The sequence below is a fragment of the Caloenas nicobarica genome, chromosome 4 (assembly GCF_036013445.1).
Source record: "Caloenas nicobarica isolate bCalNic1 chromosome 4, bCalNic1.hap1, whole genome shotgun sequence".
Lineage (NCBI taxonomy): Eukaryota > Metazoa > Chordata > Aves > Columbiformes > Columbidae > Caloenas > Caloenas nicobarica.
The window spans coordinates 42238489-42382667 of record NC_088248.1 but is presented as its reverse complement, the minus strand read 5'-3'; the positions used below and the strand labels follow the sequence as shown (position 1 = coordinate 42382667).

The 144179-nt window shown below is 37.5% G+C and overlaps 2 protein-coding genes across 2 annotated transcripts; one reads left to right on the top strand and one right to left on the bottom strand.

The window, feature by feature from the left end:
- Positions 1-45962: 45962 nt before the first annotated feature.
- AGA (aspartylglucosaminidase) lies at positions 45963-61019 on the top strand. The gene is given in 10 exon segments (XM_065634073.1): positions 45963-46041; positions 46044-46196; positions 47535-47688; positions 48345-48457; positions 53241-53353; positions 54381-54495; positions 56451-56526; positions 57426-57533; positions 59660-59793; positions 60626-61019. Coding segments are annotated over 10 exon segments (1125 nt in total). The 5' UTR covers positions 45963-45983; the 3' UTR covers positions 60727-61019.
- Positions 61020-81240: 20221 nt separating this feature from the next.
- NEIL3 (nei like DNA glycosylase 3) lies at positions 81241-105349 on the bottom strand. Its single transcript, XM_065634614.1, is given in 13 exon segments — positions 81241-81417; positions 82236-82410; positions 83623-83645; positions 83648-83748; positions 84223-84224; positions 84345-84747; positions 87680-87849; positions 90937-91103; positions 93632-93706; positions 94931-95144; positions 96228-96362; positions 101523-101638; positions 105227-105349. Coding segments are annotated over 13 exon segments (1881 nt in total).
- Between the last annotated feature and the right edge of the window lie 38830 nt (positions 105350-144179).

Sequence of the window (144179 nt, the reverse complement as noted above, 5' to 3'; positions counted from 1 at the left end):
TCTGCTCACCTGTTTATATTAATCTTTTAGGCAGCATGAAATTAACAGTCTGTGCTCCACTTGTAAAATAATTTTATTGATAGACTGTGCTTAAATTTCTCTTTTGCTTCTATTTTTTAACGAGCTCCTCCAAAGGATTCATATTTTAACAAAAATTTTCTCATCTTACAGTATGACCTTAATCAAACCATACAGCAACATGTGCCTATTGTGCCATCTTCAGGATGTTTTTGGAATAAAGCTATCCTGGGTTTTGCAGTCTTTCTAAACTAAAGATGATACTTTTTTTTTTTTACCTTTTTGAGTCAAGACTAAGAAATTCAATTAAAGAAATTTAGAAAAGGAAAAAACAAACAAACAAAACCAAAACAATAAACAAACAAACAAAACCAAAACAAAACAAAAACAAAACACCAAAAAAACAAACAAAAAAAAAACCACCAAAAACGTAACAACAAAAAAACCCAGTTGGTTTTACCACAACATTTACCACACATCTTTTTCTTCATCCTGAAAAAAATGGCCTCAGGCCACTACTTTGTTAGTTGAACTTAATCTTTTAGTTCCCTAACATGATTAGGAGATTTGCCTGCTGTATTTCTCTGTTCCAGTAGAATTTATTTGTTGGAAATCTGCAGTAATGTTTTCTGACCTGAAGCAGATGAAGTACTGCATGTGACTTACACTGCAACTCTAGTGTTTGTTTTTTATTCTTCACTGATTTTGCAGCACTGAGCACGACGGAAAATGATGTTGCACCACACTCTTTTGGTGAATGGCTTCAAGTTTATCGGGACCCTCTGATTTTTCAGTGGATTATTGTTTGGAACTGAGCTGAAGCTTGCTATGTGCTGGTTTTAATTTGCGTTCACTCTTTATTGCCAGCATCACCAAGTCTTGGCTGAAGCAAAAGTGATTTCTGCAAAATTTATTTCTAAAGGCATCTTCAACACAGCAGGGAGTTTTTCCTTCTCATGTAGGAGTAAGGAGTATGAACAACCTGTACCTTAAGATTCAGCACAGCTCTTGTGACCTGCAAGCCCTGACAACATAGGGCTGCCTGTCGTTCTCATGCAAACTGGTGTGAATTAAGTTAAGAGCCTCTGTATGAATGGGAGCTATGAATACAGCAGGATCTAGTGAGCTGTAGATTAGGGTGAGCCTGATCTCCATGGAAAGGAAATGCACAGAATCCTAGTTATTTTTACACTAACAAATTGATGTTGTTAATGAGCTACCACAAACCATCTCCATTTAACTGCACTGACATTGTACTTTCCTTGCTCTCCCACATGCCAACATGAATCAAATGTGTCCTTTCTTGCAAAAGAAAATCTTTTCCTCATGAGGAAGCTGCAGTATCTGTAACTTGTAGCCTCATACCTGCTTAAAATTAACATACCTGTTAATTTCCTAATAAATACTGAGAAAGCCAGAAGCTCAGAAGGAAACACCAGGTTGTTACGGAGCTAGGCCATGACAACAAAACTGTGGCATGACATGAATTTCACCTTATGCAGCTCAAGGAGTCGAACAGAAAAAATCCAGTCCATGTTGGAAAGATCTGCTAAGGATTTCTCACACAACAGGTTAATGAACAGATCTGGAACTTCCGTGTAACCTCTCCTAACATACAGCAAAGTATGGGCTCTTCTTCTGAGATGATCCTAAAGTAGTTCTGTGATCAAACTAAACCGCACCACCCTTTTCTACCTATAATGTAAACTTTATGTTCACACTTTCTCTGGAGAAAACCCATCATGCCTTCTGAGAAGAAAAGCTTTATATTAGACATGAAAACGAATCAACTGAAAATGGAGGTACTCAGAAGCATGAATAGTCCACCACAGACCAACTTTGTTATTTGATTAATTATGGCCATACTGCCAAACCATGGCTTTGCTTCAAAACATGGAAAGTAGTCAAGCTACATTGACCTTCCTACCTGTTTCAGGCAAACGAACAAAAAAGATCAGGGAAAGACAGACAGAAGAAATGGTATTGTTCATTCCCAAACACAGGACATCAGAGGTCTTTCAGTCATCCTTTTTATTTTTCCCCCTGCTACTAAACTTGCTTTCAGCAGATTATTATCTTCACAGTGCAGAGAAGAGCACTCTAGATAAGTTATGCAAAAATAAACCAGTCTGTCCATCTCATGCCCCTACTCACTGTTTCCTTTCCTCTCAAATATTTCCATAATTTAGAGTGTCCACTGCATATTTGCTTGAGAAGTGGTTTGTCTGCAAAGACCTGAGTGACTGTCTGCACTCACACGTGACTCTATAGGCTGCTGGTTATATTGTGTGGGATACACTGAGAAAACATGCCGTCCAGTTGAGTCCAGTTTTATCATCCTTTTCATACCAAACAAGTGATAGCACTTTAGGGTTCATGAGAAGGAAAAATTTATCACATCCCAAATATGTGGGTCTTCTGAATTGGATTTTATTAATGCTTCGGGTGTTATATTTCAAGCAGTCCAGAAATGGATAGATGGAGGTAGGGTTTCAAAGTCTTGAGAGATTCTGGGAAACTAGTTTGATGAAATGGAGAATCTTTCAAATCATCTTCTTATCTCAACCAGAAAATATAGGGAATTATCTCCCCACTCCACTTAACCAAGTTTCCTGGTTTTCACAATGAAACATAAGGGACTTGATTCTCCAGTCGCACCAATGTAAATCTCGGATAAGTCCACTCTAAATGCTTAAACTATAAACGTATAAAATTAAAGTAAAAACAATATCAGAACCCAATTGTTGAATGTGAATCTTAAATCTCAGCTTTTCCCTACGGAGAGAATACAGAAAAACTTGAAAAGATATTATAGTAAACAAGTAAACAGAGGATTTTCAATAGGGACATTTATCTTCTACTTTTAATGTGTGAACAATACAAGTATTCTTATCACCCACAAATTCTACATATCTCAAAATGTAGACCACCTTTTGTTGAAAGCAATCGATACTTCATTGTTCCTTACAGTCATCTTCCTTGCAGAAAATATAGTATCTGCTTTAACTGTTTAACTTAAACTAACTTCAATGAATCTCACTATTCACTAAAAGTATAAAATTATCTGACCATACACTGGCCATCATATTTATTACAAATCCCAGCTCTTAAAAAAAAGCTTTGTAAAAACAGTTGTCTACCTTCTACATATTCTAACAGTTTAGATTTCTGACTGAGATTTTATTATCTGCACTTATAACGGACATCTTAATCTGCATGATGGATGCAATCAGGAACAGCTAAAACACCTCATCAACTCTTACCTTAAAACAAGGAGTCTTCACTTTATTACCAACATTCATAATGTTCATGAACTCCATAGACTAGAGCGTAAAAATAGATGACCGTATAACATATGCACAATGGTTCAGCCTGAGAGCAAAGATGGGAAAGCATTTCTCATACCAGAAAGGTGCATGAGTGTGGGTAAGAGCATGTGTACATAGACTGAGATTCTATTAATCAAAATATCCACACATTAGTCACTGTCATCATTCACCAACCACTGTTTTTTGATTTATTATACTGATTTGTTTTTCTTAACTCTGAGAACATTGACAGCTTATACACATTGATGCTGGCAGAACTTGCACAGAACTTTGTTTCATGCACATCACATCCAGGTCTGCTTGCCTCTCTGACAGACACTAAAAAGCACAGGAAAAATCTTACTCTATTAAACTAGCCACTGTTTCTTAAATTAGTACGATTTTGCAACCCACACTTCCTTCTCTGTTTTCATACATTCTCCTTGCATATAAACACACATACTGCTCATAAGTACATTACTTTCTGAACAGTAAGAGAAAGGAAAATCTTGGAGGAATTTACACCCTAGAAAGCAAGAAAATAAAGTAAGAAGCTGTATAGAAGATGACTGTTCCTAGTCATCTCTGTCAAATTTAAAGTTTTGCCTATCAGAAAGCAGGCTAGGAAAATCTTATTTTTAAATGGGTGACCCTGGAGCTAGAAACTTGAATACTAAAAGGTGAATGTGAAAGAATGGTACTTTGGGTTAACAGAGTAAATTATTACTTCTTTTTTGGAGATCGAAACTATGTTACTGAAATATATCATTAAGCTGCAGTCCCATTTGGAATTGTTAGTGAAGGTCAAGAAACACTAATCTAGTATTGATTCATTTATTTTTTTTATAAGAGGCTTTTATAGGTTTCCAATGAATAGCATCAAATAAATAGTTACAGTTCTTCCAAATAGAAGCTTATTTTTATTTCTATCTAAATACAATGGCAATCTGATACAGAACTATTAGTTCCAGATGCTTTGAAAATTCAAGTCAATATTAATGATAATCAGGATAGCATCGGTAGTAGAATTCTATTTTGCACATGAAATAGTGATTAAACATTACAAAAGGCTTTGCGGGCATAAATATAGGGCAGAATTGAAAAGTGCATGTTAATACCAGGCCTCAGATTAACTAAATATCTCTATAAATCAGAGACACCAAGTAGATAATTTACTTATTGCTCACAGAATAAAAAATGGTTTTCTTCTGTTTGGCAGTGTATTTGAGGTAAAATTTGCTCACAGTTCTATTTTTCAAATATGCTTTTATCCGAGTTTGGGATCTTCTGATGCTGTCCACTTCAGACAAACAAACATAACTTTAAAGTCACATCCCCTTTTTTGAGAATCAGGATACATTTATTGAGAAGGTGGAATGCTGGAAAGGCAAAAATGCCATGGCATGATTCTTTGCCAAGGTAATAATAAATTGGAACCAATATTTTGTCAGATGAAAACAATCCCAGAAAAAAAAAAAAAAGAAAGTCCTTATCTAGGCTTTGCATTCAGGGCTGAAAATAAAAACCTTCATGAAACAAAAACAAAGAATGAAAACTGAGAGAAAGAGAAAAGCAGATTTTCTGATGCCTTTAACCCAGTGAAATAACAAAATCCTGTGCAAAGAGATTGTGAATTGATACTAGCCTGAGCTGTAGCGCTTCACATGCTTTTTGTACTCACTTGGCAACTGCAAGGCAATAGAGCCTGAGTTTTGTTCTCATCTGCGACACCAACTCTTTTATCAGTGAACTTTGGAAATCAGTTTCCTCAGTTTTAAATAATAAGTTTTGCAGTAGCTCTCAGAAGAGTGTGATCAGGTGTAATTTTTTTAAGAACTGTCTGAAAACCTTCCATTAAGCATGATTATACTTTGGCAATTATTTTAATTTTAAGGGTATGTAGCTGCTTTTACCTAGCTTATATATTTTTTTCCAGAAGAGGCTAGCAATTTTCTGTAAGTTATCATTCTGAGTTCCCTGAATTCTTAAACACAGGGAGTCTATGAGATGCTAACTTGGAGACTTGCCCTCAAAACACACAGCACCCTAAATCATATTTACAACCTCAGTACATGACTGCTATTTAAGAGCCCTTACTTCAGAAGAAATGAAAGCTCAGCTGAGCAGCTGTGTAACTTAAAATGTGCCATCTCTCCCCATTTAGTGCAGAGAACCCAAGTTAACCAGGTTAGATTTATGTCATTACATTCTTGACTGTAAGGTCCCTCATATAGGAACTAATTTCTGACCACTGATTATTTGAATGAATCCAGTTCTCACAGAGCATGTTACATATTCCATGTTCTGCCAATTATTTATTTGCGTCAGTATGTCTTTTCAGCAACGTAAAGAAAAAAAGAAACTGAAAAGCTCTCTTAAAACAATCTCATCACATTTGGCAAATGATTTCTTTCTTTTCCTGCCAAAATAATTGCAGCTCATTTCAGTCCAACATTACAAAAATAGAATTTCACAAAGACGCTCTTCCCTGTTCAATATAACGTTTATGTTTATAGTTCTGCTCTGACCTAGCTGATTGCTTACTCTTATGTGTTGTCCTCTGTGCTGCACTTCTCACAAGGAAGGTCAAGGTTACGGTCAGATCCTGATCAGCTTTCCTGTACGTGAGGGATTAGTGAGTTCTTACCATAACTGTTTTGCTTAAAGCAAGTCTCTCCAGTTTTATTGGAGGCTCAGTTTTTGCTCCTTTCTTATGCATCCATATATGACACATCTGATGGAGTCGGAGGCAGATGGATATTGGTGTGGTCAGGATTTTTGGCCATTCTCCCCATGAGAACAGGGAGTTCCCACATTATGGAATGAGGCAGTGCAAAGAGGGAAGGGCAGCCACCTAATCTTCGGTGATGTTATTATGCTGCAACCAAACATCCACACTGCATTTTTGTCACTACTAGATTTGCAGCTGTTAGTGGTCCATCACACTCGTGTGAGAGCTCACTGCTGTAGGATCCCACACTCACATTGCAAATGGGAGTGTGCCAGGTGGCACCTCCATGTGCCACTACAACCTTGGTTCTAGCACTTGGGAAACCCCTTCCAGTGTGCCAGAGCAGCCCTTCTGGGGACTCGTTTCAGCAAATTCTACTGAGATGTTTACCTTTCCTTAGGTTTTTCACCAATCTGTTTCCAGCTTTAAAGATGGATTTTGTAGCTCTCAGGTTGCCATAGCTGCATAGTTGACAGTGTAATTAGGCTATTTGTGTATAGAAGACCTTTCCTAGTGTTTTCTAGTCTCCTGACTAATGAGAAACGGGAACCTGATAAATGGCAACAGAGGAAGCTGAAATTTTTATTTTCAGAAGGCTCAAAAACAGGAGCTAGTCATAAAAGTCAGAATCCTCACCTAAATCCTGTGCACCATTAAAGACGCACTTAAGCTCTAGCTTTATGGCTGACCTAGACATACGTGTGAGCTCATTCTGGAAAGCTCAGCTTCACAGACATACAACTGGAAGGATATTGTCTCCACTTGCACACCTGGACAGTCAGCAATGCAGAACAATTCGGTTTTCTTCATTTCCTCCTGCATATTAGGGGTCTTGTTGGTTCTGCATTTATCCAGAGACAACACAAAATACTAAAAGAACTGCACCACTCATACTTGAAGAAAGAGATTTTTTTAAGCCCTTAGTGGCCAAGTTATAAACTCTTCTAACAAGACCAGGTAAAAGGTTCTTTCTTTCAGAAGTTCAGGATTTTTTAAAATTAGATTACTAAAGTGTAAGGTTTACATGTAGGTTTCCCAGCTGAGCTGAAATAACATTTTGTCACTTGTAGAGAGTCATTTACATCCTCTTGATATTTAATGTATGTATAAATCTTTTTTCATTATGTTCCATAATTTAATAAGGAATGTTATGTTTGCACTACACTTAAGCATATATTAAATGCTTTATAAATGCAGTCAAAAACGTGTTTAAAATGGCAGGGCAACCAAATGACTGCAATAATCTCATCTGCTGATTGATTTGGATCCCAAGGTGCTTTTATTGCAATAGAATGAAATACCATTACCTCTGGGAATATACTTTCTCTAGCAATGTTTTGTTATATCTAATGAAAGACAGTGAATTGGGATATTTTTCTTAACTTCACAAATGTCACTTTTCCTAACAAAAACACCATAAGAACTCCCAATTAATTTTTCCAAATATAGTCAGAGTATTACAAGGTAGTTCTATCTGTGTATAAGCACTGATGATACTAACCAGTGGGGAAGGTCATTAGGAAGCCTTCCTGGGAATACTTACCAGCCAGATATCCAACATTTTGGGGTTTGGAGCCAGAATAACAAGGCTGATAGGATAGTAGAACATGGACTATGGATTATTTACTCAGCATGGGATTGCTAGCTTCAGCAAATAGAAGGAAAGGGAAAAGAGTTTGAGTTCCAGATAAAATATAGTTTGAAATGTAGGCCAAAAAGATGAACCTCACAAAGAAGCAGAACATGCTGCTGAGTGTATGGCAAAAGCTTTTAAGAGAGTATAGTTACGAGATCTAAAGTCTTTAGAAAAGCAAAAGGTACCAAACATTGTTCCACATATTTATTTCACCACTTGAAGGCATTTAATGTGCATTCTTCCACAAAGGCAACAATCTTCACAAACTTTGCATTCAAGAGGCAAGACATTTTCTCACTGAAAGTTGGAAATGCAAGATTCTGAACACAATAGCAGCAAACAATGAAAAACTCAGGATTCTAAACTAGGGAATATGGAGATAAAGGAGAAAGGAAACATTGGTTTTCATGAGACTAGGAAAGAAAAGCCTTTGTTTCTAGGTGTCTTTGTCTTTACAAGCATAAAGGGTGCCCAGTCAATTCACTTCTAATATGCATATGATAATTTTGATAGTATTTTGTGACATTCTCTTCTTGAATACCTAATACAATGCTAAATGAGTTTAATGGAATTCAGAAAATAACTTAAGAACATTAGAAATCTGAGACAGATTCTAAATTATTAAGATACTAAATGATCAACTTCTTGTTCCAATTTTACAATCTCAAAGATATTTTCAACCTTTTCTTTATACTGTGGCTAATTAAACCCAGCTGATAATGATCTTTTTTTAAATAGTACATCTGTCATTTCAAAAAAATGCTTTGGATTTTTTCTTGATTCTGAGCTGATGTTTATAAAAGTCTTTCAGCCAGGAAAAAATTGACTGTGGAGGAAACACAGAAACTGTCTATACACAGAGGGAAATGGACCATGTTTTTGTAAAGCTTCTGTGGTTTACTGATAAAAAGTGCTATATAAAATGTAGGTATTATTATTACAGAGAGCTGTCAAAGGCACAAATAAAGCTATCAAAAAAGTAGAGATTTTTTTCATTAACTTTGTTCAATTATAGTAATCTTAGCTGTTACTTATAATTATACTCAGTAACAATTTTTCAGACAGCACTGTTATTTTCAAGTTGATCATGTCCCTTTAAATAAATCTCATCATGTGTCTAAAACAGCCACAAAGCAGAGAGCTGAAGCAGGTATTTAAAACCCCGTGTGCATTGGAGATTTTGTGTTTGTGAACTTTCCAGTTCAGGATTTTCTTATTAGAGTTATAAAAGATGTTCACTAACTCATTGCAGTATTTTTAATTACATGTACATGTTAAATTTCCCTAGATTCTTCTAATTTTGCATTTCTAAAGGTCAAAAATGTTCCTCTGATACAAGAGAATGCTCACTTTATTCGCTAAATGGATCAGGGAAAAAAGAAAATATAGATATACATAAATATTAAGCAGAGGGAATGAGGCAAAGATCAAAATCAAAGCGGGGCATCGATTCCTGAGACTTCCTATAGAAATGAATATGCCTGCCCCAACTAAATAAATGGAGATTTTATGCCAGAATATCTTTCAGCAATAATTTAAATACCAGACAGGATGTGTCACAATGTGGGGAAAAAAAGGTCAGACAATATGCTAGAGGGTGTCTGAAACAAAAAGAGAAAGCAAACTAAAATGGTAATACAAAAGAGATCAAAGTTATCACACTGCAGTCAGAAATAAGATAGGCAGACCCAAGCTACGCATTTTAAAGCACAGAACTGTCTACAAACTCCACTGGGGGTGCTAAGTCATGCTATCTTTACAGTCTTATATAACATTGCTTTCATCTGTCATCAGAAAGTAAATTAGACATGTTTTCCCATTCCACCATACTTTCCCATCCTTTTGCATAAAACTGTGACATCCCTTGGAATCAGAGCACATATCCTCCTAGTTTAAATCCTTTCTGCTGCTTGGCTACTGCTCCCACAGTGAAATATTCTTCCCTGATTGGCCTCTGATTTCCTAACACAGCATTCAGGCTGGAAATGACATGGATGACTGGGTAACTCCACCTCTTAGGAGCCGCACTGATTGTATCTTCTCACAGAATCACAGAATATTAGGGATTGGAAGGGACCTCAAAAGATCACCTAGTCCAATCCCCCTGCTGGAGCAGGAACGCCTAGAGGAGGCTACACAGGAAGGCATCCAGGCGGGTTATGAATGTCTCCAGAGAAGGAGAATCCACAACCTCCCTGGGCAGCCTGTTCCAGTGTTCTGTTACCCTCACTGAGAAGAAGTTTATTCTCAAATTTAAGTGGAACCTCTTGTGTTCCAGTTTGAACCCACTACCCCTTGTCCTATGATTGGTTGTCACCAAGAAGAGCCTGGCTCCATTCTCATTGTATTGTATTACAGTTCTTAATAAACTAACAAAATAGATGACAGGAGATGCCAAGGAAACTTCCTTAAGCAATTACAGCCTTATCCACAAGCTCCGAGGCATCCAGTGATATTTTCATTTTACTTCTTCACTTCTGAATGTGACTATCTGTTGCCTAATAGTCTCCCCTGCACCCCAGGAAACAAAGAGCAGGAACAATCTGATGAAGCAACAGGTTGGAATTTGGATCTTGCCTCTGTTTGGTGATTGTCAAGACTCACTCTAGAACAAGCATGATCCTCCATGGACACTTGTGTTCCGATAAGAGTGATGCTGAAATACATGTAAGGCTAAAGAATTGCACTATCGTTAGCTATTAACTGTTGATAATAAGGTAGACAAGCCTTTACTAGTGAGGAAGAAAGTTCTAAACCTTGTAAGGAAGAAATAAAGAAGGTGGTCCTCACATGCTTCTTGTTACAGTTTTTATTTGAGACTGCATTCTGCACCTCATCCCACCCTTTTCCCACCCTTCTCTATTTTGATCCACATCACCACACCATTTAAATTCTCTAAGCCATGTTCTGCTAATCCTCTCTTTTAATCTGGCTCAGGAAATGACCCCATTCTGCCAGATAATGTATTTCTCCAAGTTCATTCCTTTTGTATTCTCATTAGTAGATTCCCAGATCTACAGAATTCTTCAGAAATCAAGAGATCAGGAGAGGTAGGAGTGCAAGGACACAAAGTATCATCATCCTGCTTTCCTGTGGCCAGTGATAACTGTTTCCATAAGGTGTTCCTTTACAAACCTTCCTGTGATGGGCAATGATTTGTCTCTCCCTTATGCATTGTTTTTAAATTATTCTTCCCAATTACATGCTAAAGTGTAGGGGCAGGGGAAGTCAGACGAATACTGGTAGTATTACTAAACTTTTATCTGAATTATATTGGGGAAAAATGGCCTACATGTCAAATGTTCCTAAAAAATTTATTCACAGGTTAGAGAACAGGAGAAGCTACTTCCAGACCAAACAATGGAGTCCTACAATACTGGAACTTCCTCTCAGCAAATGAAATACAACATTCTTAATCAACGGAGCAGGTTTTTAGCTCTTGGAGTTCAATTAAATGCAACCGTAATATCTATGACATTAAAGCTTACGCCACTGGGGGAAAAAAAAAAGCACTAAAAACACTAAAGAAGATGGAGACCTATAACCGTGACGAACTTCTGTAAAAGGTAATAACAAGGCTAGGAGAAAAAATGTCATTAAAGTGTCATTAAACTGACAACACAATGCAGTCCAGTGGATAGGTAAAGAGACTAGATCCTATTCCCATCCATGCCAATGGCGTTGCAGGGTTAGGTCTTCATGGCAGAATTAGTGCAGGTAACTAGGTCACAGTAGTCATGGCTGAACGCTCAGCTCAGCCCAGGCTCTGCTGCAGCAGGGAGGGTGCCTGGCCATCTCTGCCCAGCCCAGCCACGTTCAGAACAAGAAGTGACAGCATTGCACGAACCAGGCACGGAAGCCAGCTAGACATCTGCCACCCAGGCTGGGATCTTGAGAGGGTGCTTCCGGCCTTCGAGAAGATGTACCAGTAGCTCTGGAGCTAGTCTGGGAAGCATGCTACAGACATGCCTTTCATTAGAGCAACAGTTGCTAGAATACCAAGGAGATAAACTCTTCCTATGGGTACAACACTCCTTCATATGCCTTACTAAATGTTTTAGGCTGTGCTCCATGGCTCTTTGCTTTGTAATGAGGTAACTACTCTAGAAAACTCCACAGTGAATTGCAGAGGAAGTTTCACCACTTTTAGGAGATACTAATTACTATGGAAAAGCAGTGGAAAATCTGTCATCAGGAGAATGATTTATGCATCTTCATTCCAAGTGGGCACATTGAGAACTAGTGAAAAGGAGCTCGAAGCTCTAGAGTAGACTTTCACCTACTACAAGCATTCTTAGAAGTGGAAAAAATGGCTCTGGAAGAAAAGCTAAGGCAAGCAAGCTCTCAAGTTAACTCTGCAGTGCAGACAGACCCATAGCTAATGATTCCTAAATTATTACAAAATTAATTATGTCATTTACCTGTCTCACCAATCTCCACTTACTTCAAGAACAGTTAATCCAACACTGAAATGCCGACCCTTTCATTCAAATAAATAATTGTACTGAACTTTCCTTTGCTACCTTTTGATGTGAAATGTTAGGGATGTCTTACACAAATTATTAACAGGTAGGCTGAAACATGAAATTACTGAGTACCAGTTACTCTTCATTAATGCAACAGATCTGGATGCTCTTAATCCACTACAACAGTGTACTGCTGGAAAGTACAAGAAAGCAGATCCTCATTAATCTCTCTGTATAGACTGTTTCTAATTACACCGTACTACTTCAGTGCAGAGAGAAGCTGTGTGTTTGTCCTCCTGTGAATGCTCAGGCCCCACCTGGCAAAATACAAAAAGTATAAGCAAAAGCATGTGCAAAACACCACACAAAACATTGTTTTTATAATTGGATTTAATGAATGCAGCAGACATGGTGAGCATGAATATTAGGGAAACATCATGAAGTTCAATCAGGCCAGGTGCAAGGTCCTGCACATGGGTCGGGGCAATCCCAAGCACAAATACAGGCTGGGGAGAGAATGGATTCAGAGCAGCACTGAGAAGTACTTGGGGGTGTTGACTGATGAGAAGCTTAGTTTTATCTGGCAATGTGTGCTTGCAGCCCAGAAAGACAACTGTATCCTGGGCTGCACCAAAAGAAGCGTGACCAGCAGGTCGAGGGAGGGAATTCTCCCCCTCTACTCCACTCTCATGAGACCCCACCTGGAGTACTGTGTTCAGCTCTGAGGCCCTCAACATAAAAAAGACATAGACCTGTTGGAGCAAGTCCAGAGGAGGGCCACAAAGATGATCGGCGGGCTGGAGCACCTCTCCTGTGAAGACAGGCTGAGAGAGTTCTTGTTCAGCCTGGAGAAGGCTCTGGGGAGAACTTACAGCGGCCATCCAGTACATAAACGGGCCCTACAAGAGAGCTGGAGAGGGACATTTACAAGGGCGTGTAGTGACAGGACAAGGGCTAATGTATTTAAACTGAAACAGGGTAGATTAGATTAGATATAAGAAGAAATTCTTCACCATGAGAGTGGTGAGGCACAGGAACAGGCTGCCTAGAGAAGCTGTGGATGCCCCATCCCTGGTAATGTTCAAGGCCAGGTTGGACAGGACTTTGAGCAACCTGGTCCCACGGAACATGTCCCTGCCCATGGCAGGGGGGTTGAAACTTAATCTTTAAGGTCCCTTCCAACCCAAGCCATTCTATAATTCTATGATTTGACTGGAATGGAAAAGCTATCATCAGGCATTTGGAAAAGGAATAAGGCAACAAGAGGCAAGCATAAGAAAGTATTAAAATTTCAGCTCAAAGTCCAGGATAATGTTGACAAAGATCTGCCACTTCTGAACAGAAATTCTGCTGCTAGGAAAAAAATATATATACATATTTTCCAATATAAGCTAAAAAAGCAATGACGGGAACTTCTTTTTAGTATTGAATACCACTTGTATGCAATTATGAGCAGTCCACTCTTACACAGTAAAAGCGAGCACAGAAGCATTTGCAAAAAAATGAAAGACAAAAAGTGAAAATTACTGAGGGCAAGACAAGAGTGCCTAGAAGCTGGGTGTCCAGACAGCATGACTCACGACACAAACTCCAGCTCTGACACATCTCAAGCCAGGAAATCACTCTAATTTGTGACATTGATTGCAATCAGTAAAGTGGCTACTGTACATAATAGCTGCTCTTCTGTGCAGTACATTTTGTGCTGCACTTGGCTGATGCAAGCCAATTTATAAATTGCTAGGTACTAATCCCCAAAAGGGAGGCATTCTTACTATCTTTCTCCTCTGAAGCAAGCTTTTACTTTTCCTCCTTTGTTTCGACTTCATTTGTAAGACCTATCTGAACACTTCAGTGTTCTCTTGGATCCCAGTGTACCCCAACATTATTTAGCTGGCAGTCATAAAATGCAATATGAGGCTGATCCAAAGAGCAGTGAATCAGTGGAAGAAAGCCTACTGAACTGAGGTTCGGGGGAATCAACCAGAAAAGGTGGGTAGCACAATCCATAAAGAAGGTCTATTTTAGGTTTCTGAGTCTCCAAAATATCTGTCAGTGTTAACAGAAATAGCAAAAGAAAGGACATGATTTTTGCTTTACTTTCTCTACTCATTTGCCTGCTAGATTCAGTGTTTGACAGGCATATAGCTATATATAAAACATAATAGATGAATGTATCTAATATACCAAAATCAGGCTCTTAACATTAATAGTAACAAAGTAGAAATTATAATGGAATGACAATCAGCCCTTCTAACAGGGAGAAAATGAAAAATGGCAAGATGCTTTTCAGATAAGGCATACACAGCCTTGCAGATTCTTTTTTAAAATATAGCCTTGTATCTCTCAGATTGGAAAAGATATTTCCTAAATGCATAAGTTTTAAGGTCAGAATGGACTATTATCACCATCTAGTAACCTCAGCCTCCTTTATTGCACAAGCCATAGAATTTCAGCAAGTAACTCCTACATCATGACAGAACTCATTGATCTTAGGTATATGCTACATTTAACTAAGGGAAAAAAAATACTTATTCCTGGTGCATTGCTCTTGGAAAAACTTTCAGTTCCACTATTCATAATACCAAGAGGTAGACTCTTTTCCAACATATGCCTCAGAGAATCTACCTACCAGCAGCCAAGTTGCTTATAGTGACCTACTTTTTAAGCTAATTTTATGTAGCCCGTGACAGCCTGGCACAGCAACCTCAATCTGTTCTGACTGACACCAAGGCTCTGCAGAGTCTTAATGTCTACACCACAAACACTTTTTATGTGAGAAGAGAGGAAGGCCTCTTGAGATAACAAAATGAAGTTACCAAACACAAGCAGAATGGATGAATGACTGCTCCAAGCAGTAATTGATTGCCCAGCTTGCTAAGGACTAGATCTGGCATTCCCAAGGCATTTCTGACTCATTCCAATTTCTTGATGATTCAGCTAGAACCAAAGAGTGGTCACTTTTGTGTCTCTTTTCATCCTAGTCGTCACCACCTCAAACTCAGCTGCCAAGTATATAGTGGCCTGTTCCATTGTAGCTGCTATTGTCAAGGCTTGGCTGGGTGAAACCAGACTCTCTGTTACAGGTTATGTTCTGCATCACGGCATTTTGCGAGTTGCAAAACCTAGCAGGGTGTCTTCAAAGGCTCATTCAGAGTTTCAATCCCAGTTATCAGAGTCTGAAAGTATGCACCTCAGAAGGCTAAGTTAAGAGTCCTCACAAGTTAAGTTTCCAGGTAGCTGCAGCTCTCTCCAGTTGCTGGCACAGGATCGGAAGTCACAAGATACAAATCCCTCCCAAGTCCTGGGTCATACTCTAGTTTCAGCAATTCCAGCAGGAAAGGGGATGGAGAGCCAGTCAGCCCTCACTGTGGGGCCCCTCCTTTCCCTCCACTTGTACCACACTCGTGCTTTTTCACTTTGTTCCTTCACTCCCCTCTTCTCAGTAACGATGACCAGCAGCTAAAATAATGTTGCTACAACACATATTAGAGAAATCTGTCAAATGTAGCTCCTTCATGGCAACTTTCATTCCAGTGGCCATCTCTTTCCTGAAGCATATTTTGGTCTGGGATAGAGGCAAGTAGCCAGTCCAGCGCAGGAAGAGCCAGAGCACTGAGCGACGTTGCCTTCTGGTGGCAAGACGAAAAGCGACCTGGCAGAGCTTTGCCAGGGCTAACACGTGTGACCACATCGGGTAAGTACTGTGAGCTCTATCTTGCCTACAGAACCTGTATTTTTTTGTGACAAGATGCTAAAATTGAAACTAGTGGCAGAGCGCTTAAATTATCCCCAAGGATTTTAGCATTTTAAGGCCTGAAGGGGAAAAAAAAAAAAAAAAAAAAAAAAAAAGACTTCCAGACTTCAAACATAAAGAATTAAAAGGCAGAAAAGGTGCAATTCATTACAAGATAGGAAAAAAACCTGTATTTACAAAGTCCTCAAGAATAGGGTTACTCCAGCTGTTCAGTTCAATGTGAAGTTTATTTTTAAATACTCTTTTATCAGCATTAGGAAGGACAAGAGTTGCCATCTGAATACATGAATTATAATTACCAAAAAGAAAGCACATCTCTCTTAAGGTGAAGTGTAACAGCCACTTCATCAGGTATGTGTCCTTCAGTGTGAACACATTGATGTCCTGTGTCTGCAAAGTGACTGACTTAGTGCGTACAATTGTAATACAATTTTTTTTTAATTCAGAAATATTTTTATCCTTTCTTATCTCTAATCTCCCCTTTCACCTTTTCCTAAGTAAAAAGTAATCTAATAGTTTTTTAAAAATCCTATTTTAGATGTTAAACTCCCATAGTTTTCCACTACAGAAAATTTATCCAGATTTGTTTGACATATGCATTAAAATCTGCACTTGTAAATACAAATAATGCTATTAAAGCACCCTATTAAAGCACACTATTAAAGCTTATCAGATACTAATTATGCTCAACTGGTGTTAATCTCAGCATATCCATCAGGAAATAAAACATGCTATCAACCAAGAATAACAATAAACTCAAACCAGAGGCTTGGTTACAGAACATTAATGTATTTGGGGTTTTGTGATGGTAACTTTGCAAGAGACTGGCAAAAGAAACATTTAACCCGCACCTTGGTATATTCAGAATTTTGAGATTAACACCTAACTTTTAACATACTCAGGCCCATTGGTTGAAGATAGCTCAAGAAGCATGGCAGCCTATTCATGTAAGCTTCCTATGTGCTATTTTTTTAAATAATACAATAATATGTAAAATATATATATACACAAACATTTAAAATTTACAAGTCATTTAGCCTTTATTGTGAATGGGATTATTTAAAGAAACTACTGCCATCAATTGTCTACTCAACTAACATGTGCTTATTATAACCATGTTAATGTTCCTCATTAAAAACAGATCTGGGATTTACAGCATATTTTGTGTACCTAGCATGGCAATTGGGCAGGATTTTTCCAAAGTACCTCATGATTCTAGGTACTTCAATTATTCAGATATTCAAGGAAGGCAGAGATTTTTTTTTTTTAATGGCATTTGTTATAGTGTTGCTGGACAGGCACTTCAGACTCCAGTGTTATTAATCACGTGGGGAAAACCTCGGCTAATTGGTCATATGCTGTAAATGGAGTGGGGGCCCTGCTGTCTGTGCGCCTCGTGCCTGTTGAGGGGAGCAGAAGTAACCATACATTAAGGATTTTTAAAGTGTGTATGTGAGCTACAGGCAAGTAAACAAAGTACAATAGGAAAAGGTAATTCAGGGCAGGCATTGAAATCCAATTAAATTACATCAATATATTTCACTGTTGATTGACATTGGTTCTGTTTCCTGTTTCTGTAAACTGAGTATGGGGGTGTCAGACTCTGAAGCACAACTCATAGCACTTGAGCTGCTTTTTCAGAGAAATAAGCAACCAGCTGATTTCACAGTGTATGTGCCACTGCAGAGTTGTCAAGGAAACACTCAAATTTCCAAGAGGAAGAGCGATGGTTCCTTCCACAGGTGTTCCCACTTACCAGATCAATGAACTAAGCAACCCTGAGTATTGTTGGGTTTGTTGTGTTTTTTTTTTTCCTTAGCTTTCACTGAGCTCCTGTCTATTTGCTCTTGAGTATGGAGTACCAGCATCTCATCCAGTAGGAGCCTGATCTCCAGGATTATGCAGGCCAGGCGGTTCAGCACTTTGAGGAGACCCGTGGGTTCCTGGTAGAGAAAGGTGCTCTGTGCCCTTCAAAGCACCACGATGACAAGAGAGGAACACCATCTTCTCAAGTCTCTTGTCCACAAGGAACTGTTGTGTTTATCAGCAACATACTGTTTGGGAAACGGTGCAGATGATGTTGAAGAAATCACAGACTTTGTACTACAAAGAAGAGCTCAACTCTTAGCTCCCTTAGCACTAAATTCCTTTCCCATCCTATGCCATGCAGTGAAAAATAAAAAATACTGGTACTGGAAGGCAACCCTGCAGATCAAGCAAAATGTAGATTTGTTATCAGCAGACCCCTGACAATACATGGTCTAAGAAGCCTCAGCTGTATTATCCCTCAGTTGGGCATATATTAAATACTTGCATTCTCAGTTTCCCCCCCTGTACCCAACTGTTCTGTAGCTCTTCTCACAACTTTTAGAGACTCATAAGCAAGCAAGCACAAAAAGTAACTGAGAATAAAAAACAGATTAAAGAAGGATTACAGAATTAAGTTATGTTTGCAAACAAGCCTCAAGGAAAAAATCAGAAGACAAGTTAAATTGCACAAGAGGTTAAAACATACAGTAAACGATTTTTAGAAATTGAAGAAGGAACCACTAAAGGTAATTGTAACAAACTAGAAGTGTTTATCCAGTCCAGCTTCTCTTTGTCATTAACAGATGTTGAAATCAATGAGATCAATGGGTTCAGCTGAAGCACTTGAGTCATTCTCTAATAATAGATGAAAGCTGTTTTAAGCTATGGGCTAGATGACTGGTATAATGCCTGAAAGCAACAGCACATGAAGAAATAAAATTATTTCTTTACAATGTGTTTATTTTGTGCACTTGTCAGCACTTGAGAATTATCCACATCACAGGTTTGTGCAAAGTTTGCCCCCTTTCTTCATCTCTGCAAAACAAAAGTGTATGCCAATAAAAGCAGTAGCAAAGCTAGAAGTGAAAAGGTAGCACAAAAAGTATTTAATACAGAAAAGTGTGAATAATTTACATTAAGAAAAGTTAGGCATGCTGCAAGCACAGGTTACCCTCAAAGTTAAGCTCTGTAGAAGAACCAAATTACACGGCGTGACTTTGTGTGTCATTAATATGACATATCTAGTAAGTCAAATTGCAACCCTGAAATATGAGGTCTCCTGAAGAGTCAAAAGTAAGATGGTAAACACCACCAAAATGCAGCAAAGATCAGAAAATGACTGAATTACCTCAGAAGGAACTACACTTGTGCTCTATTTCTAACAGATTATTTGTACCTACTTATGTTAATTTTGATCAGATTTGCACACACCACTGAGTCTTTTTTGAAAGAAGAGAGACCCCTATCCTGCTCAAAGGATTTTGAGTCCTCTCCCTTCTCTCAGCCACCTAATAATGACTCATTTTTTTCTTAATGATAGGAGGAAATGTTCAGCTCTTGAGTTTTCAAGAGTAAAAGACATTTCAGCTTTTTAATCCTGTGGCTGTTTACTCTAAAAGCTATCACTTTAATACATTCTGAGTTTTGTCATATATACGAATAGGACATAGTAGGATATTTCAAACAGTGATTTGGAAGTAAAACCTTTATGTAGAAAGGTTGAGAGGTATAAAGCTTGAGAAAAGACAACATCTATAAAATTTTGACCAGATCTAGGGTGTGGAGGGGGAAGCTTATAAAGTCATAGCATACAGCTTAACAGAATTTAAAATAGTCTATAACCCACAAAGCACGGAATCAAATCTAAAATGCAGAAAATAGATCCAGCACTAGGCAAGTTGTAGAGAACAAGATCATATTGGGAATAATGGGCATCATTCTGGTCACCTTATTATGGAAGTGTTGAAACCTCATTGGCTGACATCTGATACGAGGTGGTTTTGGATGTCGTCCTGTTTCTTCCATTATTAATTTTGTGCTCGAGGGCAAATGCCAGCAGTGCTCATTTTAGTTTTTACCTCCTGCTGCAACTTCAACTGTCAGAGAGACAGCAGGAGTCAAAAATGAAAGGAGCCACCTTATAGAAATGCTGTGCCACTATGTCATTTTTAAACTGACAGCTTTTTACAGTCCAATTTCTCAGGGAAAGAAAAAAAGGACTTTCATTTTCACCTCCCACTGCTGCTTTGACAGAGAAAGACATTCACCCAGGTTTGAATGCTGGTGGGAGGCAGAAATGTAAAACTGCAGCAGAGTGTTTGTAAGTGGGCTTTGACTACCCCATAGAAGGATAAGCTGATGTGGGACAAGTTGAACTCTGACCTTTGCTTACCAGGTGGCAAAAGAGAAAAATGTGTCCACCTGCCCTTAATCCGATAGATGGAGACTATTCTGAAGGATATATGTGAATACAGAAGAGCCAGACACACCCAAGGATTTCAGTTCATCTGAAAACATAAAAATGGCTGTTTTAATAGTCTTTGGCCTTCAAGAGATAGGCAAGTGAGAAGATTCTTCAAGGAGAACAACCATTGAGGTAGGCAGAGATGTCTAAAAGGAGAAATTTAGGAAAAAGCTAGCATGCTAGTATTATATAGTAGTAGTACATAGTAAGGAAAATCCCTCCCAATCAAACGACTCAGAGAAACAATCTAAGAAAAAAACAAATGCTGAAGAGCCACAGAGTAATTTTTCCAGAGTTATTAACATAGTAAGTAACAAAGCAAAATATTTATGATGGTGAAAGCAAAGTAATAAGGAACAGTGATAATTAAGTACATCCAAGAGAGATCTCTCTAGCATCCTAATCTATCTAGCTTCCATGACTTGTATAGTATTTAGGAAATTCAGAACCCAATATAATAATATAATGTCATAATAGAATATAAAAGTAGAAATAACCCCTACTCACTGCTTGATTGAGTTTTTCATTTTCAAAGTATCTGTTACATACTCTCCTGAGCTCAGAGTTAAAATTAATTGCAAGTGACAATGTTATTCAGGCTAAATAAATCAATCTCCTATCATTTAAAACTGTCTGTTGTTAATCTCGTATTCCTTGTTATGGGTCTTTGTTTCTGACAATGTCCATGACCTTGTCAGGCTTAGAAGGATGCACTTGATTAGAACATGCAAAGTGTTTGGCTCTCAAGGACAAGAATGCTCAGTATCTCCAAATGTATTGTGTAGTGAGACTGTCTAGAATAGCAACAAAGCTGTGGTATCGAGAAAACAAGTATATTTTCCAGGATAAATAGCATACACATATATGGGGTATACACTTACATATACGTATGTGCATATTTATATGTATTTAAAAAGACAAAATAGTGTGCATTAAACACACAAGCTGTACCTGGGGGTTTCTAATCAAAGTTTGGAAATCTAAGCCTTGTATTGAAAACCCATCATCGACTGTAATGATAGCTCATGTTATAATAAATGCCATGTCCCTGGCTCCAAACAGTTTTTCAGGTACATAGGGTAGGAAAAAAGCTTTCTGAATTAATCTTTTATATATTTTATTTTCTGCTTTTTCATTTAAAATGATTTTGAAACCCTATTTCATTTATCTAAGAATGCTTTTCTTCATTTTGTATTTCTTACCCTCTGATAATTTCACATAAGGAAAGTTACTGTCAAGTCCCTCCAGCCATTTTCCAAGATACTCAGCTGCTACCAAGATACCAGAGTCCTCTTTTCCCTGTCTGTTTCATTTTCACAGAACACACCCCAATTCACAATTTTCTCTTAAAACAAGTGGGCTTGCAAACACACGTACTCTTCTGTACAGTTGATTCTGTGGTAAAATGTGTTGAAACAATTCTCAGTAAAATTGCCTTGAGCATTTCTAGGCCTTATTGCTATAAAAGAAAGCTTGAACACATGAATTGGGCAAAAAAAAATATACAAATGATGTCTGCATAAGTGCCTTTGTAATATGAAACATTATCAGGTGTATTTATGAACAGTCTTTTAATGGAAACATCAAGATAATAATAACTGATGCACAAAAAGAATGGAAAAGATAAAACATTGTTAAATACATAAAATAAGCAGTATAATACAGGCTGAACTGGAGCTTCTGGACTGATTCCATAATCACTTCCCAAAGCAATTCAATCATTTATTTTAATTATTTATTCTGAATTGTAACATAAGTTTCAAACTTCCTATCAGAGCAGTTTACAGCAATTTTAGAGCAGAATTTGAATCTAGCTTCACTGGATGATGCCAGCAGGAGGTAAATGGAGGAGCACAGAGAATTTACATGCCCTCATATTAGAAATACCCATACAGTCTGCTGAGAGCATCATTTTTTGTGGGTGGTGCTTATTTTGTAGTTATGACTAAAAAGGGTGCAATTGTCTCCTTTTGCCCCTTTCCTGGCCAGCCAGCACTCCAGGGAAACAGAGAGGCTGGGAGCTGGAGTGGAGGCAGAGGTACAGTAGGAACAGGCTCCAAGGAAATGGAGAGGGAAAAAGTACTCAGGATAAATGGAGCAATTGTCTCAGCGATGTGAATCTCAGAAATGGAGAAAAAGAGCCCAGGTACGTTCAGAGGTAATTGCGTGGAATAATAGAGATCAGTTTATCCTAAGTAATAACCTTAGGGAAGAGAATGTTTTCACTACTAATAGCAAAAGCAAAGCAGGCTGCAGAGAAATTACATAAAGATGGGAGCTGGGTTTTTCTTTCCCTCTCATGTGCTTAATTCAAACTTTTCTCGTTTCTATCTGAACTCAGGGTAGCTCGCTATGCCTCACAGCCTTCCCCACTTACAGTACAATTGGGGGGGTTTTCCACCACCTTTTGGGGGTACATTTGTTCCCGAGTCAGTTTTGAACATCAACTTCAGAAAGCGGCCTATCCGTGAAAGTATCTGCATACCCTATGATTCAGAGGTGGTTCCAGTGGAATTTTACGTGTTTTCCAGGAAAATCCTATCAAGCACTAAACAATCAGGTGATTCTGAAAAATTTCTGCTGAGTACCCTTTTTGTTTGAGAGTTTTGAGAACGCTGGTTCTTAACCAGACTGATCAAGCCAGAGGCCAAGTCAAACTCAGTGTGTGCTGGCTGTATACTACAAGTAAAAGGAAGAGGTCGTGATGGAGAAAAGGGAAAAGAAAAGTCCAGAAGAAAAAAACCTGAAACAATATTGGTTTAGACTTTGCATAGACACCTCCTGATAAGAACTTTAATACAACGTATATGAAGTCCAAATTCCTCTCTTATTTGCACTAATAGCTAGAGGAAATGTTTTGACTGACAAGAACTCAGTTCATGTTCTGATGTACAGCTTTTCATTACTACAGTCTTATGTAGGTTCAGCATGAATTCCCAAGAGCAAATCCCTAGTATATCCCAGCCCATTGCTTTTCTCACTCCTGACAACTGAAATCCTAATTGAAATCTTATGTTTATTTATTTATTTGCAAAATCTTTCTTTCTCTTGCTCAAACCTCAGGTAATTTCATGATGATTTCTATCTTTTAATGACTACTTGACCAGCTCTGGGTCTCACCTTGTCCAAGCTAATGCAAATACTCTGATGAGTTTTATGGAGCCGACTATACAAGCAGCGAAGACTCACTGCAGTGTGTTTGCAGGACTGGGCTTTTGGTTGGCAATTTATTTAAGTCCAAATATTAAACGTACTGTTTTTTAACTGGCAGATTGGTTGAATGATATATCTGTAAGGAACTACATTTATTTCTAGTATAAATTCCATTGATGAAATGGCTGAGCAACGAAAGCCATCAGGATATGGCTGGGATATTGTTAGAGGTGAATCAACAGCTACAGAGTTCACTTGACAATGGAATTGCAATGAGCCAGCAAGAGAAAGGTTCAGTTGTACTGCAGAAAATAGGATGCCAGAGTGGCCAGCCAGGAATAATAATGGGAGCTTTTTCTATCAAACCCTTCCCCAAAAAACAAAACAAACCAACCAACCAACAACAAAACAATACCAACAACAAAACAGTAATAACATTCCTTATTTCTACCAAAAGAGGAAATCAGCTTTCTCCAGCCAAGCCACCACAGCATCCTTGGACCGTTAACCTTTAGCAATGTGTTCCAAAGAACCATACCTGAAAAGAAACCTGCGCTGTCATTTTTGCAAGTGGAAGAAAGCTCCAGATGTAAACGATCCCCTCTGCATCATCGGAGGGAGAATGTTTGGGAAATTTTGCTATGGATTACGGAGTTGCACAGAAAATCCTCTGTCTCCTCAAGGCTAAACAGAAGAGAGGCTGAACCCAACTTGAACCTCATGATTGATTGCTAAGATATTGTATCATTACACTTCTGATTTACCCAGGAAGAGTTACAAAATTTTAAAAAGCAGTGACATGTTTTTTGGTTTTTTCTGGTTTTGATTTGTTGTTTGTGGGGTTTTTTTTCTGATAGAGATAGAAAAATAAGATTTCAGAAGAAAGCCTCTTCTCATACTGCAGTCTTCTGTAACCAAGTGGTTCAAAGGTTTGGATAAAGACTGACATTTTTGTCCTTTTTAAATCAGAAATGAAAAATAACTATCTTTTTTTCATTCCATGACCACCCTGCTGCTATTATAATTAATACATATTATTATACCGATATTCTATGGCACAGACCTACCAGTTATTAAGCAAATCTAAGTATCTCACAGGAGCAGATTATACTGTTCTATGAGTTATTGACTTATTTGGATCTGTTTGAAATAGCAGTACTGGCAAATGTTAAAACACTAATAATGAAGGCCTTAAATTAATGCAGAATCTTTTGATTCCAGAAGATCATAGACACAAGTTTATTCAGTCATATGGACACATACATAGAAACAGACACACACATACATTTAAAGGTAACTGGATGCAAAAGCTTTTAAACGGAGCACAAAATTCTTAAAATACAAAGAGACAACCACACAGCTACTGTGAGGCTGAGGAGCTGCAGAATGAAATCATAATATTTTTAATTAAAAAAACCCCACCGAACACTTTTAAAAGTATGTCTCGATTCACCAACCTCTGCTTTCAAAACCTTGCCCAACAGTTAGAGAAGGGAGCCAAGGGAGCCCAGACACAGAGTAGTTCATTTCACTTCTCTGGTAATACAGTTTATTTCTGATTCTGCCAGGAAAACGCACAATGAAGCAGTAAAACTGGGCTGCAAATCCATAGCATTTAAAGGAAAACTTCTACTACAGTTTATGGAAAGATCACACTATTGTAACATTGATGAAGAACTTGTTCATCTTTTTTAAGAAAGCCTAGAATGTCCCAAAAACCGCTGAATGTCTTCTAAAATCATCTTGATCTTAGAAGAGGTACCCTTATTACATTGGAAAGAACCTTGGGAGCACCTATCTGTATTTAAAAGAATTTTAATTACACAGAGAAGCCAACATTTATTTACTCTGATTTGAGCAATTCACTTGCTATTAATTAGTATTTTAAAACCTCAATAACAGCATGAAATGTAACAATTTTTGTACCAAACAGAGTATTTAACTTGCGTGCTTACTTTCAGTAAGATCTGTAAAGAAAAGATACCATGTGAATTGAAGCAAAGTTCAGTTGCTATCTCCCACTGCCTAAAAAACACAGAAAAAGAAAAGTAACATTGTCAGTGTTTTCTGACTTTAACTCAGTTGGGAGGCATCAGTGCTAAGTTTCAACTGCTGAGATGCATTTGATGAAAATCTTAAAAGCAATTGAGTAGTCTACACTGTTGACTTTTATGAATTTGTATTGTGAATTACTCTTTGAAGGCTTTTTACCTGGGAGGCTTTGAACTGCCATTGTTGTGCTAAGCTTCCTGTATTTGCAGATAACAAAAATTAACTTTTCAAAGATTCAGTGGTCTGGAAACTGGGAAGTTATTTAAAAGGTTTAGTTTGAAGAGTACAGCAATACCCTGAACCCTTAATTATTGGAGACAATCTTTAATGCTTATCACCCAAATAAGAACAGGTCTAATTCATTATTTTTTCTAAACAGATAATCTGAGCTCTTTCGTTTGTGGATTAGTTGGACATTTGTTTTCACAGAATTTTATGGATGATTTGATATCACCTTTGAAAGGTGGTGGGGCACTGCTGTATTTACTTTATTTTCTTTTTATCCCTGTAGATTTTTTCACACAGTCATTAGGAGCACAAAAGTAGCTTCACAGTGGGTTTATCCCTTTTATTTTGTAAGGCGTTCCTTAAAGGTAAGTTTTTTTATTATTATTTCTAAACATAAAGGGCCTGATCCTGCATGGTAATGAGTGCTTTTAGCTCCTTTCAAAGCTAAGAGGCAGCAAGTTTGTTCAGCATACTGCAGCAGATACCCAGCAGGATGCAAATCTGGGTTCGGAGTGATTTAAGAAGACAGTATGTATTTTCAGTCCCACTCAAACCATATTTCTGCACAAGAAATTTATTTTGACAGGACTGGAAGACAAATCAAGCATTCACCTTCTTTCCTGTGGCATATGAAACCATAGATTTAACAAACTCAGAAGACACATTGTTTATTTCAGCAAGATGGCCGCTGCAGTACTAGCCTGTCTCAGAAGAAAAAAAAAAAAAAAACTGCAAGATATTTCTTTTAAAAACTTAAACTACCAAAAATGGACTCTAATTTTCTCAGAAAAACTGACAGTTTGAAGCTGCAAAACGGATTGGGGGGGAAGAGATATTATTGAGAATTATTTTCTTTACAGACCCTCTGAAATCTGCAAATGTGAAGGAAATGTTTTGGTTAGTCGAAGCCTACCTGTATTACTGAGAAGCCTCTCAGCAGCCATACTACAAATCTGTTCTCAGGTCCCTAACAGAGTCAGCAGAGCAGAGCTCAAAATTGCTAAGTCAAACATCAGAAGAACAGCTCCAGTTAACATTCAATTTGCGTAGGACAACATTTGTAAGCCCTAATACTTTTCTAACTCACCTAATCTACAGAGGCAACGCGCTATAACATACACCAACAACAGAAGTCCACAAAGCTGAGGGAAACGAGTGGAAATTCTGAACACTCTAATTGACAGGACCTAATGCCAGATGGTTTTACCATTTAAGCAACCCTTCAGACACACATGCATAGTCTGGGAGATGAGGAATTGACAGCATGCAGAATTACTACTGATTTCCAGAGCTGTTGATAAGGGGAAATAAGATTTTCCCCTTCCTTCCCCTATCCCCTATCTCCTCTTCTGCCTGTAAACATACTGCCTTATGCTTTGCCTCTCAGAAGGGATCTGTGCTTGGACAGGCTGACAAAAAACACAGGAAACACATGGCTATTCTAACTACTGTCTCGCATTGTAATTATGTTTTAAACAAACAAGAAGTACGAATGAGAAGTACGAATGATATTTAGCACGTAAAGACTTCGGGATTTAGCTAGGTTTTATCACATCTTTTAAAAAAAAAAAAAAGAAAAAAAAAAAAGGAAAAAAACCCAGTAAAAATCCAGGTGTTGATTCTGACAAGCTGGCTCAGCACCGTGATCGTTGGATGTCCACACCTTAACTCCTGGACTCCCAGAGTCACTCCTACCAGGGGTATTTCTGTATTCACCATAGCATTACACCAAGCAAAGCAGACTAACAGGAGAAAATGTTGGAACAGACTAAACTAGAGACAGTCTAAAACCCATTCAAAATCCACACACCAACCAGACAGAAATATATTCAGGCAATGCCACAGGAGTGAAAGAAATAAGGAGAGTGGTTTTGTCTTTTCCTCCACACAGCTGCAAAATACAGACTGGCAGGGATCAATATCAATTCACTGGATGAAACGCTGGATTCGCCAAGCCCAGGAAGATGAAAATGACAATGATAAGAGTGAAAATATGCTTCAGAAAACTACTGGAAGACTATTGTTCTTTTACGTTGAAGACAATTGCCCTTTGTTCATCAAATGTCAATCTAACTTGCTACAGCTTTCATAATAAGGACTTGTGAGTAGGTGTAAATGAAAGAAGAGTCTCTGTTATTTAAATTGAAATCTTCTTGCAATTCCTTGGTATGTAAATGACAGATTATGTTATACACTGATAGAGATGGTATAAATAGACGTGGCAGAGTCTAAGGGGACCTTTTGAATTGTTCTTCAGAAGTAACATGTACCACTTCTGAATTTGGCCTTGAATACAGACACAGAGGCAAACGCAGAAAGGAAAATTTAACTGCTGGTGGAGAAACTTTGAATGTGTCTATAGGCAGTGCAGAAATGAACAGGCACAGCAAGGAAGATCACACATCCTCCCTTACATTCAGGGTCAAACAAGAATATCAGTAAAGAAAGACATTACACTTCATGCGGAAAAGAAAGTTTCACCAAACTACTTAAGATCCAACAGGACTGTTAGCAGTAAAATGTCTCCAAATGACAGCAAGACCTATCACCTTGTGAAATCCAACCCCGTTTAGTACCACTGGAGATGTAAAGCATAAGAATCCATGAAGGTGAGAGGACACAGGAAACCTTTAAGTCTATAATGGTGATAAGGATTTTTTTATAAAAAAAACTTCTGCAGAAGTATAAGCTTGTTAGACTTTAGGGACATAACGTATAGCCTAGCCTTTTAAGACATCCTTGTTTCTTAACTGAGAAACCAAGAACTTTAGACCTGAAGTTGCGAACTTCAGCAGGTCTGCTAATAGCAGTATATTGAAGTTGTGTGAAAGTTTAATATTCTGGCCTTTCTTCACCTACTGTAGATGATACACGCTGTGCTGGAGGATAACATTATATTGTGACAATCATCAAGACTGCAACTGACAAGAAGAAACTAGAGGGTGGGCTAAATAAAAAGGGTTTGCATCAACCTGGCTTTGAAAGGGATATTATGTATGCATGTACTAGAATACCTATATTGAAAGTTAAATGCTAGAAAATAACAGGAAAGTAATATACAGTATCCAAGCCATGAGCAAGAATGACAGAATGATAAAGCACTTAGGGACCAATCCATAAGGTTATTTAGGTGTCAAGCTGCCTATATTAATTCATTTCCATGGAAAGTAAGATACTAAATAGGATTTAAGTATCTAGAAGCCAGTGTGGATACAGGACTTTTTTTTTCTTTTCATTTTTTTTCCTTTTCTTTGGATCATGTCTTTTTAATGGAGCCTAAATGTGCAGATGATGTTTTCCCCTAATCATGATTAGCGATAGAAACATTATGTTTCAAAACGTAGGCTCAGTACTAAAGATGAATATATATACATAGCATGAACAGCTTATAATGCTCAAAAGCGGAAAGAACAGGGACAGAAAAAAGGCAGAACTATAGCAGCCAATAAACCTGTGTGATAATTTTTGAAGCAAAACAATTTTATAAGCTGTTTTAGATAAAAAGGTCTTGTTCGCACGGCATATTCTGTAGGTATATGTGTGAAGTACAAAATCAATATAAACAAATTGGTTTGTATCCTATCCTAAACATAGAGGAAAGAGCACAACTACATAACTCAAGATGTTTTTCCTATCCTACTTGTGATATACAAACAGTGTAGGTAAGGTTGGAGTATCCTTTTGACAGAGAGGAACATCTGTATTAGAAACACTCCTATTATCTTCTTAAATTTCTTTGTATAAAAATCTTCTCACGACTCTTTAAAAATCAGAAATGCCAATGCTATTGCTGACATTTGAAAAGCCCTCTTGTAAAGTACAGGGATGCCGCAACTCTGAAACAGTTTTAAAAAAAGGAAGCCTTAAAATGTTCTATTAAATATATCCTGACAAACAGAGATGCTGGTGACAGAAAGAAAAGTTAAGCAACCCACCACAGTCTTGACCTCAAGTCAATGACAAGACTGACACTCCAAATCTGTTCTTGCAAAGTGCATTCCATAGCTGCATGAAGAAGCTACAGGACACGGTGATTTATAATTCTCGCTCTGAACTGATGAAAGCCCAACATTTTTACACTTGAGTAAAATTGGCCCTGGACAATAGGGAACCAAAAACTCATTTGGATACATGTGGTGTTTTAAAACACATCACCAGGATCTTCAAATCGATCCAGTACCTAATGGCAGGCAGCACCGAGATCTCAGCACAGAGACACATGTTGACCAGCTATTGTGCATGCTTAAAATCTCAGTGGTTGCATTATTGTACAAGTTCTTGTTTTGTCAAAGGAGGGCTGAGCGAGACCTGCAAGCAGGGAATTACAGTAATCCAGACGAGATGTCACAGAAGCATGAATTAACGTTTCAGTATCTCTATGCGACAACACTCTCAAACTTGTTATATTTCTAGGTTGATAATAGGAGTTTTGTTCCCCCTGAATGCACATGATCTCCAAAGAAAAGCCCTCAATTAAAGTTTACCTCCACATTTTGCACAGATGAAGACCAGGCAGTATTTATGTGTGGTATTGTGAAGGAACAAATCTTCAGACACAGTGTTAACAGCATTATTAAGCACAGTGGTCTCATCTTTTTCAAGTTTAAAGCAATTTTGGGGCAGTCAGAACTACACTTCATAAGAAATGGGGATCAGATGCTCCTATTGAGTCTGTAGGAAAATAATGTGAGCCTTCTTTCCAATAGCTGTGCAAGCTTTTTACTTCTACTCTTCTCATCTTCCCCTGGATCTTATTATCCCATTTTGTCTACGATGCTTAATCAGAGACACAGCAGTTTCAACTGCTGTATGACCTGAGAGATGACTTCTTTATCACCTCTGCACTTTTATAACTTAAGTAAGTGACAGATAAATTGTATACGAAAGCCTAGACTGTGACCTGAGCTAATAATTTTTGTGGGCTAAGTCCTGGCATTGTAAGTCTTGCACAGTGCTTGTTCAGGCAAAACCCACACAGGAGTAAGAGCTTTATCAGAGTCAAGCCTGAATAAAAGCAGAGTAGAGACCTCAAGATTTGGCCCTTTTTGACCTTCTACTTAGAATTTCTTGCAAGCATATTGGGCCACATCTTCAAAAGCATTCAGAAAAGTGAAAGACCTCCCTATGTTATTTTATTAACACTATAGTTCTGTACCTACATTAATGGGGTATTTTCCAACAGTTTTCCAAATAAATCCAATATGCTACATAATAGCACTTCAGGTTTGAAAATAAAATAATAAAAAACTTTAGCGTCACAAATTACTTTGGTTAGAAGAGAGAGGGTTAATACTGAAATATATCTAATGCATGTCGTCATTTTATAAAGGCTATGCTTTGCAAATGAGCTTGGTGGTGCTTATAGCATAAACCCTCCCCCTGTATATTCAGAGCTACACTCACCAGTCAACAGCCTTCGCTGACAAATCTAAAAATGAACACACACCTTTTATTTCTCTTCATCAGCATATCCCAGGAAAAAGGGCTGAGGGTGCTATCTCCCAGGAGATCCTCAGCCCCAGCATCCAGACTTAAACCCCATCAAAACGAGTCATCAGGAACGGCTGTCTAGATCACCTTTCAGACAAAGGGGGGTTGCTCTGTAGGGGTGTGGGACACACTATGGGATGCAGGGAAGAACATTCTGGAGAGCAGCTTGGCAGGGAAAGATGTGGTTCCAGTGAGCAGCAAGCTGAACATCAGCTAGCAATGTGCCCTTGCAGCAAAGGCAGCTGGCTAACAGGACATGCTGGGATCCAGCATCAGGAGGAATACTGCCAGCAGGTTGAGGAAGGTGATCCTTCCCTTCTACTCAGCACTGGGGAGGCCAGGTGTGGGGTACTGTGTCCAGCTCTAGGCTCCCCTGTACAAGAGACACATGGACATACTGGAGACAGTCCAGCAAAGGGCCACAAAGATGAGCAAGGAACTGGAGCATCCCTCCCTTGAGGAAAGGCTGAGAGAGCTGGGACTGTTCAGCCTGCAGAAGGGAAGGCTCAGGGGGGATCTCATCAGTGTATATAAATACCTGAGGGGAGGGTGTAAAGAAGACAGAGCCAGGCCCTTTTCAGTGGTGCTCAGAGACAGGACGAGAGGCAATGGGCATAAACAGAAAAACAGGATGTTCCCTCTGTACTGCAGGAAACACTTTTTCACTCTGAGGGTGATCGCATTCAAAACTGTTAATTTTGTAGCTTCTCTTTATCTTCTGTATCCTTGACTCAAGTCAGCTTTTTTTTCCATTCTACTTCATCTCTTTTGCAAAGTCATGAAGCTGGCAAAATGTAACAACAAACATCGCAAGGCTCAGAATGCAATACTGATGGATGGTGTAATGGCATAGGCTTTAAATTAAGTAAATATATATAAATATTGTTGCAGAACCAGGGCCACAGTCGCTGCATTTTGGTGTCTCCGCTTCATCCATGTACAGAAGGAATGCAAAGGAAGCTGAAAACAGACAGTAAACTTATAAGCGGGCCCACTAACCTTCTAATTGAAAACAAGGGACTACAGGAGAAAAAAAATTTAAAAAAAAAAGTTAAGTCAGTTCAGGTGCAGATTTGAGAAATGTACATTCTCCCTGTAAAAATAAAAGTTTTGCATTTTTGTTCCTCATGAAAAAAAAACAAAAAAAACCCCAAAAAACAAAAAACAGACAAAAAACCACCAACAACCACACCAAACAAACAAACAAAAAAAATCCCACAAGTTTTGCACTTGTTGGCCAATATAAAGCTAATAAAACCTTATTCTCCAAGTATCCACTTAAAAACTTTGTAAATTAATATAGAAAAGTATAATCTGTGTATATCTCTAAAAGCTATGGGAAGAAATGCCTTTCTGAAAAAAACAACCTTGGATAAATCTATGTTGAGAAATCCTTCTTGTTTTTTAGTGCAATGTACTTATATTTATATCCAGGTCAATTGCTCAGAAATAAAGGGTTAATAAAAAATTCTTGTGTAATTAAAATACGTCTAATTACTCATTCTTTGGTCAAAGTAGGCATGACTTCAGAACAAACACATTTTAAGGATTCAGACTTAACTCAGGTAAATAATCCAGGTTTCTACTTGGCTTTCCAAAGGAAATTACTGGTTGTGTGACTGAAATCTTACATGAAAGTGAGTAAAAATGCTACAAGCAACAGTTCCATGATAAATAGTGAATTTTTCCTGTTTTCCAGTACTTAATATGTAAGTATGTAAATATTGTTTTATTAGTTTTACCCTGATAATAAACAACCGATATTGTTCTTAAACTTCTGTCGCATTATGTTGACACTGCACATCCCTATTAAAACAGAATGTCAAAGAAATGTTTTAGCAGAATTTATAATATTCTGGCAGGGTTGGACCCCATTATCCCTAAGGCGAGAGCCACCTCTGGTTGCAAGAGACTTCTGACATTTTGAGGATTTATTTACTTTTAACACGGACAGCAAAAAGAAACATAAAATATAGTACAAGTTCTCCTGAACTGCCGTATACATTTTAATAATAGCCAATAGCTACTTTTTACCCGGTGCCCCAAAAAAACAAATCATAAGCATCAGTAACTGAGAGGATATCTATCAGGCCCAGTTCAAAAATAATTAAATGTCCTGAATAATTATCGTCCACTTGACAATTACAGTGGGGGTACAACCTATCCAAGGAATGGAGGGATAATTGAGATAGTTGAATAGAAAGTGCTCAGGACAAAAGAGTGCTGGGTCAGACAGACTAAGCCATCAGTGTTACAAGGCACCGCGGCAGCAAAAGCTTCTAAATATAAACATCCTCCATTGCCCTGGAGTAAAAAGTATGGACAGCTCAAAAGACAACAAATTAACCAGTCAAGTCACATAATGAAATTTGAGAAGGCAAAAGGCCACCTACAGAGAACTGGGCAGACAGCCTCACATGAGGTCATTCTGAAAAACAGAAAAGATTGAATCTGCCTGATAGAAAGCATTTCATTAATTCACAAGGCAAAGAAGAAAAAAAGAACATTTGGCTCCATATAAAATAGTATCTGTATCTCACATTTTATGTCTACAAAAGAAAGATCTAATATTGAAGTGATCAAATAATACAGGCAGGCTATCCATGGCATGCACAGGGCCACATCTTAAAAGGGGAATTGCAAGTGATCCTGCTCGTGGTCTCCACGGTGTCTTCTTCTGGTCCTGCAGTTCAGATCTCGTTCTGCCGCAGCTCTCCAAGAGAGAGCTGCCAGCTCTCACCAGTTCCACTGGGCTGGTGCTCCTACCTCCTCTAACCCACCTCTCTGAGACTCCCCTGGGCACTTTCTAAAGCACCAGTGTTGTGAGGATAGAGAGAAAAAACAAGGAACTCATAGACAAAGCTATGCACATTCTTCTGTTCTGAATCAGTCCACCTCAGTGCTTAGAGGTCTGATACAAACAGAGCACATGTATTTCAGAAACTCATTCTAATAAAGCAATTCTAATTCCTGGCTGTAATCAGGCTTTTCTCGCTGACTGATATTAACTCTTCCCACAGAGGTGACTGAGCTGCATGTGCTCCCTCTGGCACCACACTCCATTCCTGACACTTCAGGCATAAGTACTAGAGGTGATGGGATCTGCTAGTTCTAAATACCTCATGTGACTCTTACGGGTTTTTCAACCTACCACAACCTCATGTATTTTCTACTTAAGGAGCAGAGAGTATGAATTCTTATGAGCATAAAATTAAAAAGTAGGACTATGAATTAATCAACACATCTTTATTGCAATCCAGTGTAAAACATTTATTTAGTGCAGTTATTTCTGATCAGTACAGCTCTGCTGAAATTTGGTACAAATTACATACTACACTGCCACCTAGTGAATAAATTTGGAAATTCGACTAAAATAAAATGGAGTCTACAGCAGTATTTTTATGATACGGGTATCCTGCAAATTTCACATCTCTGGCTCCCTTGTGATAGTCATGTGGTGTGTAAGCAGGTGTTCACTGATCATCTTAATCCTTGTGCCTGTGTGTGTGTTTGTGCATGTCTTCATTGCCCTGCCTAATCACAATGCACATAATCATGAGTCTATTTGCAATATATCCACTTTGATGAATGTAAGTTTTACCATGTAAAATATACACATGCTGCCACCAATGTCAAGGAAGAACAGAAGCCTTATGTAGTGCTGTTTGTCATGCTTGTCATCAAACCGCCCATGCCTAAGTGACATTAAATCTGATTTGTTCAGAGTGATGAGGCAGTCCAAATTCTGCTTAGATAAAAATGTAGCACTCATCAGTCTGTGCTGGTTTACTTAAACTCTGCTACCAACAAGCTGTCCTACCAGAAGATTTGCCATGGTTTCTAAGAGAAGAGTGTGGGGATAAAAGATCTGTGGCGGAGCTCCTGGGTTAATGAATTGCAAGCGATATCTTGACAACCACCACATGAGTTTTTATGTCATGCTCAAGGCAGTGTAAGGACTGACATGGAGCACGGCAATGCCAGACAAGAAAAAAATGTGCTGATCAGAGATTATGAAGGCATAAGACAGTGCTGTACTGAAAACTTTTGAATGTACTCAATCACGCCACTGTCAATGATGTTGTTTCAGATGACATCTGCCTCACCACTACTTTACATCAAGCAGGCAAGGTCAAGACCTGAGAAGTTAAGGACCAGTTTGTCATTATTTTTTCCTGAAGGAAACATCCACTTCCTAAGCAAAAGATGACAAAATTAATTATATGACAGGGAATGCCTGTTTGGAAAATTCTGGATCATTATATCAAGAGACTAATTTAACGCTATAGCTGTTCATGTACTTTGCAAGTGTGTCTACGTAGAAGGATACGTCCATACAAAAATACAATTCCTAATAAATGTGAAACAGGTGTAAATTATGCATGGCATATATGTCAGTCCAGATTTTTTTTTCTAGCATTGTTGAGTTTGTAATTAGGATTTCACATTTCTGGAGTAGTAAAATGCAAAGTATGCTCCACTATCAGCTGGAAGTGGAAGAAGTTCCTTGCAGTAATGTCCTTCATTTTAAGTGGATACATATAGGCATTAGGGTGTAATTAAGTGATAACCTTTAATTTATAGGTTTTTGGCTCCAAAGTCCATTTGCTTGCATGCATATATATATTTACAATCTTTATTGCTCTCAAGAACAGTAGTGGACAACAGAGTCAAATACAGCTCATCCAGCTGTGTATCCAATTACGAAGTCATTTGCTGAGCAAGGGTCATTCTCAGTGGTATACTTCCTCAGTTGGGTTCACTCTTATTAGTATAAAATAATCACAATGCAGTCAAATACATATACTGTATGGAACCAGATGCTACTTAAGCTTCACAAGTTAAACAATGAGAAATGCTGCTTGAAAGTCCACACACATATCTTACAATATCGAATGGAGAGGAAGTTACACATCTGGTTTCCAAGGGAATCTTATTCTATCTTTCAGATATATTTTTCAGCTTCTGGGTATTATGTTTATTACATGGATTGATTTATAATCTGTTTTTCTCCTTGACTGAAACCTGGTTTTATGAGTGAGACACTAAAAAAACGTGTTTTTCATCTGCTAGTTCTTATAGACTGTAGATAGAATAATTTCATACTGTTTGTAGACTAGCAGGAGTCTGTATTTGCTACTTCAAAGCCAAATATGTGCAAAGCTAATTAATCTAAGTTCTTTAAACACAGAGGCATTGTTTATAACTAATGCTTGTATAGCTCTAGGAGTAAATGCTAGTCAAAGAAGACTTTTGTTGGAGTATCTTTTAATGAACCAAAAATAAATTGCAGGGAAAAAAATGCCAAACTTTTAAAAGTACAGTCTTACTAATTTCACATTATCTGATCTGTTTAATACCTGATTAATATTCTAGATTTTGTTTCAAAGTGCTGAACAGACTTAGTTGCTATTTATTTTTATATACTTATGTAGAAATAGAAGTTTCACAGGCCATACAACAGTATCACAGTACACACATCACTACAGGGAAATTATAGAAAAAATTGAATGACAAAAATAGTAACAGCTTAACTTTGAATACGTATATTTGGGAAAGAAAACTGAAAATGCTATGGTGATAAACATCATAAACTGAACTGACATGAGCCATTGTTCAAAGGAGGTGAATTCTGTGTCAGAGTAAGCACCTGAAAGAATGGCCGTCGCTATCGCACTTCGATGGAGCCATTTTTAAGAAGGCACTGGATAGTATTTTTGGTATGAGAAAATAATGTCATCCTTGATTCTGTACACTTTTTTTCCCCTAAGTAAACACAATTCATCCATCAGATAGGAAATTATACACCATTAGAATGCATGTTTGATCAGAGCAAACTCTGATAAGAGCAATGAATAAAACATACACAATTTTAGAAATCGCTTTAGAGAAAAGTGATGGCACTGTTTCAGTCATAACTCAGATGACAGCAACTATCTTTGTTTCCAGAATGGTTTTACTGATTAAGGTAGTTCCCAGGTGGTACATTACTTGGCCATGATCTTATTTCCAACTCAAGGATTACTGAAATTAACGAAAATGAGAAAAGATTTCTAAACAAACATGTCACTGAGGCACACCAGAAATCAATTTAGGCAGGCGATACGCTCCAAACAGGCTTTATTCCAACCAGAACTGTTCAGCGCAGAACCAACTAGAAATGGGATTTATCCAAAATTATTCAGCACTCCGACAACATTTAATAAACAGCAGGTTGGATACACCAGTTGAGAATATTATTACCGTACAGCCACACCAGAATGATGACCCACAGCTGCACGCACTCACAAAACCAGAGGCCTCTTTCACTCAAGGGGACCCAGAAGAAATAATCACTTGCCCAGGGGGAAACAAGGGCTCACTCAAGGATAGATCAGAAGAAAATCACTCACCAGGGAGAAGGTGAGAGCTCTCGGTCCCGGGAACTCTCCTTAAACGGCGTTCCTGACTCTGTTCACAGATCCCCTGCTCCGTGAAGACCAGCTCAAGTGGTGTCTTTGGTGTGGTCCCCGTTTCATAGCCTGGTCGGATCTGGCTGTGGTCATCACGAGCACAGTCCAGAAGTTTCTCTGGGCCTGGGTACCTCCTTGGCTGAGGATCCTGTACATTGACCGGGGATCCCGCCCTTCCTGCTCCCCCAGCTGGGGCAGGTGAACGTGAGGAGTCACGGAGCCCCGGGAGGTGGGGGATATGACCCTTGGCGCCAAAGTACATGAGGAGAGTCATAGTGGGGCACAAAGGGGCACAAAAGGTGCTAAAGAGCCATCAACGGCCCTATTGAAAGCTGCGGATCTCATCGGGGAGTGAGCAACTTCCACAAAACAGTAAGATGGATTTTCTCTCGAAATCTGTAAGTAATTCCATATTAAATATTCTTTGCTGGGACACAACTTTTGGACAAAATTTAATAAAATTTTTATTAAACTTAAACTTAACTTTTTATATAAACTTATAATTAAGTCAAAACTTCAAATTCACCATTTATGAGAAGTTCTTAGAATTTGAGAAAGAAGCTAACAAAATAAATAATACAGAAAAATCAGCCACATTTTGTTCAGTTTGTTATAACACAGGGCAAGGGCAACTCCTCAGGATTTCCCGCCCCTCCTCCCTGCTGCCATATTCCCAGTAACTTGTGGTTTGATAAAAATGCATTAAATGGATACATTAAAAAACCAACCAACCAACCAACATTTGTCATGTGGATTGTTGGGAGTTTTTTGTTTGTTTGTTTGTTTTTAAGAAACTATGCTTTATCAGTTGATTATGCCCTTTTATCACTATTATTCTTATTTCAATAGCAATGCAGGCAATCCGTTAACAGTGTACAAAAGATTGCTAGATACATTTTTTGCACTGAGATCATATTGTTTAAAGTAAATATATAAAAGAAAGATATGCACAATAGAAAAGAAAAATATTTCAGAGAAGTTAAGATGACTTTGATAGTTAGAAATGAGGAAAACGAGGCTCTTAAGAAGTGGAGGTACTTCAGTCATTCACGGCCCATTTTATATAGTTCTGTTCATTCTCTCTTTCTTCTCTAGTGTGTGCAACTCTTCCTTAGTGATTCCCACAGCCACACTAAATCTCAAATCTTCATTTGTCACCCCTAGAGATGCTGTGTAGTTGTGCAGGCACTGGTGGATGGCATGAGACAGAATCCTCTGAACATGCTTACGTGTGGGTCTAACTGACACGAAAGAGGCATGGGCTGCAGGTCATTTTGCACATCTCAAAGGTAGAAGATGCAGACGTAGAGCCAGTGTGTCCAGAGAGCTCTAGATTTAAGTCCAGGCTGCTCAGTTTAGAATCATAGAATCATTCAGGTTGGAAAAGAGCCTTAAGATCATTGAGTCCATTCATTAACCTAACACTACCAAGTCAACCACTAAACCATGTCTCTAGGCACCACGTCAATTAATTCACTGCTGTCTGTTCAGGGCACTATATTTCAAAGAAACATCTTGAGATTTAAGTCAGATTTACACCACTTGTTCAGAAACTAGCCATAGACCAGGCCACACTTGCAAAGTGTTTTGGACTCCTATCTCCTATTGTGTCTGTAGTATCACATAGTTGGTACTTTGAGAATCTAACCATGAGTCAGGAGCTTAAAATAGTTTTGTGGATCTAGGCTAGGTCCATGACTTCACTGCAAACTATGATGTATTTGAAATGCCATATGGTACTCCCCCTAAATATAAATTTGTAAATATAAAGTATGTTTTTTTCACACTATGTCTCTGGTAATTCTGCTTACATGATAAATTAGACCTATTATGTGAAGCAACATAAACATGCAAGTCCTGGGTGTTTTCTAGTGAGTGAACTGTCAGTACAAGGGTTAATCCAAGCAGCAATATACCACCTATGAGCCTTAAAATAGATTTCACTAAAACAAGCTAACGGAGTAATTCCAGTAGAATAAGAGACACCCCTATATTTGTATTGCTTTTGATTAGGAATTTGAATCTCCAGCTGAAATATAGTCAGCTAGAGCCAGGTTATCCATACTATGGTTCAACAGATAATCCCCCAAGCTACACAGCTGTCCTTGATATATATGAATGCAAAGAACACATAGTAGAATATATAATACAACAAATATGTTCAGATAAATAGGGGGAAAGCTGTTAACATAGTTCCTTTCAATAAGAAATGTTTAGTGTTCATGCACATACATATTTTAAGTGAAAATTCTGGCAGATTCTCTTTACATGCAAATACAAAAAGCATTATTTCTACTTAGAAGCTTGATCGTTTTTATCAAGTCATAGTAAAGGCATCTGGTACCAGAGCAGCTCAAAATTAAGAACTGTTTGGAGGGAGGTCTGTACAGTAACATCATAGTTTCAGTATGATATTATCCAGCTTTTCATGAAGTCTGACAGCTCCTTTAAGTAAAGTCCAAGTGATGTTAATGCCATAGTGATTGACAAGGATGTCAAATTTCAAATTTTGGAGCAAAACTAGATGTGCTTCTAAATAAAGAGTAGCTAGAAGGCTATTGAAAAAATGAACAGACAATAAAGACGCTGGACTTGACCAATTTTAGCAATTTTAGCTCAGTGACATTTTTGTTTAATACTTTATGTTTTCTGAAAAGGTGTATATGAATGTTTTTATGAAAGTCAAGACAATGTAAAGATTACCACAGACTATTGTAAATGAAATCAGTAATTGCTGTCTTCCTCACCATTACATCTGTTGTTACAAAGTAATGGGGCCCCAGGTGAGAAGGTTACATACCTGTTCCTTTTTCCTCAAATGACCACCTAAGTTAGCTGGCTATGTCCCTGCTCCGCACAGAGCTCCAGGCAATTGCCTTGCAGGTGACCTAGTTCTGCTGATGAGAGAGCAGTCATTTACCAGATAACTCTCCAATGAAGCCAGGGGGACCATCCACAGCAGTACGGGTCTGAAAGGTCAGTTTAACTATTATTTATTCACAATCTGAATTTGTATTGATGCTACAAAAGCAATGTATCCTCCCCTTTCAATGTGACTCTGAAGTCGAAGTCTAAAAAGTAATTTTAAAATCACAACCCTGGAGAGAAGAAAACTTAGAAAGAAATATATTTTAGCGAGATTTATCTAGGGTATGTGATGAGTCTAACTCATTACATTATTCCAAAAGCGAACATCACAGGTAACAGCAAATGCATGAAACAACTCCTTTCTCTCAATTAAAAGCTTCCAGAATTTGAGAAACATTTATGTAGAATGAAAACACACAAAATCTGAAGCAAAATTCTGCTGTTGTTTCTATCTACAAAGTCTCCTTTGCGTTCTGTGGTGTTGCACTGGTGTGATCTGGAAAAGTGGAGATTAATAATCAAATAATCAGACTAAATCCTCGCAAAGTAAGGAAATTCAGACTCACACCTGCTGCTTAACTATTGGCTTGCCCCCTTGTCTCTAGCCATCATATCCTGTTATCTAATCAGTATAGAAGGTAGATTTCTGGCACAAAAATGATCTTAAAAATGTAAGGGTAGCTCATAACTTTTTATTTCTGTGCGTTGTATCTCAGCCATTTCATCTTAAAATATAGTTGGTAAAATGCTATCAAGAAGGTTTTTGTTCAAAATTCTAATTTGTCAGTCTGAAGCCAAAAAATATGTATCTCCCACTTAATAACCCCTGTGGTTAGTATCAGAGTCCAGCAGAACTTGCAAAGGACAGTAATTGAATGGTTGGTACATTGCTGAAAGAGGTTCCCAAAACGACTTTGACCTGATTTGTACACTTCTTCAGTGGTTTAGAAACTCTGCAGAGCTGTGGATACAGTTCAGACATGATGGAGTAGGAACTATTAACAGCTCTTTACCACTTCTCAGCCCTATTCTTAAAATATGTCTGCAAAGTTTTTCAACCATCTCTACACTGAACACAATGGGGCTGTGATACCTGAGCAAGCTCTACGAAGATGAACTGGAGCAGAAGCCAGTGTAAAACAAAGGGCTTGATTTGCACAAACTAACCGTACATGGAGAAACACAGACTGGCATTCATGTGTCCTAGCAAAGACTACAGAGAAAATGACATGGGCAGAGCACTATGCACAGACACCACTCAATTTTCTTTTCAAAGTCAGGACTTACACACTGTAAATTACCTCCCAAAGCAATTATTTATTGCTTTGGGGTGCTCTAACCATGAAAACATCACGGTGCTGTATGTGCTGATATGCCCTCTAGTCTTAAATAATCACAACTCACTGCTTAAAAGTCTTGGGAGGCATACCCAAACCACATGAAATAGATGTAGACACTGTAAGTTGCCATATTTCTAAAATAATATTTGTATAATACAAGTTTCTGGTTACCTTCCTTTCAATATTGAAAACTTTAAGTATGCTCATTTAACAATGCCAAGATAACTTTCAGACTTGGGGGAAGCAAAGAGTAACTTGCTGTATTTGTCCAACGACTTTACTATTGTCATGGATCACATTTATGAGGACATCATAAAGTTACAAGGAGTTGTAATAAAAAAAGCAGTTCCAACAACATAAAGTGGTCCATTACATGTTCCATATGACAACTTTATTACTGCAGCAGACCAGTATTGCAATTATAAATAGGAAATATATTACACATAACCTATTTTGAGACAGAACGCTGCAACAGGCCAGAACAATACTATAGGAATATATTATTCTGTGACACATAATAATTATTTTGAGGTTGCAAAGTAAGAAAGTAAGCTACTGTAACTTAGCAATCTGATTTTAAAAAGTGGTAACGAAAGCAAATTTAGCAGTGAAGCATGACAATTTATTATTGTTGTTATTATTGATGGCTGCTTGGTTATTAGCATTATCATCTGTATTTTTTCTCATTATATATATTAATGCTCATCAGCGTATTATCAAGGATCAAGGAGTGCAAAGCTAGGTCACACTGGTGCTATATGCTGTACAAACTTAAAATGAAATGACAACCCATACCCAAAAGACCTTATAGTGCAAGTAAAAGAGAACACACAACGCACGGAAAAAGATCGTCAGTAAAGACATGAAAACATGAGAACATATGGGAGCCAGAGATCTGGATAATCACATGATTTAAACATTACACATTTTGATAGACCTCACAGCAATGCTGAGTTTTATGGCGGATTCAGGTGAGGATAACTAAGTAGCTTTGAAAATGTTTATAGATATCTCTTCTCAAGCATGAGAGAAAGCACAAGGGTCTTTCCTAGAAGATTTAAGAGGCAGATGAGGGAGACATTCACCACAAATAAATCTTTTCATCCTTTCCAGTGTTGTTCAGTGAATGAGAAAACATATGTATTATCAGAAGCCATGAGAGGGATTGAAAAAAGAAAAAAAAAAATAATTTTAAAAACTGATAGTGCAGTGCTTCCACAAATCTACTCAAAACAGAAAACCACAACACAGGGTCATTTTAAAATGTATCTTAATTAGAAGCATGATGGGTTCAAAATCCTTTCCTTTGAAGACAAGCTGAGAGAGTTGGGGTTGTTCAGCCTGGAGAAGGCTCCGGGGAGACCTTATAGCAGCCTGCCAGTACCTAAAGGGGACCTACAAGACAGCTGGAGAGGAACTTTTTACAAGGGCATGTAGTGATAGGACAAGGGGTAATGACTTTAAACTGAAACAGAGAAGATTTAGATTAGATATAAGGAAGAAATTCTTTACTACGAGGGTGGTGAGGCACTGGAACAGGCTGCCCAGAGAAGCTGTGGATGCCCCATCCCCGGCAGTGTTCAAGGGCAGGCTGGACGGGGCTTTGAGCAACCTAGTCTAGTGAAAGGTGACCCTGCCCATGGAAGGGGGGTTGGAACTAAATGATGTTTAAGGTCCCTTCCAACCCATTCTATGATCTTAGGTGTCAAAAAAATTCACACTTAAGTAAGTCTCCATAGCAAATGCTAATCAAACAGTTGATTATTTTTATTAAGAAAGTTATTCTGATTTGCTTTTCATGTGTTTGTGTATGTTAATATTACAAACTGTTAGTAAAATCAAGATAAAAATGTAAACAAATTACACATATAACTGCAATACTTAATTAGGTTTCAAAGCACACTTATGGAAAATTTGAGACAGCAAAAAGGAGCTAGTCATGCATTTTGAACAGATGGTGCTAGATAAGGTCACACAGATATAATTGAGGTCACAGTTTGGCCACTGTAGGAATAGACACTCTCAGGGAAAGAGGTGAATTTCCTCCTGTGTTTTTCATTAATTACTCAGTGCCTTTCAGTCATAGTGTTGTCTCTGGTAGATCCTCTCAGTAATCCCTTGTCCATACAAATCTCTCTCCAGAATATTCTTCCAATATTATGCATTTGAAGAAAAATTCTGTGTGTGGAAACATTGATTCGCTTTTCAGCCGCAGAGAGAAAAGTCTACTGGTATCAACATTTATCTTAGCTACAGCCTTAAGATAACACTAAGTATTGGGGGACAAAGCCCACATAGATGTAGCAGAACTGACTTGCAGAGTTGTCTTGGGACAGATACTGCTCAAATTCTCCACAGCTTTCAGCATGTGAAACCAGAGTTTCATCAACCTTGCTGTTGATTTTACACACTGCAACTGAGAGCAGTGTTTGCTTTGTGAGTTTTTCCACACTGAGCATAAAAATATATGGTATTAAATAACATTGTATACAGTAAAGCACTAATACATTATTGCATTTATTTCTATTGCCTTTTGAATGGCAGTTAGAAAGCATACCACAGAAATCAAACCAACCGAATTTCTACATGGGTCTCAAAGCATAATGTTATGCTGTTTCAGGTCCTACAAAATATTCTCTCCATAGCTGTGCAAGCTCAACCTGCAGATGCAACTGTCACAGTTAATACTTTTACCTGAATAACACCCATATCAAAGTGGTTTTATTTCATAATGGTCCATTTTAGCTGGCTAAAAGAAAACTATATTCGAAAAATATCATTAATGCATCCATTTTAGGAACACGTTTGATTATATTTTCCTTTTCACTTAGTACTGGAATTACTTTCCTGAAAATATTTTCCTCTGTTTTCCTTCAGCTAACATTAATTCAGATCTTTATTTTGGCCCTTTTCTCTTCCCTAACAGCTTTACACAGAAATACGTGACAGAAATAAAAGCAGTAATATCAGAAAAAAATCAGCTAACGGTATTTACCCGACTAAAGTTTTCTCTAGACTACTTGTAGTTTTGCTTTTGGGAACTGACTGAAACCAAGGCCATACTATTAGTAAAGTCAAACCCAATACTGTATTTTATTATTTTGTAACTTCTGTAATGAAGGATAATTTGTTTCTTTTGTGACAACCATTTGATTCTAAACTCTGTGGATCATTTTTTTATACCAAAAATAATATTGCTTCAGGCTTTTTTAAACCAGCTTGGGTACACTTACAATTTATACATGCCTACAAGCTTGAGTTTGTCACATGAGGTCTTCTCTTACTACACATCTTCTCTTACTACTAGTGTCTTCTCTTACTACACATCTTCTCTTACTACTAGTGTCTTCTCTTACTACACATATAAGACCAGCAACATTGCTGGCTAAGTATAATTGAGTTCGGCCCATTATATATTTTAAAAGAGTAATCAGAATTAGCTGGGGCGGGGGGAAAGTGTATTTTATATCCACTTCTTCTAGGAGAAGTCACCTTTTTTTGTGTTGTTCAGAAATAATAGCTGGTTGATGGTCACCGACTGTTTGAACGTAATCAGGCCTGAACACAAATCGGTGCATTACGCTGACAGCAGGTGAGCCCACAAGCCTGGAAACAGTCAGACTGCTATGGCAACGTGTCAAACGGGGTTAAACTATTGCTAATGGTTTATAATGAAAAGCTTGAACAGCAGGATTAAAAAATTAGTTGTTATATGGTTTATGATTTCTATAAAGCAAAGCATTTTACAGATTCTTCCATAAGTGATTTGCTAGAGTAGACCCCAAAATGCAGAAAGGAAGAAATCGCTCCGCTTTTGACGAAAACATGTATGTTAACAAAGCAGCACATAGAGATGCTTCATGTGAATCTCTTGAGCACACACGGAGACTGCTTTTGGAAGCACTTTATCTGCCGTTCCAGGCTGGCTCCGGGTCTCTCCTGGCACCCACCACACAGCCCCGTTCCCACCACCACGGCTTATCTCCAGTACTGGTCACTTCGTCGACACACTGTGACCTCCACACAAGCAGGCCGGCTTCCACACACACAGAGGCATACAGTACATATAAACTCTATTTTAATCTGCTCGGGGCCCTTGCTGGGAGGCATTTAGGATTTCCCTTGTCGCAAAACGTTCCCCAGGAGAACGCACAGCGGGCACGAACGGCCAGCCCTTTCTCCCACGCCGTATCGCTCCGCCGCGGCCGGGCCGCATGCGCCGCCGCAGCCCCTTGGTTGGTGGCGGCGCGGTGGGGGCCGGGCCGGGCCGGGCCGGGCGGCGATGGCGGCGGGACGCGGTGGCGGGCGGGGGTGGATGTTGGTCGTGCTTCTCTTGCTCGTCGCGCTGCAGTTGGCGGGCGGCGCCTCCGCCGCTGCCCTGCCTGTAGTCATCAACACCTGGGCGTTTAGGAAGGCGGCAGAGACAGGTGCCCCGGCGGGGGACCGGGGCGGGACAGGGCAGGGCAGGGCAGTGCCGAGCGCTCCTCCTGCTGAGGGGCCGGCGGGGGGCTCTGGGAGTCGACATTAGCTTAAAAACAAAGTCTCCGCCGTGACGGCGCTTCTCTGTGGCAAGAAGAGGCGGGCTGGGCCTTCGCTTCCGTTAAACGGCTCCGGCTGCGGCGGGCCCGGGCTCCCTCCAGCCGTTCTCACGGGCCAGGCGAGCCCCGGGCCCGGCAGCGGAGCGGCGGGAGGGGACTCTGCCTGTTCGGAAAGGGCCTGCGTCGGGTCTCCGCGGAGCAAGGCCCCTGACCGGGCCTGGGGCTGCCAGGTTACATGCGCATGGGAAGAGGCCAAGCCCTTAAGCTGGTGTTTGCGTTGATGGCGCTTTGTCGCTGAGCCCTGGTGTTGCCTGAGAGCCTGCAGGCATATGGCTTAACTTTAAACGGTGGGAAAAATGCGTTTAAAAAAAAAAAATAAAAAGGGCGAGGAGGTTATGAGCTAAATTAAAAGCATTCTTTTGCTAATAATGTGGTCTACACTCTTGTGGCTATTTGCAATGGTGACTTGTTTTTTAAGGGTGCCCTTCTGAGATTGAGGAGGAGGAAGCAGGATTGCTGCTGTCAATGGCAGCAGGCTCAGGCATCCTGGAAAGTCTTGCCTGGGGTGCAACCTTGTGAAATGTCGTATGTGCAAAGCCTTCAGGCCCATTTTATTCAAGTCATGTCATTTGGCATATCTGTAATGTGTTATGAAACTGCACCACGAACTAGATCCTAAAGAACAGAAGACTAAGGGTTGAACAGGAGAATGCAGAGTATTCTAACTCATATATACTTTATATGAAGTGTATGTATTCATATATATATAAAGTATATGTATTCATATATAATCTCATTCATATATACTAATTTCTTGTATATAGTTTCTACTTTCTTTTTGTTTTTCTGTAGTTACTGATGTTGGCTTAGATCCTTTAGATCACTGTGTGTTCTAGGTATTTTATTCTTCAGCTGGACACTTGGTATTCTTATATGAAGCTTTTGAAGGCTGCTTCTCACAAGTTCTTTTTTAATTTTTTTTTTTTTTTTTAGTTAGAAGTTTTGCTTCCCTCTCTCCCCCCACTCCCACTTAAAAGCCTTTAAACAAATAATGATAAAATAATGGTTGGTTCTGGGCAGAGATAATTTAATTCGTAGAAGCCCTGATAATTGTTAGCAAATAACACCTTCCCAGTCATATTCATCATGTTAATCTTTAAAACATTCTTTAAAGCAGTAGTGGAGACTGTTTTACTGGTGACATTTAATTATTTGTGTTAATTACAGCTTGGAGAGTGTTGCAGTTGGGAGGTTCTGAGCTGGATGCAGTTGAGAGAGGCTGTGGTCAGTGTGAGATTGACCAATGCGATGGGAGCGTGGGATATGGAGGAAGCCCAGATGAAAGTGGAGAAACAACACTGGATGCAATGATTATGGATGGGTAAGAAGACTGCATGGAGAACAGGATGGTTCCTGTAATTTTTGGCACACTTTAATGTAAAGGTGGTTAGAGAGATCCTGTTGGTTTAGGGCAGACTATGGGACAAGTTATATGTTAAGTTGTGGAATGAGGAAAAAATCCTTATCTAAGTGGTGGAATAGTAACTAAGCAGGTTTGTTATATTATAGAATCTTTACATGTAGTGCAGTAATCCACCTCTAGATACAGCAGTTGCAAACCAGATGGCTTGTAGCATTTTAAGCTTTTCCCTTTACATCCATTCCATAAGTATTTCACTTCTGGGGCAATTGTCTTCTACACTTTATTTACCATTTAAAGCTGTCCTGATGAAAAAGTATTTGCAAGTGTTTTGCTTATGTTATGAGTTTATGTAACAAAGCAGTTAGTCTACTGAAAATGTTATTGTAAATGGAGTTACAGCTAATTGAGCAATATCCCTGTGCCTGTGAAAGGAAACAATGTATGTATGAAGTTTTTCCCTACTAGTGTGATGCCATCTATCTATGGCATAGAACAAAGAAAGCTTGCTCCTTTAAAATATTGCTTTAAAATTTAGATGAGAACAGATATTGTCTAATAAAAATGTACAATTATTCTTGTATTTTTAATAAGTTTTAAATATTTCTTATTTCCAGTAACACTATGGAAGTTGGGGCAGTTGCGGATCTCAGACATGTAAAAAATGCAATTGGTGTAGCGCGAAAGGTCATTGAATACACTAAGCATACGTTGTTAGTGGGAGAGTCAGGTAAGTATTCCTTTAACTGTTTCCGAGTCACACCCTCATCTTAAAACACTTCCTGTTAAAATGGCCGTATATTAATCTTGGTAATATAGGTGGAAGTATTCTCTGGCAATAAAATGAATCTAGTCAAATAATTTAGAAGTGTTTACTCTCTGTGAATTAGATTTTATTCCTTTTTTTGCACATGAAAAGAAAAATACAATTTTATGGTCTTTCCACCAACTTAACTGCAAATATCGACTTGTAATCCCAAGGCTTTGTTAATACCACTGATATCAAATGTATCAAAGATGGCTTGATACAAGACACTATAGAAGCTATTAGATGTAAATATTTAAAACCATGGAGTAACTTTTTCTAAGGAATAACAACTAATAGACACTACAGTTACATTTTAATATTTTAGTATATATTGAGTAAGATGACTGTATTTCATAGTTTAAAAATACTAGTGATAGCTTGACTATAAAAAATTACATTAAGTGTTGCACTCATAGGCACAACCAGAGAGTGATAGCAAACTGGAAGAATAGTTGAGCGTTTAAAACATGAGCTGCTACTGTTAGAATAGTACTGGTTTCAAAAGAGGTGTAGATTCCAGGGAGGTATATGAGTAGTGAGTAGGAGGTTACTTGGCTCACACACAGTTAAGGACTTTTAAAATGTATATGCCTGCTCAGAGAGAAATGTGGAGATAAGTGTGGAAATTGACATCTGAGCATTAAAGGTGAGTCAAGTGCTTTGAAATAGATAAGAAAAGATAAAAGATTCTTGAAGGAATTAATGTGTACAGAATGACAGAGAAATAAGTGCAACAGCAGTTTTTTGATGGAGTAAAATAGGGCAATAAAGGGAGGTGAGGACAGTGTTTGACAGAAGGTCTGAAAAGAGAGAGAGATTTGCAGATTCTGTTTAATTCAAGCAGTTGGCCATGATGAGCTTACAAGTGGCTTTGATAAAAAAAGACTTCACATCTAATACTGAAAAAGAAATTGGTCAGATGTTAAATAGAGGAGGAGGAAATGCTCATAATATTCCTTTCCCCATCATTGGCAGTTATCAAAATATTTTTAACTTTTGATTGGTAGAATGAGTAGGAAAGATAAGGAAGATGAAGAAATTGAAGAATTAAAGTGCTGATTTAAAATATATTTTCCAGTCTAAGAAGATAGCTCTTTGCATAATGGAGTCATGCGGACAAAGCTGTTATGCTTAGTCCTTGCTGTCTGTGAGAACTCCCTCAGGAGAAACTGTCTAGCAGTAGTGGCAAAAGAAAGTCAGGAAAGCTGAAGATACGTCTGAGTAAAAATTTGAGACGGTGATAAATGTTAGTGAATGAATCAAAGCAGTGGAGAGATTGAGAAAGTATAGTATTTCTTGGGAAGGAATGCATTTTTGTGGAAATAGGAACTTGGATGAAGGAAACTATAGTTGTCTTTACCAGGTGAAGATTGATAAAGAGAAAATAGAGCTATGGCTTCAGAGGAATATATTTGAACCTGCAAAAAATCATGTGAGAGAAATCATAGTTTGTTTTCTGAGTAAAAATATTTACATTTTCACCAGAAAAGCAAGTTAAAATAGAAAAACTTTTTAATATAAATGTGTATAATGTCTGCAGGCTTTTTAAATTCAAGATGCATTATTGCTGAGGTTATTCTTCATTTTTTTAACCCATAACAAAACTGCACTTTTATTTGAATATATTCAGTGGTATAATCCAGGAAAGTCTGCCTATCTCCTAAAATTTCATTTCTATGAGTGGTGGACAGTAGAGAGGAGGAAACAAGCTGTGGCGTGCATTATTTTTTTGTATTGATCATTTTTAAATGTGTGAGCATTACATTGGTCCTGGCAGTAAAGTTTTAATGAAAGTAATGTGAAATTTTTGTTTTCAGTGTTAAAAACACTGACGGAATCTGTTAGAGTGCTGTGACACCTGAATAGTCTCCACAGTTGTGTTTACTTTGACTCAAAAAGTTGAAGGTATTTTAAGGGCTTTGCTACATAGAGAACTTAAGGAAGAAGGAACTTATAGGATGCTTGAGGTTGGTAGGGGCTTGAGGTCTTCTGGTTCAACTCCCCTGCAGAAGCAGGGTCACCTAGAGCTGATTGTCCAGAACCATGTCCAGATGGCTTTTGAATATCTCTGAGGAAGGAGACCTTACAATCTTTGGGCAGCTTGGTCACCGACATTCCTTGCCAGATTCAGCTTCAGGTGGGCTTTGGCTTTCCTAACCTCATATCTACATGCTCAGACAGTGTCTCTATATTCCTCCCAGATTACCTGTCCCTGCTTCTACCTTCTGTATACTTCCCTTTTATGTCTGAGTTTGCCAGGAGCTCCTTGTTCATCCATGTAAGCCTCCCGGCTTTTCTGCCTGGCTTCCTACTAATTTGGATAGACTGCTGTTGAACTTGGAGGAGATGATTCTTGAGTATCAACCAGCTTTCTCAGACCCCTCTTCTGTCCAGGGCTCATGGGACTTTTTTAAGCAGATCCCTGCAGAGGCAAAATTCTGTTCTCCTGAAGTCCAGGCTTGCGATCTTGCCTCTTGTCCTCTTCCCCCTCTCCAGATTCTAAACCCCACCCTATCATGGTCAGTGCAGCAAAGGCTGCCTTTGACCTTCACATCCCCAGGGAGCCCTTCCTTGTTTGTAAGTATGAGGTCCAGCAGAGCAGCTCTCGTCGTTGGCACTTCTGTCACTTGTGTCAGGAAGTTGTCATTGATGCTCTCTAGAAACAACCTGGATTGCTTATGCCCTGCTGTGTTGCCCTTCAGCACATCTTTTTAAGATAGCCATGCCTCTGATTATTGATAGAAGAACTGGTAGTCTTCTAACTTAAAAAATAAAAGTGTCTGGTAGTGTGAGTCAGCAGGTTCTAAGTCTGGAAATGAAAAGTTGTCTCAGAGGCTGTGAACACCGAAATAATTATTCAGTGAAAAAAATCATTCAAATTTGATAACTTTTAAAGTCTAAAGTCATATTGTTGTGTCGTTTTCACCCAGTAAATGAAAATTTAATAAATTGCATTATTTTATCCGCTCCCCCCCCCCCCCCCAAAAAAAAAAACCAAACACAACACAAACAAACCCAAAACATGCAAAAAGAGGCTTTGAGGATAATTCAAATTGGGGAAGTGAAGAAATTGTTGTATCATATTGCATGAGGTAGCTGATCCTGTGAGTGATATGTGAACAGTTTTTAGCTAATTGCAAACTATGATGAAAGCTTCAGCCATCCTCAGAAGAGGATGACACTGTGGTGATGATAGAATCTGCCTTGAACAAAAAAAAGTCATGCAAGCCAAGGCTGGTGTCTTCTTTGACTCTTGCTGTTGTAGATGTAAGCCAGAATATGACCAAAGCTAGTGTGTTTTTACAGCTAAGGTTTATAATGACATTAGTGTACATAGGAATGAGTTGGTGTAGCTTTTGTTGAACAGATAACTGCAGTGATCGGTTCTTGCAGTGATAGAAGAGCTGCTTTTTCCATTCATTGCGTAATTTCTTTAGGAAAGGTCATAGAAAACTGGCAATAAAGGCCCTGTATACCAGTGTAGACTGATGGGGGAAATTCAGTGCAGAATGATTACAAGCGAGGAAAAAAAGAATAATTTTGGTTATCATCTGCCAAGAAATTTTCAGGTTTGTCTCCAATAGACAGGAAAGTTTCATAATCATAGTGTGCCTGACCTTTTTGTCCTAGACCAGCAATCCAAGTAAAAAGTTGAGAGAGTGAAAATGACCAACTCTGCTTCCTAGAATAGAAACAAAGCTTCGAAAGTCATGAAAGAATGACTGGCAAACATGCACTAGCACAATTTTACTTTAAAACAAAAAAACCTGCCTATTTGTTCTAAAAACTGGAAATTAAATCTGTTTAATTGAAGCTGTCAGTTTTATTTTGCTCTGAGCACAGAGACTTGAATTGTGTCAGTTTTTAAGAAAAACACAGAAAAACTGTCCAGAAATAATTGAAGGCTTTTCTCTACTTCTTGGACTGGAGAAGCTTGTTCAGCTGTGTATTGTAGTGACATTATTATCCAGAATTGGTAATATAAATTGTTCAAGCATCTGAATCTAGCAACAGTATCTGTTACTAAGTAATATCAAAGGTATCTACAACTAAAACATTGAAGAACAGTTGATCTTTTTTTCTTTTCCCTTTCTCTAACTGTAAAAGCCATTCTTAGAACTGTAGCATTGTTTCATTGCTTATGTTGGTATTTCTTTTGCTCCCTTGATGCATAGTGCATTAGTTTTCAAAACAAGGAAGCAGTCACTTTTAAAGCTGCAAGGAAAAAGTATAATATGATATAAGCTGGTGGATTGATTTCTGTAAGTGTCAGTGTTTTAGTGGCAAATGTTGTGCCACATTGTTACTTAGATTTCATAAAAGACTAGCTTTTTAAGGGAAATTTATTTGTATCATTTATTTAAATATTTTTGTGACACACACAGCCCAGGCCACTCTTGCTCCAGGTTATTTGTGTCCATTTGATTAACAGAGTTGAATTTGTTTCTCTTTCAGTGCTGCAGCTTACATGTGTTAACATAGTTACAGTGAATTGAGGGAATTCGATGTGGCCAGTGAAGGGAGAGTTTGTTGCTGCAGTTGTACATCACTATAATGGCTGATACTGCTCTCTGAAGATTTATTTCTCACCTCCACAGAAAATATAGAGTTTCTTGATTTCTAGATAACATTACATGAATGCATTATCATATAATATATATACAAATTTAAATAAATTGTTTTGGTTTTGTTGTTGCTTTTCAAGCCTCCCTGTTTGCTGTAAAAATGGGGTTTCCGTACGAAGATTTAACTACCCAAGAATCTCTTTCGGTGTATTCAAAGTGGCTCAATCAACACTGTCAGCCAAACTACTGGAAGGTACAGTGCAGTGGTGGTGGTGAAAGGAGGAGTTAGAAAGTCAGTAATGCAGCATTGCCTCTTCCTTTCAGCTTATATTGAAGTTGTGCTTTCCATGTAAAGAAAAAAAAGTTTTACTTATTAAACAGAACGAATGTGGAATTACCAAGCATTTGGTAGAATCGGGAAGAGCATGTGTCTAGCTCTTATTTCTTAGATCCTGTTGGTTTTTACCTTGCTGCAGTAGTGTTTTGGTGTATGTTTTTTTTATTACCTCTAAATTTGGACAGGACTTCTTCAACTAAACAAAATAGCATATGTATTTTTTGATGCATGTATGAATTTCTGAAACAAAATCTTACAGTAGCAATTAAGGTCCTTACATAGGCTTTACACAGACTTGTGAACACATCAGGTTAGTGCAGCTGTCCATGTGAAACTTACCTGTTGTGGTGAGGTTGGTTTGTTGGGGGTTTTTGTTTGGTTTGGGCTTGGTGTTGCAGATTTCTACATCTTTGTACATTGTGTTCATTGTTTCTTGGATATGAAATGCTGCATTGCTGAACCATTTTAATTCAATACAAATTCTGTTTTTCAGTTGAGGAAATATCTTGACTATGATACTGACTTGACAATAATATCTCAGCTTGACATTAATAAAATAAGCTCAGTTCCTCTGGTTGTGTTTTTAGCTTGAAAATTTTCTTCATTTTCCTGAAGGATAAGTTGGGGTGGGCTTTTTGGGGTTGTTTTCTTCTTTGTTTTGTGGGATGTTTCTGTTTTGTTTTGTTTTTACCAGTTAGTTGAGCAAAGGAGAATCTTTAGTTTAAATAACATAACTTTATAGTAGAAAAAACTTTTTACCATATAATACCAGAATTCAGTCTTTATTTTAAGCAAAACAACTTGCAGGGTTTCAGTACAGCTGTATAATTTAAGTATTGGGCATCTGATACCTGTATAGTAGATTATAGATATTGATTTGTAGTATTTTTAAATTCATCTGTCACGAAGCATATTATTCATACAAATCACAAAATAATTACAGAATGTGGTACCAGACTCTTCAAAATCCTGTGGACCATACAAACGGCCTGAAAAAGGAACTTCTAAAGAAGAACAGACCATCTCAGAAAGAAGTGTTCGTAATCATGATACAATTGGTAACAACTTTTCGTAACTCTGCTGATTTTTTTCTCATTCTCCTGTAGATTAAATCATACAGAGTTTAAAGAAAAATATTTCATATAGACATTATTTCCTATTTATAATGTTTCCAAGATGTGTTAGAATGGAGTGCCTAAGAGTAGGATTTGTTGGTTTGTTTTTGTTTTTCCAGTTCACTAGCTGCACAGCCCTTTGCTTCATTTTTTTGCCCTTGGCATAATTACTTGGGCAGCTATGTGTGCTTAGAAAACTGATCAAGGTTAAAAATAATTATTTTTATCTTGATTATGGTTATCTTAGGTCAAATCTCCCCTGTAGCTGTCAGACTAACTTAAAAGACTTTGTGGCGCTGGAAGACATGAGTAAACAGTGAAGTCTTGTTGCCAAGCAAAAGCCATGTTTGTCAAACAGTCCTTAAACTTATAAAATAAAGCTTGCTTTTATTGTTCTTCTATTCTGGCTTTTGACTAAATCAGTAAATTTCTACAGAAACTAGTATGCTTATAACAGATTAGCAGTAGTAGTCCCAGAGACTTCCGATTGTTTACTTACTGAGGGCTGTTAATTGCTAAGCATATAAGCTGATTAATGAGCAGATCAGACAAAGGACTGGAGCAGTTACAGATTCATGTCTTTCAAAGCTTTATACTTTGTAGTCTTGAAACTTGTACTTTTTGGTTTAGTCTGGATTTTTCTCTGTTGAGCAATTCAGAACGTTCTGCTTGACAATATTTGCAATACTGAGAATTAAGAAGTTGTTTCAAGTGTGAATACTTTTTCTTTGCTTCCAGTCCACCCGACTAATAACCAATTAATGTTCTACAGAAGTCAGGCAATCTACCAAATTCTTAAGTTGGTAGGTAGCTTTCTTTACTGGAACATACAGTCTTCAGTATGTGCTAGAAAACTCAAAAATTGTGGAATGTCAGGATGAGAGGGGGAATCTGCTAAATACAGTTCAGGAATTGATGTATCATTAAGTAGTCCTAAGCTGTTTTGTACTAAATGATGGTGCTTGCATTTGTATTTCAAGTTCTTCCACCTCGTTGTTTTATACATGAAATGTCTCCTTGACTAACACGTTTCGAGAAGAGTCTTAATTGAGAAAGCATTTAGGAAGTTGGTAGGAACGGATGCCCTTCCGGTCTTTTAGCAGAGGCTAATGGTAGCCACAGAGTCAATGCCTCCAAGCTTTTAGCTTCTACTGATCAGGAAACTTTTCTATGAGAAGGAGTTACTGCTTGGTGAGATCAGACAATCAAAATTCAATTCTTTGAATTCTGGTTCTTGGCTCTCACTTTGTACTGGAGTTTGCTAGCAGCAATTTTTGCCCTGTCATAAAGAGATGAAGTCTTGGTCTATAGAGAAACATCTGATCCCAAATCCTGTTCCAAGTTGCAATCTAAGCTTTTCTAAAATGAGGCAGTGGCTTCCTTGTCAGCACAAAATTAGCAAGGGGTAGGCTTATTCACACATTTGATTGCCTGTCATGTAATTTTTGTTACTTCAGTAGGCAGTATTTCACCTGCCAAATTTCACTTCATTTTTCTGACTTGTTTTTAGTCTCCCTAACGCGTGATTTTTAATTTCCAGACTTTGTTCTGATGATACTGGTGCAGGATGTGGTGACACCGGGTACTTGTTCTCTACTGGTTAACATTGGTGTATATCAGCAGACAGTGTCTGCCTGGGAAGCAGTACCATACACCTCTGAACAGTGTGGCACTTACTGTTCAGCATTCCTTTATGAGCTTTTTAATACATCCAAAAAGCTTCCAAATGTGTTTTTTAAATAGCTTGTTTTCTTTAAGAGTATGATTTTTCTGTATCTCAGGGTATCAGTAATTTGAACAGTCTGGGTATTGTGGTTCTGTTTCATAACAAGAGTGTCAATTTAATAAATCTGTTAAGAATGTTTCTGAATACGTTTCATCCCTGTTGAAAATTTTAGGTATGGTTGTAGTTGGTAGGAGTGGAACTGTTGCTTCTGGGACATCCACTAATGGTGCAGTCCATAAAATTCCAGGGTTAGTATTTCTGGTTTTACAAAAAAGCTTTTTTCCCACCTCATTTCCTATGTTAAGCCTATCTAAAGGTTTTATGTTTTAGACTGTGGTGATCATAAAATGGCCTTATTTATTTCTGGGCACTGCCAACAAATCCTAATACTGAGGAACTGATTCAGTTGCAAAATGATTTGTATGTGTTTGAGAGAATGCTTGTTTTTCAGCTGCCTTAATTCACTATACAGAAACGCAAACAACTGGCATAGTTGTGAGGCGGCTTGCAAGGCAAGGCACCAGACACTGAGAAGTGTTTTGGAGAGGTGCACAGTCTCCAAAGAAATGTACATGGAATCAGAGCCCCAGGCCTGTGTTTTGTCTTTGAGATTTTTTTCTGCCCAGCTAGGAATCTTGTCTGTCAACCAAGTCAGACAACTTCTGGATTTAGCAACAAGTTATTGAACGTACTAATGTCCCTAGCTGCTTACTGTTGCCCAGTGGCTAAACCTTACTGCCGTAACTATAGCCAGTATAATAACAAACAGTTGTGCATTGGAGGTGGATTAAGCCTCAGGTCAGTCGGGTTATCACAGATCACTTTTATGAGTAGTTTTAAGGCAAGATTTCTGACCGCAAGTGGAGTGACCTCTTTACCTGTTCTGTTCTCCTGTGAGTTTAACGCTAACCCAGCTGGAGGCAGGAAGGCTGACAAAGTTAAAAGTGTGCCCAAGTCATAAGAACTTGCCAATATCAGGCCAAGAGCTATTACACTAATGCAATCCCACTGGAATTACTAAATTATAGGTTTCTTTATAGTTTCGACTTCAGTGGGTTTTTTTGTTTTCATTTTGTGGTTTTGGTTTTTTTGGTTTCTTTTTGGTTTTTGTTTTTTGTTTTTGTTTTTTCTTCGTCGTTCACTACAGCCGTGTAGGAGATTCTCCGATAGCTGGAGCAGGATCCTATGCGGATAGTACAGCTGGAGGAGCTGCAGCCACTGGGGATGGTGACATTATGATGCGCTTCTTACCCAGGTTTGTACTTAGGGCAGACTTTGCTAGCTTTCTCTAGCAAAATGTGAGCTCAGCAAATGAAGTAATTGAATAAAAAGCCTGACTTACTGGCTGCTGAAGTGGGAGGAAAGGAAGGAATGGAAGGTGAAAGAAAGAACAGTAGCAAAATCAAATCATCCTTATGATCTGTCTTAAAAGAAGTGACTTCTTAAATATCTTGATGACAGATCTCCTTAATACTGGCATGCTGTGAGCAAACAGGCAGCAGGTAATGAGTATGTTCCCAATTTCCAACCTGCATGCTTTTTAACAGCACTGATTAGCTTTCTCCTTCAAAGTGTTTTGGTGTGTGGGAAAAAGTGTTATAAATTGTAGAAAGGATGAGGGCCGAGTCTTAGATTACTCAGGAGGGTGGGGAGGTGTCACTGTAACAGTCCTATGTCATTTCATCTAATTTGAAACTGGAAGAGATGTTTTAGTGCTGTTGTCATGGTTCTGTAACCCATGTAAAATATGGCTGTTTTCATCACTAAGTCTTGACAGTCATTTTTGTGGGTTTGTCTCAATAGGAATGAGTTATGGAAGTCTGTGCTGAACATAATGGGCACTGATGCTTGAAGGAATATATAGCAGTGGCCTTCATATTACTCAGGTGCTTTTCCTGAAACTCTGGCAGTTATGAATTCCTTCAATCTGTTGCATATTTACAAATGTCCTCATTGAGTTTCAAGCTGTTCCAAGCCAGGCTTCAAATAAAAGGCAATTGACAACTTCATGAATTATCCTGAGGTATTAGATACCAACAGTAGAAGTGAGTGGAGCTCCACTATGAGGTTAATCAATAAAAGCTTACATTACAGTCTAGTAGCCTGAAGGATTTGGCTGTAATGCTTAAAACATTTTATGTTGGCACCAACGGGTTTTAGAAAACTCAGACTAGGTGGTTAATCACAGATTCCTTGTAGAGACAGATCTTTTCTAATTCCATGTTATTTAGATATTCCCACATGAAAACAAAGAACAGAATTGACCTGCCAGAAGTGAAGGAAGTGTCAAATAAAGGGCAAAATTGCTAGCATTTTCTCCCTGCCTTCTTTGAGATAGTAACATCTTACTGAGATTTTGATTAGTGAAGAGACCCCTGTGAAATATAGCTTTATATTCAGACAGTTATCTTTAGATAACTTGAACCTAATTGATTGTTAAAATAAATCAAAGATAATAGGAAGTTTCAAAATGCAAGGAAAGTTCTCTTCAGCAGTACTTTGATAAGATCTATAGTTAACGCTATCTGTAGAGTCTTAGTGTAACAAGAGTTGGTCTTGGTATATGTCTTTCATCAAGACAAAATCTAGTGTGGTTTACTTGTAAGTTATGCGTTATCTTTTAATCTTCAGGTTCTGAAAGAAAATGACAACAAAAGTAATTTTTTTGCCTCTGAGGACATTTTGGAAATGCAACTGATTCATGTCAAGCCCATATAGTCATTTGTCTAATGATACTGTAGATACAAAAGGAGTTTATGTTGATTACTCTTGCATTTAGAGTAAGATTTTTTTTTTATCTTGGCTTGCAAAAAATTTGAAATTGGCTCAAAGCTGTGATCAAAACAATGTACCTTCATATTCATGAAATAAAGAAAATATGTCAATTTCGAGGCTTTCAGAAACAAGTTTTTTCTGAAAGATTTTTTTAATGCTTGCTGAAATCAATAATTATCAGTAATGTAATATCAGAGGTTAACTTTCTTCAAAACATTACCTTGATGTGGCCCTATTTGAAAAATAGTAATAACTTTTAATGTCAAACTTAATCAGGCAATGAAAAATAAAAGCCACTAACTCTCTAACTGCTTCTTCAGTTCTTCAACTGATCTGTTGCTTAGCCTCTTTTACTTGCAAATGATCACAGTTAGCCCAGGCTTGGTCCTGCCTTAGAATGGTAGATGGCAAAGATGACATTTTGCAGTCCCTTTTAGTCCTGTTTCTAATTACTTTTGTAGGACTTGAGTAATAATTGCCAATATGAAGTTTGGCTAAAGATTATTTATCATGTGTTTCCATTATGCAAAGTTTGCCAATGATATTGTAGAATATATAACCTGAGTATGGCTGCCTGGGTGTGGGGTTGTTTGTTTGTTTTTTCAGTTATCTAGCTGTGGAGTATATGAGGATGGGAATAGACCCAACAGTAGCCTGTCAGAAAGTTATTTCCAGAATCCAGAAGTATGCCCCAAATTTCTTTGGCGCTGTAATATGTGCCAATACAACTGGAAGTTATGGTATGTATTTTGCTTAATAGACAAAGTTTGTTGACCCTACCCAGGTCACAGAAGTACAAAACCGAAGGTGGATTTTAAAGCAGAAATCTTTAATTATTCTTTGAACACTGCAGCAATACTGGCCATTCATGATATCAATTGCTGGTTAGCAGGGCAACTGTGTCCTAGTGTGCACTTGAGATATTTTAATTTTTCCTCTGCATTTTGATGTCTTAGACTTTCACAAAATGAATGCAAGTCTTAATGAAAATCAAAAATATTTACAACCTTCACGTGTTTTCCTGGACTGTGTATGATTAATTTGAAGTTTTGAAAGAAGAATGCTTATGCCTTCCCTAGATATGGCATAAGGCTTGGAGAATGTGACTGTTAAGCATAGCTTCAAAGTAATCCAAGATCAGTCATTGTGCCAGGCATCTCATTAGTGAACTCTTAGATCAGTAGGAAATGCAATTTGCTAATCAACATGGCTTATTTAGTTAGACCGCTTATTGCGGTTCTTTGATCTTTTATTTCCCATAGTTCTGTGTTTAAGAGATTAGTGTTGGAGGAACTCATTAAATTAATCAGGATTGAAAGAGAGAGATTTTCCTAACTTACATTACTGTTTTGAATTGTATTATAAGGACATTAATTGCACTACAGCAGTCAGTAACACTGTATTTTTACTTCAAAATTAAATACTTTGAAGATGTCTTGGATTAAACAGATTATAAAATAATAATTACTCCATGGTAGTAGAATTAGTAACTGGGTCTTCAGGTGATAAAGTATAATGACAAAGGCACTAGTACTAAATGTAGCAAATTATACCTTTTTCTTTCTTTCCTAGGTGCTGCATGTAATAAAACTCCAGGATTCACTCAGTTTCACTTCATGGTTTCTAGCCCTTTGCTAAGTCAGCCAACTGAGCAAGTAGTAGATTGTATTTAATTTCTTTTTGTCCTATTATATTAGCATCTAAACTTAGAGGAGGAAAGTGCTAAGGTTCCCAAGGTGTTTTTAAAATGGTTGTTCATTTTCACTGTTGCATAATCATGCAGACCAAGTATGTTGATGGTGCAGCTACTACTTCACTGTTTCTAATATCTTGTACTTCATTATGGCTTTGTGTAGTGCAGCTGAACTTAATCTGTGGTTTCCTAATCTATTTATCTTGGTAATTTATTTCTAAATGATTGTAGACTCATGCTGTAATCTAGAGCAGGAGTGTCAAACTCCTTTTCCCCAGGGGCCACATCGGCCTCGTGGCTGCCTTCAAAGGGCCAAGTGTCATTTTAGGACTCTATACATGTAACTACTCCTACATTTATACAGTCCTAAAATGACATTTGGCCCTCTGAAGGCAACTGTGAGGCTGATGTGGCCCCTGGGGAAAAGGAGTTTGACACCCCTGATCTAGAGCAAGGTTTAAAAAACTGACTTTGAGGGAAGTGAACATAATTGCAAGAATATAGTTAGTGCTGACACACTGACAGTTAGCATAGGCAATTCTCTGTTTAAAAATGTACATCTAAGTGAAATGGCTGAAACTGATGTGCTTCACTATTGGGGTCTTTTAAGTAACAAATTTAGTAGGCATTACCTTAAAGTCCAACTCAGATCTTAAACTTTTGAAAACCTGACAATCAAACTGTAGTTCTAAATACTACAAAAAGTTCTGTTGTATATTTACTTCCAAGTAATGCAAAGTTTCACCTGTTTTTTGGGGAAAGTAGAGCTTTGGTAACTTGAGAGAAGAAAAAAAAAAAAAAAAACCAACTTGCCAAGAGCGTTCATAAAGTGATCAGGTGGTCACATGCATGCAAAGAAACTGAGCATCTAATGGCTATTCTAGTCTGTCTTCTTAAGAACTAAGTAGCCAAAAGTGATGAATAATAAACACTGAACTGGATCTTCACTTTGCCATTTGAACACATATTTGGCAGAAATCTGGAATAAAGGGCAGGGAGTGGGAGGGGCTCTGCCTCTACACATGAGACTTATTCTGAGAATATTTAATTGTCTTTCTAAGATTTAGTCCGGGTTTTCTTTTCTCTGGAAAATAAAATTGTGTGCAAACGCTGATAAACAAGGAAAGGGAGTTGAAAAGTAATTGAGAAGATTTCACAGTTTTAATTAAGGGATAAGGATCATCTCTTTGTGGATGTTTCTAACTTGTTTCACAGCAGAGGAATACATTTGAATAGAGAGGACATCCAAACATCCCTGGTAGTACAAGCCTTCACAGAGTGTTGTGTTGACTCTAACTAGATATGAAGACAGGTGGAAATCTTTCTGTCACCTTTTTTTTGTAGCAGAAGTAATGAATCTTAATCATAGCGATTTCCTTGTCACTAATATGCTGTGTGCTTGCCCTTTCCTGTAGCACATTTACTCCTGCAAAGGAGCAGTTGCATACAGAGATCATGACAGTTACCTACAGCTAACAAAGCTAGTTTTGTCACTTTCTTTGTCTAGAGGTACCAGGATTTATTTGTAATAAAACTTCAGCATCTTGAGGATTGTTCTATAGTATTCGAAGATCTGTTAGATCACCTTCTTAACTTTGTGGCTTGCTGATCATTTGATTGAATATTTGCTAAATTTGAGCCAGGAAAAGTTAAAAGGGGGGAGCGAGTAAAACAAGGATGTTTTGTCATAAACACTTCAATTATTCTTTGCTTACTTGAATAAAATCATTGGGTAATAAAAGAAGACCTTAATCTATCATTTATAAGTAATGTTGCTTGTGTACTGTGCCTTAGAATAATTGTTGCCTTATGTTCCAAGTTGATATCTTTAAAAGCCAGAAAAAAAACATTCAAACTAGAATAGCCATCTTTAATGGTCTGCTGATGAACTTCATCAACAAAGTCGTTTATTTGGAGGATTCACTTTGGTCGCTGGATCTTTAGAGCACCATGTAGCACAGAGTTCACTATAGGCCACAACAAGCTTTAGTCAAAGGAGCTCTTACTGAATGTATCTGTAGTGGTTTAAGATAAGTTTTCTGCCTGTTCTACGTACAACCCTTCTGCTATGGTTGCTGTATCTTCAGATAACTAAGCAGTCAAGTGCAAATAGATTAATAAAATCCCAATTATTGTTACTTTGAAGATGGCATTGTGGCTTGTCAACATAGAAGGTTCAGTACTGGCAGCTGGATGGTAATGTCTCAAACTGCTGAAGGTGAGTCCCCCAGGATTCATTTTTGTGAGAGGTTGGGACATCCGTGCCTTGCTTTCTAGTGTCCTCAAGCCACTCTGTGCTAGCTAGAGGTCATGAGTGCCCATTCTGAAAGATCATGAGTGCTTTGTAACAGTGTACCTGAAGTCACTGTTACAATTCTGACTTATTGCATAATCAGCTCTTCTATACATGAACTTGTCTCCATGAGATATATGTACTAATACATACGGTTTAATAACATAGGTTGATTTGTCTTGCTGAATTAGTTATCATAAATGAAAGGGTTAATCTGTGTAAATTATTGTAATATATTGATAATTTAACAGTATATTAAATTATAATATTGATAAATGTGCCATTCAGATGTTATGGACAGAATTCTCAATTTAAAAAAATAATGTGCTTAATATTTTGTCTTGAAAGTATTTCTTTAAAGGTTGATAGTAGTAGTCCTGTTCTCTCGTGCTTAGTGGACACATGATTTTTTTTTTAAGAAAGCTTTTTACAAGTACAAACTCTTGCCCAAAGCAGGCAAAACCTCTATGACAGTTTCTGCTGTGGTTGAAAAAAAAAGTCATTGTTTCTGATTTCAAGGAATTTTCCATTTTTAAGTTTTTACTTTTGAACTTTTACTACAAATTGGAGGAAAAAACCTACACAGAATATGAATGTTTACAAGTTAGTGACACAGTTCAATGTATCCTGTATGTAAAGTTGTGGGGGGTTTTTAAGGCCAACTGTGTTTTAAGTTCATTAGCTTCTAGCTAGCCTGCTTTTTTTCTGTTTCTAAAACTTCTTACCAAATTATCACTTCATACATTGTAGACAGAAGAAGAATCTTAGCTCAATGGTCTGAATAATAAAGACAACTGTAGCTTGTTTTTGCATGACACTGAATCGTTCTTTAATAAAGCAATCTATATGAACCCTGGCAATGTCGTGTATGTACTTATTGAAGAAAACTTTGTTGTTTGGGTTTAGTTATCGCATGACTGTTGTAACTCCTTAACAACTGGTGCATCCTTGTTCAGAAGCACAGAATATGTGTAGGATTTCGGTGCTGTTATCTGTAGTCTGTGTGTGTGAGGAAACATGAGTGATACAGTTAAATTTACTCTAGCTCTCATATACAACTGGCATGTTATACATTAATTACTGAACTACAAGTGTTCTCACTAGGGGGTCTGTTCACTCCTCCATATAAGTTCCATTAAATTTACAGCAAAAGAACATTACTGGCATGTCTGTGGAGCAGATGTGGCAGAATCTCAGGATTTTGCGACTAGTTTTCTTATTACTGTTGAAGCTGATGAGTCTGGCAGCAAACATTTTTAGATGTTTGTGCATTTAACAAAATCAGCTGTGTTTTCATGCTCTTCTTTTTCTTCCCCACCACAGTTGGAATCAACATAGGTAAATACAGCTGTTGGTCCAGTGCTCTCTTGGTGTGACTAGCTGATCTGTTTACAGTGACAAGTGGTGGTCTGTGAAATAAAAGCAATAGCAACTTCACACTGTGCTGTTTTTTCAGGGAATTTCTGGTACTGGTGACTTTTTTTTTTTGGTCCCAATAGGATAGGGAGAAATCTTCTAAATAAAAGTTTTTTATTATACATTTTCCAGATAGAGCTTTACAAAAACAATCGGGTTGTAAATGTCAGGGATTTTTTTTAATTGGTTAAAAAAGATGATTTCAAAGCTCTGCATGAGTAAAAATATTTATGTGTTAGATGAACAGGAAGTTTGTTTTCACCCTTTGGATACTTTCCAGGCCAACTCCAGGATATATTTCAGCTCTAATTCTGTTTGTTGGTAAATGACTATTTTGATTGCTGGCATTGTGTGAAATATAAAAAGTGGTGAGCTCTGCCATTTGAATGTAGTTGTGAAGTTGGGTTCATTTTATATTTCTACTTTCTTAGCATTTGTCATTTAAAGTTCCTAAGAAATAAGAAATCCAGTTCAGCAAGAAATCCAGTGGTCTTGGTTTATTTGAACATTCTTATGGGAATGGATGGGAAGAACCTGAAGTTGTTACTTTTCCAAGACAAGCATACAGAGATTGTTATAGAACCCAGCCCTCCGAACAGGAGAAAGCCTTTTTGTGAAAGTGTCCACTTAAGTCTGATCTTCTGACTACATTTGCAGGCTGTGTTTAGTCTTTGTAGAATGTCAGGCTTACCAAACGAGAAAAATGCACTGTCATCCTCCAACACTTTAATTTTTTTTTGTCAGTCTTACAAGATCAAAACGTTAAAGATACTTTTCTGAAAGTTTGGTAACTTCACAAATTTGTATGGTCTCACTTACAGAGGAGGTTTTTGTCAAACACTGACAGATTTTTGTACTTTTTTTTCCTACTGATTAATTTCTAGTAAAAGAAATGGAATTACATATTTACATATAGACATTTACACGTTACAGTTAAATTTCATAATATTATATTAATCATAATATTAGATCAGCTTGTAACTGCAAAACTGAAATGGGAAATATAAACTAAGTGTTTTGTATAGAATATTAGGGTCTGGATGTTTTATTGTCTGAAGAATGTTTGCCATCATGTTGATTTCCACAGGCTATGTTACCACTTTTCATTTTACTCATAGCCTTCACTTACATTGCAGTACAGGTTCTCGTTGCACAGGACCTTGCCAAATCAGATTCTCTTCAGTTCTGTGGAATAAACAAGGGCTTTAGGCAAGTTGTTTTCACTTGTCACCCAGATTCACCTGCACTCCTTCCCACCCCTCACTTCTGCCCCATGCAAAAATAATTTCATCTGAGACTTAAAGGGGATTTTAGGATGACTTTTGCTAAGGGCCAGTATGACATACTGCTGAAGCCATTTCACTAGAACTTCACATAATCACCTTCAAACCAAATAGATGTATTTCTCATGCTTAGTACAAACTACAGTAATTTTTAAAGTATTCTCTGGTCTGTCTAAAGCTGCCTTCTGTGTATAGGCATTTCCTACCTCCCACCTCTGAAATCAGAAGAATAGTGGTGGTTTTTTTTCCTGTTCTCTTGCCATTAATGGTACTTTGTACTTTCTTCAAATGTGTAGTTTTTTGGTTTATAAATGTTTTCTCCATATTAATTTGCTTTCTTGTTGCTATCCGCAGACCTCTGTCATACCAGCTTTCTTGGTACATTCTGACTACACTTATCAAGGTCCAGCTGTTGGTTAATTTTATTTCTGAAGTGTACATTGTGCATGATGTAGACACTCTTGGATTGTTATTTTGCCAAGTAGTATTTGGTGGGGAGGATCCAGGTTCTGGATGTTAAGACTTCATAAAGGCGGCATAATTCCTCAAGCAGTCATTTCTCTTGATGTTTGAGAAGCCTACTGTCTACTTTTTTTTTTGGGGGGGGTGGAGGGAGAGAGGGTTTTTTTTTGTGCTTGTAAATACAAAAAGTAATAGGCAATACCATATTGTCCTAAATTAACTAATAGCGAGTTAGTAATTTAAATGCTGGCTACAGAAGTTGCGTTTTTGAGGGCTAGGGGAGGAGTTACTCAAACTGAGAAGCAGCATTGCAGTAGATTCCAGTATCACAGTACTACAGATTTAGGATTATACTTAGCTAGGTCATGAATGCTTATTGTTCATAAGTAGGTGCTTGATGGTATATGTGGTTATTTGTTCAATACAATGTGACAGGCTATTTGAAAATAAAAATGGTTGTGCTGCTAGCTTACTACTGCTCCTGGATATTCATTGTTACAAGAAAAATTCCAAGGCAAATTATCGTAGATCATCTGTGACGATGATGGTTGGGTTGGCAGGCTAATATATAGAGGAGTATAAAGGAACTGAAACTTCCCATAAATTAATATTTATATCTGCAGCACTTTTCATGAGCATTGAGGAGTGACACAGAACTGACAGTTTCCTACTTTTCTTGTGTTATCAATTCTTTATCTAGATAAGATTTTTTTTTCTGAAGGATTTGTAGTAGCTAGATGAAGTAAAGCATTATAGATTAAAAGGGTGAATGTAAAAAGTATTAAAAACAGGTCTAATTTATTTGCAGTCAAGTATGTTTTGCTAATTGGGTTGGTACAGAAGACTAATTTGTATGTTATAAAGTAGAAAATAATTGCATTAGGGTAGCTGCCGTGTTAACGAACTGTACCTATTTAAATTCAGTCTTTACACATTCTTATGAGAAGTTCTATGATCTCTCTTCTCAGCAAGAATTAAAACAATTTTTGTTACTGCTTAGTGAAAGTGCTAGCCTCACAAAATGGGTCTTTAGGGGGTAACATCACTTTGCTTTGTGAGCTTAAGGACGTTGACAGCCTTTAGCTGATTTCTGCACTATTTCTCCTCTATGCCCACTGTATTTCTTTGCTGGAGGTTACTGCTCCTGTACTGGGACTGGGAGACTAGACTGGATGTGTTCACCCAAACAGTTTCATGCCAGATCCAGCAGTTTAACCTCTCTGACCTGCATCAGCACTTTGGGGTGCAGGCATCTGCTGTCCTCCATGCATTCTAGTGGCTCTGCTCTGGGGTTCCTAACTTCTGATTGAAGAACAGTAACAACCAGCTCCAGGGCAATTTGACTGCAGCTATTTGCTGGGGGAGTATGCATCAAAGTCCTCAGGTGCATATATAATACCATCCTCTTTCTGTGAATTGAGCTCTGAGGCTTGTAGCTACAGTGGTGTTAATAAAATCCACAAAAAAGCAACTATACTGAACAGAGAATAATTAGCTAATAGTGAAGTGCGGAAGACAAGGTTATGTTTTAAGTTTTGGCCATGTCTGGAGTATGATTTCAGCTGGGTAAAGATTTTGCTGCTGTGAAAGGGGTGGTACTATCCACATCCTCCAATATGCATTCTCTCTGAAGTTATGCAATTAATTCTGGTTACTATGGAGGTCCACAAAATGGATTAGCTTGCTGGTCTGGCTGAAAATTGGTCTTTTTTTCAGAGTATAAGTAAGCAAGCAGGAATACGCAGTAGGGCACTGAGGAACACAGGAAATGGTCCAGCTTGCGACAGCACATACTTAGATGGGCAAAAGCAGACTCTTCAAAATTCTCCTGCAGACTGAAGTAAGGTGCCTATCTCTCTGCAGGTTTCATGATTCTGCCCTCAAGCTAGATGCCCATCCTAGTCTTCGTCCCCAATAAAAATCAGTTAGAGATATGAGAAATCATTAGTGTCCAGGACTCTCACTGCTTCAGGGAGCGTTCTCATCAACAGGCTATTATCATGTTCCCCATATTCTCTCTACTGTCATGTAAATATTTAATTGTTTACCATAGGTTTCCCATCTTCAGGATGGGAAATTGCAGAGTCTCCTTTTCTTCATGGCCTTCTCTTTGTTAAAATGTGAATTTGAATTTCTGACTGAGGTGGCTTTACAACTCAGATCTCAGACTTCAGAGCAACTGCTGTTACTACGATACTTTTATGAAAATGTGAGCACCATGAATTCAGTCTTGACTGGCTATTCGGTGAGATGTGCTTTGCATTGGCACCACCATGTTTTGGACAGACAACTATATTGGGCCCTGAGGGGTTTCTGTCACAGGGATGTCTGGTTACTGAATCACAAAGAGGTTTAGGCAAGAGACAAGTGCCAATATGCTCAGCAGAGCTAAGATAATATCTCAAATCACATTGAAGAATAGAGCTTTAACCCTGTAACTTAATTTGAAAAATCAAGTCCCTTTCAGAGTTGACAATAGAAGTTTGATCTTGCATAAAGTTGTACTTGTATAACAATAATGTAGTGCCTCACTATGACAAATGTAACTCTCAATGCCAGATAAATATTCCAACTGTTGCTCATAATTGTCATTTATGTACCTTTGGTCAGTCTTAGCTATTCATAGTATGCCAATCAGTGTCCTACTTAGCCATGATGTTCTACTTTGTAGCTGTGATTTTTCCAGACTTAGCATTTGGGAAGAACTTCAGATGCATACCAGAAGTTCAGGCAATCTGGCCATATAATAGACCATCTCACATAAGTGCCTCTAAAGCATTTCTCACAATGAATAACAAAATCACGGAACAATATGGAACTATTGAAGCCTTTAGTCTCAGTATGCAAAGGTTTGAGTGCTCCATCCCTAGAAATGCAAAAGTTGTCCTCAGGAAAATCCAAAAGGGGCTTGGGCATCAATGTCCAATGTTTTAAGCTTTATGGGGAGCTCAGTACTTTGTCTCAGGTGCTGCTTTTGAACTTTATAGGTATCCCACATCTGTATGTGTTTCTGTCAGTGAGGATGCATAAAACCAGTAACTCCTCACCCTAGGGAGCTAATAGGTCATCAAGTTCTGGTCATTCTCTTATTCTTCTAACTCCAGGGCCTAATCTAACGGGAGTGCTGACACACGGAAAGCTGCTCAGCAGATGGCTAGAGTGAGTTTGAGAGTTGTAACCTGCCTGATTATCCTAGAACACGAGGCGGAAGACTCTTTCCCTCCTTATTCTCCTGTAATAAGTAGCAAGTAATTTATACAAGGTAAAACAGTTTCAGTAAGAAATGTGAGATGGTGAGAAAGATAGCACATGAAGATCTGCTTCTCTAGGAAGATGGAAGGAAGATTCCATGAGGATATACGTCCTGACATATGTCCGTTCCTCAGCCAGTGCTGGTTCGGTTGTACACAATACCAAGCATCTGGTGAGCATTCCCTGAACAACAGCAGAGCTCAAGAAAATGGGCCAAGTTCCTGAGAGGTTCACTAACAACAGGACATTAAGGGCAACTTGCCGGTGAGTAAAGAATATAGATTTCTGACATAAAGAATCTTCTATCAGTGAGGTTCCTTAAGTTCCCATCTATTAAATTTCCATAGTAGTAAGTGTCTGAACCTTTCCCTTTATGTAATCACCATTTCAAGCCTGCCATCCCCTATGCGTGGAGAACAATACAGATCTCTTCCTTTTACACTAGTGACAAATCTGAATGTTTTTAATGAAGTTCTGGCAATGTTAGCAGCCTGTCCTTGGGAGAAAAGTTTAACTGATATTGCAACCTGTGTAAATAATTACTCAACAGTAAATCTTGCATCCAAGAACGTTTAGTTTAGCCTTACCAAAAGGGGTTACCAGGAGCTGTGTTCAGATACGATCCTTCAGAGTAAGCCCCCTGGTAAAGCAGTGTTCCACCCTGAAAAGTGCATGTACTGCGCACCGGTTTAGGTTGGAGATTGTAATTGCCATGTATGGTAATCATATGGCCAAGCACACGAGATTTATCTATTTCCTGATATTTTATGACTGTAAGAGCTATATATCGGAATAAGTGGGAGTTATTTTGTTTTCTTCTGCAATCTGAATAAATAGTTTCCTGAATCTTGACTGTCTTAAACTCAGTCGTTATCTGGGGAGTCTTCCAAACATTCTAGAAAAAGAGTAATCTCTTTTTCAGTTCAAAAAGAAACTAATATTAAAAAAAAAAGGTGCCTGTACTGTTCATGTGCCAGAGTAGATAATTAGGGGCAGTTGGCAGGCCCATGAAGAAATGATCATAAATTATCATTATTACAATGTATTTACGACTATGGCAAAAATTAGGTGTGAATGGACATAAAGGGCATTCGCAGGTCATTCCTGTTGGCCTTACTGTCTGCTTCCAATGCAAAAGCTTTTTACTATTTTGCAACATCTAGGAAACAATATTTTCAGTGGATATGAATAGTATTCCCTAACTTAGCTGCTTTCAATAAAGGAAGATAATTCTAAATAACTTGATTTTAAATACAGTGTGAGTTTTAGTTGGGTGTACCTTTTATTTTCAAAGTTGATGCAGTTGTGCTGTTTTGGCATTTCACAGCTAGTATGAATGGTTCTTGACTTGCTCCTCATGAGCAGACTTGCAGCCTGATGCCAGCTGGGGACTGAGAGCTGCAGATTTTGTTTTCTGCCCAGTGTCATTCTTGTTCCTAGGAAACAATCCCAACCTTAGTTACAAGTTTTTAATCAGTAATTCCTTCAATCAAGCAGCCTGTAAATATAGATTGAATATAATCACCTAAGCTATCATTAAAAGATCCGTCTCAATCAGCAGAGCCTGCTACCTGATTATCACCTGAAACTTTGCAATTAACACAATGACTAGTATTTTTGACAAAATAGCTGAATGTGGCTTGATTAATAGTGCTATCTCAGGAATGGCCTTTTCCAGTATTTATTACCATCAAAACTGTCAGTCCTGTGTACTGTGTTATTTTGAAGAGACTTCACAGCAGATAAATGGATATATTTAAGATAGGCTTTATATGGCTTCTGGAGACTTAAGTAACAAAGTTCAAGTGCTTGAATTTTTTCATGTGCTTCATGTATTGATATAACAATAAATTAAGAATAAAGTTAGTCCATCTTGTGCAATGAATCAGAGGCTTTAAACTGAATTTGAAATTGATTTATACTAGCTAACACCCAAACCTAGGCTGCATAGAGCAGGGAGGGGACAAAAAAAGTTGTTTGAATTGCAGCTGATTTGTTATTAGGGGCTGAGTTCAGTACTGCAGTACCTAACTTATTACATTAAAACTAGCATCACATAGTGAGCTGGGATTTGCTAAATAAAGCTTTAGGTTAGTATCCAAACCACATTGTTGGTTTTTTGTTTGTTTTTCCTCCTTTTGTGCACGCTACATTTCCAGGGTTTTAATTCCCCCCTGCCTAAATTCCACCTTCTGTTTTGTCCCGTAACTACTTTCCTCCTATTTTAACCCATAACTACATAATTCCTGTTCTAGTTGATTGAAGCAAGTTATAATTATCAAAATATAAACAGATGAAACTTTAGTTACAGTAGTACTGTAGTACCTGAATAGTTTTGTAGCAAGAGTATGGTATTGATTTTCTGTGTATGGTTCATTCTGCATTGCCATATACAAACAAGCAAAGCCAGGCTGTGGAGTGATACTTGGAACAGTTCCACCTTGCTTTGATGACCTGATCTTTGTCACTATTGGTCTCTGTGGGAATCCAAGAACTTCCAGTAGCCAGCACCAGGACGACATGTTTATAGGTTGGTGCAAAAGTAATTGCAGTTTTTGCATTGTCGAAATTTGCCGTTTGCTATTGGAATACATTCTTAAATAAATGTGGTTATGTTATACATCATTTTAATGTGCTTTTCTAGTGTTATGTTTTTTTGCTACTGATTTATTACTTGCTGTTTATATTTATTTTAGACTACGGAAATGATGTTAGACAAAAAGCAAATTTGAACATTTTCTTATTTAAGTTCAAAATGGGTGGTAAAGCAGCAGAGACAACTTGCAACATCAATAAGGCATTTGGCCCAGGAACTGCTAACGAACATACAGTGCACTGTTGGTTCAAGAAGTTTTGCGAAGGAGGTGAGAGCCTTGAAGATGAGGAACATAGTGGCTGGCCATCGGAAGTTGATAACAACCAATTGAGCGTAATCATCGAAGCTGATCCTCTTACAACTACATGAGAAGTTGCCGAAGAACTCGACGTCGACCATTCTATGGTCGTTTGGCATTTGAAGCAAATTGGAAAGGTGAAAAAGTTCAATATGTGGGTGCCTCAAGAACTGACCAAAAATCAAAAACATTGTCATTTTGAAGTGTCATCTTCTCCTATGCAACCACAACGAACCATTTCTCAATTGGATTGTGACATGCAATGAAAAGTGGATTGTACATGACAACCAGCAATGACCAGCTCAGTGGCTGGACCAAGAAGAACCTCCAAAGCACTTCCCAAAGCTAAACTTGCACCAAAAACACAGTCATTGTTTGGTGGTTTGCTGCCAGTCTGATCCACTGCAGCATTCTGAATCCTGGCGAAAACTTTCCATCTGAGAAGTATGCTCAGCAAACCGGTGAGATGCACCAAAAACTGCAATGCCTGCAGCCAGCATCGGTCAACAGAAAGGGCCCAATTTTTCTCCACAACGGTGCCCAACCACACGTCGCACAACCAGTGCTTCAAAAGTTGAATGAATTGGGTTACGAAGTTTTGCTTCAACCGCCATATTCACCTGACCTCTCGCCAGCTGACTACTACTTCTTCAAGCATCTCAACTTTTTGTAGGGAAAACACTTCTACAACCAGCAGGGTGCAGAAAATGCTTTCCAAGACTTTGTCAAATCCTGAAGCATGGATTTTTTACACTACAGGAATAGACAAACTTATTTCTTGTTGGCAAAAATGTGCTGATTGTTAATGGTTCCTATTTTGATTAATAAAGATGTGTTTGAGCCTAGTTATAATGATTGAAAATTCATGGTCCAAAGCTGTAATTACTTTTGCACCAACTTAATAATACATTTCCACAGAAAAAGTAGAACCTTTTTCTGGTGTGATTGTATACTTTTTTTGACTTCTAATTCATTTTCAATGGTTGCATATCAAAGATATAAAAGTTTCTAAGGTAATTTTCTGAAGCCCTTTGTCTTTATTGTGATGTTCCTGTATTTTGTTGCTGCTACTCTTAGCATCTCAGACTGGATTAACTTACTTACAGTCATCCCAAGTAATTTATGAAAAAAAAGTCACTTTTTTTTAAATTAGAGAAGTCAATTTTATTAAAATAAAATGTTGAGAAGTTGTGCTACTATAATTGTAAATATTTTGTTCTGGTCCACTTGCAGTCAGTTCATGTTTTTAAGAAAAGCATTTGCTAAAAGGCTGCTTTTTTTATAGAGGCAGTTATTTTGTATTTAGTGAAGTTGAACTAAAGTGTGAGACATTGCATATTTTTCTAGGTGAAGATGTGTAGTATTGCAATTCTAGGTAATGACTGAACTTCAGAAAGGAGCCGAGAAGTGGCAAATACAGTGCAAATAACATGAACTATCAGAGAAAGGAAAGGATAAACTATATATTCTGTGTATATAAGGTAAAGAAAAACAATAATGGTAAGTGCATTATTCGAATTTCTTCTGTGCACAAATGGGTTTTAAGCTTGCTTGTGCATTCTGGTATTGAGTGCATTTTTTACTTTTATACTGTTCCATCTACAAAGCCCAGTATTTGCTTAAATGTCCTCAGTTACAATTAAAGCAAATTACACTGTTACCTTCAAGAACACTTCCTGTGGAAATACCATCCTTAAGAAGTGCAACCCACCATCTTTGCCTTCAGAGTGGAGCTTCTGCCAAATGTTTTTTTTCACTTCCATAGGCTTTGCAGTACTGTTACGAATTTAAATCTTATTTTGTAAACTTGCTCTTCAAATGTAGTTTGAATTTGAAATGAAAATTAGAATTTAAGCTTCTATGTCTATTTTGTAACTTGTTTTTCTAAAGAGATTTCAAAACTCTCATTTGTATGTTTAAAATCATCCTGAAGTTCTAGAAAATTAAATGATAAAATAAATTGAATTTTAATTAACTTTTTTCTTTTTGATGAAAACATTTTTTGCTAGTACAGAGTTATTTATACCCTGCGAAATATAGTCTGAATAATTTTTATGGGAGATTATACATTGCTTTTTTCTCTAGTTGTTCTTAATGGATGTCTCCTGAGGCTTGAAATATATTATCAGTCTTGCCCAGCCTTCAGCCCTTCAACACTCAACTAGCTGGAGCGAAAGTGCCTCGCAAATACCATGTAACTGCATTGGGGGGTACCAAAGCTGGTTATCCTGTGTGGTGCTGCATTGTGTTCTCTGGATAAAGGTATTTCCCAGTTTTCCCTATTTCAAGTGTTTGTGGTTTTTTGTGTTTATGTTGTGGGTTTGGTGTTTTGTGTGTGTGTGTGGTTTTGTTTGTTTGTTTTCTTTTCATACTACGGTGCCTGTCCTCTAACAAATTATGAGGGGTTTTTTGCATATTAAATCATTACTGTCACTGTCACTCTGATCAAGTATTTCCTGGGCCAGAATGTGAGAGAGAAGTTATGTTTGAAGGCAATAACCACAAAGAATTTATACATTAAGCAGATCTGGAGGAAGATGAGTGGACATTAATAAACTGATTAAAGGAGCCTAATAAATCCACCTGGCTTCTGCAAAAGGGTAGGCTAGATGATTACTGTAATTCTAGATTTAAAGATATGTGAATAGATCCTTCTGAGGAATATGATTCTGTCAAAAGTGCAATATATAGAAATATGTTTTTCATTTATAGGAAATGCTAAACTTCTACCCCATTTGTCTTTCTGGGTCCTATGATCAAAATGTGAGGGCAGCTCCTATTCAAGTTGCTGCCTAGTGTGGGAGGTATATGCAGATTTCTTCTGTAATGTGCATTTGCTCTGCATAAATAAAAACTAGTGGAATACAAATGAGTTCCTATCCAAGGATGTGATGCTCAAGCTGCTGTGGTGAGGCTCACTTTGAGTACTGTATTTTTGGAGCTGGCTGGAATCAGCCTAGAGCACAGATCTGTCAGCAAAATCTAAGCATGAGCCAGTTTTTAATAATAGTGAAATGTGCAGTTGGATTTACTCATAATCTGAGATTAAGGCCTGTTTAATCTGAGCACAAAGCATTTGGATTGCAGTTAGTTTGTTTAGCTGATGTACAGTATGAGTAGCGCTAATACAGGTTGGCGTAAAAGACCATGTAGACATATGGTATCTGAAGGAAGGACTTAGGTTTCAGCTCCATCTGTAGCCAAACAGAATGGGCCTTCTCTGGCCAAAACAGTGGAAATTTTGCTTCACTTTTCCCTTCAGTGTTTCCAACTCCACAGTTTCATACCATCTTTAAGGTGGGCTCTGCTGCTCGTCAGTGCCTTCCAAGAGGTCTTTCTTTACCAACTCTCTGTTAAGGTCTCAGCTGAAATCTTAGTGTTAAAAGATGACTAGTGTTACAATCTTTTCACAGTATGATCATGCCACATAACTAATAGCTAGAAGATAATCATGCTGTTTGAGGTTGATTTCATAATAAAAATCATGAAGAGTACAAACTCTGCATGGACCTGCACTTTGTATAGGAATGGCAATTCAGTAAATTAAATAACTAAAGTGCTGACTATGTTTAGACAATACTGTGTACACTCTTAAGTCTACTCAGTGGTAAGCGTGCCTGTTGCATTTTTAAAAAGCCTTTATCGGGAAAATAGTTTTATCGTTGGGTTCTCTGCTTAGATTGGATTTTATTTTGTTGTTCCACTAAAACATAGTACTTTTCTAAATGGATTTTGAATGTATGTTTTGAATATTCAAGTAAAAACTGGACATAATAAACCACCTTTGAGGCATTAGAGGAATAAAAACAGACACACGGCATATTAAATTAGCCAGATGCTGAACTCTGGCTGCCATCAGCAAATGTCAATACAAGTATAGCTGACAGCAAGTTTAATTGCACAGTGCAGAAAGGTACAAGAAAGATGTTGAAAAGAGTTTTAAATCTTCTAGAGATTCTGTTCAGAGAGAAAGAAGGCCTACAGTTGCCATGAAGTCCATGAAAGACTTTGCAATACCTTTTGATTCCGTGCGAAAGATGTTAAGGATATTAAGGAAAAGGTGGCATCTTCCACTTCTTTGAAAGTCCCCTTCCCTCACCAAGCTAAAGCACTCGTATTTATGTTTTCCATTCCAGAAAAACAAGTGGGGGTTACCACCATTTTACACAGGAAGGTGGATGCAGAAATAGTTGCATGTGCATAATTGTAAAAGTCTGTTGTCACAGCTGTGATGTAGTTGTCTCAAAATTTGAGTGCATATTTTCACTGCAAATTTATTTCTCCCTCAGTGGATTACTGATATAAGACCATTGCTTCAGCCCTCAATCTGTTTGCTGAATTTGTATTGCCATCAAATGGTAGGTGTGCATGTATGCATTAAGATAAATGCACATCTGTCTTTAACGAATAGCTGGTTATAAAAGTACTTTAAATAAGTGTATAAAGGCATGAAACCAGGCATAAAATCTGTTGATTCTAACCAGAATGTCACAAATTGGAAAACAAATGTTACTTTAAAAGTGAAAGATATATTCTGCCTAAACTTAAACTGAAATAGTAACTAAAGTGCTACCATAAAGAAGCAGATGCTTATGGCATTAGCATTTTCTAGGTTTACAATTTTTACTTCACAACTTCTGTGACCTTGATTTGATCTTCTAAATGTATCTTTCTACCTAGCATCTCAGCCAAGTTCAGAGCACTTTATGAGGTTAACTTTGTGGTAGTATATGAAACTGAAAAAAGTGCTTTCTGCACAAGGTTCAAGGCAGGTTTACTGGAAGGCTGTGTTTTACTACTGAGCTGCCATCACCACCTGGTTCAGAGCATTCAGCAAAGGAGCTACATGAGCCTGTAAGTCTGAACAGCCTCCTGTAGGCACTGGCCATACAGCCCATTTCTCTTACCTGGGTATGGGTACAGGCTGAAATCACAACTCTACGTCAGAACCCAAAGGCCTTTAAAAAGGGCTATGTTTTTTTAAAAGCTATCTACATTGGCTTTCATGAGCAATCCAAATGCCAAAAAATGTTCAGGACAGACAGTTCCCCCTTTTAACTTAGGCTTTGTTATTCTTTTTAGCTTTTGCAGTTGATTGTATACAACACGAGCCATTAAAATGTGTAAGCCAGATACAAATCTGAAATAAGCATGTTGCATCTGTTGCACTTTAATAGATGAAACAGTGTGAAAAAAAATTGTAAACTATTAGGTCAAAAGTTGAAAAATCAGGAGTTTTATCTTGAGCAAACACAAGAGTATATTACTGTCTACTGTTTTGCACCCTTGGTTGCAGATTCTTTTTTAAAGGCTGATAGGGGGATCTATTCCAAGATAAGTTTTCTTGCAGCTTTTTTACCAAAACCTTTTATAACCAGCTATCAATCAGCCACAGCTTGTTAAACAAGTTATATAGTTATATTGCCCCTAAGAGGAAGAGAAAAAAGTGTAAACAAACCAAAAAACCAAAAACAGGGGAACAAAACCAAAATGTTCAAAAAACCAAAACCACCAAACAACAGCATTTGCAAAAGCAGTAAGTTATGCAGAACGAGCTGGCAAATTAGAATTCACTGTCTCTTGCTTAGTCTCTTCATTTACTGGAGTGCAAACCTGTCAGATTCCTCCATGTGCCAGGTCACTGTGATGAGCTCAGTGTCCTTGCCCTTCATTATTTCTATTTCTGCCTTTTCTCACCTGGTGATACTACAACCACGATATATCTTAGGCAAATTTAGTCTGATAGAAATATACCGCCCCTTCAAAATAGATGCCTAAGTGAACACTCTAAATGTTTTTGAAGTTTATAGCTTAAATAGGTGGTATTTATAGGGGAGACATGAGATTAGAATTTATAATATGTAATGTATATCATAACAGCCTTAACAATATAAAAAAGCAGTTAAGTTCCCCTTGATAGTAGTATACCCTACTTTCCTGAGGTTTATGGAAGAGGTACTAGTCCCAAAATTGTTTAATTTGAGCCTTAGGCAGTAATATACTTTCTAAATGTAAAGTTTTGTTTATAAAATAAACATTTCTCCATAAACATTTATTCTCTAAACAACACTTTCATGTTGCACTTCTTTAGTAGCCATATCTTGCCCTGTGGCTCCTGCTTTAGTTCCTGTTTAAACTTCTTAAATTTATTTTTATACATCTCAGGATTTCTCTCAAACATTTTTTGACATTTTACCTGCTAGATGACATCACTTGCCTGAACTTATTTGAGAAAAATATCCATTTCCCAAACCAGCTGTTTGTCTAAAACAGTAATATGTCAGTGATACAACCATTCTGAAGCATATTTAGAGAGACTTAGATGCTTAGAAGTCTTAACCTGTTGTTGCAACTTCATGCACATTCAGAGACTTCATAAAATCTCTAATTTGCAGTCTCACTGGTAAATAGTGAAGTACAGCTGCTCAAGCTACTTATCTGTAGCCAGCTCTGGTTACTTCAACTGGCTAGCCTATGCTAGCCTATTATATTATGTTTGCGGTGATAAATAAAAGTTATTGCATGCTAACATTTGTAGTTAGGCTGAAAGTAGCAGAAATGAGGTGATACAGAAAGTCACTTTTTAAAAATAAAATACAACTTTTATTCAAGATGAAACTTCTACTCCTGTAATAGTACGATTTTTAACGTAGGTTATTTTTCATGCTCTTTTATTATTCAAAGTTTGGAAGAAATTACTTGTTAAATAGATGAACCAATGATAAGGGCAAAATATTTTATTTAACACTTTTCCTTAGTTTAGTTTAAGTAGGACATATTTCAATAAAGAATTCAGTTTTTGCATCTTCGGAGACTAAATGCACTTTGTACATCACTGCTTCACTGTCAAAGTTGACTTTCCATATCACTTATGCACTATTTTTTAAAAAGACACAACAAGTTCTAGAAATAGAAAAACAGAAGAAGGAAAGTGATTACAGTGGCTAATAAAAACAAGTAATCCTTTAAAATTTGTACATGTTATATGTAAACAGATACTCACTTCTTGTCTGGATGTTAAGATAAAAAAAATACAGAACAGCCCAACTGTTCTATTTGAAGTGTCAAAGTTTGAAAAAGTCATTTAACTTCCTGCTTCAGTGAGATCTTAACATTTGTTGAAGGCAAGTGATCAAAAATGGTTGCATTTCTTTTTGATTTTTCACATTTAGTTGAACTACTGAAGATTTATCCCTGTGTAAGACATCCAAAAGCATGTACAATTTAAAAATAATCAGGCACTTTATCACAGTAATCAATTGTACAAATACAAGTAAGGCACTGGTTAGACAGCAATTTTAAAGATTTAGATGTATAAGCATAAGCTAGCAATGAAATATCATTGTAACAAGCATCATATAAAAAGATGGCAATGGAAAGCCAGTCTTCACCATGTGAAGTAGCTTGTTTTGTTCTCAGGTGGAGTTCTGTACCCAGCTTTAAAACCACAGCCTTCATGAAAAGATATGTATTATTTGGAAAGAATCCATTGACCAACATAAGGATTACGGTTTCTACAATCTGATTAGAAAAGATTTCCTTCACATAAGGGAAGTTTTAAGAGATTTGAAAGATATCAAAGGCTGCTGAAAAGAGGCAGAAAAAAAAAGCCTCTGAATTTGTGTTGGTTAGGACAAGAATTAATAGGTTTCACTTGCACCACGGCATGGAAGATTTAAATTGGACTGAAGTTCCACAACTTTGTCAAGAAAGTTAAATAGTTCTCCCCCCCTCAGCAAAAACAAACACCACCACCACCACCCCAACAAGAAAAAACACACCAAAAAATACACATACACAAAGCCAACCAAAAAAACACACAACAAAACAAACAAATCTCCCCTCAAAGCCCCAACACAAGTTAGATCTCAGAAATGTCACAATTATTTTTGAAGTATTTACAGAGACTAAGACCATTTAGAAGAAGCTTTTAAACCTATTTCATCTAACACATTTTTCATGGGAAACAACACTACTTCCCATTACTTTCATTAAAAACTGATTGTCATTCAGTAATTTATGAAGCTATGGCCATATCTTCATTACTTTTATCTTCCTTGTTATCTATAGTACATGCTCCAAAAACCTGAAGAATTCTGTTGCTGCATTACTTCACATTTGAGAGCTCACCATATTCTATTTACTTTTGCCCTTGCTTCATCAAATAGTGGTAAGACAAGCAAATGTAAACTGAGTTTTAACCACTTAAGAGGTACGCTTGTATTATGCATTTCATATAGACTGGAGAAAAAATTTCAGTGGCAACTAGCATAAAATATTAAGGCCTGGATTACAAATATATAATTAAGAAAACTGCAAAGTCATAGAATTCATGTTAGGACAATTTTTGTCTCTGTTTTCCAAATCTAGCAAGGTCACACATTCAACTATGGTAATACTGAAAGAGTAGTCCCTTGCTGTTTCCTGTTAAGCTCTGAGGAAATAAAGCATGAAGTGGCATTTAAAAGAGTGTATTATCTTTTTATTCACTTTTATTAAATACATGTTTACATATATTAAAAAGTCTACCAATTTAAAATTCTAATGAAGTTCTTTATAAATCTCACATATGCTTGAAAGTATGCGGTGCTGTCAAACTTCAGTGACATTTAAATGAAAAAAAGAAAACAGTTCCATTTTTTTTTCAGAAATACAACAGTATATCACGATATATTGCAAGCTAGACATTTATTTCAAAATAGTATGCAGCATACAAGCAGTCTTAAATTTTTGTAAGGCTATGTAAAATTATTCTTTCCAAATCTGCAGTTCTTCACATTGTCAGAGCCATTTTAGTAATTAACCAGTGAACAGGAAAAAAGACAAAAACAACCCAGAAATGACTAGGAAAGTTGTATGCACTTAAGGAGGAGCAGATAACTAGAACATCAACATCAAGGAATAACCTGCATACCTGGCCCATTTGCTGCCCATTGGAAAAAGCCACACTGTTTTTCCTTCTCAAGAGGGCACACAAAAAAGTTCTTTCCATTATTTGGACCAATCTTCAACACAGTCTTCATAACACATCGCTTGCCATGGTTACAAAATGGAAAATGCAAGTCAGCCCACTGCCAAAAGAAACAGGTTTCAGGCACAGTTTTAGCATATGAGATGACTGAGTTCCTTAATTTAAAACTAGCAATAGAAACAGATCTACAGGGGAGGCCCTAGAAGAAACACTTCCTAGTTGTAAAAGAGATAGAAGTCTCCTAACTATCACCGATTTTAGATTTTTCTTTAATTGCAACTACACACACTTTAACTGGTGTGATTTTCATTTATGTTAACAAATAGTTTTCTTCAAATTAAGGCATTATAGTTACTACTGTCTTGAGTTCATCTATTAGCTACCTGGTGGTAGGTGACTGAGGCAAACTCTTCTCAGTCACATACACCCATGGCAAGGAGCAGTGGCCACCAGCTGCAGCTGAGAAGGTCGAGTTAGGTACTAGTGCAGCAGTAGGAGCAGCTGCCTGGCCAGGTAACAGAATCTTCATTCTTGGATGTTTTCAAGATTTTGGCCAGACAAAAACATGGCTGATGTCTAGATCTAGAATTTGCCATAGTCTTTCTTCAAGCAAAAAGCTGAACTAAACTTGTACAAGTCCCTTCAAACCAACATTTCTGCTATGCATCTGTTTTACTTCATATGGAAGCAGATTAAGAACATTTGCACAAGTAGGTGCCTTCTCAGCAGTAAGAGAAGTAACTAAAACTGTAAGTTTATAACTACTATTATGTTCTTAGCTTCAATTCAGTGTGCAGAAGTACTTAATATAATCCATTTAAAGTTTGAGGTAATATCTGTCCACAATTACAGATTACTGGGGCATGGAGGCTGCAGGAACAAGCACTTAGAAAACAGGCCCTGAAGTCTTACACGTACTTGAAAGTAGTCACACCGAGTTTCTCTGGGTAGAGGACAGGCATAAAACTGCCTGCCCTTGTTCTCTCCATCCTTTCTCACAACTCTGAGGCTGCACAGACAGCTGTGCTCACTGCAGCGAGGATGGCCCGTGCTTAATGTACGAATATCATCTGTCGTGTGAGCTTGAGGTTTGCTGTAATGACAGGTTACGAAACGACTCCTGCATAATGTTAAAGGGATTATCAACACCACAGCCAAAGAACTCTCTCCCACCATTACAACAGCTCACCCAGTGAACTTTTACACATGACGACAGCCAGGTAACTTCTCTAAAGCACACTATTGCACTTTTAAAGCTGAATGATTGCTAGTTGTGAATAGACAAGACTCTTTGCTTTTTGTGCAGGTATTCTATCACGTTTCCCATGTTCAAATTATTTTAAAGTACTCAAATTGATCTGCAAACCAAATATTACCACCATTATCATACTGCCCACCCCAAATTCCAATATACTCTAAAGGAGTATTCTGCTGTCAGTGGGAAAAAGCCCAATATCAGGTAATTACTCCAGGTTGAAGGTTATTTGTATGCTTCACAGAAATTCTCCCACCCTCTTTAACTAAAAAGTTACAGTAATACTCCAAATCATATTCAGACAAGTAGTAATCCAGCTGAGGGGGGGGAAACAGTGTTCTCTGAAAGGGATAAAGTTTTTCTTCCTCATGATTGAGATAGACATTACAGGAATGCAATACACAAGGCGTTATTTAAAAACATTAACATGAAAAATATTAATGCTCTGAAATGTATCTTTCTAAGATATTTATAGAGCAGAAAAGCAGTGAGGAAACCATAGTGAAAAATGAAAATATCAATTAATTCATTCTTGTTAAGTTCTCGGCTTAGGAATTTTACATTCTCTCTTATGTCTGGAAGATTGCAGTCCTGCAGACATGAGTTTTCTTCCAACACCTCATTAAAACAAAAGAAAAAAACCAAAAACCAAACTTTTTTTTTGTTGGTTTTTGTTATAAAGTTTGCTGGGGTTTATTTTGTTTGCTTGTTTGTGTGTGTGTGTGTGTTGTTGGTTTGATCTTTTTTTTGAAGGGGAGGATTGTAATGTTTAAGTTGATGACTTGCTATAACTACCTGTTACTATTTTAGTCTCATTTTTTCTTTGTGCTCCTCTGTATTCTCAATTATCCTGCCTACATCCTCAGTTCTCTGTAGTCCTCTACAGGAAGAAGAATATTCACACAGCCTAACCTGGCTAGACAGCAAGATTCTATTTCAAAACTGGTGCTTCAACAATGCAAAAAATAATTTCAGTATTTCAGAAGACACATGAATAAAAATTTGGTAGCATATCATTAATATCTTTCACATTCACCTTGTATAGTTTACCACTGGAAGTTGCATCTAACCTTGCAATACCATTTGCTGTTGTGTATGTCTGCGCAACTTTTCCGTTACAACCCTAATAGGTTCTCCCATTTCTCTTAACTAGGCAGCAGATGCATCTGAATAGGGCTGTGTAAATAAAAGTTCAGGATGGGTAGAGCACTGAAGTAGTTACATACAGGATAGGGAGGAAAGTTAAGAGAAAATAGTGATGCGAGGTTCATCAAGATACCTATGCAGAGCTTTGTATCAGGGAAGAATGTTGAAAACTGCTAGCTGACAAATAGCTTTAATTAGTATATATTCATTCAGCTACTTTCCTTCTGTCGTCTTTCACAATGACTTCAAGATCTCTCTAAGCAGACAGTAACTACAGTGCTAAGATGAGATGATTCCTTAGGTAGAACTGTGCTTGTTGACCTATTAGAGCTATACTGTCCTATTCCACAGGAATAGCTGAACTATGAACTGCTGTTTAGTTAAACAGCCGTACTGGCCAGATGCCAGAAATCAAGACTTTTCCAGTAACAGCCTGGGTCATTCAGTGCTTTTGAAATCAAAAACTTTTGAAAGTCTAATTTTAGTTACCCAAGAGTAGGCTACCTCTGGCAGAAATCCAAAGACAACAGCATCTGAACCCAACAGCACAGTGTTCCATTAATCTTCAGGGATGAAATTGGTTTATGGGATTATAAAAAGACTTGTTTACATTTTAGGATACATACCTGATTGCTATATTATACTGGTGATCTGAGGGTATATGATCAGTTTTCTGCTTCTTCTGTATGTGTTTGAAAGAGGGAGGTTGCTGTGAGGAAGACAAAGCCATTGCAGTTCTGTGTGTTGCACAGTCCTTGTCTGTGCTTCCCCCTGACTCGTAGACATTGTTTTGGATTTGTTTACAATTGCTTTTTGGAGCAACACACTGACAGTGTCTATCAGATATATGGGTATCACTTCTCAAAACAGCTTTGTTACCAAGATCTGTTAGGACAAGAGTTGTAGTTCCAAATGCAGTTTTCCTATTGATCTTTATTTCTGTGCTTGGTTTTCTGAAATCATTACAAGGGTATTTCATTAAGCTTATGTTAAAGGCTGCAGAATCTTCAACATTCTTCGTCTTTGGAACTAAGGAAAAATAAGTTATTGGTTATAATCCATAGATAGAGTTTATTTATCTGTATTCATAAATCATCATACAGTGAGTGAAAAAGTAAATTTACCATAGCATCTTGAAAGATCTCAAAACCTGTCACAGATAAGATGTAGTACCAAATTTCTTGCAGTAAAAAAGCTCATGCACTTTCAGAATCACGTACAACATGTGTTTCAAGATAATATTACTATTGTTTGAATAGGACCAGATGGGAATAGTATGCTGTAAATGAAAGCTATTGGAGAATTAATCATACAAAATTGGATTTGCCCCAAATACAGGGATTAATTTTTTCTCAAATAACCTTTTATAACCCCGGCACTGGGAGATCGCAGGGTATGGTACCTCCAGCAGCACTACATTATCCATTTTAAAGTATTGTTTTAATATTGACACAAAAAGGAATATTCCTTTGTTGAGTTTTCTAGTGCTTTCAGGGCTCCTGTCTTTTCCAACCATTGTGTGCATCCAAACTTATCAATCCCTTACTGCAAGCGGCTTTAGAAGCAAGCAGTTCAGACATATCCTTTGTATTTATTTTCTGACATGAGCAACAGTACGTTTCTTCACAGAAACAGAGGCCTGCCTAGTGGGCAATAATAATTCCAACAGACTGGCCATAATTTATTAATGCCAGTTTAATAAATAAGGAGTCTGTAGTTAAACTTTCCTGAGAAAAGGGTGAAAAAATTACTTTATAGGCTGCCTACACAGAGTCTTTGTTAAGTAGCTGTGAAGCCATAGTGTTCAGGAACAGAGTCCTTTCTTTTCTACCATCTCCAGCAAGTGTCTCCGTCCTACACCTTCCCTCCATACAAGCAGGGAGGAATTCAACAGAAATAAAGCGGGTAGATAAGGCATTCACAAGGGCACACTCTCTCCAGAGGCATTCTCATTCAGAAACAAAATAAGGCTCCCTATAGTTTACTCTGAACAATACTTGTTTGCAGGCTCCTACCGTTTTGCCGCTGCTGCACAGTGAAACATAGTGGTGCCAGAGTGTTCAGAAAGAACAGGAACTTGGCCTTAGCAAGGAAATTGAGATGTAATGTTAAATAGTTACTCTGTCTACAGACTGAATTATTTTGGCTGAAAGGCCAGCAGCTAACTTTACGTACCAAGTGTTTGGTCCTCAAAAATTCAAATGTTTCTGTCAACAGTAGTTAATTTTAGAAACAACATTAAAAAAAATGAACAAAGTAAGAAGGCAAGGAATCTTAAAGTCTGAAAAGAGAGAGATAAGCAAAACCATGTTAAAAAAATAACTTTGAATATCACTCTTAGGATACAAAAATACATCTTTTTTAAAAAAGATTTTTTTGTAGCAGTATTCCACCAACTCTAACACATCTTCAGATTCCAGGTCTGTTTTCAGCAATGGCATATAGGTAAACAAGTGAAACTTAGAAATACAGGAGAAGGAACAGAATTTTGTTACAAAGCTTAAAATAAAGCACTTGTCTATATGCTGTTATATATTTTAAGGCCAAGCTGACGGTATAAATTCCAGGATGTTAGCTGGTAAATCTGACTCTTAAAACTTTCATGTTTCTGGGAAGATTGGCCTCTTCTGGCACCAAGTGTCATGTAAGGCACAAAGACATTTTTATTAATTTGTGGCCTGAAGAAATTGATTTTAGCTAGTGTAAGACAAGATTTTCACACACATCATTCATAAAAGGACTAACTAGAACAAAGAAATACTTTTAAAAAGCATTGGAACTTATTTGATAAGAACTGAGATCAGTACCAAAAAGTCACTTCTTCACAGGCTGGGAATTCAGGGGCACTTTTGAAAGTATGGCTCAAAGTACCATCAAAAGCTACAGGAATGCGATCTTTCATTCTGATTTCAGCATATGTACCTTCAGTCATATAGTTAAATTCAGTGAACAATAGGTCCTGGCACCTATGTAAAACCATTAAACACCCTCAGATACAAAAAGCCTGTGTATTGTTTACAAATATATTTTCTTTCGGTCTTGCAGCAGAATTAGATTTATCCCGAAAAAGCCACACACATGCACACATCTAGACTTACTTTCTTGGCACACACATAGCAATCCAAAATCCAAATAACTTCCTGTAAATTCCTCCACAGAGTATTTTACTCACTTTTTCTACAGAAAGCAGGGGGGGGGAGGAAAAAAAAAAAAAAAGAAAAAAAAAGAGATCCTCTTCACATAGAAAACAGGTCTCACAGGTCTCAGCGGAAAGTGTCCATTACCTCACTTCATTCCTTCTTAAAATATATATTTTTCTACAGAAATTTGGAGAAAAGCCAGGATGTTACACATTGAATCTTCCTGTCGTTTTCCAGATCTCATTCATGGCTGCTTCTGCCCACCAGGTCTAGACTGAAGCATTAAAAGCTCCAGTAAGAGACAAACAACAAATGTAGGTAAGTAGTCCAGAATCACCCTTACTTTGAGCTTAGGAAAAAAAACCCGACAAAACCAAACACTAGGCCCTGAGAAACATGACAAACTTTTGGAAAGGGCACCAAAATATACTGTTCTTGTTCACCTGAAAGAACAGTAATTACTTTCCTGCCCCCTGGGGATTTCTGTATCAGATATATGCTGCAAGCTTCTAACAATTTTAAGGAGAGTTGAGAGAATGGCAAGTTGTGTCACTCCTTGCCTCACTGAAAACAGAGGGTCACTGCAGAGGCTTGGCTATCGCATCCCACCTGCACACACAGCTGGAAGACAAGACACTTTTAGGGTTTAAGACAAGACACTTTCCATAATTGCCCTTGTAAATTTTCCCCAAATCTGACTTTGTTAGCTAAAGTTACATAAATACAATTCACAATAAGAATCTTCTATAGTTCTAAAAACTGCATGAAAATTACAATCCTCCCCCCTTTCCCAGCAGAGGTTCCAAACAACCTTTCAATACCTTCAGGCCTCGAAGTCAAACAGGCATCACAAATTTCAGCAGAAGGCTTGTTTATTAGGGTACAGCACATACACGTCCACTCCTCTTCACATTTCTGAGCTACATGTTCATTAGAACATGACCCCCTGCCATATGCCCAGCCAATTAGGCTATTTCTAGTTGGCAGTTTGCTGTGAAACAAAAGAATGATATTAGACTTTTGTGATGTTTCTTCTACAAATTGCCTTACACCACGATGTGCAGGGAAACACAGGGCTAGAGAACAAGCAGTACACGGTGTTATGCCCTGCCTATCATAGCTTAGACAGCATGTCATGGTTAGAGTTTATTTTTTTTTTCCCCCCCTCTTTACTTCAAGGGCAAGTCTTTTGCAATGCTGCAGAACTAATAGAAATAAAAATATTTAGACAAAAATGGACAGAAAGTTAATTATTAAACTGATGTACTCTCCAGCACAATGCCCCAGCCTCTCTCAAATTCCCTACCATTTTCAAGTACTGCAGCAAGAAACTTGGTGGGAAAGGGAGACTATTTCAGTACTTCTCCCCCATCCCTTGTACAGAACACTTAACAAACGCATTACTGGATGAACTGTCCAGAGGCTGATCTACGGAAAGCCACACAATTTAGCAAATAAAATTTTGCTCTCATTTAAACGATACCCATTGAACCCCTTTGTTACCGTAACAACCAACAGAACTAAAACACTCGAAGTTAGAAGGTCTTTCTTGTGTGTCACCATTTGCTGGAAAACCTTTTGACATTTAGGAGCCTGTTCAAAATTAAGGATTTTTTTTAGTGTGTTTTTTTGTTTTAATTCCTAATCAGAAGGAGTTCAGGCATGTCCTAGCTATGACTGGTGACCCAAAGCTGTACTCAGGACACCTCCATAGATTTATTTTCATTTATTTTCATTTATTTCCCTGTAAATTATAGTACCTCCTATGCTGATACACTAATTTAGAATCATAGTAGCTATTTTACAGTCACTACATGTTACCAAGGACTAATTTTGTCATAGTATCCAAACACTATTAGCATGTTAAATGTAACTTGAACTTACCTGTTCAGTAAGATATGTATGTAAATTTTAAGTACTATGGTTGATAAGTCATCAAGCATATTTCTCCATAGTTTTTGTGGAATTATGTGCTTTTTGGAGACTTTGTTTTAATCCTAATAATTTGGACACTCCAATTAATAATGCAAATGCTGTACTTAGAACTATTGTGACACTCCTTAGACCTATCACTTACTCCATAATTAACACCCTCCTTAACAGGCTAGATTTCTAAGATAGTGGTAGGGCTATTCACTACCTACCACATCTCTTCCATGATAGGAAAACCAAGGAGTATAATGAGAATTGCTGACATGCCAGAGATCCTGTGCTGTCAAGAGGTAGAACAGACAGTTCTTCCTCTATTACAGTAGCATTCATCAAAATACTGTGGCTAGATAACAAAACAGACAAACTGCAAGTGTTAAAAATGTGTATTTTTGAATTATTAGATGAGTTGTTTTACTCAGCTATCAAAGATGCATTACTAGACTGAATATATTCAGCATGTCATTTTTTGGGGTTTAATTCTATCTCCTCCCCCCAGTCCATCCATCCTGTCATTCTACCCCCACCCCTGCTCATTTTAGAACACGAAATATGGAGGAAAAGTGTGGTTTAAAGATTTAAAGTACATTTGAATTTGATAAGGTAGCTTACAATGGGTATTTTCTTCATTTTTTCAGTTGAGCAAAATCGTAAGCTACTTGACTTGACCCAAGAACCACTGGGTTAAGTTCTACAGTTTATGATCTGTAGCCGGTCAGTCTGATCACAGGGGGTCCTTTCAGTCTTCACACATGAAAAGTTCAGAATGGCAGATAAACCACTTGAGCTACATATACTTTTATTTGGCAACAGTTACTGCATAACAGAAAACAGAGCAGTAGAACACAAAGACCTAACCATTAGGATGAGGACAGCACAAAACCCGACCTTTTTATTTTGCAGCTACCATTACCATGTACTTCACTGAAATATACCATTGCTTAATTATTAAAAAAAAAAAAAAAAAAAAAAATCAACAATCAACAAAGTACATGTTCTAGAACAGAGAAAGGTGGGTTTTTTTTCCTTGCATCATTTTCTGGTTATCTGACTCAACAGAACACTGCTGTCTTTCTACCCTCTGCAAAACATTTCTCATTATTACTTTCTGAAAATACAGCAGGTTGAGGTTATCAGCATGTGAAATATTTATCTTCCATGTTGGAATTTTCTGTATTTGATCTGTACTCAAAGGAGATTTTTAAGCTCTAACTAAAATCCCTTCAGCCATCTGAATCTTGAAAGAAGGTTGGAGGGGGATTTGTGTGTTCTGTAAATCTTATCTAAATATATATATATACACACATACACATATAAACACACACACACTAAATGAAGGCAAAGTCTGCAAAGGAAAGTAGTATCTTATTAGGTAGACAGAGCTCAGTATAACAAGGCAAGATTCTGAAACCTCAGGTGAAAAATTTTCAAGAATACCTTAGGTATGCAAGAATGTGAATAAGGTTTTTTGAAACTTCCACCTTTTGACCCTTTGTGATATCAAATGAATCTTGTGCTTTTCTAAAATAAAAGGAGGAAAGCTGCTGCTACCCCAATTCATGTGAAACTGAAATTCTCTTTGTGGCACACCTGTAGTAAAAAAATGAGTCCTAAGCCCTACAGTATTTGCTGTGCTCTGAATTTACTGAAGTTTTAGTTTTCCTCAGTGTAACTCTAAAGCCAGAAAAAAACTGCATAGATGCACAGCTGTCTAGGTATGCCAGGACTGAAAGTGTTATCCTATGAAAAGAAATAGAGACACAAATTTCTACCTTCTTCATGCAACTCAAATCAGTTGAGTATAAACATCCAAGCCTATAATTTATATTGATAACACCAGGAACAAAGGACAATTTTTCCAGAAGCTGTGAATAATACTTGGTACTCTGAATTGTTTTATAATTCCTACATTTGATTACAGTAATAGCTATTCCATAACAGATGGGGCCTTTGAAATAGTTTCAAAGAATCAAAGCTTTTAACCATTTTTAAATACCAATGGCCAAAACATTTTTTCTTCTGCAAAGTCAAGTGAACTTAGATATAAAATGCACAAGGATCCATTCAACTTGAGAAGTGATGTCCTCTTACCCTAACGGCACTTCCAAGGACAGCAATGCTTAAAAGTGTTATAAAGCTACCATCGTACCTAACATTGACAAGCTGGGGATCCGCCTGTTGACATCGACAGCAGAAGTAAGTCATCCTGTTATACTCTCCTAAGCGACACACAGTGACCTTCCCATTGCACTGCCCACAGGCTGGGCGCTTGTATACTTTGTAGTGTTTGTAGAGTGGAGACCCAGTTTTGCGGCACTGAAACAGAACATGTTTAAAACCCAAGTTAGAGACCCAGTATGAATTTTATGTAAGTCCCTCTACAGTTCAAATGAAGCTAAAAGAAAAACTACATAAAATGACAGCTCAACAACTACATAAAGGTATTCAAGGCACACTTACAAGGGCTATCATCTGTATTTCATATTCTTTTATGAGAAAAATTTACTTTAAATCAGGTACAATAGTGTCTGGAATTCTCCACATAATGAAATAAAATACACAAGACAAAAAACATACTGGCATCGTGCAAGCAAATACATCCTAGGGACCCCCTGAGTTCAGCTGGACCAGATAGCTCTGATCCAGCACCAGCCATCTGGCACCTGCAGGAGCATTCTTGACAAGCCGATGAGCTTGCAATGGAGTAGAGGAAACAAAAATAAAACAAACATAAATCACAAAAACGACACCACCTTCCCTCACCCCAAAAGAAACCAAAAGCACACCACAGAGTCTGCTCTGACCTGACACTACAATCTGGATTAATCAGCCTTCCCAAAGCCTTAAGAACTGCGCAATGCAGAAATACTCCCAACCTTCTGTACGAGTCAGGTAGTGCTCAGTAAAGATGCTCAGCTTCACCTTAGCACTGGACACAGCAGACAAGTTAGCTCATGAAAAGCCACTTGGCACTATGGCGAGCTCCCCAGATCCTGGCAGAAAGCCATATTAAATTAATACAGCCCAAAGGGCACAGTGACCTAAAGAGCCTCCCAAGGGCTGACAAGCAGGCACGTTTCATGAGACAATTCACATGGAGTCAGAGACATACCCCAGCTAAAGCTGCAGGAAAAACAAAACAAACAACAAGGAAAGCCCAGTAGAGATGCAGGCAAGTCTGCAGAGCCACCCCAGTTTCTGTACTACAATCATAGTCCCTTGGGCACAGTTCAAATGATACCACAGCTGGCCCAGCAATCCCGGCCCAGCCCTGGCAGAGCTCAGTACCTCTAGCTCCATAATGCATGAAGACCCCTGGAGTTCTCCCAAAATGCAGGTGTCTTTGAGTACAGCATATCTGCTTCTGCTGTGCTCTTATTCATCAGCCTCACTGAATGAGAATGCTTTTGCCGGTACAATCCAGTAATCCAACCAGAAGGTATTAATGAAATATATTTTCATGAATATTCACAGGAAGTTTGCTTTCTCTTCAAGATTTTTCCTCAAGGTTTATAGATAGTTTCTTTAATATTAGTTTCCTCCCATGCAGTTATTTAAAAAACAAACAAAAGCAACATCTTTCTACACAAGAAAGATTCCTCATCTTTGTATCTGTGAGGTCTTACTACAAATGTTACAGTATGATCACTACAAACATTCTGTAACAGTCTATAAAAATTTATCAAGTACTAGCCCTCTTATTAACCTTTTTTTGTTATGTTTTTATTTTAAAGAGACTGGGGCTAGCTCTCCTTTAAAAGTACTTGACTGGTGAATGCTTGCTAAGTATAGATTGTAAAAGTTTTCAAAACACCTAAACTGAGCTACAGAAATTTTAACTTGTTTGTGACATATTTAAATCTTCTACTACTATAGTTATTGCAGAACCGGATGATCTCTCTTTACTGGTAGACTTCACTATGAAGTTTAGAGAATGAAAAGATTTCCCCAGCCAACAGACTGAACTACTCTTCACTGGGTTGGGGGAAAGCAGATTTTTAAGTGGACTATTAAACAATTTACATTTTTACACTTTTTGATCAAAAGACTATATTAGAAAAGTTAGGTGCTATCCTGCTAACCTACCAAAAAAAAGGAATTTTTAGCAGCACTAGCTCCTTGCCTTTCATGAATACCAAAAGAAACAGACAAGAATTTCACCACCACTGTTCATTTCTCTGCATGCAGCTTAAAGAGGAAAAACATACAAAAATTAGTTCGAATTCTCTCTATTTTGGAGAGTTAAAGAGTTAAAGTTAATGAGGAACTATAGAGTTTACAGGGAAGAAATGAAATCCTAGTGAAGTCATGGCAGTAGGGAGAAACTTGAATTTATTTCACTTTAGCAACTAAAAAAGTTGTTTCAGGTAGAAAAAAAATTGTTAGAACTTACAATCTATTTAATCAAATAAATATACTTGCTATTTGAAGTTTCGTAAAGGAAGCCACATGAATTATGTTCATACTTCCCTGGAAAATCTCTAGTTCCCAGTTTGAAGAGTGACCTTGATGTTATCTTATATATAAATTTGCTTAACCTACATCAAATCTGACATATTCAGAGTGACGTTACAGCACGTGCACAGCAAAGCTCTACTGGCCCTTGGGCAGCATCTGCCAAACTCTTCTGTTGCAACTGGGCCAAGGCTGTGCACATTCTTACAGTCTAGACTAGCCCACCTTTCCATCATTTGACAATTCACATAAAGAGCACACAAATCAACATTCCTATTCATGGGAACACTTGTCCTGTTGCATCTTTTAACTGTTTTCACCAGGTGACCTCATACAGCTAACATGCCAGAGTCAAGTTATGGAGGTTTCTCGGAAACATGTGCCAATACCTTATAAAACAGCAGGGTAAAATCATGTGTCATTTTCACTAAGTGGCGTATATGCTCATCTGTCAGTTGGCAAACCTGTAAATAAGACAAGAATGATTTTTAGAATACTGCGATGCTAAGGGACAACAATAGAAAGTCCTAAAAAGCAGGGGAACTTTGAACACCTTCAGCTGATGTGGAATTACATTGCTCTTACGGTAATTTCCTGACTTCACATTTTACACATATATATATAAAAATAAAATATCAGTAAAGCAGTATATTTTCACATTCTATACTACACAAACTCATTGCGTGAGTACCAAATAATATACTCTGCCTCATCTGCATAAAACGTTAGGTAAAAATTTCAGTTTTTTTCCTCTATATTGACCTAAGAGTACCTGATCGCAGGAATCACGTATAGTTAAGAACTCTTAGTTCCTTCATTTCCTCCTGGATTATGATACAACCTATCTATCATCAGAGGCTCTTTGCTGTAAGAGATCTTCAGGAAGAATACTTGAGCCAAAGACGTTACGATTAGAGAGATGTATCAACTAAACACATTTATGTTAATAACTCAAAATTTTAAGTCATGGGTTTTCTTTCCTCTGCCAGCTCACATTGCAGGTACAATTAAAATCCAGACTGATCCTATGAAGATCACATTCTTTTATTATGTTAAAAAATACCCTTTAATTTACTATCTTCAGCAGCTTTCCTTTACATTCTATGTAATCTCAGTCTGTTTTGCAAACATCAGGCATCTTTTCAACCAAAGTTTGGAGACACATGCTTGAGGATCTCAACCAAAAAAAGTAAGGTAATCAATGGTAGAAAAGCAACTTATGCCAGCTAGCAGGACAACAAGTGGAAGCAGCAGCCGCCAAAACAAAAAAAGTTCTACCACATCAACTATTTTGAGTAGTAACTTAAAGAAAACCTGAGCACTCTTCACTTGCGTTTATTTATGGGCTGACAATGTAATAGTAGCACAACAGGATGCCAGACAAAGTCAGGATTTGAAAGTTAGATCAATTCCCTTCTAAGGAGAGGTTTCAAGTTTTATGAGAGAAGGTTTAGCCCCACAAAATATGTCCGCTCTGTGAGGCAGAAGTAGCAGCAACAAGTTCCAAGGAATGCTGTGACAAATATCTCCAGTTACAAAGAAAAAACATTAATTTAGTGTCTTAGAATAACTTCAGAAATGGCAGATGATAAAACAAAGGTAAGAAGATGACAAAATGTTACATAAATATGTATTTACATTCTCAATACTTTCGTGTCATCAAAAAAAAAAATCTTGAGACAACCCACCGTAACAGCTGGATGAAGACCACTGTCAAAAAGTGCTTCATTTTTTATGATATTTCCCACTCCAGGTAATACTGCTTGATCCAGTAACACATCACACAACATGCGGGTTTTCTGCTGCTTAATTTCACTTTCTGCTCTTATGAAGCTAAACTTTGGAGAACAGACATCCAGGCTTTCCATCATTCTCACTTTCTGCTCACTCTCAGCTGCATTTCTGGAAGAGAAAAATACATTAAGATTTATTTTTATTATATGCTAATCTTTTTAAAAACAACACATGAAAGTATAATAGAACATTATATGCAGATAACAGAAACCATGAAAATACCAATTACACGGAAAGGCACAGAAATTCCATTAACCGCCTCTCCCCAAAATAGGTCAAAGATACATGCACAGAACATGCATCTGGTCCAGCATACAAGAAAACATTCTCCTTTTGTTCATTTTCTTTTGAAAAATAATTGCCAGGTCCTTGCTTTAAAACTGCTTCCAACACGGAAAGACCTTGTGTTTGGACCATCAAACATAACTAACTGTATGATCCAGTCATTACAACATGTCAATAGAAGATAAATTTTCTTAAACCTTTATTTTATTAGGTTAAGCATAATCATTTAAAAATAGTACAGTACAAGAAGTCTCAGACTTACATAAACTTTTATATTTTGTAATATTAAATATGCATACATATATATATATATATATATATATTACTTGAGCTTACACGCTCCTTTTCACCCAGAGCCTCAAATGCTTTAAAATTAAACTTGCTATGTTATTTTTATTAGCAGTGAGAAGTACGATGCGGATGGGCAAAAACAACCACTTAATGTCAATTAGAACAATTATACCAATTTGCTTCTAAAAAAAAGAAACCAAAACAACAAAAATAAAGTTGGGAGCACAAAAATTTGAAACCAGTAATCATCACAGGTCCTTATTTTTGTTAAGAAAGTTAGACTTGTATGGAAATTAAAGGAACAACGGGGTTCAGCATTCAGATTCAAAGATGGAATTAAATCGAACTTTCATTCCCACTCTTGACACTATCTAATGAGACTATGGCATAGACTACTTTAACTGTATGTAGACTTATAAAAGTAACAAAATGAAATTACCATACCAATCAATAGGGTACATTTAGAAAGTTTTGTTTCTTTGTGTCTATAATGGCATCCAAGCAGTTAACAAATTCTGTGTGATTTTTCACTACGTTCTTAAAAGAATGTTATTAAAAAAAAAAACACAAACAAAAAAACCAAGCTGTGTTTAATTTGATTAGTTTCTGCTTTACCTATATTCTACTGTCACCTCAAAAAACCAAACAGTATCCTCCGTAAGCTGTATCTCCAAAACTGGTGGTGTTTCTTTTCTGTCTTTGCTTCCACCAGGATTAATGCACATGGAACCATTCATACCGAAGTGAATCCTCAGAGAGAAAGAGAGTTGTCATATGTATTTTATCTTAACAATGTTTCCAAGCATGACACTAACCTATTTTTGAAGTTAAAAGCTATTCTTATGTAAACAAGTCAGTATGTATGTACATTAATTCTAGTCATTAAGAGTAACATGGCAACAAACTACTTGTTTACATAGCGCTCAGTTCCCAGAGGAGAACCCTCTCCAAGTCAAATCCACTCCAAAACACAGCAGTTTTCTGGTGGTCTGCATAATTTGTTATACAGAAATCAAATCTGATCATTCAGTAACACACTTTTTTGATGTATCACACTTAGTATTTTTTCACTTGACGCACTGGTCTTCCAGCATAGGTTAAGTCCCCAGGGAGGCTGAAATAAATGAGGCTACTTTAGCAGACAATTTTCTGTTAAATCAAGCAGAAGTCACCTGGTGCGAAAGGAAAGATTTCAGTCCCCATATTGCCAACACTGTTCTCATATCAAAGCTACTTCCAATAACTTCATAAACAAAGTAATTAATATCTGCCATATGTTGTTTTCTGCTTTTCTTTGCCTACATCCAAGGCAAAACCTGCAGGTCAATTAAAAATTAATAAAAGAAAGTGAAAAATGCACAGATGGCAAAGATGTGGAGCAGACTCTTTCAAGTGTTCCTTTTACAGATCACTAATACTTTAAGAGGTCTTGCATTTTATGATATATTCTACTGGGAACTAGTATACTTCAGCAAAGGACAAGTTTGACTATGGGGCCTAGAAGAGAGATGGGGCAGACTTTTTAGCAGGGCCTGTTGCAATAGGACAAAGGGTCATGGTTTTAAACTAAAGGAGGAGAGATTCAGGCTAGACATGAAGAAGAAATTTTTTACAATGGGGGTGGTGAAACACTGGCACAGGTTGCCCAGAGAGGTGGTAGATGCCCCATCCCTGGAGACATTCAAGGCCAGGCTGGACAAGGCTCTGAGCAACCTGACCTAGTTGAAGATGTCCCTGCTCATTGCAGTGGGGGTTGGACTGGATGACCTCTGAAGGTCCCTTCCAACCCAAACTATTCTATGATTCTATGATTATCATACATTTTATTTATTACAGATTAACCTGGTGCATTCAAGTCCTAAGAAAACATAAGACAGAGGGAGCATTCTACTTCTATGTACTGTATATAAGAAAAGGTGGATTACTTTGTAGCTACAAAACATTTAACAGATGAAACTACACAAATGACCAAAGAAACACAACATCAGTCGTATACTTCCTTTTAACCCCACCTTGTTACATTTCAGAAAGGACAGCCATTTTAAATATTTACAAGTAGGTTAAGACAACATTAAGCATAGTCTTAAAGTCAACTCTTTATGGACCTTCCTCATAGCATTTATTAATTTTTTTTTAATTTTGAAAGACTTGTGTCTTTCCAAAACTCTTCTTACAAGTCAGTTCAGATGATACAGTTATTTCAGCCCCTCTTATTTTCAATAGCCATTTCCAGTTCTCAAGTGCCACAAATACTACTGTACAGGCTTAACTAGTCAGATTTCTTTTAAAATCAAGTTTCTTTTTAAACCAAACTCTTGTAACTTGCTACCAAATGGTAATGCACCAAATGCTTCTAAAAAGTTCTTTTGAAAACAACAGCATTCACATTAATGATTGTTTCATTTACCAAGTTCCTGAATACTGTTTAAAATGAGCATTAAGAATCACAACTATCAGCTGCCTTAGTGACTTGTCAATCATTGCTACAAATTTACATTCACAAACCTTAAGAAATTAAAAAAAAAAAAAATAAAAAAATCACTCTAATGTGTTTCATTACCTTTGATATCCTGAAATAGGGCAAAACAAGGATCTTCTCATTTTAACTACAAATAGAAAAGCCACACTTATTCAACCTAGGATCCATTATTCATTTGATAACTAGTAGTATGGAGTTAGCTATTTTCTGTTGTTTTGAAGTAAAAAGGTGATGTTTTACAGTTATTTAGTGCTGTACAATATTGTAAGGATCTGCTTTTATTTAAAACATTTTACCCCATAAAAATAAAAGATTACTAGAAGCACAGTCAAATTATTAAACGGAGATGGAAAAAACAGTGACAACTCACGTTAAGGGCCAAGATATCATTTCCCATCAAGACAGCAGATGTCTTTCCTTGAAGGGATTTGGAGTCAAGAATTCTCTCTTTTCTAACAATACTTTTGTCCATTTTCAGTTACAAAAGAAGATATGTGTATTAGCAATTTTCAGAAACTTCTCTAAACCATTTATCACTTCAAGTTGACATTAAGTGCACACTACAGAAACTAAACCCAGGGCAACCTCTCTCACATAACTGTATCATTTCCATGGCAAAACATGCAGTCCACGCAAGTCTCTCCTGCACAACTCAAGTATCGGAGAACTTTTTTTCAAATTCCATTGATTATTTAAGTTACTTTCAAGGCAAAATTGAAAAAAAATCCTCAGATTTTAAAAAAACCTTGACTTCTTCAGTGACTTGTTTAAACAGAAATAAAATAATAGAAGTCCTATTTTTTTCAGAAGGTGTCATTGCTCATTTGAACTCCTAAAAAAAAAAAAAAGCTTCTATTGCCCACCATGGATTGCAAATATACTGAACTGAACTTCATTTGCTAATTGCTTTCCACAACACAACAACACTTCATAAGTATCCTCCTCATTTGCGAGTCAGGCAAGCAGTAGTCAATCTGTATAAAACAATTTCATGGCCAGGTTATCTTCTCCCACCAGGCAGTCATTCCCCACTTGAGAAAATCCAGGATCATAAAATGAGTTAATTACCCTTCATGGCCCAGTCTTTCACAAGACATTATTCCAGCATGACTACCAGCTTTCTACAGGTAATCTTAGCAGATGAGAAAATCTGGTTTTGTTAAGAAACTACGTACATATACAGAATCTGTATATCAGTATTCCTCCTCATGACAAGACAGTCCTGTATTTGAGAGTTAACTTTAATAAAAAAATAATACGCCCTCTGAAGGCATATTCCTTATTTCCTCTCCCAATAATAATCCTGGAAGACAATATTAGACTGCTATAAAATGCATTTTCTGAAGCCTTCGTCTACCTCTCCTCAACATTTTTAAAGCAACAGACTGAAGATCATAATTATCAGATAAGAAGTAACTTCTGCCTCCTGTGTAGAGGCCTCTCCTGTACTTCTACAACATTTCCAACCAAATAAGTGACATGACTAAAGGGACTTCTTAAATACAGTTTCTAGAGCTACCATAACTGATGATTAAATTTTTAAGCTCCTTATCAAATGATAACTAAAGGTTGTTTTCATTAAGTACAACAAGTTATTGCATTGGCTCAAAGCTTAAGAATTATTTAAGATCTTTCAGGGTCAAAGGATTATATTTTCCATACTAGAATTTAGCCACATTTTCTTTCTCTTGGAAGAGAACTTTCGCAAAATGCTTATTTACATTCCTTAGTAATAGCTTTTTTCTTCTGATAATGTAATTTAGTTTGTTGAAACAATGTTTTCTTACTGTAGAATTTACTCCTTTGCTTATCTAATAAATTTGTAATATAGGCAATATTGATTTAAAAAAGGCTAACTTCTGTATCAGTTACCTCCCCTGCCTTTTTTTTTTTTAATCTTCCTTTATAACTGACTCATCTTTTTTAAAACTGCTTTTTCTTCTCTGTTTCTATTTAATAAAGGACAATAGAAAGCAAGAGAAACTGATTGGGACCATAATTCCATCCTTCACAAATATGGGTAGCTTTAAACACATATGCAGTCCTGTCCTACTAGTTACTTGTATGATTGTCATGTAGACTAGTATGTGCTTGTAAGACTAGTTGCATTTCTCCAGCATTAGGAGAACTAAGCATCTAGCAGCAAATCTGATAACCAAGAGGCCCCTGCTACCAAAGATCAGTCTACACATCATGCCAGGTAACTGATACATCATTGCCTTTATTTGTCCAGCATGGAACCACAGTAAACTGTTGCACTCACAGCTGAGAATTTTCAGTTCCATCTCCCTTCTACCAGTGGCACTACTGTTGTAAAGTGTTATGTCACAGAATTGTAAGGTATTTGTCGATATTACTAGTTTTAAATCAAGAAAAAACATGACCCTACACCTACGTTCAAGACCAGTCACTAGGTGACAAAGACTACACTGAATATAGAAGTGATGTTGTTTTCCCTTTTTAAGATCTAGAAAGATTAGAATTATGTTGCAAGTAGAAGGGTGAAAGAAACACATTAAATGAAATTCTTACCTACTAAATATAAGGACCTCACTTGAATATTCTACACTAATTACAATAATGAATTACAGGGGATTTTTAAAATAATCCATTACACTGTGCATTTGGTTAGATTTATTTTTAGTAGGCTCTGCGGTACAAAGGCATATTGAACTAGATAAACGAGATTCCAAATACAACCTTGGTGGCTAGTACAAGATGTCATCAAGAGGTTAAAGCATATGACAAAATCCTAAACATGCCAACAAATCCCTAATAAGCTCCGCACAGCATGAACAAACAAGGATTTGGCAGTTTTACCATTTGCCTAGAAGACATGGTTTCCCTAGAAAGTTAAGAGTTACATTTATGATACCCAAACCATTCATCTGTCAAATTTCAAATCATACTTCCAAAACAAGGAACTGGTAATATTGTTTAAATAAAGAAAGGCAGCATAAATGTATTCATGTAGAATATTTTAAGTTTGGCATTTTTTCTTACACGAGTTAATTATCAGAGCAATTGAATCTTTAAAAATTAAGTATAGAATTTCAGTCTAAATTTCTTGAGGAAAGTTAAAAGACATTTGAAGTACAGTTTGCAGTGGAAGATAATAAATAGCTGTAACTGCACGTACTTCTGAGTTTTGTCCCTAGAAAAAGCAATTTCCTGTTTGAAACAAAGCATTTCAAGAAATAACTGTCCTTTTCAGATACCTTTACGTGGAATCTTGGACTAAGAATTAAGCAATAAATTATCTGAAAATGTAAATGACCATATCCAGTATTTCCAGCACTGCAGAGAGGCTGCTGAGAAGTTTCTCAGTAACGCTGACTTTCGAATATCTGAAACTGACATTAGCAAACATAAGAAACCCCCCCTGAACAGGTATAGTCCATGCATAGGAAGCTTTTTTTCTCACCTCTTACCTCAAAGCTTTCTGATCAAAATACATAAAAAACTCCTTTCCCAATGTCTCCACACCCCTGTAAACATGTCCAACAAGGAAATCGTGACCAGAGGTTCTCTCCTCACTTGCAGTAGTCTGAAATAGAGTACGCACGCAAAGCTTAAAACAGAATTTATACTACTTTGACTTTAACATCAGTACATATTTGGCAAGTAGCTGTATGAACTAATTTTCCAACTTGGGCAATATTAAACATTTTCTCCTTGAGCAGCTCTATCAAAACCAATGAGACTACTAACCCAGGAAGCAGACAGTCACTATGGCTAATGCTATCATAAGTTAGCTCATCCTTTTCCGAATTGAAACAATATGGTCTTTCAGATGGTAGTTTGTCCTCCTTTTAAATTGCCATCCTGGATGAAGCAGACTCAGTGACTTCAGCAGCCCAGGCAGCCTTAAGACACACAATGGGAAAATAATCTAAACCAACGCGGTTTTGCCTTATTTGTAACTACATCAGCATGTATATGTGGAATTTGTTGCTTATTTGGACTTGTTGCTCTTCCTATTCTGTAGCTGTTTGGTTTTTGGTTTTGGTGGGTTTTTTTTTTCCTTCTTCACTAAGAAGTTCATATCTAGTTTTCATAGTTTTGAGTTAAGAGATGTTACTACATGAGATGTCCCTGCTCATTGAAGGGGGGTTGGACTAGATGACCTTTGGAGGTCCCTTACAACCCAAACTGTTCTATGATCTTTCTTTATCAGGGTATTTTATGCCTTTTCCTTCAAGTCATGAATTCACAAAAAGAGTTTCAGGCTGATGTAAAATAACAGATATAGCTTAAATACTAAATACTTGTCAGTATCAATTCCGTCATTTGCAGATCTCCATCCTTCTTCCAAATGCCTATTGCTGGAGTTTCTACCCATCTTAACAATACACATTCAGTGTTCCACATGGGCCATTGTGTATTAGAGAAAAGGCTCCACTGAGCACATAGCGATATTTTGCTCTTCCTACTAGTTGAAAGGCTCATATCAGAAGATGTTGAACAGCAGGTGGTACACTACTAGAGGACAAGAACTGTGAGACTGAAGCAATAATCTTTTCTTGCTTAGCATATGAAAATCCACTGAAATAATAAGGAACCCCCCCAGGTTATCTGCTCCAAACACCTGCTCAAAGCAGGACAGATTTAGGTCAGACAGCCCAGGACCTTGTCCAGCCAACTTCAAAGTAGCTCCAGGGACAGAGACTCTGGGCCTTCATTCTAGCACTTGACTATTGTTGTGGTGGAAAAACTCTCCTAATACCTAATCAAAATTTCTCCTATTGTCACCTGCCTCTGCTGCTTCTCATCATACTGTGCACCTCTGACAAGGGTCTGTCTCCTCCATGCCTTCCTTTTAGGTAGCTGAAGAGAGTAATAAAAACCCAGTTCTATCAGCTTCACCTTAAGCATCATGTGCTTCAGCCTGTGAATCATACCAGGGGACTCACTCTAGTATGTCATTATCTTTTTCCTGCTGGGGAGCTGAAAACTGGACACAGTAATTCAGATGCAGCCTTGCAAGCGCTGAACAGAGGTAAGAATCATTCTCCTCAGCCTGCTGGCTATACTGTCATTAGCACAGCCTAGTATGAGGCTGGCCCTCTTCCCTGGAAGGTCATATTGGTGACTTGGACTCAGCTGGTAGAGGTCCTTTTTTTCTGTGGAGCCACCTTCCATCTGAGCAGCAGACATTGCATGACATTATTCCAAGTGCAGGACTCTGCAAGTCCTGCAAATGCTGCATCTAAGTTTCTGTCAGTCCATTTTTCTCAGCCTGTCAAAGTCGTCCTGCTTAGTACTCCAAGTTCCTCGGAACCTGCTGAAACCTGCAAGCAGTATGTTCACTGTCATCGAAGCCCTAACTGCAAGGCACAGGTATGAGCACCAGCACTCAATTGCAATGCAAATATGTATGAAAGTTACCCTGGCAAATCAGCAAGGCTCCAGCTAGTTAGTGAAATTTCAGAGCTACTCTCTATACAATTTCCCACTGTATTATTACCTTGAAATGATATACATTTAGAGGGCTTTATGGTTATTATTCTGTCAAGTATAAAAATATTTTTTGCATAATATCAGTATCACTTTATCAAAATAAGCAATGTCTTGCTCTCATGTAAACAGTTCATTCCTTTCAGTAAGAATATTAAAGTTAGTTGGTGTGTGACAAAGTTTCATTTAGTTTTAAGCTACTCAGGTTTGTTTAAACTAAGCAGAGTAAGCACTGAGACAGAAAATTAACTTTTTTTCAAAATATTTTAAGTTAAATTCATACCTCTTTGGTACCAGGTGAGCCCTTACAGTCACTGTAGTACAGATACAGTGTAGTCTCCAGCAGCAGCCAAGGCTCTGACCATGATTAGCAGCCACTGCTAGATCTAAAAAGTGCAAGACCCTTATGACGGTCACTAGCCAATGAATAGAGTCTGTCTTAAGGTGACTTTTACTGTAGAAAATTATGAACATCAGTATATTTGAGGGAATTAAATTTATTTTTGAAACCATAGGAGCATAACTCTTGACTTCAAAAAGCTTAGTCCTGAAAGATACAAACCTATAAAGACTGATATGTTGACTGCCTGTCTTAGGCATATCTTGAACCACATTCTTCCTTAAATCATTATTTCAATGAAGTACTATCTTACTTAGCCTTAATCACAAACTCTCCTACACTGCCTTTTATACACTGAAAGTGGGGGAAAAACTCCCCAACTTTCTGTCTGGAGGCATCCAATATACTTACCTGGGACACAAGCAACACATAATTTCTCACAGCTGAGCAAAAACAGGCATGAAAAACAATGCCCTAGCCACCTCTGTAATCAAAACCAGAGGACCATATCTTCACAGCTCATGAGCTAGAACCTGCTTGCTGACATCCTAACTTCTACCAGGAGGTCTCACAAGCCCCAGCAGAATTTTATACTGGTGAATTATTTTAAACTGCAAATAGAAAGGATAAAAACTAGTAGAAAAAGTATACACTGTGTACACTGAGAGCACATATCGCACTCTTTACTTATTTAAGTAGTTGGTCTAATTAAAAATATTTTTTAAATAGTTATAGAAGTAAAAGCTCCCTTTCTGCAGGCCACCAATTACATTTTTCCATCGTGTTTCCTTGAGACTTGTGAAAACTTATGACACTACAAAAAAATTAAGTTAGGGACTGCTACTATAATCTTCCTTGTACTGCAGGTTTCCTGAAGCTAAATGATCTTTTAAATTTTAACCTAAGTAGACAAGAGCGATTCTAAGACCTTTCCGTCATTAGTTCCAACCCTCCCCCCACTACGTTTCTACAGCTTCAGCATTTCTTACTACATCCGACCTGCGGAGGTTTATTTATCATGCTGGTGACAAGAATATTTTATAATTTTAAAGGAACAATAGACGGCATCCACAGACGGCCCCCCCAAACGACGGCAGCCGCTGCGCAGGCGCTGCCGCGGGCGGGGTGCGGAGCGCAGGCCGCACCAGACACCCGCTCTCTGCGTCCCCGCACCCCAGCGGCTCCCGACGGATCCAAGACCTATTTCCTCTCCCCTAAACCTGGCGGCGTTCACCATCGCGCAGCCCCAGGGGCTCAAGCTCTGCGCCCTCCCGCCCAGCCCGGCCCGGCCCGGCGCAGCGCTGCCCCCCAGGAGAAGCGCCCGGCTCTGCCCCTCACCGCGCCGCAGGCTCCGGCTCCGGCTGGCAGGGCGCTGCCCCGCGCGCTCCGCACCGCCTGGCCCCGCCGCACGCGCGCCCGCAGCCTCTCCGCGCAGAGCGCGCAGCCGGGGCCCTCCACCATGGCGGCGGCGCCGGGTACGCGCTCCGCTCCGCTCCGCTCCACGCCCCGCAGCGCCCGCCTCTCCCGTTCAAATCTGCCGCTCGCTGCGGGGCGGGGCGGTGCTGCCGCGCCGGGGCCGCCCCGCCTCCGCCAGGGTGAGCGCCGGGCCGTTGCCGCGGGTCGGTACTGGCGGCCGCGGGACGCGTGCGGCCCCCGGGGGAGTTCGGGCCGAAGCTGACAGAAAAATACCTCACGGGCAGTCTTGAGCTGCCCCTGACGGCCCCGCCGGGCTGGGTGGGGGGTGCTCAGGGGCGGGCGCGGCCCAACCCCCCTCTTGTCTCTTTTCCAGTCCCGACCAGCTGGCGTGTGAGGTTAGACGGCCGTTTGCATTGCCGGGAACGTTAATCAAAAGCTTCGCTTTGTGAGACCCTTCCGCGAAAACACGGTATATCCTACTTATTTTGTTATTAAGTGTGAACTTCAAATGCCCTCAAGTGCCTGGTTGGCTGTCACAGGCTTACTGGTATTGTCTAAAGCACCCTTTTAAGTACACGTTCCAAGACTTAATGCACAATTGGAAGTTAGTTTCAGCCCTAAAAAAATCAATATTTAATAGGTTTTTGCAGTCAGTCCAAGTTTGCACAAGGGAAGTTTTCCATGCTGCATTTGAAATAAGAAAGGGTGTAATGAAGTCCACAAGATCTAAGAAAACTGGGGGAACTTGCATTTCAAGGTAGAACATCAGGCACCATTTCCTAATCTCCTCCTCATGAGGCATATTCACACTGGTCAAAATCTCTAATTTAATATTATTTATTTTATAAACAGTCCATATCCACTTTTCTATCTGGGTTCAAACAAGATACATCTTATTCCTAAAAGAATAAATTTATTTTTTTTCCTTCCTGAAAAGAAGTGTATAAATCAGGTTAAAGTAATTGCTGAAATATAACTGTGAATTCAGGCTGCTGAAGTTAGGATATGCTGCCTTTTGTTGTAAATGTATTCTATTTTTTAAATTATTTTTCACAGTGATGTTTTTGCTCTGATCATTCTAAATTAAAACAATAGGGCAATTGTTAGCCAGAGAATTAAGCTCACTAGTCAGAGAGCAGAAATCAACAATGTTACAAAATGATATGTGAAACTTAAACTGATTCTTCTGCTGCCCATGAGTCCTGCCTTACTGTTCTTGCAAGGCAGTTAGAAATTGATACATAACTCAGGTTTCTATGTTCATGTGTAAACACCATTAAAGTACAGACAATACAGACAATTTCTGTTACTTGGCTATCAAATATAGTGTTTTTCATGATAAGAGATTTTATAACTGGGTATTTTTCAGTAGATGATCTGTACAATGTGTTACAGCTGATTAGGTTTTCAGTTCCACATCTAATTCTGCAGGTATAGGGACATCAGAAGCTACAATACTAACCATTTTTGTTAAGGTTCTCTACCTTTTTTCCACTCATGTAAACAAGGAATTTTAACTAGAGATTCTGCAGTAACTCACCTTTTGCATATACTTTTATTCCATTAAAAGTTGAATTCCAGGTATGTACAAGCCATCATTGGTGAGCTTTATATTAAAGTGTTTGGTGGTGGTTGATAAATATTAGGGAATTTCTTTGCTTTAAGAAAAGCATTTAAGAATACATTTGCAACAGAGGAGAGGTAGCAGCACTGTAAGAGATACCAGTCTGACAGTTTTATAGTTTGAAACAAATGCCCAATCCTGAGCTCTAAATCACGATCGTTTTATGTAAAAGTACCTAAAGACAGCAGCTGAAGGAAGAACAGTTGATGGGCAAAATTGTTGCTGATACAGTTTTTTAATGACTCGGTAGTGCAGCTAAGACATAAATATATAACTAACTGCTTTTCACAGCCAAGTTGAATAATCTTAGCCGCTTTTGTAACAGTAGTTCCTTGAGCCAGCAGATCTCAGTTGCTGCTGTTCAGATTCAACACTGCAGTTCCCAGGCCACAAGGGAATGTATTTCGTAAGATGCAAGTTTTAAAAGGAGGCTGATTGATTGCTTACAAAATAAAAGCTTTCATTAAATTTATTTCCGAGTTCTTTATTAGAATATAACATTTCTTGGCAGGTAGTTCCATCAATAGTTCTTCACACCTTATTTTGACTTTGAAAAATCCAATGTCCGCAAGAAATAATCTCTCCCACAGGTAATTAAATGTGCAAATTTCAAGAACAAACAAGCAAATAAATCTCACTGGAGTATAAGTTTAACATTTGACTATTTTTTACTTCCCGTCTGCTCTTACATCAACAAAATCATAGCATTCTGCTGTACTATGGTAATTGATATAGCAAATAATGGCAAGTCACCTGCAGTGAAAGGTAAAATCTATTTATAAAACAGAAATTGAGTAAATCTACATATGCTCATAAATTTGTACCCTGTTTTCGTAGTTGTGTGCACAGCTGCCTCTGTTATTTTTCCCAGAGTGTTCTCAGGCACCATTTCTAGATTTATTTGTGCATTTGCAATATTTACATTCAGATACCAGCATACAATAGAACAGTGTGCTCAGAACTGGACACTCATATTTTTGCTGACGTAACTGGTATATTGTTGCAGTTGTGATCTTATTAGGAAAAAAAAAGAAAAAGTACATTTCTTTTAAAATTTCAGATTTCCCAGAATTATGAAAAGTATACAATTTTTTTTTTATTCCATTTTCCAAAATTTGTACAGAAGCCCTGCTTCCCTGCCTTGTTTTACCAGTTCATGTCATAGGACATTTGGCATAAAATTGATGTGGTTAATTTGCGAGAGTAGAGCTACCAACATCCAGTTGCTCAAACTCTTTGTTTTATGCACATTTTCTCATTTAGATTAACGTTAGTCTTAGAACATTGCCGTGCAGGTTAAATACATAAGTTAAATTTGCAATTAACAAAGCTTTGAAAAAAGTATGTTGGCAATGAATATTATTGTATGGCAAATATAGACTAATCTAAATGGAATATCATTTTAGACCAAATAGTAAACTTACATTTCTCTGAAGGCAACACGAGAGAACAGAAATATGCAGAATACAAGAATAGCCTGTTCTTCTAATCCAACAGTCCAAAGAACAACGTCAGCATTGGGATTCTCACTAAGGCTTAGTTTTTTTTTCTTCTGGCTGGTTGAAGTATACAGTGAACTACAAAGACATTCCCTTTATGGTGACAAAATCTTGGGTAAGAATTAACAAGCAGTGGATGACTGATCTGTGTCATGGTTGCCTAGAGAGTTAATGTGAACAGTTAAGCACACTCAAAATTGCCCATCGTGTAATCCTAATGAAATCCTTCCTAAACCTTGTAAAAACATTCCCAAATCCTTCTAAATTAAGTCTGTTAATGCAATTAATCCAAATAATTATATTGTTCAGGGAATGTGTTCTGGTTATGAATTCCTGGTCTGCCAGTGATTTTTGAAGGTCATGCATAGTTGATATAGATGCATAGTTAAATTATTTTTTGTCAGTTATCTCAAAATAAATAATGCTTGGAGTGCTGGGATCCTTTTATCAGTGGGAAGTTCTTACTTTCCATTACAGAAAACATACTATTGTAACTCTGTTTTTTACAGCTGCAGTTATTGCAGAGATATGGACCAAGGAGGTTCTTTGGAAATTGCAGTAAAGTATCAATAGAAAATTATGATCTAAGTTGTGAATGACAGTTTTAGTATGGGAGTTTCTTGCTTATATTTTATTGTTGCAGCCGCAATAAAATACAACAGTTTATGTACTATTCTCGCTAAACATGGCAAACATGTCGAAAATAGTTGTAATTAATGGATTCATGGATTGGAAGTAAAAGGGCTAGTTGAAACTTAGTAGTACCATCCTAATTTATGCCAATTATTTACATGTCTAATACATTGTACTTTAAGTTGGCAAAGCAGGACATGAGTTAGAGTAAGACAGAGAGAGGATGCAAAAATACCCAAACCACTTAATTATGTGTGCAATTATATTAAAAAATACTAATATTTTGGTATTGTCACAATATTACCAGAATTTCCTTGAGTAGTGATTAATAGTATGACAGATTCACCTGTCAATGACTGTTTGGCTGTAAGCAAGTCACCACTCTTAGAAAAAATAGTGTCTTATCTCTGTATTGATTCTTGATTTCCCTAGAGATGAAAAAAATAATAATCTTTGAGAATCTTGGCTAGTTTGACATGTTAGTTTTCAGCAAAGTAATTTTGCCATTTTCAGTCAGGAGTTAGATGTGGAGTGCTTTCAAACACTGAAAATCTTACTTCTTTCCTGAGAGACCTTTGTACTGTATTTATCTCTTGGCCTTTCCTGGGGAAAAAAAAAAAAAGGCAGAAGTAATCTATCTGAAATCTGAATTTTTCTTCAGACCAAAGGGTTAAACCCACAAGAGGGAATTAGACTTAAAAGGAGAGAGGCAAGCTATTCACACTCCCTAAAATTCAGTAATAATTGAGGTCCATTGACTATACTATATTGTAAGGTAATGGAAACTCTGAACTCCCTACCTAATCAATGGCAAAAGGTAGGCACCTCACCAGAGACTGATTTAGAGCAGAGGCCTCATTAGGTCTTTCTCTCCATTAGCCACACAAGGAACAATGCCAGTTCCTGCTATTGGATACCCCGCTGCGTGACTTCAAGCAGTCACCTATTTTCCTTATGCAGTGTAAGGGGAGAGATATGTCTGAGAACATGATTCACTTGTATGCTGAGTCAGGTACTGTCGGGAAGTGCCACAGAGTTGCCTGGATGCCTCTCTGCACTCTGGATTCATAGCAGTGAACCACCTCCTTTGGTTAGATATCCAAGCAAAGCATTTTTTTTCAAAAAAGAGAATGTGCCAGCCTCTTCAGGCTTCTATAGCAATCCATGTGTCCTTCCCCTGGGAAGTGGAGAGCAACTGATGCTGCAATTTCTGCCTCCTGAGACTAGAATAGACAGTGTTCTGAACTGAGGCTAACTCCATCTCTCTTAGCAGAGTGCTTTTACTTTGCATAATGTACTTTGGTTTTAACTATAGTGATGACTGGCACCAAGGTCATTTAGATTAGCTTGGAATTATCAAATCTAATTTTCAGCATCTGACTGCTGAACATAGCCGCCTCAGACTTCATACGTTGTAATCTATCTCTGGAAGGATATTCTGATTTTAGGCTATAATCTTTCTGTTAATTGTAACAGGAGCTTTTGAGAGTATGAATTTAATTTTGGCTTATTGGGAGTGAATATGTGTCTTAATGGTGTAGTTATTAAGTTATGTTATTAAGTATTCAGTATCCATCTACACTATTTTTTGGTTGTTTTTTTAATTGAAGGGATATGTTTTATTACTAAAGTGATGCATCTTCCTTTCTCCATCAGAGTACTTAATAACCCAGTGATAATGGCAGTTCCTTTGGTGGCAGGAGATCAACAGTCCATGTGCTGCTCCAAATCAGATTGAATGCTTTGAACCTAGATTTATTACTCCTTATGTTGCCAGAAGGAGAGAGCATTGCAGAGATCAATACAGTATTCTCCTCACCATGTTTCTGTTCAAGAGTTGACCTGGTAAACATTACAAGAAACTCCATCTCTTGGAGCAGACTCCAAAAGCAAGCTATGTAGAGATAGTAAATTCTGTCTACGTATGAGGTATAAAGAAACTGGTATCTTTAAGTCTTCATGTTTTTGCACATCCTAGAGGCACAAAATTGACTACAGCAGAAACTTAGCTTCCTGGGAACAGGTATCTTCAAGGCTAGGTAGCACTGAAGTTGAATGTGGCAAGCCCTGTTTTTTGACTACTTATGTCTCGATATCAGACCTCTGAGATCAAACTGTTACAGACTAAGTATTGGTTTTTTTCGTGTTAGAAAGCAAAACTGGCGAAAAAGAAAGATCTGAAAATATATGAATTCCTCCAGAAATGTTCAGTGTACTACACAAATTATGACATTTGAAATTTCCATGATTGTATTAAGCAATATCAATTTCTTTCCTGAATGTTTCTTTCAAAAATATTATGCCCAGAGGAGAAAACATTTGCAGTTCTTAAATTATAGAGTAATATTGGAGAAGAATTGACTAAGATCTAGCCTAAATTAAGAACTAACATGTTTGGAAAATAATTGGGAAAAAAAGAAGTTATTTTATAAATTCATACTGAAAAATTATAGATTCCTTAAAGGGTCTTATTCTCTTCCCAGTAAAATCCTCTGCTTACTTTTAGATACTTGGATCCATCAGCATAGGTACCTCTACCCATTCATAATAGCATAATCTAATTTATAGTCATAGTTTAACTTCATTTGGAGAAACATGTTTGACTGCAATGTGCAACTGCCTCAGGGTGAGAAGATCAGATCTTACTGAAGCTGGATATTTGTGGGATAAGTACAGATACGCTACCTAGCAACTTACTCGCAGCTCTCATAACTTTACTGCATCTTGAGACATGGTTCAGTAGTTTTCCTTGTGTTGTTGATGGATATTGGCTCCTCCTAAATTAAGTAAAAGTTACTACATTTGTCTGAAGGAGAAAAAAAACCAAACACAAAACAAAACCAACCAAACAAACAAAACCCCCAAAACAAAACAAACAAAAAACCAAACGAAACCCAAAACTTGCAATAGTTTATTCAAAGGGTAAAGCCTTGAAGATATTTCAGAAAAAGTGTCCAGCAGTGCCTCTAGGCTATCTACATACTAAAACAGATAATGGGGAAAAGGAGAAAATTGGTACCTGGACAGAAGTAGAAACGTAGCCTTCTTGCCAATATTTCATATATACAAACAGTGCTCTGAGATATGTTCTCTTAGCCTGAGTATTTCACATTTAAGATTAACACCTCAAGGAAAAATAAAAGGATTTAGGAGAAGATGATCTTGGGATGAAGAATTTGCCATCTCACCTTCAGGTTTAGGTGTTGTACTTTAATGCTGTCCTGAAAAACATTAGGATAATATTTGTTTAAAAGCATAGATGGTATTATAAGACCCATGAAGCTCTAATAACAGACTGACATAAGTGAGATTTGCTGGGCAAAATACAATGAGAACCATAGCAAAAACTGTCCTAGCAGATGCAACCATTCTTTACTTCTCTGCTACACAAATAGTACAATTCCTAGTACCTTCCCGCAAGCCTTTATCAGCTGCATACGTATATGCAACACTCCATTTTAATCAGCCTGAAGATTCAAGGCTTGGAAGGAATAGCAGGGGTCTCAAATTATATTCCCAAACTAGTGAACTACGCAGAAAATGAGGAATGAATAAGCATTAAGCAGTCAGAGGCCAGTATTCAATCACCGAAAGAAGCAGGAAGAGTGAAAGATAAAGAAACGCCATTTTCACTGTCTTGTTTGGGCCTTGAAAATTGCTAAAAATAATCCTTCTTTAGTAAAACACACTGATTATAGATATAGAGATTTTTGTTTTATTCTCAATAGTAGTGTTTTATTAGATATTTTAAGATGTTTTTTTCTCATGTCTGTGCCATATTTCTGATATTTTTATTTTAAATGTATTTGTTTAGGCATCAGTAGCATTTCTTGAAGGACTCTTAGGAGAATACTGTTTTCCTAGCATAGTTTGTAATTTTTCAGTCCAAGTTCCAGTGAAATGAAGACTATTCTTTCCTTCCCTTGAAAAAAATTATGACATTGGGATTTAAATCATTGCTATTCACAAACTGGCCTTGACAAAAAAAAAGGCTGAGGATTATCTCTTTAGCAACTTTTGAATCAAAGCTGCATTATTGATATGAAGCTAAAAAGGCTTTGCAGTTCTTTATATAATTAAAAGCAACTGTTATTATGGAAATTTTTCAGAACAGCTGTTGTACGGGAAGAAAGGTACGCTCTTCTCTATCAGTAATCCCTTTAAATCTCTGACATGATTCATAGCTCCTCAAACAATGCTGGTAAATTAAACAAAACTGGATGCCTTCCATACATATATTTATTACTTGCACCCCTATCAGCAAGTCATGTAAGAATGCAACAGCAGAACTCAAATTGGCTAGTGAAAGAAATGTGAATGTCCCTTTTTATGAACTGTATTTTTATTTTTGTTTTCTAAAATACTCATTTTGTCCAAAAGTGGTGTCTGGCTTGCTGATGAAGCCATACAAGCACTGGCCCAAAGAGCTTAAAATCACTACTTTATTCTTGAACCTCAGTCAAGGGTAACAGATTGGAAGGGAAGGATAGACCTTGCTGAGTTTGGTAAAGGCTAGAGACAGTTTCAAAAAAGGATAAAAAGCTTTAGCTCATCATGAATTTCTGCCTTTCCTTGTGGAGAGTGTGTAAACATTTTTCCTACTGGCAGGAAGGAAGCGCTTATCAGTACGGCAGCTGAGGTTTTCATTTCCTTTCAAGTGCCAGATTTTGCACCTGGGCCTCAGCAACCCTGGCTGTACATACAGACTGGGGGACGAGATGCTGGAAAGCAGCTCTGTGGAGAAGGATCTGGGGGTTCTGGTCAATGGCAAGTTGAACATGAGCCAACAGTGTGCCCTGGCAGCCAAGAGGGCGACCGTGTCCTGGGGTGCACCAAGCACAGCATTGCCAGCTGGGCAGGGAGGTGATTGTCCCGCTCTGCTCTGCACTGGTGCGGCCTCACCTGGAGCACTGTGTGCAGTTGTGGGCGCCACAGTATAAAAAATATATTAAGCTGCTAGAGAGTGTCCAGAAGAGGGCTACAAAGCTGGTGAAGGGTTTGGAGGGGAAGCTGTATGAGGAGTGGCTAAAGTCACTTAGTTTGTCCAGCTTGGAGAAGAGGAGACTGAGAGGAGACCTCACGGCAGCTACAGCTTCCTCACAAGGGGAGGAGGAAGGGCAGGCGCCGAACTCTTCTCTCTGGTGACCAATGACAGAACTCGAGGGAATGGCAGGAAGATGTGCCAGAGGAGGTTTAGGTTGAACATTAGGAAAAGGTTCTTCACCTGGAGGGTGGTGGAGCTCTGGAACAGGCTCCCCAGGGAGGCAGTCACGGCCCCAAGCCTGACAGTGTTCAAGAAGAGACTGGACAAGGCCCTCAGACACATGGTGTGAACTGTGGGGTTGTCATATGCAGGGACAGGAATTGGACTTGATGATCCTTGTGGGTCCCTTCCAACTGAGGACATTCTATGATTCCTTCTTGGCTTTCAAGTGAGGGAGAGATTTGGAAAGGGGAGAAAGACCAGCCAAGATTTTTTTTCCCTCAAGGGGTGAGAAATACTAGGGAGCATAAGGAAGCAAAAAAACCCACCAAAAACCAAAAAACCCCACAAATGTGGGTCTCAAAGACCAGAATTGGTTAATGACTTGCTGGGTTTCAGAGCATATAGATGTGGTGTTTTTTGTAGACATGAGGAAACTCAGAAACACAGAAGCCTGGGCTTGTATGGAAGCAAGAAGGTGCCTCTTTTTCAAAGTCCAGCTGCTGGGGTGGAATAACCCCCACGCCACAAACGCCGGTCCGAGGACTGGCTGGCGGGGGAGCAGCGCTCAAGGTCCGGGCTGCTCGCGTCCCCCTGGTGACACGGAAAATGAGCCGGCAGTGCTCCCGTGTGGCAGTGAAGGACACCGCAGTCAGTGCGGCTTCGGAGTGTACAGAGCCGTCAGGTGCAGGGAAGCCATCATCTCTGTTTAGTCAGCACACGTGAAGACACATCCAGACTCCTGAGTGTAGTTTTGGATTCTTCAGCACAGGAAAACGTTGACAAACTAGTGAGAGTCCAGCCGAGCTCCGCCAATATGTTTAGGGGCTGGAGTACATGATAGACAGGGAGAAGCTGTGAGAGCTGTGTTTGCTAAGCAGAAGAAAAGATCAAGGCTTTCTATGCTTCTCTCATTGCTGTCTTCACCTGCTTAAGGAAAGGGGAAGTTGTTGAGGATGCAGAGGCTCTTCTCAGAGGTACACAGCAAAAGGACAAGAGACAATGCAACATATTCAGGAAAGGAAATTTTTACTATATAAGAAAAGCAAAAATTCATGATGAGGGGTTAAAACACAGGAGTAGGTTGTCCAGGGTGCATATCAAATCTCTGTCCTTGGAGAATGTTCCTGGGGAAAACCCTGGGGAACCTGATCTCACTTTTAATATTGCCTTGCAATATAAGTGGGATGTTGGATGAGGTGAACAGCAGAGGTCTCTTCCATTCTGCATGTTTCTATGAGTCTAAGATACACACTGTTTGTAAGCCAGATTTCGCTGGTTTTGAATTCTGTGTGAAATTCTTCATGTTACTTAAACAAATTTCAAAGTGTATTATGCACATGCTGCAGTCCTTACTTATGTTTTTGCCTTCTGCTAATGAAATACTGTATCTAAGGGTTGTTGGCAGAGGACTGTCAGTAAAGGGTTGCTGATTAAATTACTATAGCAGGAAGACGTGGGCTTCTGTGCAATAAAGTTTCCCATGATTTGTGAGGTGAGGAGAGTGTTGATTTGGCAGCAAGATTATTTGGCAGGGTATAACCTGATAGAAGCTGATGAGGAAGATATTTGACAGGAGTACTGGAAAGTTCAAAAAGGACAAAACCTTGCTTTTGGATGCACTTTTTCAATTTAAGGGTTGGCAACACTGCAGTACCAGGAATGACTTATTCCTTTTGCCTTTGGATATTTTGAACTCTCTTTACTGTATTTCAACCTTTGCCTTCAGTTCCCTCCTGCAGACTTCATAAATGGTGAGAAATTTGTATTAATAGACTGTGGCCCATCACAGGCTAAGGCGAATTGTTGAGAAAGTGGTTGTGAACTGTGCCTGTTCTACTACCCATGTTAAGTCAGATCTAAGGAAAAGAGAAGCTGTGTAAAACAGTGAATAAAAGTGTCAGCACTGTAAAAGGTTTTAGATGCTGGAGTAACTAGGGAAAGATTAATGTTGGCTACTACTAAATAGAATTTGGTGGTGAAAAGAAAACCTGAAAGAACTGCATAAAAGACAGCCTCTAACTGGACTTCAGAAACATACTGGATGAGGATTATATCTACAGATAACATGAATATCTGAATCATGAAAGTACACAGTAAGAAGCTGCCCAAAGACATAACCAACTACAGTAGTCTTGGGTTTGTGCAGACTGCTGTCTTGAAAAGTAGGAGCCCTTGACTGTTTTTGTAATAGTGGGAAGATTCCACCATGGCTAGCAGGAGATTATATAAAATATTTACACAAATAGAATAAAAACTGTTGAGACTTGCACTGATGACTAAATGTCTTATATTTGTTTTTTCAAAGAGGGAAAGACCTTGCTTTTACCATCTGTAGGCTGATTTACCAGACAGGAAAACTACATCAAGCAGCTATGACAGAAGGGATGCAAACCACGAAAAGTCAGTGATACCACGTAGATGAGAACATTACCTAGATCATAATCTGTGAGAAAAATTATCTTGAGAATCCTCCATCTGTAGAAGTCTCTGTCCAAAGTAACTTAAATACAGTTCAGCTACTGCTAAATATTATAGATTCTACCCTCAAAGATGCAGAGGAAGCTGACTTCTCATAAGTCACTTTCAGCCTAATATGCTCTGGTTTAAGAGCACTTTTTTTTTTTTTTTTTAACTGAATGTTTATCTCTCTCAGTTAATTTCGTAGGGCTTCTTTTAAAAAAAGTAGGGATTTAATTCTAAGAATTGTCTGTCATCTAGAGCATTTACAGTGATCTGGTTGCTGAACTGTCTCTCAGGTGTCAGGAACCCAAAGATTTAGAGCTCTTCTCTAGCAACTTGTCAGCAGTCTTCGTTTTCTGACTTGCAGCAAGAAGCAAATAAAGTCAGTGAAGTTTTTCAGTAATTGGTGTAATATGTTCCCTGTGGTTAACATAGCCAAGCAGGTGGGCAGCCTCCTTTTACATCAGCTGTATCATCCAAACAATCGCCAGACAAAAGGTATGATGAATTATGTTGTGAGGAGAGGTGTCTGCCAAGGCACCATGGGATTAGTGTTAGAACTGGTCTTATTTAACATCCTCATTAATGATCTGGAGAAGGGAGTAAGCAGATCGTTAATTAAATTGGCAGATATTATACAGAAATGATTCTAAGATCCTGGGTAGACTAGAAGCAACGGCAGACTAAACCAAAGATGAATATTAAGAAAACAAGAGTAATTTGGGAAAACAGTTTCTTTTTGCCCACAGCAACATCTGGGCCATTTTATAGGGTGTGATTGCATGTACATTTGTATCATCTGCACATTTAAACACCGGGTTTTTTACAATTAAACACTCAGAAGCATTACAGAAGTAACAGCTACATAAGATCCAGGGTTTCCTTGTTTTTAGCAGGAATGAGGGGGAAGGTAATGGTAGAAATGCTGTGTTTTGGTTTCTTACTTGATCAAAACACTGAACTACAGCATCTCTTTAAACAAAGTTTAAGTGATCCTGTCTACCCTGCATGTTTGCCTGTCAATATCAATATACCATTTATCAATACAGTAATTTCTGACCATTCCTAAAACATTTAAGTGGACAAAGCTAAGAGTAGCATTTGATAGACCCCTCTACAGATGCCCCAACTTTACTTTTTTAGATCTTTCAGCTGGTTTTAACAAGTAGCTTTTAATGAGAATTGCATATGGTCTAATAATGTCACCAAACTTGTTGAATTATAAGATTTTTTTAGAAATAATGAGGTTTTCAAAATTAATTCTCCTTTAATTCCTTACTGAATTAATGTTGTATCAGCAGATTTTAATAGGGTCAATCTATCCATGCTACAATCACCACAATAGTCTAATTTCCCTTTTAAAATTTATTTTTAAAAGAAAAAATGAAACTCATTATTTATCTGCCGATTTTATACAAGTACAGAAAAGAGTAGCTATGATCAGCAGCTCTGAAAACCAGGCACATACAGTCAAACAACATAGAATACAACTGTGCTTGAGTTTTCAGAAGTTGTGAATGTATTTCAGGTGTAATGTTCCATAAAGACTTCATACAGAGTGTGCTTCCCACCCGTGTCAGTGAGATGGAGCTATCTAGGCCACGGTGATGTGGGCTGCATACATTTCCCTCAGGAAAGTCAGTTGTTTCTGTAAATTGTGGATAAATCCGCACAGCATGGGTTAAGTTGGAAATAAGCAGCGTTCTTGCAGTGCTTGGAAGTCTGTGTTAACTCTACTTGCAAGCACAGGCAGCTGGCTCCTGGTACAGCAGCACTCTCAGGAGGTAGCTGGCAATATAGCAGGATCTGAATAAGTCAAAAACTAGAAAAGTATTACCGCAGATACATCTGTCAAACTGGGGGATGCAGGAGAAAATGAGGTGGTGACAGGTTGGGCAGAAAGAGAAATAGCATAATATGAAGTGAGTTAATGATGCCAGCAATTTTAAGCAGTCGAGAAGGTAAGGGCTGCAAAGGCAAGGTGGCACTTTATGATTTATGTGCAAGAAGTTGGCAGGGTGATATTTTTTGAAGTGTATGTTTTAAGCTGCTAGGCTAAGTTCACATGTTCAATTTCACTGTTGTTCAGGATATAATTATAAAGCCTGTGTTGCTGGAATTACACAGTTATTCAGTGATTGGCTATCTCTGGTTTTACAGTCCAAGTGGGATGACTTGCTATTAAGAAATATTTATTGAGAATCAAAGGTTTTGTTTTTCTTATGCCAGTTTTGTGCTAAAAAAGGTCCATTAATTTCAATTGAATTATTACTGCTGACTTTACCCTATTAAAAGGAAAAAAGTTTAACTGGATTAAAAATAAAGATTTTTTTTAAACCATATCCTTTTCCTGGCCCAAGAAGCCTATCATTTTCATCCCACTCATAAGAAACTTCAACATCTGCTGGATAGCAAAAATAAATCATGCTGTTCCAGTTACCTGAGCTATTATTCATACTAATAGGATAAATTAAAAAAAAAAAAATGAAAAGCAGTAGAAAACTTAAACTGAGCTGTGGTATTTTCTCTATGAAAATCAGTGAAAATTGAAAAGGTATAAACTTTGACAAAAACCTACAATATAACTCTAAAAATCTTCTAATAATGTGAAAAACCAAGGTGTTTCTCACATTTCCTTGGCAAGAATTTCTTTTCAGTGTCTGTTTGCTACAGTTTATTTCAAGGTTGGGTTTTTTTTTGCAAAAAGGCGTGTACTTCTTTGGTGTTACATGTGCAAGGTACATTTCGTGAGCTGAGCAAGTATTGTTGGGATGAAGCATATGTTATAGATATAAAATATTATTAATGTGACCTAGATTTGAAGACTCCTAAAAATAAATTAAAGAAGACGAAACAAGTTGATCTGGGTATTGTGTTAAAACAATGTTCATTTGACCATCCATATTTCCTGACTTATCTAGTATCTCAAACTATTATTTTCTTGCTAATCGCAGTCTTAGGTATGAGCTGCTGAAGCTCTCACTTTAGGTGGTGACTTCTTATGCTAGAATGAGTTTGATATCTCCTATGGAAAGGTGCCTGAACAGTGTTTAATGATGAAACTTGAAGCTAAGGAAAGAAGTTATCCAGAGGGAATAGTGCTCAGTGCATTGTATATTAAGGGGCATTTAAAGATAATAAATAACAACTCTCAAAGGAAGCTTGTTGAAGTAAGTTTGCAGTAAATAATGATGAATAATCTTGTAGCACAGCAGCTGAAATAAGCGAGGGGTCAGGTCAGCTTGTAGTGCAGTAGTCACTGGTCACTGTGAGGGTAGTAGCCTTTAAAATGGCAAAGAAAATGGGATGTGTATTCATCAGTGTACGACTGATGTGCTGACAGAACCCTAATTATGTCATGAACACAAGAATGCTGTAATACAACTTCACCATAAGGGACTCAAGGCCATAAATTTATTTTACCAGATGCTGTGTGGAAGGAAAACCTATTGCAAGATTTTTTTTTTTTTATGAGACTAGCAAAGAGGTGTTGATCATTGAATCAAGTAATGAATTCCCAAGATCATGGTGATCAGAGAGAGCTAAGTATCTATTTGGTTTAGGAAACATCTGTTAAATAATTTCTCCTGAGTCTCATCAGTAGTTGGCAAGTCTCATTGCTTTAGCAATTTTTTCATTATTTCTGTGTCTATAAAATGGCACATGTTTTGTACTACTGGTCTTTTCTGTACTCTCAATGCAAAATAATAACAGGTATTTCATTTCCAACCTTTGTTAGAATTTGGAACAATATATAAAATAATTTAATGCTTTTCAACTGCATAGTCCTGAATTGGAAATTTCAATTTCTGTGCTAATATACATTGATGAATATGAAAATAACCTATATCTAATTTATGAGCTACACATCTAGCTCAGTTTCAAAATTAAGACCTAGATATTTTGAAAATTAATAAGTAACTGTGGCCTTTACTGTGTTAGTCTAAAAGTAGATGTGCCATTACATGTGCTTCTTTTTTTTTACTCTGCACACAAAGACAAGTTTCTAATGAGCATCTATTAAGAACCTGATAATCACATCTACACTAATTTTAGAAGAGAAAGCTACAGAAGTAAAATAGGCTAGTCAGTCATAGGAATTGGTATGCCAAGACAAATAAATAGTCTATTTATCTATTATTTTAAAGGAACTGTCAATAGCCAGCATGAAATACTCCAGCACAGTTGAAACAAGTTGTGCAGTGGGTGCATCTGTTTAAAAACAAAAATCATAATAAAGTTTTTTTCAGTTAGGCTGAGGCTCAAATTACCTTTTCACATTGCCTGATATGTCTTTAAAAGTATCAGTGCTAGGAAATTCAGGCTTAAGAACTTTAACACCTGGATGAATTTGAGGTCACTTTACCTTTAGGTCATTTTAAAGTAACCTACAGTTTTCTACACAAAGCTCATGGACAAAGGAGATGCTTTCCAGTACAGTCTGTGAAGCTTACCCTCTTGACTGGTGGTGCTTGGGCTGTGCCAATCTGCTGAACAAGGGCTGGGCACATGTACGGACACTCTTCATCTTCTTTATAAGGAACTACGCTTTTTCATCAAACAAAAGTAAAAGATACATGTGCGGATGCTGGTGGACAAAATATTTAGCCACTATGCTTCTGTTTCATCCAATTTAAGCCATATTTGAAGAAAATACTTTTTTTTGGTATTTAGAACAGTTGTGCATTACAGACCATGCACCACAGCATTAACTTTGCCTGTCAAAGATGCCACTTTCTCCTATCCATACCCTATTTTCAAATCTTCACCAGACTAATATATACAGCGGAACTGAATGAAAAAACGCCAAGTGTACGTATTGTTCTTAGAAAAGGAATAGGCATAAAAGGAGGGGGCATCTTGACTAAGATATGCATGATAAAAGTTAAAGTCATGAGAATTTGAGTTGTGGTGCATGATCTGTTTTGTATAATAGTTATGGTAACAGTGGAGTTTGAATAGGGGGATATGTGGTATTATTTTACTTTCGTTTCCTTGCTTTTATTGGTTTGTCATAACATCTGATATATCTAGCAATACTCTAATTGCTTTACATCGATGAAAATGTATTTTAATATTCTGTCTAGTGTAACAAATTATCATTAAATGTATGCTTTTTCTGTGTGCTGCTATCACATTGTTATCTTATGATGGAGAGTTCAACACATTAATTATGTGCTTTATAATAATATTCTCTTTTAACTTCAAGCCTGTTGTCTTTCAATTTTGTTGAATGGCTCTTTGCTCTTACATTATGAAAAAGAATAAATAGATGTTCACATTTACTTCTTCAGATTCAACTTAGATTAATTGCTTTTCAGAAATTATGAGCAGTAGCAAAGAATTTAATCTAGAACTGAAAGAGATAAATGATTTTAAAATATATGCATGTGTATGCATTCTCATCTTCCCTACAGCTTATCATACTTCAGGAGCATGACTATATCTCCAGTTGACCTGGCTGTATGTAACTCCCTGATAGTTCCTCTTCTTTTCATGCTTACTCTCTACTGGTCACCATCCTCCATTCCTCAGTATTTCTTTTTTATGCATTAGACATTAGCAAGCAAATATGTACTTTTGACTATGTATGGAGTGTCATCATCTTTATTTGTATGCTGTGTTTTCTCTAATAGTCTGTTTCCTTAGAATGATTTTAATCTGACTTTTGCTTCTCTCAAAAACAACCCCATATTGAACATCCCCAGCATCTTAATACAAGAAGGTTTGGTACAGTTACACCATGCTTGTCTTAATTCGTTAGTAACTGGAGGAAAATCACTATTCGCAAGGTAGTGAATAGTGTCTTCATATCTAATATGTAAGGTTTTGTTGCTTCAGCAACTAAACTGCAACTGTGAGATCACTGATGCATGCAACGGACCTGGCAAATACAAGTCTGTGTGTACTTGTGCCTGAATTCCTATAGGTAGGAAAATTACTTAGCTAAGCACTCATGCTTTTTCTCTGGTGCCAGATTTATGAGTGGAAAAGGATTAGTGTTAACATGGGAAGCCTAACTGTACCATTAAAGACGTATCAACTGCTGTGAAATATCTGAAGAATTTATTCCAAATCTGAGTTAGAATAACTCTGGTAGAGGAAGGGCGTGACAAGGCTGTATAAATTATCATTATAAAAAATGACAAAAACTTCAAAAAAAAAAAGAAAAAAGAGGCAGACAGACAGTGGCAGGTGTCATCTTTGGATCCTGAGTACTTTTATAGTCATCTGACTCCTGAATTTCTCCCATTTATTACTATCAAAGAGAGGATAAAACAGCTTAGCTTCAAGGCAGTACCTAAGTTCTTTACATATAACTCCAAGCACCTGGGTCTCTTCAGAAAGAAAAGCTATTCATCTGTCTGTCTCCAGCCTGAAACTGGCAGTTCCCAGGCACTGTTTGCCAGGTATGATTACGTCAGTTGGCACAAGACATTAGGTTCACTGTTAAACTATCACAGACTTCTAAGAAAGAACTGAGTTCCCTAGTTTTAAGAGCTGGTAGTTTGTATTTCTTTAAATGCTGAGGCTAATACTGCAGAAAGATTGATAGCAAAGGGTATAATGATTAAGTTGTTGTAAAGGCTGCAATCTTCTAGAATCCATCAAAGTCTGTAGCAGAAGATCTTCCTTAAGACAATTATGACTAGTTCAGCCTGAAATTATGCCAAATGATGCCATATGTTCATCAGTGGATTCGCAGGTCATGCAGGGATGCATTGACAAAGACAATGCTGGAAAACAGGAAAGCTTTTCTAGCTAGAGAAGCTAGAAAAACAACAGAGTGAGGATTTTACCGAATGCTGTTTTACTATGTTTTAGAGCAGACCAGAAGTACGTACGTGGGCAGTTACCGTATCTCCGTATCTCAGGTGGGGTGTAGTAATTAACAGCTGAGAAGTGGCTATCTCCAGCTGAGCTCTACCAGAATATTCACTGATTATTAGCTTTATTGAAATCATTCTGAGAAAGTAGTGTTGTTTATAGTGTTTAACACTACCTAACCTGTTAAAAAAAAAAGCTTCAGAGTACTTAATGCAGTATAGCTAGACTCATAAAGTTAGCTCAGAAAAAGAAAAAAGGGGTCAAATATATCGTTTGCAATAAATAGATCCCAAGTGCACATCCTCTGACTTTATTAGGCATACACTAGGGATGAACTTGACTCACTCTTCCTCTGGTTGATACTAACCTCCAGTTGCTGATGCCATTATTAAGTTAATTGTTTGGATCATCAATCTGTGTCAACGAAGCTTTCAGAGTGCTTGATGAGATTTCAAGCATCAAGCTGTGAGGCATTAAAAAATGATGAATTTATATCCAGGTAAAACGATGCCCTTCAGCTATAATAATGAATCACTACTTTGTTTACAAATGGGTGTTCATCATGAGACATGGCATGCACAGACATTTTTGAAGGGGAAAGGCATTAGCACAGTAAATGATCTTTGCAACTAAAGCTGAATACACAGCAAAGTGAAAAAGGAGAGCATGTCAAATTATCTTTTCAGAAAGGAATTATGAATGCAAATTCACACTGGTGTTGCCTGACCCATATTTAAATATTAACAAAAGATACAATTCAGTATTAAGATGTCCTTTCTCAGTAGAGTCAAATCCACACAATATACTTCTTCTAAAAGTTTCATTATTGAATAGAATTTCTCAGTATACACTTTTAGATCCTGGAGTTAATACTTAATCTTTTACTCAAAATGAAAAGCTACTTCCTCTTAACAGGCAGCAGGTGCCAGCGGTCTCCCTCCCACCATTCTGGCAGCTAAGGAAGATTCAACTATGTTGGCTGTCCTCCCCGCACTGCTCCTGCCATTGGTTGTGAAGATTGATATAATTTTGTTAGGCCTGTCTGCCCAAATAATTGTGTGATCACATCACGGTAAATTTACTGTAATTAGGTAGTCACACAAAGGCAGCGAATATACTACTGCACAGGCTCAAGCAGCCAGAAAACTTGCACAGAGTTGCCAGAGATCTGATATTGTGATTGCCAGAAAATTACTAATACTGAGCAGATTATCATTATCAGAAGTATGCACATCTGTCTTGTCATACCTGGATCCAGGCTGGTTACCATCATTCCTATAATTAAATCCTAAGACTCCTGAAGCAGCCTTCTTAGGATGCCGTGTTTCTGAATGTCCCTAGATTAGTCTTGGAGGATCTTTTCAGCAATTGCCTCAACACATGTTGACAAGAAAACAGTGCCCTGGTCAAAGTGACATATTTTGGTGGAAGTTTTGGTGTAGAGGCAATAAGTATTTCTGCTAGATAACCAGTGATTCTGAAGTTAAGGAAAATTTGTTCTTTCCTCAGGGTGTGAGGAAGGAATTTGTGAAGTCAGTGTGCTACCAGCATTCTTCGTTTGCTTTTCTCTGTGTAAAATGCTTGTCAGCTGAGCCACTGAGGAGAAGGGAGGAAACCTCAAACAGTAAGACTTACAAGATGTTAACATGTTAGTTACCTGTAACATTGATCACATCAATCCCAGGGCTTGTTAAATTTATAATAGAACTGACAAAAACTTCAAGATACAAAGTAATTTTCCACCTTAAATTTGAAATGTGCTGGCAAAAGTTTTGTTTCTGGAAGGAGAGGATGGGTAAGTGATGGCTTTATTTTATTTAGAAAGTGCAATGAAATTCAGAATCATGTTATACAGCTTCAAGGCAGTAAGTAATATCTACAGTGACTGTATGTTAACAGGACTCGCTACCATAATGCATTATTGATTCTTTTTCATTAAGGCATTTTCTCCCCCTTAGTTCCTGAATTGTCTGCCAACATTCTGTGAAAAATTACAAATAGCTTTAGAAATTGTTTACATAAGGCAGGAGTAGCCTTGCAAAGATAGGCTGGAAATGTTGTAACGGATCCCGTTTCTACAATGCATCTCTAAAGAATCACCTTTTTGTTCAGAATTTTAATTTACAAACACAAATGATTGCAGTGCATTTGGCTGGAGCAATTACTGTTTGTCTGCCTGGCATTCTCTTGGAGATTATTGCTTCTGCAGCAGGAGCAACCACACATGAAACAAATTCTGAACAACTGTCGTTTACTAGCCAGGATATTAAAGTAACCCCAAGAAGCATCAATATAACTTGGTATGGTGATCTGTGTGAGATGGTGAACAATCTGTGAGGGTTCAGGAGTTGTTCCTGCTGTGGGAGCAGAAGCTTTCAACAGAGAGGCAGGGAAAACAGCTGAGAATGGTGAATTCCATTGTCATCTGACAGAGGCAATAATAATGAGCCTCCTCAGATGTTTCTTATTAGACTAGTTTAATTTACTTTCAGGCAGAAGTGCTTGTGTCACAAACTAGGCATGCTTAATCTGAAATTCTAGCCCTGTACCTTCAACGGTCCTTTACTACCAACTCATTCAATAGAACATAATATCACATTACCTTTTTTAGCCTGTAATTATTCTCTATAATTTTGCTGAAAAACAAACAAGCAAACCCCAAACAAACAAACCAACCCCCACCATTTCAGTCTAGTGCTGAGAATTCTGATTTTTTTAGATAATTTTGTCTATTTGTTATATACATCATTCACAGTAAGACCTATAAAATATAAAACAAATATATCTATACACAAACCAACAAAGTAATGCGTCCAGAGTCACATAGAGGGAGCTCTTGGTTATTTTTTCCAATGCAGTAATGCAATAAATATTTCTGGGCAATGACGTATTTTGCATCAGGATGAAGTTTGTTATAAGCTAAAGCAATAGCACCCCAAAATATTGTGGCATTTGCTGACTTTCTCATTCAACTGATACAGAAGAATTCGTTTTCATTAAAATGCAGATGTTTGCAGCTGCTATTTTTCTTGTATACAGAAGTTTAAAGAATAAATTCAGGGTGACATTGAAGCTTCATGAACCCCCATTGCTCAAATAATAAACTTCTCATTCTAGGGTGTATAAAATAATAACACTAACACTACAAAATTATTTGTAGAAGAATTAATACTTGTGGTGAACCTTGTGTAGTCTGGTTCCTTCCTTTATCTTGGATTTTTAATTATACACTTGGTTCCCATCATTGTTAACCTGTTATTTAATCTGCAGATGCAGTTGAAAACCTTTCATCTGTTCAGTGTGCTTGTTGTGTTTCTATTTTCCTTTTCCTGGAGATTTTGCTTTTCAGAGAATGTTTGAAGTCTAGCTGCTAAACAAACACTAGAAAGAATGAGGTTTCCTTCCCTGTTACTTATATAGGAACTTAAAAATTCATTTTTATCACAGATAATGTGAAAGCATTTTCTTTGGTAGGGAACATGCTTCCTAGGCCCTTAGGGTGGCAGAATTCTGTACAAGGAAAAGAGAAACTTGCACCAGAATCTTACGCTGCAGGTACTAACAAAAATACTCTTACGGATGTGATTTTCTAAAAGTGGCTGACCTCTCTTGTCTACTAATTTTCTACCTGTCATTGTATTTATCTTACAGTTGTTTACAGTCTACGAGCTAGACAAAGAAGTATTTTAAGAAGCTGCCAGTTACATGGGAGTTTTTAAAGAAAATGACACCTGTCAAATGCAACATAGCTTATGAAATAATATTGTATGATATGTACAAGCTTTGACATTATTTGAAATTCAGTGTGCTGGTCTTTTTTGTTTGATAAGCTAGAATAGTTACGTGAACTGGCTGACTGTCAGTCATGAAGGGCTAAAGAAGCTGGCTGCTCAGACAGGATGCTTTAGTAAGTTTTGCTGGCTGTGTTTTGAGGTGCAGGTGTGTGGTGTTCTCTCGCATCACCATTGTCCCTGTCTGAGTTATTCCAATAAATCTGTAGAGCATGAAGGATTTAACACACTTCTAGAATAAATTGAGATAATTTCAGTCATATCAATGAAGCTCTTGCTATAGAAGTGAAGGTCTCTGGCAAACTCTTTTGAATACTTTAGCAGCATTTTTTGTTGTGTTAATGGTTTTAAAACTTATAGGAAGTAGATTCACTACTTGACATTTTTACATCAGTTAACGGTAAAGATGTCTACTCTTGTCTATCTCTTTGAAATATTTTATGGGTCTTCAAGTAGGTGTTTACTGTAATACACACAATCTGAAGCTTTAACTGATACAGCAGCATCAGTAAAGCAGAATCAGTAGTAGGAATCAATGTTGTTGAAGGTGAAATGCTGTTCACCGATTGCTGATCGCTGAAGAGGCTCCTTTTGATGTTGCTTGTCTGATAAAGTGTCTTCATCTCTTGGGAACGAGAGCCCAATACTCCTGGGTCAGAGTATCCCAGGACAGGGAGATGGGGTCACCTCGTCTAGTTCCTTGTTTGGTTTTTATTGGAAGATCACAGAATATGTATCCCTTGGAAAGCAATTCTTTGGATGCTCATTATAAGGTCCTGTCCTTTATAAACTCTGAGGAAGAATGTTTTTGCCTAGGAAACAGTAAAGCATATTCCTGGCTTTTAGCAGGAATAAAATGTGTGTCCCCTGGCTCGGTTCCCAAATTCTACTGCTCTTCCCCTCTTACATGGAGTACAGAAGGATTTCTTCCTACTTTTTCCTTGCAGTGGCCTGCTCTGTACCCCTGTGGTGTTAAGCTCTGTAGAGTTCAGGTTAAGGTTGTAGATTCTCTTTAAGGCACAGGCTCGTACAACCTGTGAGGTGATGAAGAGAGCCTGTGTGTAAGGCATGCTAGTGTGCCTCACCTCTGCAGTACATGGGTCACTTTGGAATGGGGACAGGAAACACTGTCCTGTTTGGTGTAGATATTCCAGCAGGCCAGCCCTATGCAGACAGATACAGGGCACTCTACCTTAGGAAGGCTGTTGGCTTCCAGGATGTAGAAGGGCCCTGGGAGGACAGTATAGACAGTAACGAATGCAGAGATACTGCCCTGGCCCATGATTTCCACTATTTTTGTTACAGGACACTGCAGGGGTAAGGTAGAGCTCCTTATGTAGTGCTGTATAATAAGGTTGCAGAATAGCTGTTGTATAAAAAGGTTGGAGCTGGAACAAATCCTGGAAGGTCTGCTGTGTGAATGCAGGAAGGACACTTTATGGAGAGGTGCTTATACGGATGCCTGTACTAGAATGACCCTCAGGAATGTTGTGGACATAATCAATCACCAACTAAAAGCAAAAATATCAGGGATAAAATTACAGTGCTTTTTCTATATATTTTTATCCCTGAAAAATATTGTAAGAAAAGTAACTTGTTAAATGATATTCTTGGAAAATGCAGGATTTCTTTTTTTGGTAAATTGCAAAAGCAGAAGGCAAAAGGAGTAATAAGAAATGAAAGACTTAATGCAATTTTTCTTTTTTGGCACAATGAGATTTCCAGTTGGTAAAAATTTTAGCAGCATTTTGACCAATTCTACAAAATTTCTGGGTTTTGCTGAGTCCAAACATGCTGTTCTCCAAACAGTCTTTACATTTTGCAGTGAGTTAGCAGTAAGCTTTTTTATTATTGTGGGCTGGGTAATCTCTCAAAAATAAACCCCTTTATCAAAGTATGACTAAAAGAAAAACTGAAGAACTGTAGCCAGTATATTTTACAGCCCTACAATTACATGCATAGATACTTGTTAACATGGATACATTTCTAGAGTGTCAGTACTAAAATTCTCTTCTGAAAAAAATACAAGACTGTCTTTTGATTTGTTTATATCATATTTATTATCTAGGAAGCTTATAGTCTGTCCTTAATTTTTGCTACTGTATAATGGAACTTGCGTTTCCCTGAGTGCAGCCTTTATGTATTACTGTAAGAAAGTAATAATAGTTTGTGGATAATAGTTCTAATAACAACGACATTATTCCTGACAGAAATTCACGCTGGGAGTGGCAAGTGAAATAAGAATATTCCTGGATCTAGAAAAGGGATAGAAAGGATCATGTTAGAGAAATACCACTTTTGAAGCATAACTTTTAATCACTGTTGATCAAGTTGCACTGAAAATCTGGTTCTTGAAAACATCAGAAATATCTGATGTCAAATCACACTTTCATGAGAGTTCTTGGCACAAAACAGGCATTTCTTATGACATTTCTTCAGAATAACCAATGAATTATGTCATGCAAATTTGTTGCAGGTAAAAAAGAGTGATAATTTGAGCTACTTTTCTATAACTAATAGTGAGTTAACAAAGTCGCATGAAAATATTGTAATTATGCTTGGATTTAGTGAACCTAATTGTAATACTTTGTATAATTTTGTTTCACATGCTGAATTTAATTTTCGTTGATGTACATTTTGTAAATGGATGCAACTTTTACAGTCAGTAAAAAATTAAAATATATATAAATAAAAAAAAAGTAGGCTCACATTCATAAAAGATAGCATAAAAATAATCTGTTACGTACCCAATGCCCTAACACTTACTTATTCAAAACTGAACAATGACTGGAATCTATCCAAATGCAGACAAATGCTAAATACTGCCAGTATACTGCCAGTATAAAACCAGTCCCTCTTGCTAGTATTCAGGGTCCCTGAGGGAGTAGTGACCCATACATTGCCATCCATAATAGCTGCTTTCCCAGGAGCAGAGGGGAAGAGAATGTTTGTACAACCAACTTTGGTAAGTTGAATTGCTTTTTCTTCATATTTTATTGTGGTTTAGTGGCAATCAATGGACCCAGAAAGAGGACTGTCTTGCTAACTGAGATTTCAGAGGCAGAGGCAGAAGAATCAGTCAGAGCAAGTGTTAACTCTCTGCTCATCTGTTATACTGCCTTGTTTTCTAGTTTGCTTTTATATTGTCCTTTCTGTCCAGTGGTGCATTTCTCATTGTTCATTTGATTTTTCAGTAATTTACAACTCTTTATCAACTTATTTGGAATATCATTACACAGCTCAGTGTGAATTTGGTCCTTTTGAGCACTAAAATATGAGCCCTTACCACAACTGTCCAAGAGCCAAGATTGTATATGGGAGACAAAGAAGAGAAGGAGTCCAGGAAGTCTTAAATTAGGATTTTCCCCATCTCAAGCAAGGCCTACAAGACAAAAATACCCCCACAGTTCTTAGCAGAGGCGGATGTTTCTGATAGCAATTGTCTGATTCAGACGAATTCTTAAATAAGGATAAGGATAAGCAACATAACTCATTGAATAAGTAGTCTTCCCCTTTGACACAAGTTCCACATTCTCTCCAGAGTTTATGACCATGGGAAAGGAAGTACAAATGTTCCTAGACTTTTATGGGCCAGACAGGCAGAATCTCAGCTATTCCAGAGGAGCCTTATCTGCCTCTTCCATGTCACAGTTCTGTCCTCTAGTTCCTGAAGACAAAGAGCTATTCACAGCATGTCTAGAAAGATTCAAGAGTTGAAGAAAATCCCATGCACTATGAGAACACTGTGGATGGGCAAGGCCTCCTTCATTATGAGCTTATAGCAGGATTTTTGGTCCTTAATCAATATGTACAACTGCATTCATTCATAGAGGTGAATTGTAAGATTTTGCTTTAGCCGAGCTGGAAGATTTCACTGGTGCATTTTTTTGTTGTTTGGTTGTTGGTTGGTTTTTTGTTCATTTGTTTTTGTTTTGTTTTGTTAATACCAGAGCACTTAGCTGTATCTTAGTCGGTGGAAAGAGAGCAGCAGAAAGCAACATGAAAGGTAGGGCTGTCAGGAAAGGAGGACACTGTTGCAAAGAGGATGTTGTCAGATGTACAGAGACAGGCACGAAGGTTCCATGATGGGTTCTGTATCTGAAGCATGTGTCACCTTTAATGGAGGAAGCTAATTCAGGAGCAAAAGCGTTGTGTGTTTTGACTGAATCTTCCACTTGGGCGTCCTCTGAAATGAAAGAAATTCTGTCATCTCATCCACGGCTGATGGAGAGGTTCACATGAACTGTGTACTACAGGTCTAAGCTAAAACCTGAATGCACATATGTCATATGAAGAATAGCTTAATGGTGTTACAGAGATAGGCTAAAGTCTAAAGCGGGGGTCAAGGAGGAGGCAGAGATCTCAGAGAATCATGAGCTGGACAACTGAAGTTGCAGGCTCTGATTTCCTCACTCCTCACCAGGACTGGGGCTGCATTCCTTGTTTCTCTCCACAGACATAAAGCAGTCACAGCTGAAGCTTGGAAGTAGGTTACTCCTGTCAATGTGTGCTAGGCATGATCTGAAAACACCTGCTAGATCTGGCCTCTGGATTTCTATGGTGCTTTTTTGTTTTGTTTTGTTTTTGGTTTTTGTTTGTTTGTTTCTGGATGATAACAGGCTTACATGGAAATTAGGAGCTAACTTCTGCCAAGCATATCAGTTCTGGGTTTGAACAAGCGCTGACCATAGAAGTGCTGTATGCAAAGCTCAAGCAGGGCAGTGCTCAGCGAGTCAGGCACTTCGGTGTTTGGCAGAAACAGATTTTATTGCGATTTTTAATATAGACATTTTCGTTATTTCTGTGTGCTTATATCTCTTTCTCCAGAAGAATGGAATTCATAACTAACACATATATTTTGTGGTTTTGTCTTAGAAACAGTCCTGGTGATTATAATAATGATTAAGGAGCTGTCCTCTTAAGCACTGTATACCATATGAGGGAGAGAGCTCTGAAAAATATAACATCAGAAAAGCAGAAGAACAAGAGAAGGGGCAAAATACCTCAGTAGTGGAACAAGGAAAAGAACGTTTGTCTCGTTAGTCTAATGACACTTGATTCCATGTTGCTGTGTTTGCTAATAGAAATGTCTATTCCTGTCACTGCTGCTCTGTGATGGTGCTGGTATCATGATGCATAATTTAATTCTGTAACTTTTGTGTATATTGTTTGCTACTTTTTTTTGTAAGATAACTTACTTTTTTTCAAAGATATTTCTTTCTTCTAACAACTTCTGACCCTTCTTGTGCTCACCTTTCTGCAACTGCAAAGTTTGCTGTCTCGGGCCTGATTCTGTAAAGTACTGAGTTCCATTAACTCTACTAACTCAGGTCTTAGCTCCTTCCAGGATCAAACCTCATCTAACTGTAACATAAATTATCCAAATTAAAGACTGTAATACAATGGTTTAATTATATTTTACTGATGAGTTGCAATTGTAGAAGTATTCAGCAGTATAGAATTCCTAATCTTCCTGATGAATTATTATAAATGTTGATGCCCAGTCTGCACTAATGTAAGCCCATAATCTGCTTTCTGAGGTCACCTTATCCATCTCTTGTAATATAATTATTGGCTCTGATTCTTAATAAATTGTATTCCCACATATTTAACTTGAAAGTTGATAAGCATGGATGGTAGATAGTGGAAGGAGATGCCAATTCATTATTGTAAGAAGTGGAGAGTGGAGAATTATCAGGAGAAAATGTTTACAAAGATACCCAAAAGGAACATTTGGACACATCAGCTGTATTAGCAGAGTTAATTGTTAAGCATGACCCAACTCCCTTCAGTCTAATTACACCAATCCCCCAATTCCACGAAAAAGCAACAACTGAGCAATACAGAGCTGGAAGAAAGGCTTCAAATGCAGCTGTCTTGCTCTTTTTAACAGAGGATTAAAAAGATTCAAGAGATCATTATGATAAACAGGAACCTTTTCCCCGTGTAAACTGTGGGGACAGTCTGCTTGCGCTCTGCTTTCTCACGGGTGTTCAGAGATAACGAGAACATGTAAATCTTTTCTCCAAAAAACATCTGTAAGCAAAAACTGGCTCATTACTGAGCATAGCAACTTTGTTCCTTAATGCTGTAACATTCATAGCTCAGCAAATTCAGTATTGCTCTAGTGACTAACTGAAAGCAGAACCTATTATTTTGTCATATCAGATTTTTTTTTCTTTAGAATTAAACTGGTTTGTTTGAAATTACTTTACTTGGTTTTTTTTTTCTCTTTCAAATACTTCCTAAAAAAAATTGTACATCTCTTTAAAAATGAAAAATGCTGGTTTTTTTGTTAGATTCTTGTTTCAAAAATACATTTCAGCTGACTTACTGCATGAGGTTTGAAAATACTTTTTGTGGACTAGTCTAAATCACATGTATATATATCAATTTGATTTCTGACTTATTTTTTATAATGCATGACTAATTCATGTTCACTGACATTTCTGTTTACTCTTCTCTATAGAAAATTATATGAATATGACAAAAATTACATTAATAATTTAAAATATTTTTAGCAAAAGAAAGAATTCTGTTGCCAGGAAAAAATATTTCATTAATCTTCTGTCAGCATTCCTTTGTTTTGAGACTTCTCTTTTTAGAGTATAAATACTATGTGTATTGTACAGATATCCGGTACTGAAATGGAGCTGCTACTGCAGTTTACAAAGAACTGGATTTTACTCAACAAGAACATTAGTTAAGTCAAGGTACTAGTCAAAAAATAATCTGGCCTTTAAAGCATCCTCAAACCTAAGCATCTGTAGACATGAGTTGAATATAGGAAAATATGTTACAATATTGCAAGTATGTCACCTTTGCATGACAAGTAGAATTTTCAATCCAAGCTGTCTTAGTTTGTCATCTACTGCACGTGACAGTATTTGGCAAGGTATTACAGCGTAACTTTACACCTTTGCTTGCATAAAGAGTTTTCTTGTCTGGTCTGGTCTCTTCATATGTACTGTTTTACTATGATAGTGTACGACTGTATTCTGGGGTCCTTTCTATGATGACATAAAAACCCCAGATAATTTTTATTATATCCTAATAATGCTGAATTTTTTATAGAATGCTGCTTTTTCTGTCTTATGTACTGCTGTTGTACCAACCAAATGATTTTAACTTGACTTTAACTTAATTGCAAATACCACATGCTGCTTCTCTTTGATTAACATCTGTATTTCCTCCTTGCTCAAAACTTTGTTGTAAAGTCTCATTCTCAATTTAATACATCACAATACCTTCCAGATACAATCATCTGTGACAGAATACTAGGTAAAATGGAAGACATCTAATAGCATAATATATTATGATAATATTTGGTTTTATTCTAAGTGGATAGTTTGCCATAATTTTGTCTTTATTCTTTGGTTTTTCTACCAGTCAAATGTGATCCAGCTGAAAAAATGCTTTCAACATGTTTTATTTCTTAGGAAACGCTGAAGTTGAAACCTTTAATATTACTTACTAAATCTTTTTCCTTTTAAAAAATTAATTAATAATTTAGATCAATTTTAGTACCAGATAGTATGTCTCATCCATGTAAACCACTTTCAGTCTGGCAATTATCTACTTTGAACTGAAGGACATAATCTTTTATCAGAAACATATCAGCAGAGTGTGCAATTTCATAACTACTCATTGCCAACTGATAGAAAAAGTATTTCTAAAATAGGAATTTTGTTTTGTATGGAGAAAGGCAATTTCGTTTGCTTGATATTTCAAAATTTGATATCCTTCTAGTCCTAAATGAAACTATCTAAATTATTAGTAAAACCCTAAGACCCCTCCTCTGAGACAAAAAATCTGTCATTTTAGAGTTTCTGGAGTCATACTTAAGAAATACAGGACACAAAAGCCTAAATGCTCTCACGTTTAAATTCTGTGCTCCTGTGAATTGTTTAGAACCCTGAAAGACTTCACTTTTGCCTCCTATGTAATCCACAAATGGGCTTCTCTGAATCCACGCATTTAGGAAACCTAGGGATTTTTGTGCTGAGGGCAAATGGAGAACAATTTGTATAAATTTGATTAGAAACATGGTTCTGTCAGGAGTTTGTTAAGTGCTTCCACCAGGTCTTTTTAACTTGATGATTTAGAAAAATCTAAAGCAAATATTTGTATGATTTTCTTCTGTCAAGTTCAAAGAGTGGACTTTAAACTTGTATGCAGAAGGCTATATTCGTTTCAGTAGAGCGGGATCCCGCTGTACTCATTCAATCATATTTTAAGATCTAATATTTGTTGTCTAAATTGTGTTTCTCTGATTCACCCTGTGCAAAGGGGTAATGAGAAGCTGTGCAGTCCATGAGCACACCAGGAAGTGAATTATGACTCAGAATCACAATTTCTTTTGTGCTTTTTCCTTTCTGTTGTGTGGACTGTGAGACTACCCCACCAGTTTGTACGGAGCAGATTACTTGTTGTTTAAATGGCCAAGTACTTTGGCTAGCAAGTAACAAAACCTCACTTTCATGCATGTATATGGAGAGAGAAAGGAAGAAGAATAGTGAATATTCAACTTGATGAAAGATCATATTGCTAATAAGCTTATTCATGCAAAGTAATATTCTGCTTGTGGAGGCAATAAGATTATCTGTAAGGTATGGTTCCCTTCTAATAGTAACAGAACCTGCCTTTGATCTGATACGCCATACTGTCATTCCAGTGATACAGTATTCCAATCAAGGTATTCTTTATTTTGCAAAGACTGCAGCTCAAACATGAAAAACATTTATCTTGAAATTATTTCTTCATGCCTAGGAGCTAAATATATTAGATATGGTATCTTACTATCTAACATTATCATGTCAGTTTTTGTTCTGAACAATACATTGATTGCTTTGTAATTAAATTAAATATGAGAACTAAGGCTTTCATACAACTCCTTAAGCATTCTCCTTACCTGCATAAGAATATGTCCTATCTTAAGATTCTCGTTATCTCTGTAAGCGCAGTTAATAAAATGTCATAGCAATGTGTGTGTTTCTCCAATAGTATAAGGAAAAACATTCCACAACTAAAATAGATTTTAAGATAAATTTTGGAGAATGCCAAAGAAGTACTAATTCAGATCTGATAATCCATTGCATGTGGAACAGCTGATAAACTGAGCAGCGTCATACCATAATCACCCAATGACAAAGAAACGTATTGACACAAGTGATACACCAGCCTCTTGCTTCTTTCAGTGATTAAGCACAATTGGCCTTGAGTCATCTGACTTCTTTGTAATAAAATCCCAAACCAGTCTGAACTAGAAGAAAAACTCGGAGTCTAATTAACTGCCAATTTTTAGTAAAGCTTGATTAGTTCTAGTCAGTGGAATCTTTTATTGACCTTGCAAGGGCTGAGAAAGGAACTTTGTCACATCCATCAGAGTTAACATGAAGAAAGAAAGATTATTATCTCTTTGGACTCAGTTTGGTTTTGGCTTTCACTCTTGTTTCCCAAACCTTTGTTTGAAGCTCAGATGGAAGAAGAGAACTGAATTAACTGAACAAAGCGAGGCCAATATTAAATGCAGAGAAGTGTGTGATTGCCAATGTTCCTGTGAGCTTGATTGTTGTAGGTGATGAGAGCACAACTGGACATCTGAGCAGCTACTCCCACAGAGAGGATGGTAGTTTGATTTTTCTTCACAATTTTCTGAGTGGGAGAGGCTCTCAGAAGAGACAAGAGATTCTGTTCCAGCCCTTCACAGAGCCCATAGGCACACAAGGCTCCCTGCACAGAGGCTTGCAACTGACTATTTCTCTTTGACAGTACGCATACTCCTGATGGAAATATTTTGATATAAAAACTCCCTTGTTCCTTGAAGCTGTCTTCTAAGAACCATTTTTATTGTTAAAAATAGATTTTACAATATAAAAAGCACTTAAACTAACAGTCCACTCTAACTTGACTAGTAATGTTTTATTGGACTTATGAGGGCATGTTACTGTGCATAGTAGTTTGCACACTCTCATCATCCGCAGAATATTCTTCAAAGCATCATCTTTGTGGTTGAGAAATTGAATGAATAATGTAACAGCTCTCTCCCTATCTTTCATGTCTGAGACTCATTTGTATACACACATACCAACCGGATACGTAGTCTGAGGCAGAATTTTCAATCAGAGGATACCTCTGGATTATTTCTAAGAGTGATTCAAATCAGTAATAGAAAAACATGCATTAAACTGAAAGAGGAGAGAAGGGTAAAGAATGACTGGAGAGAAGGAGATGGTAGTAATAGAAAAATATTTATATTTCCATATTAAAAAGTATGATAAAAATATTTTGCTATTGCATACATTTTCTCAGCAATGAAGTATGCTATTTTGAAACATCTTATCCTGATAGACTACTTTGAGCCAGAAATAGCTGTGTACATTCACTTATTTAACACATCAAATTTTGTACTGAGTTCTCATACTTTTGGCATTCCAGGCATGAAAGCATATGTGCTCAAACTGTTTGGAGACTGAATGGCACAGAGATTGTTAACAGTGTGCAGGCACCTTCATTTAGACAATAGAGTAATAAATCTTCAGGTTCTCTTGCCCATTTCCTAACAAATAGAGGCTTCGAGTAATGTCCCAGCTAAGATTACTTCTGTTGGTTGTATTCACATATCTCTGTATTTCAATTTGAAATGTATAATTCTTTTAAAAATAGGGAATTTGGCTTTTAAAGCCAAGATGGTGACTGTATATGTAGATCTAACTGTAATGAAATGTATGGAAACATAAACTCTTATTTATCATATTGCATTTAAAAGCAACTTGTGGTATTTTCTTATTGATTTATTCCATTTAGTTCAAAATCATGAAGCTCTACAAATATTGAATATTATTTACACACTATTGTGTGTAAATAATCAGATCAAAAGAATCATCAAGACTAAACTTTCCTTTTGAGGATTAGGTTTGTATGCAACTTGTCTCTTAGTTTAACTTCTCCCCCCAAAAACCCCAAACCAAAACTAGTAACTATTTATAGGTACATAGCAAATATCTCACTTCAAACCTGTTTCTCCTTGTTTGAATTCTTTGACCTTCCTTACTAAACTTCAGCTTCTGCACTGACTAGAACCTCTAAAATCCAGTTAAAAATACACAGAACAGTTACAAGCACTAGAGGGAGACATGAGGACATGAACTTAACCAGTGTATTAACATCATAATGTTGAGAGACTTACAGCGACCAGATGAAACACTAGTGCAGAAGGAAGTCTTTAGATACAAACACTCCAAGGGTTTAATCTATGATTGGTAATATTTGGGTAGCTGTAAGGAGTATTTTAAGATCTCCTCCAAATTTAAATAAAGTTGCTTATGACCGAGTTATATTTTCACTAACATAGCAGCAGTTAGAAATATTCTTTCAAATACACTACAATACAGTATTTGTAAACTCTAACACTTAGGAAAGTGCAAGGTGAAGAGAGCATATTATTGCCAGGTCCTTTACAACCTCTTCTGTTTAAATCTGCCTGTATACCTATTTCTGTATATAAGCTTACTTCCAGTCTGGGCACTATCTCAGAAGGGATATATACTGATGCTAGTCAAATATGTGACATACAGTTGGAGATTTTATCATGGAAGAAAACTTTTTATTTTCCTTTTCAGAGTCTATCTAGAAGTGAGAGATACAGGTTTTCATGTAGGTTTATGATTTAATATAAAATGTCACCATCTGCTTTTTATTTTTATAAGCTTGTTTCGTAAAGTATAAAAATTCCTTGTGTTATTATTGTAATTATAACTAGTTTTAGTTATTCAAGAGATCACTTTACATCCAGCCATCTAACCTGCTAGTGTTTTAGGCACATGGAACACACACTGTTTATAAGAACCTAATCTTTATATTGTAAAGCAATCAATTAAGATCAAGACAATTTGTGACATGAAATGGGATACATACAATTTGTTTGTGCAAGCCATCTCTATGTAATCAGGATGTTTGCCCAAAGGTATGCTCAAATCAGATATCCAGCCTGGAGAAGACAAAGCTCCAGAAGTGGCCTTTCAGTACTTAAAAGGGGCCTTATAGGAAAGATGGGAACAGACTTTTTAGCAGGGCCTGTTGTGATAGGACAAAGGGTCGTGGTTTTAAACTATAAGAGGGGAGATTCAGACTAGACATGAGGAAGAACTTTTTTACAATGAGGGTGGTGAAATGCTGGCACAGGTTGCCCAGAGAGGTGGTAGATGCCCCATCCCTGGAGACATTGAAGGCCAGGCTGGACAAGGCTCTGAGCAACCTGGTCTAGCTGAAGATGTCCCTGCTCATTGCAGAGGGGTTGGACTGGATGACCTTTGAAGGTCCCTTCAAATCTGAACTGTTCTATGATTCTTCTCAGACATATTCAACTCTTTGGCAGCACTATACAGCACTATACTTCTTTGCATTTTCTAATTCCCTTGGCAACAGTGATTTCTGCATATAGAATACAGTTCATACACAGCCTTTTAAAAACATAATGTGTTTATTTGACATATTTAATACTTTTTACAGTAAGTATTTGATTTTTTTTTAGGGTAACAAAAATATATTTTGCTGATATGTTACCCATGGTAAATTTTTATATAAAACAGTGTTGGTAGGCAGCATTGCCTAATGAAATAATGTGCCTTAGGAACTATGTGCTTTAAAGAGAAAGTTAACTCCTACTACTAGTTGTGTGTCCAGCTGTGGATAATTTCTTCGTGTTCTCTCAGAGAAGATTGATATAAGACTTCTGGCTTCATTTCCAAGAAATCAGTTTCTGTGTTCTCTGTGGATAACGCTAGTTTACCAGCTCTTGAGATAACATCCCTTAAACTCAAAAATTCATATACCACATATCAGCTGTCACTCAGAAAAAAAAAGGAAAAAAAAGATAAAAAAAAGAAAGTAAACTAAACAAGAAGGCTAGAGGAGCGTAAAAGGAAGATGTGCTTTTCCCATCTGTAATGTGTGCTTTTGCCTGTGTGTGACATTTTGATTACCAAGATGTGTTCTTACTTGTCTATCATTATAGAATAAGAAAGTATTTTTCAACAAATTGCAAAAGTAAATTAATAGATTACCACTCCTACTCTGTCTCACCTCGGTATGCAGTGCTTGCCATAGGTCAGAAAACAAATAGTCCAAGACTCTCAATAAACTAGTGACAGTACGTCTTTTCTCTAGTTCTCTAGTGGCAAAGTGGGCCTAATAATATGTACGTCTCTTAACTATGAGTAGTCAGCAACAAATTTCTTTACAGCATATAGTGACTGTCTAAGCCTTGGCCATTAGAAAAGTTTTAATCAAATTAAGAAATAGACTATAAAGATACATACTAGAAGTATTTTCTAGATCACTGAGTTTTCATCTCAGTAAGGTAATCTTTTTGTATTCAAAATTCACACATAGACAAATACATATGTTGATGTTCTTATCAATATATAAAGTAGTTGCTGGCAAGATGAAAATGTAAAGTTGAGGTTTTTTGCAGTCCCTTTCTCAGTACTGTAATATATTTTGTTGATATTTCCCTACAAAAGGTATTTCTAATTATTCAATTAGAAAGCAAGAACCATGAACTAAGGCTCAGAATGAGGTAAAACCATTCAAAAGGCATTTAAAAAGACCAGCAGAATAAATGACTACAAGCCTGTTGTATTTTATTAGCATCAGAGTCTACATGCCTGAGGAAGAACATCATATGAATAATAGCTTGATTTTTGCATAATTATGTTTTTTCCTGATGTTGCCTGTAAAACACTACCTTAGAAGGGTGTGAGATCTACTTCATGTTCTTAGTATAAAGGAGCTTTTTGAAAAGATCCACTCTTTGCACTCAGAATATAGATAGTTTTGTCAGAAGAAATAGAAATACAAGTAAAAAGAATTAAGATATATAAAATATTAACTAGATGATGCATTTGGTTTCCAGTATCCTAGGTGAGCTGGGATATATGATCATTCATACATCCTTCCTGTATCCTGATGACCATCTAATTATTTATAAATTGTGACATTGTCAGCAGGAGACACTGTCCTGGTTTTGTTAAAAACAAGCTTCTCTTTTAGTGAATTTCCCTGTCAGCTAAAGTCTTCTTACTAACTGCAGTTTTCCTGAAAGTTAGATACATGTTTTGGTAGACATAGCAATGGAATGCAAGGTCATTGATAATGATGCGTCTCGCGAGATGTGCAAGCAGGAGGTGAACTGAAAATTGACCAACTAAAGTATTCCATTGCATTTACGTGATACTTCATATAAAAGTGGGGGATAACGAGGATCTCGTCCCTTTTTCTTATGGCCGACATTGGGAGAGGACCTTGCGAGTTGTCCCTGTGAACTGAGGCCTAGTGACAGACTGAATCCAGTTCCGGTTGGCTGCAGAGTCCAGTCCAGGAATTCGGGTGCCGGCCCTACATCTGCCGGAGCAGTTGCTGGGACTTTCCAGATTGGTTTTTTATATTTTGTGTTATTTTCTCTATTTTATTGGTGGCATTAGTAAAACATTTTTAATTTTTCCAACTCTCTTCTTTCTGTCCTTCTTTCCCTCCCAATCACCTGTCCTTAGTGGGAAGGGAGGAGAGGGAGGAGCTGAAGGGGAAAGCGGGGGGAGAGTGGGTTAACAATACATCTGCCACGGTTTTATTGTCACCCTGCAATCAAACCATGACAGACACTAAGAACCTTTTCCCTTCAGTAAATGTGTAGCCCAGCTTCTCATCTGGGGTAGCAGTTCAAGTTACCGCTTGGCATTATACAGAATGCAGGATTGAACCCGTTGTTCTCCATCCTGTCAGGTTCTCTAGTTGTGTGGTTTGGGGAGTCCTTCATACTTCCTACTGTGTAAAAAAGAACCTTCATAAACAGATGACCACCATTAGGAAACCAAATTCAGGATGTTTTTGACAAAAACCGTAACTGAAGAAGTTATTTCCAGTCAGGCTAGGTTACTAAGCCTTACTCTTTGCTGCCTTTCATTCCCAGCTACTTATCAGCTTCTTATAATCTTTTCATATGTTCTTAATTCATGTGGTGCATTACATGAGGAGCTCAAATGTCTGGTTTGGGGTTCAGAATTTAGCCTCCATGAATTTCCATCAATCTTTTCACCTTGTGTCTTCCATACCATAAATTCAATTACCTATGTTTTCTTTTTCAAATCATTCAACTATCATAGAAAGCATCTCAGATAATACTAGAATACATCTCAGTAATAATAGAAACACATAACAGATACATAATAATAATAACAGTAAAAATGTACTGTTCTCAGTGGAAATAACTTCCATATCTTTGAAAGAAAATATCCTCCATCTTAGAAAGTGCGTATTTTGAGTTAATATAATGTTTTTCATCCTTTCTTTTCTGAAGAGACATGAAAAATAGAAAGCTTCTTTAACAAATACATTCATTATACTTCTGATAGAAATATTTGAAAACTGTTTAACTGTGCTCTCTGAAGTAGAAGCAACCTCTATAGCATTAACAATTCTCCCAATGACATATTTTGCAGTAAGGTAAGTATAGAATACTAGGATCCTAGTATTTCACTAGGAGGTGCATTCCCACAGATATATTATAAAGAGTCTATGACAAATATCTGCAGTTGATTTTTGCAATTATGATTACAGCATGCACTGTCACAGTGTACATCTCACTAATCTGCCCTGTCAGCTCTGGGAAATTCTAATAGCATTGCAAATATTTTGCCCAGATGCCTCTGAGCACTCACTGGATGTTCAGGTGAATTGAGTTTAATCTGTGATTAACTAGCTGAACCTAATATATTGCGTTATTATAACTTAATGACTAGAAAGATCATTCATAGTAATTGTCTATTACAAGCTTTCTTCCTGAAATATAAGATATTTATAATGTAAAGTATGATTTAACTGGTGCTGGAAACCTTATTCAAAGATACACTTTTGATTTTGATGTAATTCACCCTACTTAGTTAACACAGTTGCCTTATAAAATCAACTAACACTAGGAAAACTTGATGCTTAACTTGCCTTACAGTATAGCTTAGCTCCATGTAGGATCAACTAAAGTCACCAGGAAAGACCCAATTAAGTAAACTCTTGGACGGATTGCATGCATATTCTGGACACTTATTAGCCAGAAGAAAATCACTTTGAAGTTTGAGATCCATAAAGCTGAAGACAAGCTAAATACAGGCTCTTGTATATCTCTGATATGTTGGGTAGAATAGTCTTACTAAAATGCTTTATGGTTGTATAGGGCTATTTTGGAACAGCTATTTTAAATGCGACTACTAATCACCTTGGAGTTCCCTAAGCTGTTATTTGGGCCCCTTGGGTTTTTTTTGAAAACTGGTAAAAAAAATCAGGCTGTATATCACATGCAGGGAATTACATTAATTAATCAAGGTATAACAAAGAGGTGTTTCAAACACATAAAAGGAGTATAATAGTTGTGAACTTATTCAAATCAGAACCTTCACTAAAGTTTATGCCTTTTTATACAGTGCTTTCATAATTATATGGCAAGTTAACAAATACAGAGTTAAGATTTTAGAAGACAAGATAAATGAAGACTATAGTATGGGATATTTTTCTTCATAGCATTACAATTTCCATGAACAAAGTTTTCAGGTCTCTAACATTTAAATATTTTCTAGCTAAGAATTAACTTAAATTGAAATGGGTTTTTGTAATCCTAAACAGTCAAAACCTGAACATTCAGCTTTTGGATTTGTAATTGGTGAGTTAACATTACACCCTCTTGACTCGTAATTGCCATCTTTGAGAATGTTAAAACAAAGCTGAGACTTCTAAAATTATTAATTTATCTTAAAAATGCATTTTGATATGCTATTTATTGAAGATT